This window comes from Coloeus monedula, assembly GCF_965178545.1.
Source record: "Coloeus monedula genome assembly, chromosome: 6".
Classification (NCBI taxonomy): domain Eukaryota; kingdom Metazoa; phylum Chordata; class Aves; order Passeriformes; family Corvidae; genus Coloeus; species Coloeus monedula.
Window position 1 is genome coordinate 28,566,475 of NC_138786.1, and position 120,306 is coordinate 28,686,780.

The 120,306-nt window shown below is 40.0% G+C and overlaps 4 protein-coding genes across 16 annotated transcripts; 1 reads left to right on the forward strand and 3 right to left on the reverse strand.

The window, feature by feature from the left end:
• Positions 1–738: 738 nt before the first annotated feature.
• Positions 739–26,429, reverse strand: PSEN1 (presenilin 1). Of its 6 annotated transcripts, none has more exons than XR_014226442.1 (12): positions 26,363–26,429; positions 23,592–23,735; positions 18,729–18,985; positions 17,261–17,402; positions 13,570–13,637; positions 11,746–11,966; positions 9,802–9,900; positions 8,401–8,484; positions 7,389–7,562; positions 5,252–5,370; positions 4,529–4,937; positions 739–4,426 (listed from the first exon to the last, which is right to left on the reverse strand). XR_014226442.1 is itself a non-coding variant. In XM_082282728.1 (12 exons), exons 2-12 carry the CDS (start codon positions 23,673–23,675, stop codon positions 4,782–4,784), a joined length of 1,443 nt encoding a protein of 480 aa, XP_082138854.1. In that variant the 5' UTR covers positions 23,676–23,735; positions 26,363–26,429; the 3' UTR covers positions 739–4,781. The 6 variants fall into 6 exon arrangements, 4 of the variants coding, with proteins under 4 accessions (XP_082138854.1, XP_082138852.1, XP_082138851.1 ...); XR_014226443.1 differs by having other exon boundaries at positions 739–3,160; positions 3,980–4,937; XM_082282728.1 differs by adding an exon at positions 21,827–21,865 and having other exon boundaries at positions 739–4,937.
• Positions 26,430–29,497: 3,068 nt separating this feature from the next.
• Positions 29,498–63,186, reverse strand: RBM25 (RNA binding motif protein 25). Of its 3 annotated transcripts, none has more exons than XM_082283601.1 (19): positions 63,070–63,186; positions 56,248–56,368; positions 52,488–52,537; positions 50,873–51,043; positions 50,510–50,567; positions 49,186–49,346; positions 46,385–46,567; positions 44,129–44,182; positions 43,794–43,877; positions 39,951–40,231; positions 38,873–39,089; positions 38,476–38,565; positions 36,829–36,902; positions 35,968–36,118; positions 35,298–35,622; positions 33,995–34,269; positions 33,460–33,558; positions 32,103–32,150; positions 29,498–31,056 (listed from the first exon to the last, which is right to left on the reverse strand). In XM_082283601.1, the coding sequence occupies exons 2-19, from the start codon at positions 56,351–56,353 to the stop codon at positions 30,964–30,966; spliced, it is 2,520 nt and encodes an 839-aa protein (XP_082139727.1). In that variant the 5' UTR covers positions 56,354–56,368; positions 63,070–63,186; the 3' UTR covers positions 29,498–30,963. The 3 variants fall into 3 exon arrangements, with proteins under 3 accessions (XP_082139727.1, XP_082139726.1, XP_082139728.1); XM_082283600.1 differs by lacking the exon at positions 63,070–63,186 and adding an exon at positions 57,246–57,396; XM_082283602.1 differs by lacking the exons at positions 44,129–44,182; positions 63,070–63,186 and adding an exon at positions 57,246–57,395.
• A 3,562-nt stretch (positions 63,187–66,748) lies between these two features.
• Positions 66,749–94,651, forward strand: ZFYVE1 (zinc finger FYVE-type containing 1). 2 transcript variants are annotated; one of them, XM_082284092.1, is made up of 13 exons: positions 66,749–67,119; positions 67,723–67,946; positions 68,083–68,619; positions 81,774–82,278; positions 85,243–85,457; positions 87,501–87,607; positions 88,413–88,521; positions 89,104–89,201; positions 89,300–89,417; positions 89,757–89,927; positions 90,687–90,867; positions 91,355–91,468; positions 92,527–94,651. In XM_082284092.1, exons 3-13 carry the CDS (start codon positions 68,122–68,124, stop codon positions 92,757–92,759), a joined length of 2,349 nt encoding a protein of 782 aa, XP_082140218.1. In that variant the 5' UTR covers positions 66,749–67,119; positions 67,723–67,946; positions 68,083–68,121; the 3' UTR covers positions 92,760–94,651. The 2 variants fall into 2 exon arrangements, with proteins under 2 accessions (XP_082140218.1, XP_082140217.1); XM_082284091.1 differs by lacking the exon at positions 67,723–67,946.
• A 7,336-nt stretch (positions 94,652–101,987) lies between these two features.
• Positions 101,988–115,860, reverse strand: DCAF4 (DDB1 and CUL4 associated factor 4). 5 transcript variants are annotated; one of them, XM_082284324.1, is made up of 14 exons: positions 115,811–115,860; positions 115,427–115,538; positions 113,708–113,805; positions 111,973–112,127; positions 110,550–110,632; positions 109,806–109,908; positions 108,878–109,021; positions 108,168–108,217; positions 106,794–106,873; positions 105,125–105,220; positions 104,912–105,009; positions 104,053–104,229; positions 103,303–103,417; positions 101,988–102,356 (listed from the first exon to the last, which is right to left on the reverse strand). In XM_082284324.1, exons 2-14 carry the CDS (start codon positions 115,534–115,536, stop codon positions 102,163–102,165), a joined length of 1,503 nt encoding a protein of 500 aa, XP_082140450.1. In that variant the 5' UTR covers positions 115,537–115,538; positions 115,811–115,860; the 3' UTR covers positions 101,988–102,162. The 5 variants fall into 5 exon arrangements, with proteins under 5 accessions (XP_082140450.1, XP_082140448.1, XP_082140449.1 ...); XM_082284322.1 differs by having other exon boundaries at positions 115,427–115,543; positions 115,811–115,852; XM_082284323.1 differs by having other exon boundaries at positions 115,427–115,543; positions 115,739–115,850.
• Between the last annotated feature and the right edge of the window lie 4,446 nt (positions 115,861–120,306).

Genomic DNA, 120,306 nt, shown 5'->3' on the forward strand with positions numbered 1-120,306 from the left:
ATCTAGCCAGATGCAATTCCAGAGGGGCCTTGGCTTTCTTAACACTATCCCTGCAAGATCAGAAAACAACTCCATGCTCCATTTAGGTCATCTGCCCCTGCTTCCACCTCTTCTCCACTTCCTGTTCGGGCTCAGTTAGGAGCTCCTTGCTCATCCACACAGGCCTCCCAGCACCTGTACTTTACTTTCTACTTCTCAGGATGAACCTCTACTTAGGTCTTTCATGCAGAGACAAAGGTAACCCCCAAAAAAACCCTCTTCAGTAGAAGTTAGTCAACTCAAACAAGTTTGAACTTTGCAGTGAATACTTTTCCAAACAATGAAAAAAAAAAGCTCAATTTCAATCATATTGGTAAGAAATCAACTCCAAAATAACAATACACAACACTGTTCAAGAAGTGTTTCCTTTCTGAACATCCTATGTATTTTTCCTGGTAATTTTCATTGTGCCAGTTGGTGTTTCAGTATAATCTCATTTTTCGTGCCTTAATTATACCTTATGGGTGCTTTTGAAACAGGCTTTGACTGACTCTTTAAAGGAACACAAAAAGTAGCTTTTAGGAGAAAGGTAATTATACAAAAATCAGTTGAAGCTCTTCTGCTAGGAAATAAGGCAGCTACTTAAATGCCTTAAGAAAGGAATCTTACTCATTAAATGTTGAATAAAAATAACTACAGTGCTTATGCTTCCAAGAGCTTTAAGTGATGGCTTTAAAATAAAGTAGTAAAGACAAGATGAACCAGGATCCATGCAACTTTTATTTTAATAATTAGACAAACACAGGAAAATTTGCAATAATCTATCAAAACTGTATCTTATCAAGAACCAGAAAGGTGTTTAAAAAACATTCACATTCAATTCAGGTTATGTACAAACCAGTGTCTGTAAAAAAGAAAACAGCAAATGCTTTGAGTGTAGAAGAATTCCATTCTAGTTCATGTTTCAACATTTCCAATGACCAACTTACCACTGAGATGCAATCACAGTGCAGACGTGTTCCACAATCTATTAAACTTGTTTCAACAGCATTGTCAAAAGTAATTATTTAAATAAAACATTTTGATAAGTTTTGTTGAACAGTACCATCCATCCAAAATTTACTTCTGCATATTTACTCCTTGACTGTACTAATGGCAGAAGAGTTGTCATGTACAGGTCCAGAGTACATGAATCTGTATCTCCATAGGTACAGATATATATCTATATATCCAAGAAGCACCAGTCTCCTATGCCTGAAATAGCCCATGTCTGCTTTGTACATTGAGATCAGCCATTTTTACTGGAGCACAGCCCTTGATTTTTTTGGCTCAAAGAAGTCATCATCTACCCATCCAGAACTATCCTGAATGTGTTGCAGTATCACATGCTTACACCTTCAGGATACAGCTCACACAGATGACATTTGAATTTGAGTGTGACCATAATAGCCATACACAGATACGACAGTATCCTAAGCCTTTGCTGTAAGACCACCTTCCAGGGATCTCTCTTTCTTTGCCCTGGATTAAATCCCCCAATAGACGGGGGGGGGGGGAAGAAAAAAAAAAAAAAAGAGACAAATGGAAGTGCCTAGATTTTAGGAAAGTATGTAATTTGTTATTATGTTTTCATATTTATATATTGAATTGAAGCTTAGTCAAAGAAGACCTATTGATATAAGTTGATTGGGCAGAGAAAGCTACTATGATAGCCAGTTTCAAAGTATGAACACTGAAACAGCCACACAACAGTTACCAGTCAATCTGCCTGAGCACAGAAGAGATGAATCTACTTTGTGTTACACAATAGTTCTTTCAGAGCTACAGTCTAATGTGCTGTCATTAACATACTAATTTAGTAATAATGGGAACTCTCTCAAAAAACGCAGACTACTTATGAGAAATCTTTCAGTTACAACAATCTAACCAAGGTGAATCACAACCTCAAATTAGATCGGTGTTTCAAGACAAAGGAGAGAAAGTGACACAACCTTCACACTTGTGTAGTAACAACCCAAATGCAAACAAAAACTATTGGCAACTGAACCTTATTTGGACCTACTTTCTGAGATAATCCTTAGATGCAAGATATCATTTGAAATACAAGCTACTATGACTTGGCCTGAGAGGGCAAATTAGAAAATTTCATCTGGTTTTTGAAGGTGTACTTAAGACCTGGTAATAAGCAGTGTACTTTTAACATATATAGTCGCCTATAAAAGCAAATTCCCTTCTGATTTTGAGATTCAAACACAAACTTGAACAGTTTCTGTGAAAAACAGTTTCTCCATCACTGTAACGCTACACCAGCTCAGAAATTAAAACTTCAGAGTAACAGAAGCAGCTCTGGGAAGTGGAAGACTGACAATTTAGTGTTTGAAGGTTCTGAGCTCTTCCTTAGGTTGTACATCTAATGCCCATTCAGGTATGTGAAAAGGCTTTTGTACATTTATACAGATTCTAAAGCAAGTCTTAATGGAGCTAATGCTCCCCTGATGCATACTGAAGCCAAAAAAGAAATAAGAGAGATGGCTTCTGCAATTAAGTAACAACCCTTAACTGAGAGCCAGCTCAGATACACAAATGCTAGCGATGCCAACTCTTAGCAAACCTGTTCTATACAATGGAACTATAGCTGGGATGCCCAATAAAACACATGGGGGAATTTTCTTAGATATAATGCTCAGGAAAGGGACAAGTTACAATGGTATATAAACAACTCAAAGTCTTGTTAAAAAAAAATCCAAACACAAAACCCAACCAAAAAATGACGACAAAAATCCCAAAAATCCCTCACCAATTAACCTGTTTTAAGTCAGACTTCATTGCAACAAAATATGGAACAGTAATTTAAGCTAGAAAACACAAACAAGTTTGACTTGAAAAGTCACTGTAAGCAATTTTGATATAGTTAGTTAATTAATGCTATCCACAATGAATCAGCCCACAAATGAGATGAATAAAAGTACTTTAGATGACACAAGACAATGTACGTTATGAAAATGTAAATGCTAACACTACAGTTAACAAGTCATACTCCAAAAGACATACATTACCAAGGACAATCAAAGAAAGCCTTTCTTGGTTTTAAAGCAGATTTATACATCACAGCCTTTTTTCTTTATTTGGGCAATGGTTGGTGAGCATCTCTGATGTTTCAGTCCTTTGAATCCATTAGGACCTGAAACAAAACCCCAGGAAAAAAAAAGGTAAAAGGAGCTAGTGTCAGGATTTTGACAGCTGCTCTACTTGGAAAGGACTCCAGTATCAAGATGCAAGTGTAATAGAATGCCCATCCACTCCCTATGGCTCCCAAGAAAAAACATTACTTGTACACAGTAAGAATTTATGGCAAAATCAACTTCATCTCATCCATCTCATTTCCAAGCAATTATTCATAAATGAGTTCTTTCAAATGAAGAAGAAATCAGAGGTTAGCAGTTTTAATGTTCAAATAGATTCTCCTTCTTGTAAGAAGTTCAAAATCTCCTATCTTCTTTTCAGTGATATTGAACTGTCCTTCATTTTGCCAATCACCAGTTCCTCATGAGAGGTAATTAAAGCAAAGAGGGTCACAAATTTTGCTCCTTGGTGACACTAAGCAATCTCTGACCTAACTTAAGTATCCTCACCAATAAAGACACTGCACAAAAAAAAATCCTTGCCAGCCTGAGGTGTTAGATGGCTGAGTGACCAATACTCAGGTCAACAGAACTCTAAACCATATTTTTCATGACCAAGAATTTCAGTGATGCATTAGAAGAGCTCCTAATAGCACTTTGATCTCTAGATCTGGCAAGCTAAACTCCATCTGGGATTGCTGCAAACTCCTACTTATCTCGTAAGAATGCCAACAGAAGGAACATCCACCAGTGATGCAGTCTGTGCTGTGTTGTTAGTGACTATTTTCAAACGCAGGGTTTGAAATGGTGCTCTAGCAAAACGATTTGCAAGAGCACAGAGTAAGTCCCGAAATTGCTTTTTCATGCAGTTTATTAACCTTTTAGAATGTAAGATCCAAATTAGGACCTTATGATCCTCTACTGCCAAATAATTCAGTCCAAGTCTAAGCAGCTACATAAACTGGAGCAGGTGTACAGAAGGTGCACTCCATGCTTGAGAATACGAAGTACTGAAACCGAGAAGAGGCTCTAGTTCCAGTGTGGAAAAAAAACCAAAGAAAAAGCCTTTAAATTTACTAAACCAAACACACTCAGGCACAGAGGCTATGAAGTCATGGAGCACTCTTTGAGTGACAGTACTTTCTCCCTTTGTCCAATTGCTATGAAGTCCTTTCCCGTTACACAGTTGGGACTCCACTGTCAAAAAATCACTGCTGAAGAAGTCCAGATTGGGCTTGCTCTCTTCAAGCGGTTACAGGGACAGGTTCCATGTGATTTGTCAGCTTCCTCTGTTAACATCAACGAAGTCCTGAGCACCCTTAGTGCTGTGAAAACAATCAGCCTGTGATAAGAGATCACATTGCTGGTGGAAGCATTAGAAATTTTCACACAGGCGGTCCTTACCAGAGATATGCATACCAGATTACCTCTGATATAACAGCACCTGGCTTAGACTGGCCATCAGGAAGAAGCCACTTTTACACAGGAAAATTCATATGGTGCCCAGTGCAGCAGTTGTCTCAGGAAAAAAAGCAAACCAAAAACCACCATCGGAGGAAGTTGAAATGATTCAGGCTTGGAATCTTGAGTATTTAACTTCAGTCTCGCTTGAGAACTGAGGGAAAACCATTTTTCCTCCTCCCATATTTGCTACAAATATCCATTCCAGCATCATGTCTGCTAGATATAAAATTGATGGAATGCTAGCTGGTCCATAAAGGGTTGCACCAAGTTATCTGTAGCAAAATAAAAAACTAGCCCAAAGGTTATGGAGATTGGAAGAGCTGGTAAGGCCTTCTTAAAGATGGCAAGAAGCAGAAGTGTAAGGCACAGACCCTGAGGGGAAGGAAAAAAAACAAAACACAAAAAACATAGGGAGAAATTAGGGAACTCTGACAAGCAAAAGATTATATTTTATATATATATATATAAAATAAAAAAATATTAATTCTACAGGTTATGTTTTATGTCTTCCTAAACTAAAGACTTAAGTGACAGATGTACAGCCAATGAAAATCACAGCTAAGGTCCTCACCAGCTTTCAGTCTGGCCCCCCAATAAACAAAATCAAAGACAAAATGCAGCAGCTACAACTTTGTCCCTGATGAACATTAGAAATTATCCCTATTATAATTTTACATTGTACTCACAATTAATATGGCTACAAAACATGCTAAAGTTGTATTCCAGTCCCCACTTGCTGTTGCAGAGGCTTTGCCAACAAGGACACTGTAGAAAATGAAGTCTCCTAAACCGAGCTTTACTCCTCCTGCAAGATGAACATATGGCAGCATTAAGTATCAGTCTACTAATATTACACATCAGTAATTATCAAAGAATAATTACATTTACATTAACTATTAACAAAACTTGCTAAAAATAACATTTAATTTTCAAAATTAGTACCACTCCTGAATCAAGCAATAACCTCCTGTGAAACAAGATGGCTTAGAAATACTATACTACTCAATTAATTCACCCCTTAATTAGAATTTGCTTATACTCCTATTTTCCTGGACATATATATGCAGTATATACAAACTGAGATATCTGTAATTTTATTTGTGGAGGGGTGTCCACTTTTGGGTGTCTTGTCATATTCAACAGAATACGGAAGAGCAATTCCTTTAAACTGGCTGAGGGAGGGGAAAAAATAAATTCCCTGCAGATGATATTTTCTTTGCCAGTTAGAAACCCATACGTTGCAAAATATTCCACTGCCTTCCCAATTTTCCTACTGAATTCTTATGAAGGTGGTTCTTAAAAGCACTTGTGTTTAAGTACAGAGCATATCACAGATGCAAAAACTCAACATACTTAGTCCAAAATGTGAGGATTAGGAAAATTCATTATCTCTTATTCTTTTAAATAGTAATTACCATCTTAGTGACAACTCTGGAAGCACAATACTCAGTTATTTCTGCAAGTACAGTAAGATTTTCTGAATGCCAGTTCACTTTCTGAGCTTTTAGTCCAAGATGTTAATTAAGAAAGGCCAACATCAGGTGACCAGCTGTTTTTATTTGGCCTATTGATTACTTCCCCACCTCACTACAGTCCAGCCCAATGTTCACTTTGGAGTTCCAAGAGGAATTAAGAACATCAAAACATAAGTGGATGCCTGGTTAATCATTGGGCAGGGAAAGGAAAAAGAAAATAAGGGAGAAAATGCATAAAAGAAAAAAGGCAACCCTACTCTCTTTCGACAGGCCTCCAATAAATGCCTAGAACAGTGTGTTCATTAAAAGCTCTTAAGCACTAAAACACCCTTTCACTGCTGAAACAGACCTTGGATGCTCCAAACTTCTAGTAAACTAATGCTGGCTGACAAGTCTGACTGGATCATTACTACTCACTGCAAGAATACAGGAGGGAGAAAATTATTAGCCTGGCTAGACAAGAGTTTTAGTTAAAAAGTTAACTAACTAAAATAGCCACCTTGCTAAAATTTTTGAATCATAATGTTATTTTTTTACGCTTTGGAAATTAAAAACGATTTGCAGCATGCTGAATTTGGACTTACTGAGACAAAGTAAATTTTAAAACTGTTCTTAAAGTAGAAGTCTCTGTATTTTTAAACAGAGGAGCACCTGATAATCAGAGGAAGTAGCTGTAACTGCTAAAATATGGCAGTTTCACATGGGGAGAGCAGTTTATTAGACAGGCACACCCTAATTTATTTAGAATTCTGCAAATTTAATAGCAGCTTAAACTCCAACTGGAAACCATGAGTCTGTTAAAACAGGTATCTGAATATTGATATCATACACTCTAAAAAGATACTTCACCTTAGCTAGATGCTGGAAAAAACTAAGCAAGCCCATTGCATTCTGCATTCATTCCAGTCTCCAATCAGGTTTTAAACATTGCTTCCTACCAAGTGCATTACAGTAGTTTAATCTTGAGGCAAAAACACCTGGTAGTGACTGCATTTACAGGGCCTAAAATCCAGAAGAGGTGATACACAGCAGAACACTGCATGAAAAAGACAAAGGCTAATGCAACTGACTGTGTAATGGTCTGAAAACAGATTGTGCAACAAAAGTTTTGAGTCTGTGTATCAAACTAAAGAACATTTTGGCCAGTATTACTCACTCCTGCAACAAAACGAAATGCTACCAAAAAGCAACACCATTATTCCTATGATGCATATCAGTATTGATCTTGAGCAAGAGCATCTCTTCAGCTTGCTATTAGCTCACAGAATCCTGTATCTGTGCACTCAGGATGCCTGACTGCCTAGCTTCAGATTAAGTAAGCTTTTCAGACACAATAGTCCATACTCACGTTCTTCAGGGTCTTCACTTGTTTGAGAGTTACTGGGTAGAGCCTGAACAGCAGCACGTGATTCAGGTGTTGATTCAATGGGTCCTATTCTGTTGTCCCTTTGTTGCTGCCATTCCTGACTAAAGCCACCATCATCTGCTTCAGCATCTTCATTCTGGGTCTGGCTTGCCAGAGCTCAAAGGAAGAAAGGCATGTGCCAAAAATGTGCCTTCTAAAACTTAAAAGTCTCTCCACATACAAGATCATAGAAGAGCAAGATAAAAAGAGATATTCCCTAATACTTAGCAACATCTAACACTAGCAGACATCCTCGCAATCACAAGACATCCTCACTTAGGATTTTAATATTGACTTAAACAATCAGGAGTCAATGTACACTCTGCAGTCACAGCATCTACATGTTGCACTCAAGTCCTAATATTCAGGAGTACATCCACATGAAAGTGGAAGTTCTGTGGTGACCTGACAAAGATCACAATTTAAGGAATAAACTCTCATCTAATATTTAATTAGCTTCTTTAGTCAACACTGACAGCTTAATTTTTCGGTAAAACAGAAAACTTACTGAAAGTTACATATACATGGACGCTTTCCAGCGTGTTAAATTCAGAAACTGCACTCTGCTTTAGTAACACATATCAATAAACAAATGCCATGTTTTAAACACTATCTGCATAGCCAAAAGGGCTAGGCATATTTCTGTCTGATACAAATATAAATGAGTTGGTATTATACTATATCATCTCAATCTGACAAGCAGTTGAGCTCACTTAATAGTTTTATACTGAGAGTCATTTCAACACCAATATCCCAGACCCCAGAAACATGAATGCATGAATATTAACTGCACAATGAGTAAACATTTTTTCAAGTCTTGACAGATTCATCATTCTTAATTAGGCCTCTATGCTTTCACTCTTCTACAGCACCCAGGACTCTTAAAAAACTGAAAGACACGTATCCATAAAGGTGTATTCCAATAAAGTGAAAGGTTTGTCAAAGCAAAACTTACCTTGTTTATTGTAGGTGGAGTTTTTGGATTTCCGTTGAGCTTCTGGATCTTCCTCAGCCATGTTCACAAGCCATATCATTGTTGCTATCAAAAAAATCCAAACCACAACAGCATAGCTAATTGTATCTTCAGATGTATGGAATTCTGAGATAGCGTTAGCATCAATCCATTATTTCTCATTTTTCATAGGGTTTTTTGATACAACTATCTTTTCCAACAGGCAATTTTACCCTCATTAAAGCACAGTAATATCTGGAACACAGCCAGTACCAACTACAACACATTTACAGAAACTGGTGAATAAAATTTTATTCCTACCAGATTTCAAAAAAAAAAAAAGGCAACAGCTGTTCGCAGACAAATTACTTCTACATATGAGGCTTGCTGTGAAAATCAACAATTTCTTTACTTATTTTCATTAATCAGTTCCTTTATCTGCAAGTAAAAAGGTCTCTTAACACTGTTACAGAGCTATGTCAATTCAGAGGCAGTATCTGCATCGAAGTTAATTGTTTTCTGCCTCCACCATCACAAAAAATTCTCCAATCTGGAGGTAACCAAATATTGTTACAAGTAAAAGGTGTGTTTTAATTCAAGGTCTCAGTGTTAACCTCTCCTCTCACAAAAGAGAGTAACAGGCAGTTATGCCATGTTTTACTGATAATCGTGCAAGAGTGATAGATAAAGAGCCAGTGACAGATAAAGAAAGCCCTCCCCTTTCTCCACTGTAAGCTTTCCCTGAAGTGGCTGGTTTGCAGCACACTTCCTGCTTCCAAATACAGGCCTGTCTGGAGCACCAGTAGCATAATGACTTACGATTAGCCTCTTTTACTGTTATCCACACGACTACAACTAGCAACATGGAACTACAGAAACAGGGGAATTATGTACTAATTGATACACAGGTCACAACTGCAAGTTTAATTCAATAGGTTATTTTTCATAACTGCTTATCAAAAATCAAAAAAGAAGCTTATCAAAAAGGACAAGCTCTTGAGAAAACAGTCACACAAACCTTTTTCTAGCAATTTCTCACATTCCTTATACTAAGACACAGGTTATTTAAGGACTGAAAGCTGGAAAATATTTTCTGAAAACAAGTGCTCCCTTTGAACAGGCTTAATTCATAGCCTACGGACATACTATTTTGTCCAAAACAAGGTCTGTTACCATTCTTCCTGTTTGTCTTTTGGAACACAACATGCTGGTTTTTATCTTGAAATGTCTCAGTCAGATGATGTTCCACATTTCTGAGTCAACAGTGAAACGAAAACTGAGGCCCAAGTGAACAGATTAAGCATTCCAGCTAAAAAGCATCTTATTAAAACCCAGAAAAATGAGAAAATTTCTTCAGATGAGTGGGTGACTGCAAGCTTGAAGAATTTAACAAAACGTACTTACAGGAGTAAATAAGTGCTGGAAAGAGAGTTTCATTTCTCTCTTGAGCTGTTTCAACTAGCATACGAAGAGGACCTTTAGGACACAGGACAGCAACCAAATCTGAAAGGAAGAGTGAACAGATCTTCCATCCCTGCAGACACAGTTAAGTTTTTTCTATAACACTTGGAGAGACTTGTAGCAAGAAAATGCATCCTGAACACAGACTTCAAAGACAGCCTTTGGCCACAATTCAGTATCCTACAGGAATGCTTTTTAAAATTCTCAGTTGTGCAACCTATTTTACATATCACTGTAATATGCATACAAATTTTAAAACATAATATTCCTCACTTAAGATATTATGTAACTACAAATGTATCTGTGCCTATATGTTGACCTGTGAATAATTCAAGAAAGCTACTCTCCAACTAACATCTTGGAAATACCCAAGCTTACTTTCTATTAGGAAAGCTTTCCTGCAACCTAAGTTTAACACTAAAAGATAACAGGTGAGGCTTACTTAATTCCTATGAAGCAGTATATCTGGGTAGAGAGCTCTAACACTGCTACTACTTTCACACTTGTCCACTCACCAGATGTCTTTAAATGAATTTGAATCTAACACTGAAAGGAACAGCTGACTTGTCAGGAGCTGTGTGTTGCTCAGAGGAGGCCTTCTGCACCTGAGCCAACTGCCCTGGCACCACTGCTGATTCCACTCAGAATTCTTGGTGTGGGGTCACAGGCTTTGAAAACTTATATCCCCTTCACTCAAAGCAACTACATCATGGTCTTGGAAGTTGATCTCAAGAGTAATTTTGTTCTGCTATCAGTGAATAAAGGCTGAACGCTCGGAGCACTCAAGATTTGTTCCAGTTGTATGAAGGGTGGAAATGGGGCATGGGGATGGGAAGATTTTCTTAATGTGCTTTGTGATCCATGAGCATACACACAAGGGACAATTTTCCTCCTCCTGAAGAAAGAGAACACTTAAGGGGTACACTGATGTATCAGAGCTAATAAAATCTTATTAACCCCTGCACTTATATCTGGACAGATTCTCAGTCGTTATCATGATCAGTGACTTGGAGAGTACACATTCAGCACACCTACATGCTTCCAAAAAATTCAACTTAAGAGCACACCTTCACTTAGCTGTAATGTTTTAATTGTGTCTAAGCAACTGAATTTTAGTCTTTTAGTCTGGAAATTAAATCAGTATTTAGGATACAGTGATCTTCTTACCAAGTGCTCAGTGCCCCCTAAAGCTTTTTGGAAAAACTACATCTAGGTTTCTGTCAGCCATCATTCTGGAAAAGAGCAGTATGCAACAACTACAATGAATTAAAAAAAAAAAAAAAAAAAGCCAAGGAAACAGATCTCACAACTATATACTTCTAAATATAAAATGACTTTGAGCAACACAAACTGCTCTTAATCCTTCCTTCCTTCTTTCTCACTATATTACAGGCATGGATCAGATTGTTGTTTCTATGTCCACAAATTTGAGCAACTCATAGGTTGGGCGGATCTATATTTGTATGGGACTGTACAGAAACAACAAGCTCCTAAATTCTGAATGTAAAAGAGTTTCCAAAGATTCTTGGGGAAAATGGGAAGCTGAAAGTTCTCCACCTTCACAAAAAAGATCAAAATGGGTCTCTCTCATCACCTCTCTTGAATTACTTCAGTTCTCCTCCCCAGAGAATCTAGAGAGTCCAGGAAACAAGAAGGAAGATGGGATCATACAGTAACACAAAGCCCTCAGCTGCAGGGAACTGATCTCAGTTTAGGATCATGATCTTATTTATGAAGTCTGTAATCACCTTATTTGCTGCTTTGGATGATACCCACACACACAAATACACAATTTTTTTTTAAGGTCTAGTCAGACAAGTGGAAAAGTCAGGGAATAAAAGAAATTCCACCACAGGACCTGTGACTGTGCCTTGCTCCCAGACTTACCATACACTGAAATGACAGCCAGGATAAGCCATGCAGTCCACTCAGGAAGATACTTAATGAACACCAAGGCCATGAGAGCACTTATCATAATGAGATATGCCTGCTGGAGCCGAAGAGGACCCTTCCAATGGATACAAATCATTCCCACAACACCAAAGTTCCAGATCATGAGTGCCACCGTAATGTAGTCCATGGCAACATTATATGTCTTAAAAACCTCGCTAAAAAAAAAGGAAAATAATATAGACTGCATTTGCTTGAAACAATGGAAACAAATAACAGATGAAAACATCAGAATATCTTTTAAAAAATTTCATATTCAGTGTACTGGCATAAATGTAAAATTCTTTCTCCAATTAGTACTTAACAATTCTTCACAATGGGATTAATTTTGCCAGTGTTTGCTTCACACCAACTCTTTTCCTCTTCTGAAAATTTTCCTTAATGTTCTATTTCCTTCTTAATCAAAGCAAGGGAAAGGACATTACTGCAAAATCAGTCATTTTGATTATACTCAGAACTTTTAAAAATCAGGATAATCAGAACTTGTGAGGTTATAATGAATCTTTAAAGGCACACAAAGATCTCTCTCTACTTACATGCTGCCTGTGGAATGATTTGCTAACTTCAAAGAGAACACATTTATTCCATTATTCCACACACACACTGAAGTAAAAAGCTTTATTTTTGGATGAACCATGTCTCTGTCACACCAAATACTATGAACTAATTAAGACCCTCAATAAGTAAAACCAAAATAGACAAATGTCATCACCAAGTCACAGGTGATTTCCTGCTGACTCAGGGAAGAAATGGTTGTGATGGCTTTTTGCAGAATCTGCTGCTACCAACTCATCAAGCCACTAAGAACCCTATCATTGGCATAATACTTTCCTCCAGGAAATTTGTCTTCTGCAGCTGTCAGTTGACCTTTGAGATGTACAGTGTTAACAGGATGTCCCTTACTGTCATCGTGTATAATTGGCCTACAAACTCCCTCACTCTCTGAGCCTCTGGCAAAAGGAAGCCAGCACTGCTGTGAGGCAGGAAGGACAGATAAAGGAATTGCCTTGTACTTCAAAAGCCATTGTTAGGGTTAGAGCAACTACTGACCACAAAAAGCATCACAGATCACTTTTAGCAAAAATCTGTGATTGAAGGGAAGACCACGTTCTCCTTCCAGACAACAAATTAAACAAGCTTCTTCAAAGAGAAGTGTTTGTCATCAACTGGCATAGAAACATACAGAGTATAATAATTTAATGGCATAACTCTAGTTACAAACCCTGAGGAGGCTGCTCATTTTAGACAACACCGAGTATTTTGGCTGAATTTTCTTGATGTCTGGACAAGGGCATGCTTCCAAATTTGAGAAGAAAAGCACTGATTATATTTTGGTGAGATAGTAGATTCTTTTCAGCTGACTCTTTTCCCATGCAAAGAGGCTTTGCATATACAGCTAACAATCAAAGCCATCATGTAAATAACTGCCCTTGAGTCATATGTCAATGAAAAATTAAGTTATCAGAAGACGTGCCAGCAGAACAAGCTCCTCTGTGCAAGATATGCTTATTCTGATAAGCAAGATGTGCTTATTCTGGTGATGCATGCGATGGACAGCTTCTGTACCTAATCAGATGCACTATAAACCCATAAATCACACTCTCTCTTATGTGTACTCTATCAGCCTACATAAAACTAAAAATTTTATTGCAATAGCTTAATCACTATCATTCCTCTTAAGATTCAAGGCCTTGTTCTAAAAGAAATACATACATAAAGTGATACATGTAAAATAGCACATTAATACTTTAGTTCACTTACCCCAGATAGATGAATGAGAAAAAGAAAAGCAGCAAAAGAGAAGAAATGATAAGCCAACCATGGATCACCTGGAGAAGAAGATAACAACGCAGATGTTTTTAGACTTATTTTAAATTTAGTGTCTATTAAAAATGCTTCTAAGGTTATTTTTCCTTTTGTTTAAAGCAAGAAAATTATTTTAAAAAACCTCTCTCTTTGGTTGTTGCTAGATTCATGTTTACTCCATGCACACTGGTGTATTTCACTTTACACTTAAGAATTTTAAGTGCTTTGTGGACTTTCAGTAGATGTTCTTTAGCTCTACTGAAAACAACTGCTTGAATATTTTTAGACCATTTTGATACCAGTGGCATTATAACATAGCAGAATCATCCAGCATGAACACAGATGGAAAACATGATTCACTTTTGTGCTGCTCTGATTTCGAATAATTTTCAGAATGCAGTTACAGAATTAAATGCTGGAACCCAGAAAAACCTTCAGTGCTTATCTGTTGAAATGCCATCAATGAATGACTATATAAGGATTTCTATATTCTCTATCAGCCATCTATAGACATAATCCCTAATTTTGATATGAGAGCAGACATACATGCCCAACAATTTAATAAAAAACCCTGTTGAGTGTTGTATTCAGCAGGGACACTTAAAGATTTACACCTGGAAATGACAAGCACTTAGACTTTATGCTGACAGAAGTGCACTCTTGTAGTACTTATCATGCAAAATGAAAAAACCCAAACTGAAGACCCCTTTAACTCCAGTAATCTCTTAACATCTCTTAACTGAGAATGAACATGTATTTGTCCAAGTCCCAGCAGAGAATCTCTTATACAAAACCTGACCCAGTATTGCAAGTACACAACCTGTCAGAAGCAATCATCAAGGAATCAAAGCTACATAAGGAATCCTGCTTTGTACAGACACTCAGTGGAAAATTAACTGGCTAAATTAGCTATATATGTATACCAGATCAAAGTACTCAGAAACTGTTAAAAAACTGTTATCTCTTTGTCCTCTTCTTAAAGATGTGTAGTAAAATGCATCTTATGCTATAGTTCTTAGAATATTTAGCAAAAGTTAACTTAAAATGAAAGTCCACATGCAGACAGAGTAAAGGAATCACACTTACGTGATGCAACCAGGACTTTCTGGCAAATTAAGAATCCAGCCATTACAATTAGTAATTTAGCACATTGAGTCTAATGCTAAATTTTTCATAGGCATTTTTAAAATTCTCAGCCATTTTTGAAACATTCATTCTCCTCCTTCACACTCTCTCAAAAGAGGTTCAAATTTAACTTTCAACCTAATAAAACCAGTAATTTAACTTCCTAATCTAAGAGATTGGCTTTTGCTAGTATGTTCTCAAAAAGACTTAAGAAATCCCCACATGTAATAAGCACGGTGCCTATAAAGATGCTGCAGGAAAACTGCCAAAGTATCTGTCTTGGTACATCAAACTGTCACCACTCTCAGAAAGTGGGAGAACAAACTGTTCCAAAGGTGAATATTGGTAGGTATCGACTGAAACAGAACCAAATTTTCCAACAACTTGTAAAGCTACTAAGTAGGGACCTAACAAGAGTAACTTTATTCCTCTGTAAAATTACTTGAAACTATTTAAAGAAAACAGCAAAGAAAGCTATCTCATGACTTCTACCTGTAGTTCTTCTATTTGTAATATAAGCTCTTAAACTCTTATCACTTAAAAAAATAAAGTGTATAGTAATGTTTCATCCTAAAAAATAGTAAATGCTAACAGTGTCAAACACCAAGGCCATAGACCAGCAAACTTCTACATAAACCTTGCATAACTACTGTCAGCAGAACTAGAGGAGGCACTTTCAAGAGTTCACCTAAGATGGCATTTTACACACAGATGTTTACTTTATTCTCAGTATGTACCTCATTTACTATAGCATTTTCCAGATCACCAGTCTCTTTTCTTACAAGTGACTTTTCCAACGTACTTCTTGTAAGTTTTGCTTAGCAGGTTACCACAACAGGTTTTTTGCCTTCTCATTAAAGAATTTTCATTCTTCATTTAACAACAGCTTCAACACTAACTGATTGCTGGTACAAGTTTGGCTTTACAACTTGAATAAAAATTAAGGATGGATTGCAGGATGCAGAGAATTAAAATGAGCTACAGCAGTCAGATTTTGGTTAGGCAGACTGAAACAATGAAGAACGCAGAGAATGATAAATTAAAAAGAAAAAGCTAATCAAATACAATCCCCTTCAAAGATGCTGCTTCTGGTTAAATTGAGGAGCTAGAATCAGGATCATGCTTAACATATTGTGCAGGACAACCACAGGAAACTAACAACAATGAAGCTGAAGTAGTATTTCCTTTCTTCAAAAGAGTTTTCAGATAAAAATCTTGTGAAGATAAGCAAATTATCGCTACTGGATGAAGACCTAATGCTCTTTCATAATAAATTTCATTCCCCGTAATCTAGACTACAATCTACATATAGAACTGCATGTAAAATAGAACTCAATGGACAGGTAGCTACAGTTCACAGCATTCTGATACATCAGCATAGAACTACTCTGTTAGGAGATCTAAAAATAAGTTAATTATTTAGTGTAATTAGCATAAAATATAACCACAGGACATTTCTGGTATCTAATAATTCTAATTTATAGTAGAAAAAATATTTTTGTAAGGAAAATGTGCTGTGCCTTAAAAGATCAAGAAGGAAACCAGAAATGTAAAATGCTTAGTAAAAACTAGGTGATGCCTTGAGCATCTGAGGAGAACCAACTGGCTACTAAGGAATCCAGCTACAGTAGCACCGTAGTTGTTTGGCTTCATCAGAATGAAAAGAACTGCCAGTTTAATAACACTTTGTCAGTTCAGATGTAACACCACACTATGATAAAAGTGAAGGTCCATTCTTTAAAAATCAGTATCCCACGATGTATGTAGATTCAGGCAAAAATAATTTTCCCAGTCACTCCACAGATAATTTATAAAGGGATTTCACCCACAGACATGAAGACCAAAACCATTGTTCCCTCTTGAAAACAAAATGAAATGAAGCAAACCTCTGAATCCCACTACTTGTTTTACAACTGTGAAACAGATTAAAGGTTCTGGCTGCATACTGAGAAATTTTATTAGGCTAAGCCTTGTCAAATGATTATTAAGACCAAAACAAACAAGGAATTTTCATGGACAACTCCTCCCATGCAGGTGACATTGCAATTAATTATGCTAAGCCTGGACTTGCTTAGATGACATCATTACATGACTGAAGCCTTCCACAAAGAGCCTTAGAGTCTCTGTGTTTGCCGTAAGAATACTGCCTGGTCTGTACAGCCATACATGCATCACACTGATAGGAGACATCTGTACTGGGGACAGGGTGGGAGAGGGGAGCCCTCAAAGTATGACCAAGTCTGTCCTTTATATTTCTTGACCACAGAAAGATTTCAGTGCATGAACATTTCAAAAGAATAGAAAGCAATGTCACGCTATTTCTAACTGACAGAACAGATGGCAGCGATAGCACTGGGCCTTTTGCCCTGCTTTGTGTCCAAGGAACAGAAGCCACAAAATTGAAACAGTGAATTAAATCACCAATTCTGCTACTTTTGCTCACTCATCCTTGATAAGCCTTCATTTTGTTCCATTCTCTAAATAATCTGTACTAACAAATAAAGCTAGCAAAGCTACTCACCTTGTAGCACCTGTACTTGTAAAGCACAACCAGGAGGATGGTCATGACAATGATAACGCTGATCATGATGGCTGCATTAAGAATAGAATTCAGGGCTCTCTGTCCTACTGTCTCTGTCTCTTCTGTGAAAGGAGTGTAGATGCTACAAAAACAAAAAGTCAACTGAAATGACACTGAATGCACAGATGTTTCTGGTATGTGAGGCCAACATCAAACAAAATTGCAGTAATCTTTCATTTCAGAGCTGTAGAAGCAATATCTATTTTCTACTAAGGCAAAACTTGAAAGGTGGCATAGTATCATACTAGGCAAATCTGAATTCCTTAGAAGACCTGCATTTCCTACATTCTTAGATTACTACTGTTACCTGCTTTGTAAAGCAGATAAAGCCTGCAACTGCCCACTGTTCAATACGGCTACTCCCATGCCATGTTTCACTGCCACTCTCCCATGCCACCACTCGTGCTTGCCAGTGCAGCTGGAGTTTCACTTATGGATTCACCATGAAAGGCTCCCTGGTGATTTCAATAAAACAACATACAGGCTCAACTCACTCTTTCCTAAAGAAATACAACCTCCTGGGCCAACTACTTCACTGTGCGGTGGGAAGGCGAGGCAGGGAGAAAAGACCGTAAATAAAATCTCAAAAAAATAAAATTCTTTGATCAACAACTTCTAAAGTAAAGAACTTCATGTTTTATTGAAACAATTTATGACATGCTTGTATTATACAAACATTTCAAAGCCAAACACACTTTGAATCATTTTGTCTAAATGTTTTCACAGTGGAACATTTAGACTGACTTTTAAGGTCCATTCCAACTCCTTAACATTCTGTGATTCTATGGCTTGCTGCAGTTTCTGACAGGCGCAGTGTTCTTCCTTTGCCCCCTTTCTCTCAAATCAGCTTTCACTTGAATTGGTTTTTTTTTTTTCAAAATTAATATTTTACCAAAATCTTAAAAAAATCTACAGAGACATCTGCCAGGAAAGTTTCTATAACTTCACCAGAAATGAACCTCTTGAAGTTATATTCCCCTTGCATTTGAATTTCTTTATCAAATAGCATGGGCAAACCAGAACATGGCATATATGTTATTTCATTTACACTAGCAGTTTTGCTACTTTTCCAAAATGCTTGTATTCTTGCATAGTACACATGAAATGGCTTTGGCTCACAACTGAGTTTATTTTATAAATACTACAGAGTATGATGAAGTATTAAAATGAGGACTAGGATTTGAATTAAACAGTAACAACCAAGATATTATCCCACAAATGTCAACAGTACCCCAAAGAGAAGAGTCTGGTTTCTGGAAGGAAGAGAACAGAACTATCTTTGGACTGGAGAAGGAGAAAATGGAGGCAAGAGGAAGTTCACTGCTTGAATCAGACGCCAGCAGAAATGGCAGTTTAAAGAAATTTATCTAAGTCCACTAGAAAGATAGGGAAAAATATTGATACATACAGCTGTCCATCCTTGCGTGTATAAAAGCTGACAGACTTGATAGTTGCAACAACGACCACCATGCAAAGTGTGACAGGCACAAACAGCATAATCACATGTTTTGCCCCATATTTCAGTGTTAGCTCTTCATCTTCTTCTTCATCTTGCTCCACCACTCGTTGAATGTTGTTTTGTGGCTGCCCATTAGTCTCAGACTCGGCATTGTCATTTCTTCTGCGCTCACTATTATCATGGCGACGTCTTTCACTGTTGTCATTCTGCAATACATAAAAACCAGCTTCCTCAGCAACTCTCCACAATCATGTGCTGATACATTAAGCTAAAGATGACCCTGAGGAGGAAACATGTAAGATAGTATTTACTACCAAGAACAGTTGCTACAGCAGGGATTTGAACAGTACTGATTAATTGCATCACAGTTATTAAAAGAATGGGAGCACAAGGTCACATTAGAAACATTTACATTAAAAACACCAACAGTCAAAAGTAGGCTAGTTGCATCTAAGAGCCTGTGTCACCTTTCCTTTAAACAGAATTTCAAAAGGTGAATAAAGGCATCTTTTTCCCTTGGTTCAAACCACAGTTGGTAAAAAGATGCATGACAGTAGAACGCCTGTAACTTGACAAGAATTAACTGTATTGACCCTTAAGAATAATGCCAAACAGACATTTATGATCCCCTCTCCATGAAAATGGCAAGAAAATGTCTTCTACTTCCTTTACTATGTTACTGCCACTACAGCACACTAAGTAGAATATATATTAAAATGGCCTTTCATGAGGTATTGTGTTCTCACATTTTTAGTAAGAATGACACAGAAATGGTGATGAAACCCAGGTAATTCTCAGTCTTTAGAGTGCTATTTGATCCCAAAGTTTTAGCGTGGTAAGTCAAGCATGCAGATTCTTTCTTCTTTCCCAAGGAACCTACTGCCACATCCTTTCACTGACATTGAAGGAATTCCACCACTCTTACCAATAAATATGGAAGAGCTTCCTGTTCTTCCTAACACTGAAACATGAAGGGCATAATACATGAAACATCAAGGGTATAATTCAAACACCAAGACAGTGGTAAACTTCCAATGGAAGCAAAAGCACAAACTGGGATCACCTACAAGTAAATGATCAGGCCTGCACTCCAAGCTCCTTGTGTCACAAATCTTTTGTACCCTCTTCAAGAAGCCCCAAGAGCAGGGAGCATTCACCTTTCATATGTTGTGTGCATGTGAGTGTTCTACGCTTTACCTGTTCTGGACTACAAAGAAACAAAACCATTATCAGGCACTCTAAACAAGCACTAAAATGTGACAGTTCATACAGATCACTAGCTTTTTTAGTGTGTTACCACATCCAAAATCAGTGCTGTACTGTTCAAATTCTAGAGGTTTAATATAGGAGATAAAGAAATAATTTTGTAAGGAATCAAAAATCTTTATCTCATCTCTTCTGAACTGCTTCATGCTAAGTGAAGTAAGTTGACTAAGTGCACTAAAGCAGCATTAGATTAAAATGTACAACAAACGGAAGGAAGATACCTTTTGCAATACCTTTAAAATATCACTCAGTTTCCATAAAATTGATCTGGACATAAGACAGGGCACTGAAAATAACATAATTTGTTTTTCCTTAAGTATTTTTACTCAGGTAGTTTGTTTCCTTAAATGTGCAATGTTGAAGTCCAATTACCTGATCTCACTAGCATTTCCAAACATAACTGCTGACTTGTACCTCATTATTCACTGCAGTTTTTCAACAAATCAATAGCAATTTTAGAGATTCTTTCTACAGAATTTTCCCAGCCCCACCCTCAGAAAAGCGAAGACGTTAAGTACACACTCAGAAACTCAGTGGGGTTTTTAAAAGCACTTAAGTGATTAAGGAGCACAAGTCCCTGGACTTTAAACTGTAAATACTGACACTGCTAAAACCCTGGTTGAAGCTTTACAACTTCCCCAACTCATGAAAAATTTGCTTTTACAAAGCAGTACAAAGTAACAATATGCACCAAATGCTCTGCCTATTTCTTCCCTTTTTTTGTGATATCCTCAGGAACAAGCTCAGCAGGGTTTCAAGATCTGTCCTCTAAGAAAATCTGTTTCATTTTTCATTAAGGAAATGGAACATAAGAGGAGAAAGAAAACCCAAACTAAAATAGTCTAAATTAAACAATTAAAACTAGGACACAACCAGATTTTTAGAGTTACAAGTTTTAACCTTAGTTTGAATTTAGTATCATTTACTTGAAATATGCCCCGAAAAAGATGGTGGGTTCAAAATTATTTCTTACTTAATGAAAGATTTATTATAAACCACTTGGCATCTTGCATAAAGTCCTCACATACAATTATTGAAAGTCAGATAGAAATGGGAGTATGGGAGAATGCAAATAAAGAGATCATGTTTAATTAACCTGAAATGCTGGCTACAACTAAACCCATTTCTGTACAGATTACAGCAGAAATGTAACATTTTTCACTTGGATAGTAAAATACTTCATTTCTCTCAGTCTACAAGAGGACACCAATACACTTAACCATCTAAATAAACTACCTAAGATAATCATAAGTAACACTATAGCGGAGATGAACAGAGCCTTGGAACGCTGCACAAGCGGAGCAGACTGAGTATTAAAGTTTCTGCACACTTGCTGAATGCGTTGCTTTTTCTCTGCTGTAATAACAGTCTTGCACGAGGGAGCACTTACCCCATCTCTGGAACAGAAATATACGAAATAAATTAAAAATCTACAGCTTCACAGAGAAGACACAAAAACAGCTAAAGGAAAAGCCTGATCAACTAAGAACACCACTACAAAAACCTGTATTATCAAACAAAAAGAGAAAACCTGCAAAAATTAGACCTACATGTGTTATTTTATTCCCTTCACTAGTAAGGGACAAAGACACCAATAAAGACCTTTACATACTAAAACACAGTGCATGAAAATCAGATCAGAATCAAGAGTTACACGAGTTATTCTCTAATTTGCAGTTAAAGCTAGAAAATAAGTTGTCCTTTCAGGCTACTAAAGTGTAGCTAAACGTGACATGCGCGTGCCCCACTGCTTAAAAGAACAAAGTGCACTTATATCCTACCTGATCAGTATTAAACAGAGCAGAGGCCATGGACTCTTGCTGAAGTGGAAGCAAAGGAACAGACTCTTCACTTTCCTCAGACATAGTTAAAAGTGAAAACTCTGAAGCTAAAAAGTCAGTAACACCTGTTGTAACACCGTAAGCAAATGTAAGTTATGAACTACGCGCTTTCAGGTGAATAAACAATATCAGAAGCAAATGATAGTGTTTTTTCCCCCCTATCGGGAAAATAGTTAATAGCAAACCCAGACCAATGCTGCCCCTGAACCAAGAGATAAAGACCTAGCATATTTGATAAGAAGTTTTTAGTTATTAAATCCAGATTTATCCATCAGGAGCAGACCACCATTCCTGACAGTGGGCATGGACTTAATCAGTTCTCACATACACCACTGATGTTAAAAGGTCATTATGCAGTGGCAGATACTGAAGACTGGGCTGAACTCTTTGTGTGTGACTACAAGAAGAGATGGCAAATTATAGCACTTAATGATTTCACATGCTGACCGTTAGCCTCAGAAGCTAGTATACTTAAGCAGGAAAGGGCTTTAGTAGGTATGTACAAAAACAAAGTAGATGTGTAAAGGGGAGAAACATCATTACAACTTAGTATCAAAACTACAGTTACTTAATCATGGAAAGGAAAAGCATAAGTGGCAATTATTCATCAGTACAGTCTGTTAGTGAGAAGAAAATAGAACCCCTTGCTGGTAAGGAGCATCACCAAGTTATCTGTAAGGATGGTGAGCCCACAGTTTATCGCTGAGCTCTGCCTTTTTAATCTGGCAGAAGTGTTCAATAAAAATTAATCTCTCACCTGTCCAAGAGGAAAATAAACCTTTTTCATTCCCTCTGAAGTAAAAGGAGAAAGGATGCAGTAGGCAAGTTCCCACTTTTCTGTTTTAATTTTTCAAATGTTCTATATTTTTACTGATATAGCATGATGCTTATCTGAGGACTTTTCAAAATTCTATTTAAACTGCTCGATTGCATAGAAGAGTTGAAGGCAGGAATCACAACATTCTCTTGAATTACTGCCACAGACATGGCTACAAGTGGCCCAGCCTCACAAGAGCATTTCTGTCACAAGGAAACCTGATATTCAAGAGCTGTAGCAGGAACAAAGAACAGTGTGCCAAGTCTAAGAGCCTGAGCACCACACCCAAGTAGATAATCTAAACCTGATTTTACCAAAATACATATGGTACAATGGTATAATTTTAGCAACAAGTATGCACTTAGGTCTTTCAAAGCACTCACATAAAATTTCATGTTTTGAGTTCCTCCTCCCCCAAAACTTCAAGAACCATGACAGCACCTTGAGAATTATTCACAAGACCAGACAGAGCTGTTCTTCCTGCAGAGGAACAGTCCTCCAGCAATAGCAATAACAAAACCCAGGCTTCAAGCTCTACCTAGACTAAAATTAACTCTGTGACTGAGAAACCTGTGAACCAAGCAAACCACAGCCAGGCTAGATCAAGAGAGCTCACTAAATCCTGTAAATGTCAGTGTTTGATACCAGTGTTCTACCCCATTCTTTTTTTTTTTTTTCCTCCTTGATGGCTTGGTCACTCCAACACCACTTTAAACTGGGGAAGTCTTATCTGTACATAAAAATTAGTTTCGAACATCAGATAGTTTTGCAGCATATTTCTTTTGGCACTGCTTATCACCACAACAGTTCAGAAAGATAAAATTAATCCCAATGAACTATTCATCCCCATTTAACTGCTACCAGGTAGTAAAATTGTTTGTTACATACAGTGTTGCTGAGGTGGGTATCAGGGAAGTTTTCTGTCAGCTGCCCATGCTGAAACTGGGGTAAATGCGCAGACAGCTCTGTCATTGGGACAGTCCTCTGGGAATCACTTATTTCCACTCCAAATGGACTTTTCCTCTTGGGATGCTGAAAGGAAAGAGATGCGTAAAAAGCCTTTGTTCTTAACATGACCAGGTTCTCCCTCCCCTCCCTACTCCAATCTCTGGAGTTCACATAGACCAAAGACAACCATTTTGTATCTAACCATGATACCAGACTTTATCACATCTACTAAGAGGAAATAATAGGGATTTTCCAGCACAAAAATAAGAGCCTCAAGTGTTATCAAATTAGTTCATCAGCTACAGAAGTCAGACAGCAACAAACTAATAATTTAAGCAGTTCTCCATTTCTTTTTGTGCGATAAATGAGAAGCATTCCACACTTGCTCAGAGCACAACTTCCATGATTTTATCTCATCAGAGCACAATGGTTCCAGGTTGTTCAGTTTTGGACTGCTCATAAATTTAACAATAATTTTCAAGGATGACTGAGTTACACTTGATTATTTAAAATCCAGACATATCCTTAACACTGTGATGCTGCAAGAGTATCACAGAGTACCTAAGTGCTACACAAGACAGTATTTCAGCTGAGCCTCAAGAACTAACATGCATTCAGCTCCCCGTGTGTACCAGCTACATCTACATAAACATGCCACATGTAACAGCTTTGTATGTTCTTCCATAAGAAATTCAGATAACAAAATTGGCCTACACTAACTGCATGAACATGCTCCATAACAAGAGGGGATAAAGCAAGATAGGGGTAAGAGGAAGTTTGACTGACCTAACTAAATATCAGGAAAGAACCCCATAATTTTAAAAGACAATGAGCAGGCCTAGATAAATAATAGGCTTGGTTACACAAAACATATATAATGAATACACCTCAAGGGTGGAGTGCCAGTCCATCCCAAATGGCTCTTACTCCTACCTTGTGCCAACTCCAGCACTCATCAGTCCCCCTTACAGTAAATTTTACTCACTAAAATGGAAGAAAACAAATCCATGAAAACAATAATATTTTTCTGCTGTTTTAGTATACTCAGCGAATGTACTGAGGGATCAGTACGGAGGACATCACCAAACAAACCCTCTCACTTTTGGCAGCAGCAAGACACAACTGTTGCAAGAGAGTACCTTACTTAAAGAGATAAGCCTATTTTCATAAACAGAACAGAAGCATGTTTCTCTATTTACAAATAAATATGTATTGAACAAGACTAGGGCACAGTGCTTACTAACTTCAGCAGCTAACTTAGTGAAGCTCACACTGAAGAGCCAGTAGGAAGCAACACCAATTTAACAAGTCTAGTGGGAGCATACAAACTGTTTGGAAAAAGAAAGTGAATGTAATATTCACTAGAATAGCTCCCTTCCACTTTTGCTATTAAAAATAAGGCACATCTAATTTAAAATATAATTTAAATGTAAGATTAGATGAAAATAAATATGAATTACACTGCTCTTACTTTTAAAATTTTACTCTAATTCTTTGGTTGGGCTACAGGATAAAACCAATGATGTTTCAAGGCTGCTATTGGTAGAAATTCTCAGTGGCAGGGCAACCACAATGGAAAAAGCTGAGAATTTTCATCCAGATGTGGACTATCAGAACGAGATTTTTCACATAGCAGCATGTCAAAATTCTAATTAAACTACTGGAGAGAAAACCAAAATGAAACACCAATCACAAAATCCTACTTTACAGACTGGTAAAGAAAACCACCAGAAACTCACCAAACAAACAACCTTCAGCTACTGAGGAGCAGAGAGAACCAGAAGACAGGAAAGAGTAACTGAGGGAAGAGTTACTCCAAAGTTTGAATGACAGACCTCAAAATTTACGATTTGTTAAAACAGTTTCTTTTGAAAACTCAAGAGCTCAGAAAATGGATTCAGGACATCTTCCCAAATAACTTTATTTAATATTTCTAAATAAATGAAATTTGTATTTGAATCATAACTATGAATGAATGAAATCTATAAATGAACTGCACATAAATGGACAAACTAAAACTTTGCTTGTTTTACCTGAAAAGGACTCACCAAGACATTTTTTTCTAATGAAGCTGTTAATGTTAAAATAGCCTGTCTAAAAAAGTTCCTCCTTGCTTCCTTTGGCTTTCCTAGGTCAGAACAACGGGAGTTACAACTGTCGCTGTCATGCGCTTACATTTAGCCTAATAAACAGAGGTGACACGCAAGTAAGCTCCTTGCAGAGAGAAAGGAAAGCAAGTATCGATCAGACAAACGCGGCGCGGTTAACCCCTGCTTTCTCCCTCAAGTGAACAGCAAGAAGCAGCTGCCACCGCTTTGGGGGCACCCCCGCCGCCCCGCGGAGCCCGCCCTCAGCCCTACCCCGGGCCGGAGCAGCCTCGTCGCAGCCGAGGCACGGGGGTCCCAGCCCCTGCGAGGCCTCCGCAGTGCTGGGGTTGCGGGTGAGGCCCCGGCCCGACCCCACTCGGTGTCACCAGCTGCCCAGGCCCAGCGCAGCCACACCGAAGCCAGCCCCGGTCTGAGCAGCGGGCGAGCGGCAGGGACCCTCCCGGCCCGTGGGCGTGTGCCGCAGGGCTCGCCCAAACACCGGGCCCGGCCCGCCCCCGGTGGCGCAGCGCGCCCAGCCCCCCCCCCCCACTGCCCGGCCCGCCGGGCACCGCGCCCTCGCCCACCCCGCCGGGGCTGCGCCGGCGTCGCCGCCGACAGACGGACCTGCCCGGCGCCCCTTGCCCGCGCTCCGCCGCCGGCTCCTCGCCGCCCGCAGCCCGGCCCCGCTCGCTTCCGGCCCGCGCCCCGCCCTCGGCCGCCACCTCACTTCCGACGGGCGATGCGGAGCGTCCCGGCCCGGGGCGGCCGCCGCACCGCACCCCTGCACCGGCTGGGGGCGGGACCTGCGGCCGGCCCCGGCAACCCCGGCGCGCAGGGGGCACGAGGAAGTGCCTCGGAAGGGACATGCCGAAAGCTCTGCCGTCAGCAAGTGCCTGAAACCAAAACGCGTGGGTGGGAAGTTTCAGCACTCGCTGAAACTCCAGCAACGAGGAATCGCGAAAAGGCAATCTAGCTTGACCTTTTTAACCTAGTACCAGATAAAGAGATTATGAGAAAATTATGAGAAATTATGTATTATGAGAAAATACACTTCTTGGCTGTTTTAAATGCAAGTCATATATGCCAGTAATCCTGTTTTAAAATGGTCCCACAAAAAAAGGCATTAAGAAAATAACTTGAAGCAGTATTTACGTTTCAAAATAAAGACAGTATTAGAAGTCAACATGGTATCTTTTCAAGAAGCCTCTTAAGTACAGCTGTGACTGGTTAGTGGAAAAAACAAGATAACAAAGTCAGTTCCAAATTTGAAACTTACCTTGCTATCCGTAGTTGAAGGGTAACCCACAATTCCTTTTCGAGTGCATAATCAATTGGGTTAGTAACTTATAGCAAATGCTACAAGACATATAACCACTCTGAATATAAAAAATGTAAAATCTGAGTGAGCATGTAATTCTGCATGTTCAAAACAATGTTGTATTTCAGTATCTGACTATGCTACAGGAAGATCTATGGTCAAACTAAGAGAGACAGAACTATTGCACCTAAAAGGTTTGATGTAAGCATTGCAACACAAATACTGACTTTCAGTAGCTCATAGGCATATGAAATGCATTTAAAATAAGCCATTTTTAGACTGAAAGTGATGTCTAACCGTTAATCAAATAAAACTACTTGTAATTTAAAAGGGGAAAACACCCAAACAAAAAACTCAACCAACCAAACATGGGCATACAGCTGTACCAAACTATCTTCTATTATTTGTATCAGTCTGATCCATGATGAAATGTCTATTAAACAATACCTTACACTCCTCACACTGCATGATTGTGTACTAGTTTTTAATTCTGTACCCAATGTTCCTACACATGATAATGTATATAATATGAAGAAGTGTGACTCAATGTAAAATGAAAACCAACAGCTTGCAGTTTTCAGCATGTCCATTTTCCAAAATACTATTCCTGCAAGCAGCTATCTAGCAACTCTATTTACTAAGCATGAAAGGTCTACTTCCCTCTCAGTAGTAGGAAAGCATTAGTAGTGAGACACAGGAATTCAGTAAGAAGCTAAACTCACTGTTTGAGGCCTTTCCCCTGCCCACATTTAGAGCCATGACCATCTAGCTAGATCATTATTTTCAGTACAGGTTCCTGCTTAAAGAGAATGAAGGAAACAGCCAAGATTAGGAAGACCAAATCAATAGGTGAGCAGGTTAAATACTCTTAAGAACAAAAAAAGTCTCGCACCAACTTAAATATAAAAATATATAATTCTTGCTGATGGATCTTACTTGCTCCTTGCTTCCCATTTCTTTTCAATGCATATTAATAAAGAAAAATGATACTTCAGATTTTGCACTTACATATTCCAAACACTGAATGGTAGTTGCACAAAATGATTATCAGGAGAATAAGAGCATGTGTCATGTCAAGTTTTAAAGCCTTACTCCACAGTACGGTCCAGATAAACAAGTACATCCAGTCCTGCTGTGTAAATAGTGGTATTTTTTCACTACACAGTATGTGGAACTTCTGGAGTACCTCCCTCACAGTATGGGTTGTACTATGGCATGATGCACTGAGTACCTGGTGGCAACATACATACTTTACTCATGTATCTCATTTTGAGCATACTCTCGATCTGTGCATTCATTAACATAACACAGTGTATTAAATCATACCTCCAGACAGTGAACTGTTGTAATACTGGCAAAAAAGGCTTTTTCTACCCCAGATTTTCCTAATTTATCTTGAAATAATTCTGTTACTGCATGTTGATAATACATAATCTGTGTTGTACTCCCCAGCACCACTGACACACACAAAATACAGTATCACTGAGACATAATAACAGTAATTTGACTAAGAGGTAAAAGTAGAAGTGACTTTATACTTGCATTCTGAAAAATGAAAAGCTGGTAAGCCAAACCAGAGTTCATCTAGTGAACATTCCTTTCTTATTCCTCTACTGAAGAAAATCTCAACTTCTACAAAATTGTTTTGATGATATCACAATGATTCTATATACTTATTTACCTAGATATTTAACACTCCAGCTTGAAGTCTACATGTCTTTCTCATCCAGGCACCTTTGGTCTCCTCAGGAAAGGAAGAGTACAAGCTTACATCTATTGCACACACAGCTTTAGTTTAGGGCAGAAATAAACGGAAGTTTCACAACTTGAGCTTTCTCTGAAGAATCTGTATAAGGATGTTGGGCAATCTGTCACACAGTGGCATTACAATGTGTTTGTCACATTTGTCTTGCTTAACTACTACTAATGAGAGAGAATGCCATTTACGAGGTCAAAAGGCACTCATGAAGTTCACTCTCGCTCTTCTCTGTATTTTCTACTAACAGGGCAAGTTTTGAATTTATTTAGAATTTGAAAACTTTTTGGTAAATGGTAAATGCAGAACTGTATACGGAGAACAGGGATGTAATTTCTTACGGTTGTAACCATCAAGTTGCAGAAAAAATAGGAAGATTGCAACATATAAGCATGCAAACAAAAACATTCTCATGCAAACTCAAGCACAACATACAAGTAACATCTGAGCATGACACTTAAAGTCAAAAAAGAACATTTTGTGGTGTGTAGTGTAGTACCACAGGGATGAGAAAGAACATACTAGGATGATGTCTAAATTTGCAGGCTTCTAGTCATCTGATACAAGCAGGAGGTAGTTTTAAAAAAACCCCCATCCCTAATTTGGGAACACTTGTTGATTCAGTAAGCAGTGTTAAATACAATTGCATGCTGCATAAGACTCCAAAAGAATGTCAACCCTTAAATCAAATATATACATTTTTAATATCTGAAATATTTACATGGTGGAACCTTTACACGATCCCATTTGTTAAGAACAGTGTTTTCAAGTGTCCTCTCCAGATACAAAGAACTAGTAACTCAAGGTCACAGTTATGTTTTCTGAACAGGTCAACCTGTATCCTTCAGTTAAATACAATATAGAGATACTGGAACACTTTTACTTAATTTGTTTGCTATTAAGAATTGTTTTAAAAATTAAAAATAATTTTGAGACAGTTTGCTCCCTGGAACACAGTCCTCCTGCAATCAAAACAGCTCACAGCACATTATAGATTTGACTTCTTACCCAGGTATGAGATAAAAAAAATGCAGTTTACAGTACATGTCATCATTTATACCATATCAGTCTATTTATAAAAAAACATACAAACAAGGCAGGAAAATATTACCCTCTTTTTGTGGACAACAGACGGCATACAGTAGAAAACAAAAGTCAGGGCTAGTTTAACAGTATGGATAAAAACAAGATTTCAGCTTTGTTTGAAAACTTATAGTTTAGTTTTCATGGTTGGTTTTTTTTAAGAGACAGTTACATCCAAACAGGGCTTTTTGTTTATTTTGTTTCTAAATACTAAAAAAAAGTTTTAAAAAATAATTTCTTTCAAAAAAAGACATCTGATTATTTTGGAGACAGCAGGGATAGTAGGTAAGGGCTAGAACGAAATTCACCAGAAGAAAAAACCAGAAACCATTAGATAGCACTTACTGAATTTAGGTCCTGCTCTTGTTTTAACTGACTAAATAAAAAACTTCCTGTGATTTGCACTTTCTGAGAAAGAAGCAGAGCATCTGCAAGAGATTAAGTTCCCAGCTTCATTAGTAATTCTTAATGGGCAACGAAGTACCAAGACCACTACTGGTTCACATTAGAAAGAGAAGTTTGAAGGAACTCCTTTTCCAGTCAGATGAAGAGATCAAATGAACACACAAAGCTGTTCTTTAAAAACAGCTCAAGATACTTATTTTTAAATCGTATTTTGATCATTCCTTAAATAAAAAAAGGGAAAGTATGCCCCCAAAAAACCACTGATAAACTTGCAGTAAAATCCTTTGTCTTCATCTGTAACTGATATAGTTCCACATTAAGTGCAAATGTTTTGCAAAACAGGGGATTTTTTTTTTCTTAGTATTTACAAGAATCAGAGTAACATAACAAAATTACCAAAGAGCATGTACAGTAGCTGCAGCTTATAAAACATACCGGTAATTGTACCTCTTGTATTATAAAGAGAACCAATGCAGGATTTGATAACTAACTGAGAAGGGTAAAAGGGGCCTCAGAGCAGAGGACAAAAAAATTCACATTTTCTACATAAAAAAATACAGGTCTCAAGTCTCTGAGAACAGAGAGAATTCAATGTCTCTGAACAATGGGGGGAAAAAAAAAAGCCCAAAATTGAAGTGGAACCCTAGAAGCAAGGAGAGCGCTTTATTTCACTAGGCCAATCTTCTTTGCTTCTGTCTCGTATATCAACAACCTCCACATTTTGACTATGAAAACTTCAGCTTCTTCATCTAGTACCTGTAGGAAATACACATTTTATAGATTATTTTTTAGGTTATGCATTCCAGCTATAAAGACTAATTGTAGATACATCAGAACTACAAAGTGCAGGTAGCATAATACAAGTCTTTGAGGGAGGGACTAAAAAAAACTGGCAAGCTCATCTGTCCAGCATCAGTGACCAGGCTCTAACTATATACTTGTATAGTGCAGCTGTTGAGCACTTAGAGATAAAGGCAGCAGTAAGCTAGTATCCAAAAGTGGTTTGGGAAGAGGCAGGGAAATGGCAGGCTCAGAAAGAATGTAAGAACAGGACATTCACAAGTGGTATTTTCCCTTAAATTAACTCCTAATCTCCGCTCATTTTCAGCTTGGAACTTCCTTAGATATTTATTAAACTCTTAATGGATTTCTCTTCCCTGAACTTACTATCTAGGCTTTCTTGAATCCGTACAAACTTCTAGCGTCCACAACATCTCTCAGAAGTTCCCCAAGTTCCTAATCACACCAAAACTAATCTACTATCTTGCACTATGCATGTGGCTCCTACCAACTTTGCCTCCAAGTTTCCTTACAGGAAGAGACTGGACAATTAGTGTTTATTCATCCTTCAGTGTATGAAAACATGGTGGAACAGTAGCATTATTTCATGAAGTCTCTCTCTTCCAACATCAGGCAAAAAAGAGTTTTTACTCTTCTACAGAAAATCACCTTTTGCTCATTAATTAGGAAAAGACCCACTAAACCACTAATACAAATCTATTTAGAAGAACACGAAGGAACAAAAGTTTTTCTTTCTGATACAGTTCTGTTATTGTTGATTTTGACATCTACTCGTAGGGACAAAAATCTTTGTTCCACATTTCTGAATACTGAGAAATCCTGAAGACGAGTCAGTAATTTGTACCTAGGTATCATAACTGCAAACTAATGCCTGTGCTAGCATGATGTGCTTAATCATATCTAATGCGTGTTTTCTGTTATGGACTCTCGCTATTTTGCATAATTGACTTCTAGCTTCAATAAAATGTAGAAGGTGTATCAGTTACAGAATTTCTGCTTACCATGGCAACATCATCCAGTATGCTCTGTGGTGAGCTGTGAGCCATAACCTGAAAGAAACAAATGTTTTTAGACTGAAAACTTAGAATAAGCCCTATACACATTTTTGGACAAAATCCAGTTATGTCCAAGGAATTCTGAATGCTTTGCACATGCAAGAAGTATTTGCAGTTCATTAGGTTCCAGTAATAGCCGTGGCAAAAATTAGTACTAAACTGCATCAGAACCCATCATAGTGAGTGGTAGCTTACGGCCAATGACTGAGGAACAAGTTCCAGGAAGCTCCAGAGATTCACAGGTCCTGTATTTGCTGGCTATTCTAACATCTCAAATTATGCTTTCTTAATTTAAGGCAAAAGCTTCCCTTCCTTCAACAATAAACTGTTAATGGAAAACAAAGGCAAAGCTCTTCCTGTAATACTCCTCATAACTGGACTTCTCACCTACCTGGTTAAGTATTTAATTTTTTTTTCAGAACCAATTAAGTTGTCTTTCAATACCATAGAATTCCATTAATTTTTTTATATATATGCACACACACACATATATAATGTAAGCATGGCAAATATTCAACTTCTGCTTTTGACTTTTTCCTAATCAACTGTGTAACAAAACCCTCAGGACTTGCTTTGCCTCTCATACAGTAGCCCCACAAGATAAACCAAGACAAGCCATTATAAACACAAGTACCATGAAAACTGAAGAATTTTCAAAATTCCCTATTGATAAAAAACCACGGACTTGTCCAAAGAGATTAAAAAAGGCAACTTGTAAGAATTTAGTTTGTAATTTGCTGGAAGAAGCTACACAGACTTTAGTTTAAACAAGTCATGCAATGGCTAAAAGGAATGAGTTCAAATGCTAATTCTAAAACCTCACTTATTTGCTTACTACTAAAGGAACAACATCTAAAAAGCTTTTAAAGAAATTCATCTAGTTAATCCAAAAAGGTATATAAAAACCATAGCTGTTTTTCTCCTACATTTACATAAATCCTATTTTTAAGCTAAAAAATTTTAGTAGCAAATGAGATACTAACTCTGAAATCTAATGATAAAACCATCAGTTAAAACAGCTGCTCTTGTCAACTGATTATTTCTTTCTCTGGTTCCATGTTTCTCTAACAGATATCAGAGCATCTAGCATGTACATATGGTACATAGGCATTAAGGGAGGTAAACTTGTAAAACATTAGGGTACACATTGATTCCAAGTACACCAACTGTCTCTGCTGACCAGTATCACAGATTACTGAGAAGTTAAGAACAGACTGCTTCCAAATACAGATCCAGCAGTCACTGCTGCAGTTTAAACAGGGAGCGAACTCCAAACTTCACAGAGAACACGGAAGATACGAACCTTAGAGCAAACAAAGTCAACTAGTGTGGCTTCTTCTTCACCAATATATTCTATTATTTTCTTGTTGATCCATGGTCTGATTCGACGTTCCATTAGTGTCTGGAAAAAAACACAAAACCAAAATGAATAATTACCTTAAACTTCACTCTGTTGCAACAATTGCCCAGCAGGCATCTCAAACAGCTATTTAGCAGAAGATACATTTTCCTATCAATGATATAACCCTTAGAGATTTGGCATCTGCAAGTATTTCTGAGAGCCACTCAAAAGGCCCTGTAAAAACATGTTTTTCTCCTTCCATAAAACTGCTTGACAATTAGTAGTGGCAATTCAAGAGAGACCAAACAAAAATAAGCAGGCCTACTTCAGAATAAGGATTATGTATGAACAATAAATAGAGGATTCAAGTTTGACGCCACTTGATGATGATACTCCAATCCACTGGAGTCCCAGTAACCTTGTTTTTCTAATAAATTGTAAGATTTACTTGGAAAAATTAAGCCTTTTTAAGAATGATTAAATGAAATCTACTTACTGAATCCACAATTGACCAGTCAAGAGGATAAGCAAAGAGCTCTGGTTTTGCTGTGGGAATCTTCTCAATGAGACTCTTAATATGTTTGCGCTTTTCTTCTGTATTGACACTGCCTTTGATACTGCTTTTATCTTCTTCTCCATAATCCAGGGGAACAAGTTTCCTTTTCCGGGGCACATCGTCGCTGTCTTCATCATCAAATTTATTGAAAACACTATCCACAGCAAGCTTCTTCCTTTTTACAGCATTGGGCTGATTAGGACTATTGCAGGCACCTGCAACCCAAAAGACAGAGTAACATATTCATCAACTGCAACTGAAGCTAGTTTGCTCTTCCCCCATTACTTGAGGAATATTGGTTTGTATGCTACATAAATGTCTGTGAATGCCTGGCATTGGCTTTTAATCTCTCAAACTCTGTTATAAAAGTGGGAAAAGAGGTAGAGATGTCTAATGGAGTTTGTTCAAGACCCTGAGCCTTTTGAAAAATAGGGTCTTCCTTCTCTGCCCTGAAAACCATTAGCACTCTCTCTGAGGGAAGACAATCACTGAGTTCCAACCTTAGAAAAGACAGAACACAGATGTGAAAGGTTGTAATGCATAAGAAAGTGTTAATCAGCCTGATACCATACAGTCTCTCATCATTCAAGATATAAGACAGTGTAAGCTCGAAGTGCAGCCTGGCATAATTTAATCAAAATAGTAAATAATAAATACACAAACCTTCTGGAATACAAATATTCTTATTTCAGCTGCTCAGAACTAATTTTTTTTAAAACAGCAGGAACTTGCTAAAGTACTAAGGAACTCTATGCTCAAATTTCACTCAACTGTTATCAGTTCACTGTGATATTCTAAAAGGAAGAAAAGAAATCTAATTTTGTTTTTCTTTAAAAGGTTCTTAGGTAAACATAAGAACTACCTAGCACTTAAATTTAACATATACGTATACCAATGAAAAGTAGCAATGAGTTTTAAAAAAGATATTTACAGATACATTAAGGTGAAAAAGCCTGTGAAAGTAACCAATCCCAGCTCAGAACATTCCTAAAAAACATTAGCTCTTGAACACGCCTCCTTAGCTCATAAACTTCCCTCCTTTTTTGCCCTCAAGGTTTTGGATGAAGAGAGCTCTATAAAACGTATCTTCTGGATAGGACAACTCAAGCACAGCATCTGGATAACAACTGCTTGATATAAGTACATCAAAACACATTACATATTTGGAAAACCATGTGGCTACTCAGCTTGACAATTCTCATTTTGATCCCATAGGAAAGATTGAAATAAAATGTAAACTTGCCCAATTTGAGGCTAAGTCCTATTTTGGGTCGATGCTCCTCCAGTTGCTGTTGTTCAGGTGAATTTTCATGAGGGATAATGATGCCACAGGGAGATTCATCACCAGGTGTGTTAGGAGTTGCATTTCCACTAGCAGAAGAAACAGATGGAGCAGAACTGATGGGTCGTAAAGTTGGTTTAAGGCAGGGCTTTTGTTCAGGCTCCTCCTCCTCTTCCTCTGGCTCTTCTCTTTTTTCTTCTTTTTCCACCTTGTCTTCCTCTTCCTCCTCAGATTCTGGCTCTTGTTTTATTTGTGGCTGCCTACGCCGCTCAGCCTCCTGCTCCATCTACAATGAGAGAGACAATTAGCAAAAATAGCAGCTCTCTCAAAACCAATACTGTTTGAAAAGAATATAAAGATCCACCTCTTTAGTTAAGAAAAATACTTGTAATTACTGGCATTATTGTAAGGAATACTGATTAATTCAAATTTGTTTTCAAACTCCATCAAATCTGGATGTTGATCTAGAAAGCTATTTTTCATTTCCATTGTTCTTACTGTTTATCTGAACTTCTTTTTAAGAAAAAGTGAATAGAGAAAATAGTAAATATCAGATCTCTTACGCGATTTTGCTCAATACAACCAGATTACAAAGGAGTCTCTTCTTCCTGTCAGACCAACAGCAACTCACCCTCTGGAGTTCTGCATCTGGATCTGGATGTCCTTCAGCCAGAAGACGCTGCCTAATTTCTTCTAATTCTTCTTTTTCCCTTTTCCTATCTCGTTCATCTGCTTCCATCTCTTTCTCCCTGTCTCGTAGCCTCTTCTGAAGAGCACTACCCCTACAAAAAATACACAGTTTGTACTTGAAAGAACATTTCAATGAGAGGCTTGTACCACAGTACAAGAAAAACTCCATACAGATATATCTCACACTAACTGAAAGTAAGATTCATAAGAGCATCTGGCATCCTCTGTTTTTGTAACAGAAGAATCTAAGATACCAGTTCTCAACCTTACTGTACAGAATCTACCCTACCACATTAATCATAAGTAGAGAATGTGGTTGTTGATCTCTCTAGAGAAAGAATCAAGTTTTATAGGTTTTGACAAAAACCACTTGTGCTAAATTAGTTTAATGCAAATGTTAGCTAGTCCCATGCTGAAGGATGCTCCCAATCATTTACATTAACAAGCTTCTTCTTCATACTATTTACAGCTTCTTTGCAGTGAATTATTTAGAGGCATGTTTGTTCCCTTCTCCCTGCTCTCAGCACCTTATTTTGACATTACACTGACCTCTGCCCTGCCTCACCCTAAAGTAAAGTGATACGAATGAGCAGCTGCTCCCAAGCATTAACAAGTAGAAGTAAGGAGCTTCCCTTCTCCCTCTGTCACTTATCAAGTGACACTTAAAAAATTTAGGTCATTATAACCCTTTTATTGCTACATTACGAGGTAAATATAAACTCCATCAGCATCTGCCAACAAACCCCACAACTGTGTTAAAATGAACAATGGAGATTTTGGTGTTAGGAATACAAAGACATACCTGTAGTATTTTGGATCATCTCTGTCATCATCATAATCTTCTAAGAATTCTTTCAACCGTTTGGCTTCTTTTGCCTGCAAGGAATTGAAACTTATATAACAATTTCTGGTTTCCTTTCCAAGAGTTTAAAATTAGTACTATTAGTAAATTAATTGTAGATCTACTCTGCTTCAAAATAAAAATACAGAGTTTTCCAAACAGATTATGGAAAAGTTTTGGTATTGCATCCAGAGGGTCCACTGGGATTGTGTCACTGATTTGCATATATATATATATATATACACATACACCCCCCCTCCCCCCCCGTATTTATTTGGGGTTTTTTGTTTTACATTACAGATGATCAAAAGTTCCTGTTCTCCAAATCCTTTAAGTCTAGCACTGGGTATTTCAACATGGCAGCCTAAGTGTATTTTATCAGTACTGCTTTGTTTCAAGAGGCTTTTTTAAGACAGTCATGCAGAGAAACAAAGCTGATGGCTGCTCCTAGGATAAGCACTCTCCTGTTGTGGTACTGATACAAACCATGTGGGACTAATGTACAGGCCTATGTGGTATTAATGTACAGGCCTAACACTGTAGGGGGTGAGGGAGAAAGAGGAGACACTCTCTCCCCCTCTGATAAAATAAAAAGGCAAAAACCCCAGTTCTTTAAGGAAAATTAAATTAGGACCTTATAACCTGTATCTAAGCAACATCCTTAAACCAATAGTAAGATACTTCTATGCTGATGACTTTGAGAAACAAATTATGATTATGGATGTAATTTCAGCACAAAATTTAACACTGCTTTCTATAACTGCCATCCAAAGCCAGCATGCAGGAGGATTAGGAATGGAAAATATCCTTGAGTCCATTTCAAACATTTTTTCCCCTCACGCATTTAGAGGGAAAACCTGGATTCCACATGAAACAATGTGTTTTATAATCCCACGTGTTTCTTTGCATATATGGCTTTGAAGCAATTCCTAATCCATTGTCTACTCTCTCAACATCTTCTCGCTTTCTCTGGGAAACTATGAAGTGAAATAACACCCCTAAAACTTAAAATAACTTCCTTATGCTTTAGCACAGAACTATGAGATTACAGAATTATCTATCTTGCAAAGGTGTCTTTTCGAACAAAACTTCCAAGTGTTACATTAATAACTGTGATAATTGCACAACTAGTGAACTAAAGACAGGAGTTTATAAAGTGCTTAGATACATTAAAGAATATTGTATCATATCTCATAGAAGGTTTGGGCACATGAGCAGGCTGGAAGTTAAAAAAATAGGTCTAGTTCCACCTGCATGACACAGAACACACAGTAGGCTTTGTCACAAGTCTGACAAAAGTTACAGATGTAACAGTGCATGCTGATCAGACGACAGTATTTTGCAGCTGCCTACTTCTCACTCTTCTGCCTTCACAAGACCAAGCCACTAGGCTTTTTTTTCCCCAGACTCTAAGTAGTACTCCCACTTACTAGACATCTTCTGTTTCAAGTCTATTAACTGAGTATTTTTTTGGTATTAAAAACCACAGCCTTTTATACAAAATGAGAGCTCTATTACTATCCATAAACATAACAGTAGAATATTCCATTCTAAATGGGACCAAGAGAACAAGGCAGGGAAAACTACATGTAAAACTATAAGCCTTACCATTTCCCTTCTTCTTTCTTCTTCCCTCTCAGCCTCTTTTTCATATTCTCGACTTTTTTTTCGTTCTCTGATTTCCCAGTTTTTAAGACGCTGCAACAGAAAAAAATACACTCCAATCCTCAAGAACATGAAGAACAGCAATACTACTTTAAAGTTAGTTTGGATTGTTGTTTAAAACAACTGTATTATAAATAATCTGCATGATTTTAATTTAAAACATCAGAATAAAAAGTCTATTTTGACAGTGACTTACATACTCTGCCCCAGATCATGTACTCAAATGATTTAAAAGATATTTAGGAAAAGGAGAAGGAATGATATATTTTATACTAGAGGCCTTGTTGTCAACTCTCAAAAACATTTTTTTATTTCAAGAACCTTAAAAATTCCAACCTACCTCTTGATATGCTGCTTCCTTTTCACGCAGTTTCCTCTCTAGTTTTCGTCGTTCGTAGGCATCTTCTTCATCTTCTTCTCGGTCTCTCTTCTTATCCTTTTCCCGCTCTCTTTCCCGTTCTCTTTCCCGTTCCCGTTCTCTTTCCCGTTCCCTCTCGCGTTCTCGTTCTCTTTCCCTCTCGCGTTCTCGTTCTCTTTCCCTGTCTCTGCTCTTTTCTCTGCGGGAAGAAAAAACCCCAGAGTTCAGTACAGACCCTTCCTCTCCATACAGTCAAATGATTAATAGCATCTTAGAGGTTATTTTAGTTCTGCAGTTGCAGAAGATGATTAGCTGGTATAGAAATGGGCATAAAATCAACACTTACTAATGGTATTCAAAAACCCATTTATGTAAAAGTTGTTTGAGCACTAACCATTAAATAGCAGTATCTACAGAAACAAAGCATAAGCACGTGGCAATTTCTTAATCAGACTGTGTTAGCAGTTCTCCACAGCCAAAACCACCACAAATAAAGGGTATCCTTAAGAAATCTTTCATGTTTATGTGGCTTAGAGACAATTTTAACACTTCTGACAAGATGATTTAACGTGAAAGCAGCACTTGGAATACGATATGATTAATTACCGCTTGAAAGAGTAATCCCCTTGCTTTTACTAAAAAAAACCCCACAAACCAAACAAAAAACCAAACCCAACCAACTGAAAAAAAACCCCCAAAATCCAACCAAGAAGCCCACCATGTAACAAAGGAAATAGTAAAACCTGATTAAGCTAAAAAATACCACAAATGTAAGATAAGCCTAAACAGGAATAAAGCTAATAATGAAAAATAGGAGAGATTTGAGATAAAAACAGTATGCTTAAATCATGAGTGGAGAGTTGCTTACTGCATATTGCAGTTTTTATATTCTTGTGCTGTGGGGGAAACCATGCATTCTCCCATTTGGATTTCCTGCTGCTAACTATGATCTTCCGCAAGGATAATTTTCTTTTGAATGGCAGCTGATCTACTGGACTATATGCATTTAGTAAACAGCACTAAGAAAAAGCAAAATGAAGAGTAATTGAAGTACATTTACCTTGATCTGCTCCGATCCTTGTTGCGATCTGAACTCCTTTCACGATCTCTGTCACGGTCTCTGTCTCGTTCGCGGTCTCTGTCTCGGTCCTTAGTTCGGTCACGATCCCTATCTCGCTCCCGTTCACGCTCCCGTTCCTTCTCCTTCTCTCGTTCACGCTCCCTCTCTCTTTCACGCTCCCTCCTTTCTCGTTCACGCTCCCGTTCCCTTTCTCTTTCTCTGCGTTCTTTTTCAATTTCCTGTCTTTCTTTCTCCTTTTTGCCTTTTTCCTCCTCCAGTTTCTAAAAACCAACAAGAGAACTTTCATAGTTAATTCTGTAGTTACACAAAGTGGATACTCCCGGCGCAACACACAAGGCTGGTAATGGAAATACCAAAACCGCCACTAATTCAAAAATGTTAAATAGGGTTTGGTGGGTGTTTTTGGAACTCATACTTATGAAATAAAAATGCAGCAATCACAAGACTAAGTTTCGTGCAAAAGCATAGATCTACACAGACCAGCAATCTCCAACCTTAGCAGAGTAGGGCTGGCCTTGTATTATGAGCTGACTAAACTGCACACTCAGAGTGCACTACAGTCAGGATTCAGGTGGGACCCAAATTCCATTGGCCCTATAAGCCAGTTGGGTACAAGTAAAGTGAACTTCCAGCTGACAAAATTAAGACTGTTCAATTAGGAAAGTATTATTTCAGTGGAATGCTTACTGGGACAGTGAGTTGTTTCCCAAAAAGTCTTGGCACACCAAAACCATCCTAGATGAAAACTCGGATAAAGAAACATATCCACTTACACACAGTGCCTGCGGTTAAATAGTGAAGAAAACTGACACTTTTCCCCTTTTCCCTCCCTAAAAATGGTCTAAGTGCTCACTGGTAAGAACTGGACTCTGCAGAATGGAATCTTTACTTCCATGACTGCAAGATGGAGACAGTTAAAAAAAGGTTGGAAATAGCTCTTTTGAAACACAGAAACTAAAGGTTACCTGCTACAGTTTTACTAAAAATTGTACAAAATTGCCACTTTTTTTCAATTAGAAACAGTTCTTATGACCAGAATTCCTATAAGACAATAGAAAATACATCAACAGAATGATAGATAAATCCATCCTTGGAAGCAATTGTTATGTGTTAACTTACAGATGCTGTGCTAGGACATGGACCGCCAACACTGGATTAACCTTGCCTATTAGCTATGTTTCTGGGAGGAAGAGCAAGTACACGGTTCACAAATATACCAAATAACAACCAAATATACCAAATTTCAACCTGATGGATGCCAGAATACCACTTTTTGAACAAATACTGAGCAGAATAAACAGGTTTATCCCCTTTGGCTCCACGTTTACCATCACTGAAATGAAATTAAAAACTGGAACAATGAAACAGCATTTTCTCTGGTTTGTGGTTTTTTTTGTTCTTTTCTTTTAAACAAAGCATTTAAGACAACTTTAAAAAGCAATCTTACCTGATTAGTGTTCTTCTGCCATAGGCACAGGGACCAGAGAACCGACAAAGGATTACAGAAATAAAGCTAATTCACTAGTGATTAATGTATCCAGTGAAACTATGCTGCATTGATAGCACAATACAGGCAACCCCATGTTGGATACATTGAAATCACAAAAGGAAAAAGGGACTAAAAATGGTAGGAATTGGTAGAAAACTGATGTGAAAAAAATAAAACTTAGATCCTATAATATACACTGGGCTGAAAAACTGATTTCTAAGCACTCTATTATCCAAGAGCTTTACAGTGTTAAAGCTCAGTAGGGTCAAATGTTAAATTAGGTTGTCAACTTTTAAAAACAACTTACCTCAAATTTCATATACTTTTAAAGAAAGTTTACATACTGAAGTGGTTGATACTTACAGGTTATCTTAGATGTTCCAATAGAAATTTCTTTAGTTGAACTCCTGATTTTTCGCCACTCTCAAAAACTTTGTGGTAAGATTTCTCAAGAGTGGGTTTCTTTCTTTTATTAAAAATATATTCACACAAGTGTAAATACACACACACAAGTTTTGGTATATTAAATCCATTTCCTAAGTCCACTTTCTTAAAATCCAATTGAAAAAATAAACTGGTCTGTTTTGTAATCAAAATCTGACCTCAATCAACTTCTGTAAACCTAAATAAAAGGATCTGAAAGGGTAATGGGATGGGAACAGTATCAGATAAACTGAAGCAATGAACAGAAATGAACAGGTAGAAGAATTATAAATCTTACCTTGAGCTCTCTTCAGACTCGTCCGTGCTGTAAATGGACGCCCCCTGCAATGCTGATACCCTGACAGTCTGTCGTTATTGTTTATAAACTCATACCAAAAACATGCAAAGGTTCACTGGGCTCACTAGCCAGCTGCTAAGGATTCAACAGCCCCTTTTAAACATATCCAATACACACAATGACTACTTCCAGTTGATTTTTGATGTTAAGAAACCCAAAATAGTCCCCCAATAATACAAATCAAAGGCAATGAAATGCCCAACAGCTTCTGAAACAATGAAGCTTGGTTTTTGTTTATTTTGTTTGCAATTTTAAAAGAAGTATTACTTTTTTGCATCTTAGTATCAGTGACAACTCGGGGCTCGGAATTGAACGTAATTCTACTGAAGTTTCACCACTAACCAGTTTCACATTCAATTGCTGAGCTTCTCCAGATAACTTTTTCTAGACTTCTTTCCCCCCAGGTTTGTATCTTGAACAACTTCAGTCAAGAGAAAAACTGAATACATGTACATACAATAACGTGTAGTCACCTGTGTTTATACTGATACGGTTGCATGAAAACATGGTACCATCCCCAGTGACTGCAAGTGGTAAAGCCAAACAACACAGGCACACTTCACCTTGCTGTATCCTCAACATTTTCTTTAATGTTGATTTGGGGGTATTTTGAAAGAAAAGTGTGTGCTCAAAAGAGCAGCTTGTTGATACTTTCCTAGACCAAGGACCAGTCCAATCTTGTTGGGGAAAAATAAATACCAACTTAAAGCTAAACATTGAAATAAGAACATCACATGCATAGTTGTGCTCTCCGATCCGCAAGTATCACTTTCCAAAGCAGAAACATTCACAGATGCACTAGCATTAGTGGAAACTTCTGTAAGTGGGGACCCTGGGGTGGGACTTGATGTGCACAAATATTTCCAAGCCAGTTACCCCTTTGCATATTTTTCTGAGGGGGCATCCATAAGTATAATAAAAAACAGAAACTCATACTTACATCCTATTCCATGTTACTTTCCAAGCTGTGAGTTTCATCTTGCATTAGTCACCATATGATCTCTATCATAATGGTGGGGGTCAATGAATAGATTAGCTTTATGGGAATTTACAGTTCTTCCATGCATCTAAAGTTTGGTAAGTCTGGTAACCACTGACCTAGTTTTAATCTTCCCCCACTCTTAACTTAGAACTATTAAAAAAAAGACTTTAATTTAATTCACGTTTCATCTCTTCATAAATCTTGGATAATGTTACAAATCTACCTAGAGAAACACACTCAAGTGTATGTCTTATACTGCAGCCCCATTTAGCCTTCACTTATAAATATCTTGACTTAATGTATGTGTAGCAACTTAAGCTGCCTTTTTTCATGCTGAAGTGAGAAGACTGAAAAATACTCAGTAGCAATCAATGTCTTAGCATAAAGATGTCACGGGCCACTTTAACGTGGCAACTGTCTTTTTCTGACTTGTAAAGAACTACATGTATATTAAACCTAATATAAACATCATTTTAAGTGATATTGCAATGTACTGCTAAATTTTATAATAGTGGTTTTTTGGATTTTGAAAAAGCCTAATTGTATCAAGTGCAAAAACAAGAATACTACCTTGTGTGTGTCTCTGAATTTACTGATCTCTCTTGATATCAGGTCTCTTTTGTCTTCCTCCATTTCTATAGCATTTATATCCTCCTAAAAAACAAGGGGGACAGGAGTAAAAGCATTAACAGCCATCTGTACAGACACAGGAGAACAAGAGAAAAGCTGAAGGTTAGAAGTTTTCAACCAGTCTTGCAAGAGATAAATAAAGTCCTTCTGCAGTACCAAACCTGACAGTCTGATGTTAATGAGTGGAAAAAAAAAAAAATCAGATGGACAAAAGTCACAAATCTGGCAACTAGCAGTAAACATAGTCATTGTCAAAGCCTACAATGTAAACGAACCTTGGTGATGAGTGGATAAGGTATCAGTGGGGCCACTGGAAATCTGCGGAAAATCTGCGGAAAAATCCACGGAGATTTTTTTTTTTAAAAATAGATTGCACACTACTCTGAAAAACAATGTTTTGTATGTTTGTACTACAAAGCAATATTGTATTGCTGTGATCTCATTTCTTTGATTCAACAAAGTTACAGAAGAACCTCGCTAATTCTCCCTTTGCTGAACACTACTTAAAACACATAGTGATGTCTCATGTTAGTAAGACTTCACTGAATTACAAGTGTACTACAGGATATTAGTACGCTATGGTAGCATCAGAAACAAGGCTAAGCTACACTTGCCAAAATAAATAAGTGTATTTGCAGTGGGTATGTCTTGATTTTACTTACTCGCTAATTCGCAGAATTTGGTAGACTGCACCTGCTCTTATATTTAGTGCGAATTAGCGAGGTTCCCCCGTGCTTGAAAATGAAAACCAGATTCCACTCACTCTCAGCTCCCCGCACACATTTTCAACTCCCCCACAGCAGTCATGCCTTCACCCAGAAGAACTAACAGCCTCTGCTGCTAACACCAGCGGGAGTCATCTTCACTCTTCAGGGGACAACAGCCCCAAAGCTGGTGAGTTTCCACACCCCCCTCACCACCCCCACAATATCTGCATCCACCTTCCCTTTCCCCCCCACCCTCAACAGTCTTTCTCTCCCCTCTCTTTTATGGACAAGAGAACATCTCTTCACTCCCACCTCTATCCACACAGGCCAAAGATGGCAACTTCCAAGTTTCTTGTCTTCCTTCCCATACTGGGAAGGATGATGGGGTGCAATTTCACAATTGCTGTGTATTTTAAAAGAGCTTATTTGGCTACTTGACTAGCTCAGATTTGTAAAGTTCTACACAACACAGAGCCAAGAAAATAATGCTCTGTCACAGGGACATAGCACCCAGCTCTTCCACGACTGCAAAGGTCTCTTACCATGTTTAACTACCTGGCATTATTCATGGCCATATATATATAGATATATATATATTTTTACCCACAGGACAATACACATTGTAACAGTGCTTGTAACAAAAAAAATACAGCTGACAGCATTAGACAGTGACTCGTTTTCAAATTGTCATTGAAGAAAACATCTTCTCCCAAAGGGAGGGAGAGGAAAGAAAAACAAATTCTCAGCTCAGCACTTTTATACCTCAGGTCGGCCATGACTAACAATGTTGTGGTAAGACAGACTTGCTCCCTGAGGGAGATGTTTCTTGCACCACACAAACTCCATAAGCATTTGAAACTGCATCATTGCCTTGGAACAGGTACTTTGCAGAAGACTTAAGTAGGTAAAAATCTTGGTCAAACAATTTTCCAATCTCTTTCATATAAGGTGCAGAATGGTAGGTGGGAAAGCCTTTTTTCCCATGGTTAGAAACTTCGCTGGAAAAGCTAAGCCTGAGTTTGCTTATCCTTGTTCCCCCTTCTCCATTTTGTTTTAGTCCATAAAAAGGTCATTCACAGAAGCAGGTCTAAACCAGAACATTCATTCCTACTTAATGTGGGTTTTTTTGCATTGCACAAGATAGGAAAGCTGGCTGACCAAATCCAGCCAAATTGAGACGTGTATAAAAGTGATTTTGTACGGCAGGAAGATTACAATATGCCTTTCATCCCTGAAGGATCCCTTCAAGGACATTCACAACTAATGAAGTGCTTCCACATATGGGTAGACAGCTGCAACCAGTTGGATCAAGGCACACTACAAGAATTCATACTACAAGCAGAGAGAATTTTGTCAAAAACTACCGAATTCGTGGCATTACAATAGTGCCCTGGCATCTTTCACTGGAAGTGGATGTTATGCAGGAACTCTTTACAGTTATTTTTTAAGTTCTTATCTGAAAAACCCTACATGCACATACAGATTAAACTGCACTAAATTCAGTATTTCCACCTTCAGAGGGATGAAAGGTCGATTCACAGTCCTGCCCAGATTCAAACCTGTTGTTCCAAGAAGTTTAGGTGCTTAAATGCCTAAACCATCCTGAAGGGATGGTGTCTATAACTGACTAGCTTTCAGCTCAAAAAAAAAAAAAAAAAAAAAAAAAAAAAAAAAAAAAAGGAAACTGCTGCTGACATCAACGCTTGTTGATTTGTTTTCTCATCAGAAGTTTAGGTTTAAAGTATTTGCACAAGGTTTGGCCATTATATAAAGGTGAGTTGAAGAAAAAAAAAAATCTGTTTTGTCCAAAATCAAAACACATACGTCCTCCTTCTTTTCCTTTTTCTTCTTCCTGGGGTGAGAGTCAGATTCCTGGGAGGGGGCATTGAGCTCGCTGGAATATTCTCGTATTAAGACTTCAATGGCCCCTTTAATTATCTGATCTCTTCTCTTTGTTTCCTCATCCAGTGCTTCATCATCGTCATTTGTTGTCTCCGGTCTGGAGTTCTACGGAAAAATGGCAAAGTAACAGGACTCAACAAATTGAGAATAATAATGGCTTTATCAGAAGTTCACCTTTCATTATCACATTCATGCCCCTACAGTATATACTATAAAAAAGCAAAACCCCAAACAAAAAAAAAGATTAACAAACCCATACAAAAGAAAACAACTCACCACATGAAAACCAAACCACCTACAAGTAATTATCAATTGCATTGTATTAGTCAGATCTTTTCGCACTGGCAATACCACAGTTTACTGCACAGTTTTATGGAATGGCTGCAGAGAGCAAGTATAGGATTGCATAATAACATAATAAAACAGAACAGAAAAATAGTGATTAAGGCACTAGACAGGAAAAGAGAGCGCACCCACACACTCCCAGAAAGGCAATCACTATAGTGCAGCTCTTGGTCAAAAGTTTTGTGTTCTATGTTCCAGAACTTCAAGTCACTTCAACAGCAGTTCCTCAAAGCTTTCTACTTAAGTGCCATGCAATATAAATGCCTACCTAAAATTTCCAAGCTGCAACTTCAAATGGGAGAACTATATTAAAGAAACATCATTAGGGAAAACATTCCTTGCACGACAAACTTTTTTATACTTTTAATTATTGTTGATCAAGTACTTCGCAGTTCCTCATCTTTTTGCCCCTTTCAACCTTGTAGGGAGGAAAAGGAACACAAAGAAGTACCTTTCACTAAATATAACATGAAAGGGTAGAATGATGATCTGCACACTGAGCAAGGTAGCCCACCTCTTGGTCCCCTGAATCTTTTAGAAAAATGGAGTCTCACCTGAGAATCCAGCTGGGTATCCCGTCAAGCGGTAAGTTGGTGGGTGGAGTGAGGGGGAGGGAAGGGTCTGATGGAGCAGCAGCTAAGAATGAGGGGGAAGGGAGGATTCAGTTGGAGCTGAAGAAGCTGCCAGGCCAAGGAGGAGCAGGCTGAAAAGGGCTAGAAGGTAGTGACAGGGGGTGGAATTGAAGAGATCCAGGGAGAAGTGATCAGGGAGAGGAGCTAATTAGATGAAGGTCTGCTTGGTGTGTCTCTATATGAAATTGTGTTATAGTATACATGTTTGATTTCTTAATTGAAAATATTCACAAAAATTTGCAACTTTTGGATCCAAGTGGCACCAGCACACCAATGATGGCATGAAAGGAGTCACAAGCAGTTTGATTACAATGCACTTCGTCAATACTCCTCAGCAATTCACATCCTTTCTCTGCACCACAACAAAAAAAAAAAAAAAAAAAAAGAGCAAAAACCCTACCAAATCCAGCAAAACCCAACAAAAAACATGGAGTTAATCTCATTCTACAGTTCAAGAGAATGGGCTCATACAGCTGCCTTCACCTAAGCCACAAACAGTACCTGCTGCTCTATTACAATCAATCCCCTCAGACTGACTGTAACTCACAGGGGCTCACAGAAAACAAAATTCCTGAGAGATGTATAAGAACTCCAGAAATACTTTAAGCTTGTTTATAACATCAGCTGTGAAGTACAGTATCACAGGTGACGCCAACATGAAACAAGGAAGTACAGAATGAAAAGGCAGTCAAATCAAGCCCTTACCTAGGCAAGGAGCTGGTACAGTACTCCACTCAAACATCGCAAAGGAAAGCAGTAAAGCACTCTTTTACTAAGCCATTGCATTTAATCCCATGCACGGGGTATGCAAAGACACGTCAAGTACTTCATGTCATCATTATGCCTCTACTTCTGGTTAGGTAAAATTAAATAGAAGTATCTGTGTTTCCACTATAGTCTACATAAAGAAAATGCCAAACTGGAATTTTAAAAATTTACCTGCTACAGTGTGATTAGCATTTTTAGTTTTCTGAACAAGAGCTCTTCTCACTTTGACTTTACAGAAAAAAATTTTAAGTGATATATTAAGGCACATGAAAAACTTTAGGAGTTAGAGACAAAGCACAACTTGATTGGGGTTGAAATACACTATTTCAGCAAAGAAATGGACACAATCAATTTCAATGCAAACTTGTCAATTAAGTATCTTGGAATCTCAACAAGAATCCAACATACCAAATTATCTGCAATTATACCAGAACAGATCCTTAGCTTTAGAAAGGAATAATACAAAACTAATTTTCCAATCTATTAAATGTCTGGAAGCTGCCCACTGCCTGATAACTGTCTCTTCTACTGAATCATCTACTTCTTTCCTTTTCATTGATTTGTTCCAGAAGATCATCAGTGGAGGGGAAAGAAACCTCAATTCCTTTCAGACAGCCAATTTACAGACTGACAGAGTAACTTCTTCTAGGGTTTAAGTACTTTCAAGAGTTTCTAAACAAAAATGATGCAAAAGAATCAAAATACACAGCACCTATTACTATATTTTATAATGAATTACAGAATTGATTCTAGAGATGTAGTTGTAGCTTGCAGATAAATTCAAACACTACGGAATTAAGAGCTTACACTTCTCTGCCTTTCAACATATCTTCAGACTCATTAATGTGATTCTGACAAAATCCTAAAAGGAATTAAAGACAGAAAGGAGTAGAAACTGAGACATGCTCAGTCTGATCTAGCAAGTACATTACACTGACATCCTACCAAAAGGATGCAAATCACACATTATATACATACCCCATTAGATGCCTTTTTCTTTGCTTTCCACTCATCTAGCTGAGCCTTTGTCTTTGCATCAACTTTGACCAGCAGCTTCTTCTCTCCAATCTGGAGGTCATGGAGTAGTCTCAGTGCTCGTAGTGTGGAATCTGGTTCTTTGTACTCACAAAATCCAAAGGCTGAAACGGATGATTGAAATGAGAAGTAAAATCATTAAAGCTCTTCAGGTAATTACTTTTTGAATCAATTACTTACTTTGAATCAATAACCTTGGAACATAGGCACTTATTTTTTTAAAAGCCAGGAGTACATATCATAGAAACTCAAAGTTCACTCACTGAACTCATCTTTGATATAATTAACAGTCCAGTAAATCAGATGGAACCAGTACACACATTGTAGATGTCCCATCCCTGGAAACTTTCACAGTCAGGTTAGATGAGGCTCTGAGCAACCTGATGTAGTTGAAGATGTTCCTGCTCTTTAAAGGGGGTTGGACTAGATGAACTTAAAAAGGTCCCTTCCAACTGAAACAATTCTATGACTATGTTTATAAAGCTTTTGACATATCTGTCTTAACTAAGAAATGTAGTCTATATGATGACATCTCAGGTGGATTTGCAATTGTCTGACAGCCAAGGGGGCATCAGTCAACAGCTCACTGTTAACCTAGAGGGAAGGGTATTTCAAACCAGGGTCTTCGAAACAGTTACATGAAGTTTTAAATGAGAAAAACATTTTATGACAGCAAAATAAAAATGTGTGATACATAAAAAAGCTGAAGGAACTAAATTACATCCTTAAAAAGAAAAAAAAACCCCACAAGCCTAGCAAGATATGAAAACACAACAAAAAAACCAGTAACCAAAACTGTTTCCTGCAATCACTGGAGAAGGGTCACAAAAAATGAATCATTTCAACTTGACAATAAGGAAGGTAAATTTTACATCAGGAAAACCTCCTTCATAGAGAAGGACAACACATATTATTGGAAGTGACTTGTAACAGTGTTAGAACAGTATCTTCCTTTGGGGACTAAGTCCAAACCAGCGAACCTTTCTCAGGAATAGTCTATAAAATCATTCCATTTCAGAAAAGAAAGGTAAGCAAACCTAGGGCTCCCAAGACATTTTTCATTTAAACTTTCTCAATTTTATTATTTTATTCTGTCTCAATTCCAGAAAATGCTAGCCCTTTACTAGAAAGTATTTAGCAGCTATCATATCACAGTATCTTAAAATACAAAATGATTAAGAATAGCAATGTGTCAAGATATTAAAACAGATGCCAGGTAATAAAAACAAGAGTATGTCTAGAGATTTTGAAAAGCATGAACAGTTACCTTGAAGTTTTCCAGATGCCCCTTGCACTCTCTTCCAACTCAAAACCAAGCCACATTTCTGCAATTCAGAGAAATATCATTAATTTTCATTTTATATTCAAAACATTACAAAAACTTAACCACTTTTTGCAGATTATCAAATTAAGAAAGGGTAAACACTACTAAGAATAAAATAGGTCTATATATTCACAGGCATCTATAGTGTAAAAAAGCTGTACTCTTCACGTACTGAATTCAGGCATAGTGGGCTGCTATTCCAGTGAGTGGGAATAGTTCTGCTTTTAGTTTCAATACACTGCTTGTGGGTCATTACTTTATTCATCAGCCAGGGATGAAATTTAACAAGCAGTCTGCTGTACTTACTGCTAGAAGCTGCCGTATGAGCATGTCTGAGGCCTTCTCCGAAATGTTGCCTACAAAAACAGTTGTAGTGGGACCACAATTTTCATCATTTTCTTTGTTCTTTAAGCCAGGATGGTCTTTTCTGACTCCCAAATGTTTTCCAACCATAGACACTGTGGTAGGAACTAATACCTATAAAGAGGAGGAGAAGTTTAAAAACCAAACCAATCCAATGCTTTATTTTCATTTAAATACGTAAGACAAAAGATTTAGGGATGCACATTTATTTCAAATTTGTATTTTCATACAAAACTTAGTTAGGCTTATGGAGTAAGACACCAATAAGCAGTTCAGGCTTTAATACTTGCTACAACACAAAAAAAATGGCCATTTTCTGGCAAAGGAAGATAACAAGAGGTGTAACTGAACACAACCACTGGAAGACTCAAGGTGAGCATCCAGTAACATTAGGTATTATTTCTCCTACAAATAACTAGTTTGCAACATTTGAGTCGTTGGAAGTTGAATTACCTTACCTAACAGTGTAAAAACCAAGCTGTGAATAGAAAAGTAACTCTGTCTCAAAGGCTTCAATGGACACATGACACATGATCTTAAAGCTTCCACGCAGTGAATAAACAGTAATCAACACACAACCCAAAGCCTCTTTAGGTTAAGGAGCAAATATCTGTAAATTAACTGTACAAAGATAGGCATGATTCTCTGCTCCACTTTGCTGCACTTCTTTCACCTAAGATTTAACAGTCCTTATGCACAGTCTCTCTTCTCAGAACACCTTTCTAGAAGTGTCACTTACTAAAAACTATTTTAAAATACTTAATTTGAATGAATAAATACATGAATAATAAATTTGTTTCAGTATATTTGTCTTAAACACACTGGTTACCATGAACCTCCTTTAGGAGATAATACAAGCTATCCAAAAATTCTGTATTTTGGGGAGATTTCACTTCTGCATAATCACACAATTGGTAATTCACCTTTAAGTCAAGAAGTAACCTTTATATTTTAAGGCACACTTTTATCGACCCCAAAATCATAAACTTCCCTTCCAACTAGAAATTAGTAAGATAGACAAGGAAACTTTTCATTTGCGCTTCCATAGATGGATATTACATGCAACTATTCCTTTTCCTGCATCATGTAGACAGCAAGCTTATCTGTAAGCCTGTCAAAGCATGTGTTTTTGGACAACCCAGCAGTGCTGCATGATAGCCTTATAAGCCTGGATGAGGTAATGCCTCCACGGTACTATGTCAGGGCTACAAACTCCAGAGAAAAAGACCTGGAATCTCCCTGATCTAACTGTACTGCACAGGAAAAGCACAAATGATCCAAAGGCAAAGCTCAAACCACTGTATTTGAGAGAAGTACGTCTTCTTGCAAGAACAATAATTGCTTCACCTCTGCAGCTGGTAGCTCCAGACATTACTTCAAATTTTGTCTAGGTCAGAAATTAGCATAACATTTGCATTATAGTTGCACTTAAAATTAAGCATTTTCTTTCATAGTAGAATTCTGAGGGAATAGAGCAAAACAATAACACTGTTGACATCTATTACATTTTACTCTCCATTTTATTTGGCTATAATCTCATCCCTACTGTAATACTTACAGTTGGAGCAGGAGCCATAATGCCCATTGGTACAGGAATCATAGGGGTCCCTGAGAAAGACAACACATTAATATTAGTCTGCCCTGTTGAGAACTGATGAATACAAATGAAATGATTGCAGACATGATTTTCAAACTAGACAGCAATTTTGGTCAAATAAGAATTTCACAGTAATGATAACCAGTAATTCCTTAAGCATCCAAACAAAGCCTAAGTACACTAACATACTATAGGCATCCTGCTCACTTTCTCCTATTTCCATCTCAACTTTGTCACAAACAAATCTATTTTCAGACCATATTCAAGCCACAATATTGTTCTAGAAGACAGTGGTGTGATGAATGAGGCAGGGAATTCCTGAGAGCAAAGGCAGCTGATGTCCTACAGATGATCTCGTTCCCAGCTTACACAATTCCCACAGCACAATCGTTTCTGCATGTGGCTTAGGGATGAGGTCCTGTAGAGAATGGTACCAGGCTTCATGCCCCTATTTATGGAACAGCTTAATAAAGGCAGCATAAAAAGCCTCTATCGAGAAGCTACTGAATACTTCACTTGGGAGTCTCCAACACCTAATTTAGAACAATATTTAATTTAAATCATAATCATTAATTAATAAGAAATAATAATAATTTACATTAATATTTAATCAGATTAAACCATGTGATACCTCTTTTACACTACCAAATTCACTGGCAGCTTTAAGTACTATCATGAGCCAATATTTGATCATAAGAAGGGCTCTTTGTCTTCCCTTGCCAGCTGCTAGAGGTTAAATATATTACGTGAAGGGATTTCATCAAAACTACTGGTTGGTCAGCAGACACACTGAGACTTGAGAATAACGAAGTCAGTCTCATGTTCTTCACAGGGATCCTACATCTCCTTTTCTTTTCATTCTACAAAAAACTTCCATCATTTTTCCCTCTCAATCGTCTCCTTCTCCATCTTTCTTACTGCTGTATTCCTAAAATACTAAACAAACTTCTGCAATCTACTGTTCCTGGACTTGTTCCCCCACACTCTCTAGTGTTTAGTCCTAAAACACTTCTCCTCAGACACCCTCTCCAGTTTTTCATTCATCCACTCTGGTTTTGCTTTATTTATGTTATTTTTTATTTTCTCCAGCACTCAATCTTCTTCCTCAGTCCCTTCATATTAAGGTCATACTATCTCTTGTCCCTCCAGGCCATTCGGACAATCAAGTGTATTGCTCTCCCATGTTTTCAGTTTTAATACACCATGGCATCCCAAAGACTGTAGCAACTACTCCCTGACAAGACTCCAGTTGTACAGCCCTATAATTATTATAATTATCACAGTGGCTTTTAAAGTTACAACTCAGTAAACACACTTGTGTTATCATGGATAATTCTATGAAACTATCTGCCCAACGTTCAGCAGAAGCCACAAAAATCCACTCAAATATTGGGCATCATCAGGAAACAATGACCACAGGCATCATTTAGCTGCTACACAAAAGCTTAGTGCACCTTCACTTTCGACTACAGCCTACAGACCTGGTCTCTGCAACGCAAGACCGCCCAGCCTCAGAGAACAGCCTCAGAGAATAATGACTTCACTGGTGAAGCACCTGCTTTATGAGGAAAGGCTGTACATTCTGAGACTCTTCAAGTGTGGAGGTTTGCAAGGCATGGAACATAGCTGAGGTGTCCAAAACCACAAAACACAACTTGCCCAACTCCCACATCAGAACTGGGGCAGGAGGGGGACACTGAGTAGGCAATGAGTTTAAAGACAGATTTAAGAGTAAGAAAGCAGCACTTTCCACAGCAGTTAATGAACTGCTCAAATTTGGTCTAAGAGGTGACAGTGGAGATGGACAATATCAATCAAGAGCCAAAAAATACCAAAATGTTCATGACAGGTCCAGAAAAAGATAAAGAACAAACGAAAGATCATACTCCAAAATCCCTAACACTACAGGTGTATGAGGCAACAGACTCAGAAAGCAGACAGGGATACATGCCCATCCTACATACCGCCTTCTAGTCCCACTGCCCACACAATGCATCAGCCTATATGGACTGCAGGTCTGACCTACTACAGCATTTCTGGCATGCAAAATGAAGATTTTTACATCTCAGTGGTATCCAATAATCTTTTAGAGATTTATCAGAATCACCTCCTTATCAAATCTTCCACACTAATATAGGGAAATACTAGAACTTCCTGTTTTTAACAACTGTATTTTTAAGCAAAACAAAACACCTTTCCTAACTTCATTATTATGCAAACAAACTACTCCAGCTGAAACATTTCAAAAAATTACAGGCTGAGGTAACTAAGACGTGAAATTTTGACCAAACAGTTAGCTAAAGATAAAACTGTAAGCCACTAAAATTGTGATCTTACATATGGACTAAGTTCAGAGCAGACTTTCATAAAATCTCTGTAGCATTTTCAGCTCTACTGATGTGCTTATACTAAGAAGCAAGATCCATATACTCTACACGTCAAAATGTTCTCTGTACAGGTAAGCAAATCATGTTTCTCTTGGGCAGAGAAAAATTTTGTTCTCACCTAAGACCAGGCTTCTCCACTCTACATACCCTTCAGATTCCTAATACTAAAATGAGACTATTTAAACACAGCAAGAGAACAAAAAGATCTTTGTCACACATACTAAGAAGCAACATGTTCAGAGCAGAAAATTGTATCAGGCATTTAAAAATCTATTTCAGAAAGTTATTTTTTTAAGTATTTGGTGTTTTATACACTAGGATTCATAAACTGGAGCTAGGAAAGATATAAGGTATGATTTTACAATTCAACCTGACATTTTTGATGGCAGGATACTACCTAAACAAGAACTCTGCCTTTAGCAGGAAATAGCTAACATCTCATGGTTCTCAGGAAAAAACGTGTAGAAAAATTAATGCAAGTAAAGATTAGCCTGATAAATGATATGCAGAAATCTTTTTGTAGTTCAGCCATCTGTTTTTTGAATGCCTCTATTGTCTACAAAACACTCCTGCACAACACAGTTTAAGACAATACAGACAGGAGTTATTTTCTGCAGCCCTTGTGATGAATTCTAAAGGGGTAATTCTCTGATGTATTCCCCTCTCTCACTTGCTCTATGGTCTCCTGCCTCCAGTCATCATTACGTATACTCGCAATGTACAGAAAGAAAGTTGTTCCACACCAACAAGTTAAAATCTCAACTCAAAAGCAGAGGCTGATCTTACAGATGAACAAAGAAAAAAGGTAGGAATAGTTCTGGGAAGATTAGAAGGAATGATAAAGGTAACTCTAAGTTTGCAAGATGTGTGGAGGAAAGAACATAAGAAGCAAAATAAAAAAAAGTGGGACATAAAAAATGCAGAAAAACAATGCAAGAAGTTGGACCTTCTCTGAAAGTTACTCCTCTATTTTCACATTACACATACTCAGCATACCCAAGGGTTTCCAAAGGCTATTACAATGGATTACTGTCAAAACAGTGGCTTTGGAACACCTAATATTAACAGAAATCACCACTTAGCTTCAGTCTTGAATAAAAGCTCAAGAAAAGTCCAGTATTTCATTTCTGGTCAAAAGTAAACAGCTTTTGGTAGACCAAAAGGAGCTTGCTCACATGACATGATCTGTGGGAAAACTAGAAACTCAACTGCAATGTACACAAATCAGAGTTACTGAGATACATTATTTACAGAAGTTCCTGGCTTCTAAAGGAATTCAGAATAATATAAAGAAAATAATTTCTACAACACTTCCATATATTACTATAACTTACCAGGAGGTACAGGTGGAGGAAAACCAGGAAACTGTGGAGGTGGGATCCCAGGGGGAAGTGTTGGGATTCCCATAGGAGGGCGATTCAAATGAGGTGGAAAAGACATTCTTGCAGTTGCAGTCTGTCAAAAAGACAGAAAAGGAAACTTGTACTAGTCAGTTCTCAAATGTGAATTACAAAAGCAGTAAAGTGGTAAGTGTCCATAATGATTTTAAATATTTATATGGACATTCAACTACAAACTACAACTATTTTTCAACTTCTCTTTCCCCCAGCTATTCATTAAGTTACAGATGTAGTAGAAGTCTTCTTTCTCAATTAAAAACAGCACTTCTAAGGAAGTGTTTCAGAATGAAGTGAAAAACAAAGCCATATCTGACTCCTCATACCAATAAATAGCATTTAACAGTTTGTACAGTTTCTTTAAAATAAAGCTATGTTTGCAGTATACAAAAGCAAAAGTAATCTTGTAATACAATTTCAATAAAGCAAGTAGTTCTGTTGTACAAGAAATGATCACACACAACTGTAGAACAAGATGCCAGGAAGAACTGGGCCATTGCACTGCTCAGCACTAACAGGAGTTGTATTTAAGATGACATTGGGGACATCCTCAAATTCCAGCAGAGAGAGAGTTAAAAGCTTGAAAAAGGGTTCTGTGATCTATTTTTAACATACCAGTCCACCAATCTCCTAGAGCACAACTTGGACATTAGCCCACGAGCTGAGTGTCAACATGCCCCCATGCGGAGTAAAGATCATTTCAAACACCATTTTCTATTCAGATTGTTATTATTTTATATGCATATTACTGACCCTGAAACAGACACCACCCAGTCATAAAGCACTCAATATCACCCATAATACAGCTAAGGCATGCATTCTTGCTTCCAATATTATTTCAGTAACCTTACACAGTCAAGTCTTCACAGAAGGTTGGCCCTCAGTTCTAAAAAACCCCAAACTGCTCACAATATTACTGCCGAGCATGTACGTACATTCACACTGCAGTGAGGAAGCATTGGAGAAGTTCAAACACAGTGGATCATGTGGATATGAATCACAGAGACACAGTATCACAAGTGAGAGGAACCCAGTTAGCTGCTGGCAGAAACGTCTGCGTTTCTCATTGGACTGTACAGGCTGCCTTACAACCTCCAGCATCAGATCCGCACTGCAACTGCTTTCCTAACAGGCAGCTAGGAGTCAAAATTGAAGCAAGGCTGTCTCGAGAAACAGAGTTATGGTAAGCAAAATTCTGATACATACAACAGAACTGTAGATTATAACGTGCTTTCTTCAAGCCAGGAACACAATGGCACTGAACCCACAAAGAACAGAAAACAAGTTTTGCTGAAGAGAGATGTGCCTCCCAGATTTCTTCAAGAGCAAGCCACTAATGATAGTCTTAAACACTAGAACTAAAAGATAGCATCAGTACTCTACCGTAATAGTAGGTACATCTGAAAGATCTAAAAAATTATAATAACAGAATCACATAGAAAAACTTTTATTCCCTCACACTCTGGAAACAACTATAAGAGATCAATGTATATAATGGACTGGAAAGGATTAAAGAGAAACCCAAATGTACCTGGTAATACCTTCTAACATCAGAACTTATTTATTCTGGTCTAAGAACACATATATAACCCTATCACATAATTCATTCAAGGAAACATTTACAACTACATCAATTACACAAGGTGTGTGATGAGGGCATTCATTAATTGGCCCCAAAGGGCATTTATCAGTATCTCGCCAGGCAAAACAATGAACACTCCTGTGACACAAGGTCTAAGATGGCAGAAGAAACAAGAGAACAAATGCAAACATTTTTTCCACAGTTCAAAAAGTTTTAATGCAATATAATAAACATAAAACTTCCCCTCCCTTTTAGAATTCATATGCCTAAGAACACATTTCCTTTCTGTAATTCCTGAATTTTTAAAACTGTATAGGCAAAGAAAAGCAGCAAAGATGTACACCATTTTCTTTTTTAAAAAGCTGCTTATTGTCTCTTCAGACTACGTGCACATCAGCTGATATTCATCTAGAATCCGGAACTTGTATGGTATGGAAGGGAACAGAACTCCCTTATCTGCCTTGGTATCACTACTTGACACTTTCACATGAAAAAAAAACCAAACCAAACCAAACAAAAAAAACCAACAACAACAAAAAAAAAAAAACACACAAAAAAAAACAAACAAAAAAACCCAACAAACCAACAGAAAAAGCCCAAGATTAAGATCTTTAAGGCTCTCAGTTCTTATCTATATTACAAGATCATAAAACAAATGGATAAAATTCAAAGCTCTTTTGGGGCAGATGGTACAAACAATAAGCTACTGCATCTGAAATGGCTCTAAACAGGCTATGACAGTTACACCATCACAGGTCCACAAAATGTTACGGCATGGTCAGTAAAACATAAAAGAACAATTGGGGAAGTAATTTTTCAGGCTGCCTGTAGGTGCAATCCCGTCTCTCACTCTGATAAGCACTTTATCTGAGCCACCATTTTGGAGATGCCAACAAAAAACGCCTCAGAACTAAGAGGTGCAACAGTTCTTTAAATTAAAAGATGCTAAAACATACCATACCCAGTGGATGTTACATATGCACAGAGAAGCAATTGTTTGGTTGGGTTTTTTTTTATAATTTAAATTTAAAAAGCAAAAATTTAGCAGTCAACAAAGTAACTGTTACTGCATAAAAGGAAAAAGGCAGTAAGAAGAGAACAAACTTAGTCTTTCAGTGTTCCGGGCAGATGATGTGAAACACTGTTATACATAGGGCTTCTACAGTTCATTTCAAAGCACTCCATTCTTTCTCCCCTCACGCCCCCAATATTTGTACAATTACTTGCACAGCAGCTAGAAAGCTGCCCTCTTACTGACTTAATTCTTACATGGATCCATCCTAGCAACTCTGCTGCCTGTGGCATTTAAGATCAAAACTAGAACTAAGGAAGGCCTTGGTCTCTTTCTCACTACTCTGTAACTACGGATGTGAAACCAGCAGAGAGAACAGTTTAATTCTGTTCTATTATGAAAGCTGTGAGGATCAACAGATACCAGGAACGAAACTGCTCACTGGAGAAGTGAGAGATCTGGACAAGGGAGGAAGATGCATCCAAGATGCTACAATGAAGGGAACTGCCTAACACATTCTTTTCTGTCAGGAGCTAGAGAACACACCGGAAATCTAGATACTCTTCCAACAGTAAAAGGGGCTCTGCATCAAATTTCTGAGCAACTACAAATGTAAGTTTAGGTATGAAAAGTTAGGAGATGCTAAGCTGGATCTATGTAGAACACACTTGTAGACATCTCAGGAACAGCACCTTGAACTTCTCTGCACACTGTCCTCCTATCCTGCCAGTACAGTTCAGTGATCAGTTTCTGATACATTTACTGTGGTGTCAGTAGTATGTATGGTGATGTTCCAACTCCCCCAATTTATTCAAATGTCTAAGTAAGAAAGTAAACAGTTCTGACATATTTTTAAAGCCTCAGCTGACTTGTGGAAGTATTACCTCTAGTGAAAGTGAATGTAAGCAGCATTCTTGACAGCTGCAGTTTAACTAGCAGCAGCTCTTTAAGCAGAAGTTTAATCTCTGTGAATGTTACAGTGGTCACAAAAATACAGGAGAAAGAAAAGCAGTGATCAGCTGGCCTGATGCCACTCAAAATACTGAAATAGTGACATCTTTAACCCCCAAAATGATGCATTTATGTCAGGTCTCAGACTCAAAGTGCAGTCATTTTAGACTCTGTGTCAGCAAGCAATACAATAGGAACAAGTCTGTTAAACAAAACTAATGAGACCCTCATGTCCGCCCCACTAAACCGAATACCAGTTTGTAGGTAAGAGCGCATTTTTCAATATATTTTCATCGAAAAGGAATCCAGCTTAACCACTGGAATAGCGCAAACCAACAGGAAATAAATTTCCCAAGTGATGACGACAGTCAGACTTCCTTCAAGAGCGCACCCTTGATCCAAGTTAACACAGTAACATAGGTGCACACTTTATTAGCCTTGGGCCATTTCTCCAAGCTGCAGATTAATTGTATGATGGATGGCAAAACATCTAAGTTTATGCAGACCCAGCTCAAAACCAGCCTGAGCTACTAACTAAGGCAAGCGCTACATAAACACGGCTATAATATTCCAGGTTCAACTTTGGCCCAGAAGGAGCTCAGCTGCTTTCTACACTGCACTTCTGACTTAAGTCCTGGTGGAACCAAGCAACATGCAGGGCCATCTGCACCAATCTTCTGAAACTTGGAGACAGTACAGGGATATCTGTATGGTTCTAAGGCTTGGTAAAATCCATTGAGACTCATTAATCCTGTCATGGTGCGATCCCTGCTGGGATGGAGCTTTGTCTACCAGGAGCACGCTGGCTCTGATTTAGAACTAAGCAAATGTAGAGAGATGGCCTTAGACACTTGATTCCAGCCCTGAGATGACACAGAACTCACAACTACTACGAAACAAGGGTCACCATCACCCAGACATTGCTGCCCTGCTCTTTATCATCTCTGACTCCTAAAAGTCCCAATAAGGACTGAGATTGTACTGTCCTGGCTGCAGTGTACTGTCTGTTAATGCTGTAATTTCTTTTTAAACCATAGTACTCTTTTAACCTTCTGTTTTACTAACCCCATTTTTTTAAATAAAGGGGTGAAGGGATATATCGTAAGTAGAATGTAAGTGTAATAAAAATTGCTAGTAACTGACGAGTTTTAAACTGACAATTCCATCATCTACTCAGGGCAGCATCATAATTCTACCAGTGTCACAGGATTAATATCCTTAGTATCTCTGCTTACATACCAGACATTTTATTTAAAAACCTGCAAAACATCATAACCATTTCTAAAACAGTGACATTCCCCATGAAGCAAACAGTTACAATACTTACTACTGTTACACTAAACAAAGTTAAAACTTACTGCAAAACCCCTCAAGTCTTAATGCACGAACAAACTTCATGTGTTTTAAGAATACATATGTGAAGTGTCATAGGAACAGTGACAGTACAGCTGATCTACTTTGATTTGATTTTATCTGATTTTAACTTCCCTTCAGTATTTTCCCAAAACAGTTGTTTTGCACCACAAAAAGTCTGTACCCTTAGTCTAGAGTAAGCTGCACAAAACAGCTGTGCAGGCTGAAGAAAATATATGCAACAAACCTGTGTGTTAAAGTCAGTACTATCACACAGGCTTGTGCATTGGTCTCTACATGATTTGTGGATATTTAAGCCAAAAACAACCTCCTAGTCTGTCACCCAACAAAGGTGCTGTTTATATTACTTCTTGTCATCCAAAAAAGCTCCCTAAAAGAAAAATCTTCTATTCCAAGCCAACTGGTCTCCCAGTGAAAATGACCACTTTCTCAGACCTCTACAGTTTTCTCCAAAATGGCCTGCAAGCTAAGCAAGGTTTAAATGTTAAACACAACCAACATGGGGAGAGATAAAAAATATTACAGATTTTCTAAGTATATATATTTCTGAACAAAATGACTAGTATTTGCTCTAGCTTGTTTTTCAGAGGTGATCTAGAAAGCATTTAGTAACTGCTGTGGAATAGTTGCATCCCACACTGTTATTATGAAGCAACACAAAAAGCAACGTGTTTATCTAAACCAAAGCCTCAGTCCAAAACCCCTTTAAGTAGGGCTCTGTTAAGCGTGTCATCAGAACTTTAAGATATTTGATTTAATTCCTAATTCTGTACCTCTGCACTCATATAAACCCCAGTCAGTGAAATAAGTGACTCTCCATTCTAACTTTATTGACTCTTCCCAAACAGAAACATGGCTGTGGCATTACAACACTTATGTGAATGGGCACTTGGAGGCAGAGATGCAGAGAAACGCAAAGCACCCTGTACAATGCCACTCCTTTAGAGGGGAAGTAAGAAACTGTCCTGTTCTTCCATCTAATTTGCTCTGGGCCCTCTCCATAAATGCTGATACATTACCTGAAGCAATGCTTTCCTGCCACACACAGGAAAACAGACTAAAATGCCGGGTGTGTGTATTTTAGTCTGAATGGACCAAGGAAATATAAAACGTTTGAGATTTCACTTTCTGTAAGGCCGTTTAAGAGCCACTAAAAAAAACCAAAAAACGTTAGTTGTGTTCAAGATATTCCCTGTGTTTAAACAAAAAACTCTCCTTCAGCCAGACAAAGGTCTTTTTCTACAACGGAAAAAGACATCATGAGAAAAACATGCAGTGTGCACTCACAACGGCTACTGACAGGGATGAATCACTCCTGATTCTTCTACGCACGACCTGCTAACACGTGTTTTAAGATGACCACCCCAATCCACACTAAGAACAATAACTTCCCTGTCGCAATACATCGCGTTTCCTAGCGTAAACGCTTTCCCCGACATGGAAAAGTAAAAATCCCACCCACAGTCCGAGGCGGCTCGGCCCGGGGAGCAGCGTGGGGCGCCAGCAAAGCTTCGCGCAGGTTCTCGTCCCGGGCGTGCGACCGGCTCTCCTCGCCTCCCGCGGGGCCGCTCCCGTCCCTCACGCCGGGGTCGGCGGAATGTACTTCCAGGCGCCCCAGCGGGAGAGGAAGCGAACAGATCTCACGAGCACCGCCCCGAGGCCGCTCGCCCGCTCCACGCCCCGTCCAGGCCCGAACCACCTCCCCAGCGAGCGCCCGCCGCGGCCCAGTGGCCTCGGCCCGGCCCTGGCCGTGCCTCCGCCCAGCGGGCGGCCGAGGCACCACCGCCGCGTGCCCTCCCTCCCTGCCTCCCTCTTCCCCCCGCAGCCCCTCGATTCTCACCCCTTGGCCGCGCAGCGGGGCGGGGGATGGCGCGGAGGAAGCGCTGGGCCGGCTGAGGCCCCGCTAGGCCGCGAACACACCGCGCCGAGCCGCTGCCGCCGCGCCGCGCGGGGTCATGTGACCCGCCCCTTCCGCCAGCGGCCCGGCATGCACCGCGCCGCGCCACCACAGAGGCGGCCGTGCCAGAGCGCCCCCAGGCAGTAACGCGGGCGACCATAGAGCGGCGGCGGGTAGAAGGGCGGGGTGAGCGAAAGGGCATGCGCGCTGCTGCCATCGTTGGTGCGGGCCGGCGGCGCGGAGCCGGCACCCGGCCCGGAGCTGCGCCATGTTGAGGTCAAGCGCCGCCGCTCGGTGCTGGGGCGGCTGGAGGCCCTGGAAAGCATCTGGAAAGCCTCTGGAAAGCCTTCGGCTGTGGGTGCCACGGAGCCTGGCCCGTCTGTCAGCCGTCATGGCCAGCTCAGCCAGACAGGCCAGGCTGAGCTGCGACCCGCCCGTGACAGTGGTCGGGCTGTACAGAATCCCCTCCCTCGACCTGCTGCTCACGTTCCTTGGGATGTAGCCCAGGATACAACTGGCTTTCATGGAAGGTTTTATCTACTGTAAAGGACCTAAGGATTCACACACCAAAAGGAGCGAACATTAGTGTCTTAAGCAGCTGTATGCTCATCAGAAAGATGTCACTGTGCTGTTGGGCCTAGCCGTGGTCTGCAAGTGGTAGTTTCCCTGACCTACTTCCGGCACTTAGACTACATTAAGAGACAACTTTCAACATGGTATGCAAGACAGTAATTGCTGTAGTTACACCACTAGTGGCAAGGAGTTGCAGGTTGAAAGAGGAAGTGACTATGAATGAAAGGAACGAGATCTTACAGATTATTATGAGGTAGACCACAAAATGAACATACGTGCATAAAGCTGTTTAAAACTTTATTTATGTTCAGCTAAGGAAAAAAAATTGTATTTTCCATTATTTAAAGAAAAGCGCTCAAAAGACAATAGTCAAATGACAAAATTTCCTCCACCTGTAATGGCAAGAAAAACATTTGAAGTAGACTGACTTCTTCAGTACAAAGCAGGTTAAAACTATCTGGCTGATGTCATACTTGCTACTGAACAGCCAACAACTGCATTGGAACTACAGTCCTGTTCATCACCTTGCTTTACAAGATGATGTGTAAGGGTAAATATTTCAGCAGTAGCAGATTTAAGAAATACTTTTTAAGTTTGAATGAAATTCCTTCCCCCCACCAGAAACAGCATTTTTACTTTCTATTAATTACAGCTTATTCCAAGCAGCCTGCATATCTCCCTCTAACTAATACAAATTTAGTAACTGCAATACTGACTACGGTTAATATTTAAAATAATTTAAAAGCATACCTAGGAAAACCAAGGAAAAGAGAAAGGGCATAACAAAAATCTCCAGAATCTTTTTCTGTGTTGTCGTCTCAGAAAACAACAGCTCAGCTTGAAAAAGAAACGTGAATCCCAAACTCTTTGTTTGTACTTGTACTGCTGTAATAATTTTTTATTTACAGGAAACATTGCAAAGGCTTTGCTCACGTACAGGTTCATCTGTTTTTTCAGCCAAAGAAACAGGCTATTTTGCATTTATTATTCTTATACTAATCAACTGTAGCCTCCTGTATCCTTCTTAATCAAGGAAGAATAGCAGAAGTAGCATCCAGTAAATGTAGTTGCTTCCCCATCTTTACTCTTTCTGCTATGGGATTTTAGAATTACCCACCCCTAGTGCCTATATTATCTTCCTGCATTTCAGTTATGGAACTGAGATCCCTTTCCAGATACTGTCCACAGTTCACTTTCTTCAGTTCTCACTGCAAACTCCAGAGTTTCATGCTCAAGCCAGTCCTGAAGAGTGCATATTAAGGTTAAGATTAAAAGAGGTGCTTTTTTTGTCTGCCAATTTGTCTTGTATTTCAAGGATGAGAAATCATCCCAAATATGTTAGGCAGCACCTCAGGGTATAGGGATCACATTGTTTCTAGACTATGCATCTTAAACATTTTATACGTGTTTTGTCTTCCCTTCCTCATATCCTTTAATTGCTCCCTCCATCACATTACCAGTCTAAATACAGCCACTTAGAGGAAGTTCCATTAGATGCCAGACTCACTGATCTAATTCCTTGGCTCCTCTGAATAGCACTGTGAGATTTAAAAGTTTCTGCCTCATATGTATTAGTTATATTCATTATTCGGGATTTTTTCAGTCTGAAGACATTTGGTTTTCCAAAACTTTGTTCCTATAGATGTCAAGTCTGTTTTGTCAATCTCTTAAATTAATCTTTTATGCAAAATACCAAACGAAAATACACTATTGTGACAGGATGAAAGAGAACAGGGAAGAGAGTTACTGTGCCAGTCTTCAGTCATTCATCATCACTAAGCTGCATAAAAGAGTAATAATTAAATCATGTATATGCCTACACAAATATATAGATAGTACAATCTAGTATAACAAAAGTACTTCAGCAATACGCTTGAACTCTGAGAGGGCCTTGGTCACTCCTGGTGTTAGAAAATTCACCAATGCCTCATTTTCACAGTAATTGGACCTGCTGACTCAGTTTTGAGAAATGATGGCACTTCAAAGGTAAACTTGCACATGGATAACCAGTTGTGTAATTTGGCTCCCTCTTGAAATTATTTGTCTAAAACTTTAGCAGGGGACCAAAGGATGGGGCACCTTATAGCTGTCTGTTAGTGGTTATCAACATGTAATATCCACTGAAGGAAAACAGTGCATATCCTTCCTCTGGTGAAGTAACCATTAGCATTTGATCCAAACAGCCAGCCGAAAACTCTTGTTACTTCAGAAGAGAAATTGCCTGTGCACTGGCTATGCCACAACAAAAATATTTTTGCATATTATCTAAATCAGCCAATGAAAAATAACTCACTATTTTCTTGTAGCACCCCATGAGCCAACAGCTCATTGGAGCCGCTACTGGCCAAAGTTACTTCCTCACCGTGTGGTTTCTTTGACCATCTCTGTCTGCCGTTCACCTCCCCTTCCCACAGCTCCAGTTTGTGACAGTGCATCTGCCATTTTTTGGCAGATGTGTGGCTCTATTTCGGACCTGCAGTCTCTTTCAGCTATATAAATGATGGCTGTTCACCCATAGGTTGAAGCTACAGTCATGATAAAAAACCCCAAAAGCTGCAGTGACAGTGACCAGTGGCTCTCCTTGTCGAGGCTTCGTTTAAACACGCGAGTAGCACATGGGATCTGGGTGCCAAGTGCTCTCTCCTCAGCCGGACACCGTGAACCATTCACTTGCCAGACCTGGAAGCCTGGGAGCAGCCGCTTGGTCGTTGTCCAGGCGGTGGGAGGAAAGAGTTTCGCTACGAATTTCACCCCTTTAAACCCTGCTGGGGGCTATTTACGCTCCTCCGGCGCAGCTCCTCGGGGAACCCAGGCACGTGTGAGACAGTGGGACGAAAACAAAACGAGAGGGGAAGGAAACCTCGGGGTCACCGCGCCGACCCACCACGGGCACAGACGATCCGTCCGCCGCGGCGAGCCCGGGGCGGTGCAGCTCCCGGACTACAGCTCCCAGCGTGCCAGCGCCACCCCGCCTTCAGCTCGCCGCCTTCCCGTCTCCGCGGTGAGAAAATAACCCCGAAGTTCCCCGCGATCAGCTGATCCCGGCTGACAACGAGGGGAGCGGGCGGAGGGGGCGCGGGTCCTGGCCGGCCCTGCCCTACTCAGTTCCCCCGGGCGCCCCGACTGCATGGTCGGCCCCTGGGGGAGGAGAGCCGGGACACCCCCCCCCAGGCGCGGAGGGGACCGGGGGGAGGAGGAAGCCGCGGCCGGGTCCCGAGTCCTTAGTCACCGGCTGCCGGCGGGAGGAAGGGGAAGAAAGGTGGCCGCCGGTTTGTAAACAATAGCCTGGCTAGCGGCGCCCCGTGCCGCGCCGCCTTTGTTCCCGGCCCCGCCGCGGCTCCCGCCCGCTGCCGCCGCTCGGCGGGAGGAACCCGGGGGCTTCCCCCTTCCCGGCCGGCGCAGCGGCGGGCACAGCCCCAGGTAGGTGCGGGCGCGGGGGGAGGCGCCGGCCGGCACCGCCGTTACGTAACCGCGGGCGGGTCGCGGGGTCCGCCTGCAGCCGCCGCGGGCGGCCGAGCCACAAGTGCGGCTGCTGCGGGGCAGCGCCCGCCCGGGGCCGCGGGACTGGCGGGGAGAGGGGGCGCCGAGGGTCATCCTGGAGCGAGAGGGTCTCCGCGCTGGCTGGGAGCAGGGGAGGCGGCCCGGAGGCAGCGGTCGAAACAAAGGCGGCGGCGGGGTGCGCAGGCTGCCCTCAGCGGGCGCTGGTCTTGGGGCTCTGCTCTGGCAACTTGGGGTGCAGAGGGAGAGGGGAAAAAGTCCGTCGTCTGTCAGCCTGACTGCGGTAGCGATCGTCTTCCAGTGTTATTAGAAGGAGCGTACAAAGAGAGCGGATTTTTGTTTATCTGGCGAAGCACATCAGGAAATTCCCAGCAAATAAATACTGTGAACTCTCTGAAGGAGGAGCTTAGCTGTGGAGTGAAAGCAGAGAATTTTCTAGTCTTGACACGGTCCTTTTGTGTGTGTGTGTGTACATGTATATGCAGTTGTGCGTTTCTGATGCCTTTTTTGTCTCTCTGTCACCAGCTGTCTCCGTTCTCATCTTCAGGGAAATACTTGCTGTATCTGCTGAAGTACAGCAGGCTGGGTTTTTTTTCCTCATCACTGAAAGTACATTAAACAGCTAAAGAGAGAAAGAATGTATACCAGCATTTGGGTATAATAGTACATGAAACCAGCCACGTTGTCTAAGTTTATTTTGGAGAAAGAAAACTTAATTAGCACTTAACAGCACTCTTCCTGTGAGGCAGGTCAGTGTATGAATCTTACAGAAACATATATTAATTATTTTAAATCAAGTACAGACAGCATTCCTCTTGTGTTTCTTTCTGTTGTGAAAATACTAAATTTGCAACTGACTTCTATACATTTCATTGTTTGAAACAGAAACAGGAAGGAAAAACATTGCTTTAAAGAAATCTGAAGATGAGTGCCCATACGCAAACTGTGGAGAAAGGACAGAACACAACACTCCTGTGCCAGGAAAGCTATGTTTGCAGTGGGACAGATGAAGCAATCTTTGAGTGTGATGAGTGCAGAAGCCTACAGTGCCAGCGTTGTGAAGAAGAGCTGCATCAGCCAGAAAGGTTGCGGAATCATGAACGGACCCGTATAAGACCCGGCCACGTCCCGTACTGTGACTCCTGCAAAGGTGCCAATGGGAACATAATGCATGCCAGTATGACGGGCTCAAGGCAGATAGCAGCAGTGAGGTGCCAGGTGTGCAAAATCAACCTCTGTGTGGAGTGTCAGAAGAGAACACATGCTGGGGGGAACAGAAGGAAGCACCCTGTCACTGTGTACCATGCCGGCAAAGCCCAAGAGCAGGAAGAGGAGGAGGGGATGGATGAGGAGACCAAGAGAAGGAAGATGACAGAGAAGGTTGTGAGTTTCCTCTTGGTCGATGAAACTGAGGAGATTCAGGTAAGAACTGTTGTGGTTTGTTGTGAGCCAGCAAGGTTCCTGAACAAAATTGAATACATTGTATTGCAGTAGGTATCCTGCAAATGGGATACAGCTGGCAGACAATTTCCTGCTGTATGACTAGGAGAGGGTGTTTGACTGTACCAAATAGTGCTAATGCAAGACTACAGCCCATTGCTACCATTTAGCATCAGTAAATCCATCTGGTTTTTAGGAGTAGGACAAAATAGAAATAAGTGTCCAAAATGTTCCATCCAAGTCCTGCAGACACCATGGTTAAGCTATATTGCTTGTCACAAATATTTTTAGATGTTAGCCTTTTGGTGAAAGAGGGGGAATTGCCACTGGGGTAGGCCTGCTGATAAAAATGATAGGAACTAGTTGACAAGAATAGCCTCTCAGGAGGCCCTATTTTAGAAAGTCTAGCATTCAAGATATGCAGTTATAGAACTCTTCTGTTGGCCCTTACATTTGGTAAGCACTGTACAAGGCAAAATGTGTGAAAGCCACATAGCATATTAATTACACAACTAAAAATTGAACTTTGTTTTTTGACTTGCAGTTTGCATCCTTGCTGTTAAACCTCGTTCAGGAGACTGAAAGAAAATTTGTAGTCACCTTGAGACTCAGTATCTGGTTGCTCTAATTTATCATACTCAAGCTACCATCATTAAAAATAATTGTGATGATATTTTTATTTTTGATAGTTATTTGTATCCATGATAGTAACAGTCAACGTGCCTGTCATGCATCACAAGAAAATGTGACTTAAGTATCTCATATCTATTCTATACTATAGAAGTGTGCGTACATACATATATGTGTATGTACACAGTAATTAAACTGTAATATAGGATAGTCTCAAAATGCTTGGGTCATATTTTTGTCAGTTCAGGTGTACTGATTGCTAAAGTCTCATGGCTTTTGAAGGAGAAAGGGAGGAAAGGATAACAGTCCTCATGGTGCACTGACATAGAGAACACACTATGCAGGACAGCAGTGACTGTAAACTGGGTGCTTGAGTTTCAGGTGTTGTAGCAGTCCTAAGGTTGTATGCCTTCAAGCTCTAAGCACACACTCATTTCCTTGTAGTGTGTGACAGATGCAACTATTACTTTAAGATACAGACTTTTCAATAATCCTTTAGCTACTAGAGCAGGCTCTGAAATGCCTTGGAATAGGGCTGTCCTGGAAAGCTGCTCAGGAACTGTGTCTGTGTGTGGTTGTACTGGTTTAAGTTATATTTATACTCATGAATCTGTAAGCCTTATTGAGGTAGACCTTTGGCTGCCTCCTGCAAGCCAAGTGCATTTGCTATTTAAATGTCATGGGCCATAAAGCCAACTTCCTTATTGAGGCAGCAGTGGTCCTTTATCAGATCATAGCAAATTGGTCAGAACAGGGTTGGGTTGAAAAAGCTCTCCAAAAATGATCTTATTTCACTATCAAGATGTTGAATCAGAGTTCTTCCATCTGGAGTGGTATTCTCTCTCTCACAGCCGAATATATATGTGACATCTCACAGCCAGTGTCAAAGCAGTCTGAGAGATTTCAATTAAATTATTTTCTGGCAGCTGGAATTTAAAGAGTGCTTGCTATTATAGTGATAATTCTGCTAGTGGACATGAGGACCTTTATTTCAAAAGGCCTGTTAGATGCCACAGAAGATGTCTTCAGAGCTAAGTAGTCATCTTTTGCTCTTGTTAATACTGAGGAGCCTATTTTGCTATAGGAGAGTGATCATCAGCTTTTTATTTTGTGCTTTTCATTGCTTGAGGAGTAATCATTAGAATATTCTTTATTTAAACCAACTTTTTGTCCAAAAATGCCAAAAACTTGAAATATGGAGGTGCAGAATTTGAGGGTGTGTGGCTTTTTAAGCTTGAGCAGACAGGATAAGAATTTAACGGAATTATCTGGTTCAGCTATCTTTAAGTGTTTAATAACCTTTGGAACTTGAAAATTGTTGCATTAGTTGGGAAATAAGAGGAAACTGCTGATTTCCTATCAATGGTAGATTCTGCCATAGCAATGTTAAAAGCTACAAAATTACAGATGTTAAAAGCTACACCTTTCCCCCCCCCCCCCCCATTCCCCCTGCAGTTAGATGGAACTACTTATGCTGCTGAACAGGAGATGATGGATCGAGGCAATCACTGATGTATATTTATTTACAAACATCTAACTTGAAAGTGGATCAATGAGATGGGGACACAGGGCCAAAAGATTTGGTTTTTAGTTTCTTTTGGAACCTGGAGTTGTTAAGCTCAAGTGGTTATGTTTCATCTCACTGTTCCTGTTGGCTTCTTGGAAGTGGTAGCTCTAAAACTGAAGAACATTTATAGTGTATAAGCAAATGACTGTTCTCGTTCTAGATCCAGAAGCAATGTGGATTAATCCATAAGGAGCTGTGCCTGAGCAAATTGGTTCAGGGGAGAGGTGGAAATTCTCAGTTTGGGCTCAGCACTACACAGATACAGCTATGATAATTCTGAGATCTGCATAATTGTCTTTGTGCTGTGTTGCACAGATGTGCTGGCCTGCTCAAAGCTTTTTGTGCTTTGCAGGCATAACCATAAGCTCAGAAAGCTGAGGACTTCTTGTGCTTGTTCAAATCCACATGGACAGAAAAGGTCCCATTTTAAACCACTGCTTGTTTGTAGAAAACTGATGGTAGCTAAAGTTTGTATCTGTGAAATACAAGCTTCTCTGTGATGCTCATCGTAACAGCACTATATCTGAGCGCCTCAAAAAGAGATGGCTATCTCACGTTAAAAAATGTCCTTAAAGGGTAAATCCAAGTTTGCACTTCAAGTCTGTGGAAGAACAGAGAGGGAGGTTGTTCCTCATGGAGTCCAGCCCCAGCTGTCTCACACCACACAGTGCAATGCTGTGCAACTCTTGTGAGTTAGTCCCCAGGCATCTTGACCTACATGATGAATTTTTTTTTTGTTTTTCCGGGACTTGTTGCATCTCATAAGACCTTACTGACTTCTATCAGTAAACAAACCTTGACTGTTTTACAAACTAGCATCACCTGCAGTTTAAACCCCATTCTAGGCTCTCTTTCTCAAGCTCTGTTTTGCAGTTTCTCTTTACACAGTATTAAACTTTTGGCCTTATCTGTTGGATATCTAAAGCTGAGGCTTCAATCAAATTGTTCTTGATAACTGCAGCATCTGTTTGTTAATTGGCTCCTACATAGTCTATCTTCCTTGCTCATCTGAGAATGATATTGTGGAGATTACTTCCTCAGTAAATCACTGTGGTCTTGTCACTGCACTCTTTACATCTTCCACATCTCCTCTTTGCCTTGTTAGACTCAAACTGTGTGCCTTCTCTTTTTATATGTGTAAGTCCCTCAACTGAATCTCCTGATCTGCTCTGCTGAAATGTCAGCTTTCCTTTCTTACTTCTAACTTCCTGGATTCTCAAAGAGGCATCATTGTGTTGTCACTAGTGCTGCCCCTTGCACACAGGAGGCACTTCCCATAAGAAGTCACAGAATCAATTAATTGGGTTTTTTTAACTGGTATTTGTGTATCTATTAAGAAAAACACAGTGAAATACAACAATAAAAACATGACTCAGGTTGTGATACTTGTTTCAAATCCTGAGGCTGTCTTACTGTCCTATGAACTTTTCAACTCACCTGGATCTGTCTTTGTATCTTGTACTTATATTTATGCAGTTTCTGGAACAGTTTCCATTTTTGCTTTGTCTTTATGATGCATGCTTGCAAAAGAGCTCTTTAGCATAAAGCAGAGTTACGCATCTGTTGTACAATGAGCTTTATTACTACTTCTGAGGCGGGGCTGAATGCTTCACAATGCATAACAACAGCTTGGTATTTTTATCTTGGGGAACAGATGTTGGGAGTTCTTACAAGATCAGAACTTGGTTGTAGTGTCACTAATGGCTCCTATGATAGCACTTTGTCCAAAGCCCTAATTAAGGACTTGGCACATATGCTTAATAGAAGTAGAAACAGTCTTTCATTGACTCCAGAAGATAGAGGACATACTTGGTTATTAATAATCTGCCTTAGAGTTTGCTCATCTTTGACCAGAAACTAGCTCTGTCACAAGGCATTATCCAATCTGTGGGTTGCAAAGAAAAATAAAAGGTACTGATGTTGTATCCTGACTTACTAAGGAGACTAGAAGGAAAGAAAAATTTCCCTCTAGCTAGTCACAAAAATAATTTCCCCAGCTGTGTAATTTTATGAAGGAGAAGGAGCATACATTCATTGCTATGTCTCCCCTGAGATACCCATAAGAGCTCCCTTTCTTCAGTTTGCAGTGTCTTTTTGTTGTGCCATTAGATATCTCAACTTTCTAAGTACAGCCCCATTCCTTGAGGCTTTTTCTATTCCTTCTAGCAGGTCTAGACGCCTAAAGGAGTAAGGTCTTCCCCTCAGCAAGTATGAACAGGATCTGTGTACTGCTTTGCAATCAGTTAAGGTAATGCAAAAGGACCCATAGCCCTTATTTAAATGCAGACCATTTTGTACAATCATTAAATAAGCTGTTGCTAAGAGCATAATATCCATGTGTCCTCCTCTATCGCCTCCTGTTAAAAAGTTACACATACATATAGTGATAACTCTGCAGGGTTGCTAGCTGCTTTGCTTTTCTCACTCCTGCTGTAAACCCGATGGAAGTACTGTGATTTTTCCTTATTATCTACTGATTTGAGCCTGGATGAAGTCTAGGGATGACAGAATGGAGTCTCTAGGAATGATTGTTCTTGTCAAGTATTCTTTGTCAGTTAATGGGAGCTAACATGTTCTCTTATGAAAGAAAGTCATGATCTCTTAAGTCTGATTGCTTGCGTTTGTCTAGCAAATAGTGCTAGTTCTTGTGACACTCTTGCTTGATTTGCTGTTGGGGGAATGTACTTTTGGTAGTTTGTGGTTTTTTTGGGGTTTTTTTTGTGCTTTAGGGTAGCACAATCAGCTGTAAATTTCTGGGAAATGTAGTCCATATCCTGTAACGTAAGGAGTCACAGCTAGTATATTTGCCATGGATATAAAGGAGGAAGAAAAATGTTGAAGGATCTGAGTTTTCTAGGCTAATGTGATCTGTTGGATCAGGATATGTAATTTCTGTCCCTTGGTACTGTTGATGTGCTATAGATGAGGTTTTCCTCCCCTTTGTGCTTTAGAGAGGTTTTCTTGCCAAAGTATTTTTGGGAGTTTACTGTCCTACACTCTAGGAATTTTTCTCTTATTACTTTGTTATTTTTCAGTATTCCTCCCATCCCAGTCTGTTATCAGTTCACCTACATTTAAGTGCACTGTTTTTCTGTCCTTGGAATAACATAGTAGAGAAACTATTTAGCAATTGCTGGTTAGGAGTGTTCCTTCTTCTGCTGGACATATATCAGTATTTTGAAGAGTATTTTTAGAAGGTAGGAGAGAGAGCCATCCATTTAACAAACACACAGATCCTTTGACAGTCTCAGGCTGACTCTTAGTTAATTTTTAACATAGCCACTTATAAATAGTGCTTTTCCCTGGAATCAGTCTTGCACCTTCTTCATGATGCAGTACTCTTGGTCATTAATTAAAGTGAAATATTTTGCTTCCTTCCTGTCTCTTTTGTCCATATGCTGACATGAGTGCAGGTGTGGAAAGAAGAGAGCATGTCACAGGTGAGAGAGCCTGGTAGCAAGCCACTCTGGAATTACCCACACTTCATTCAAGAAATGAATGAAACTGAACTTAGTTTCCTGAACTTAGTTCCTTTTCTGAACTAAATAGTCTTGGGTGGGGGTAGATGGGGTGTTTTAGTGGTTCCCCTGCTGTACCCCTCTTTGCACTTTTCCAGTGAATCCTTTTGGTCTCTTGGATGCTGCCAGTAGGAATGGGATGTGAGTGCTTTGGGGTACATTCAAGAAAGAAAAATCAGCTGGCTGTCTTCTAGTCCTTCTGTCCTTTCCATTGCCTCCACTTTCTCTTTTCTGCAGCAGTCACTGGGAGGCAGATGTCACTGCAGCACATGCTTTTGGCTTTTTTATCTGGGCTGTTAAACCTTTGCTGTAGGATCACATAAAGGCAGACGATTGAGTCCTTTGGCCTGCCTGTCAAAACACCCTGGAATTGGGAAAATAACCAGAGTAATTGTTTTCTAGGAAGAATGCAACTGTTGTACAAGTAAATTTGTAAATGCCCCTCTTAGCAAGGACAGTGGTATAGGTAGTGTCCACACAGGTAATCTAGTTACTCTTAGTATTTAGGAAGACAGCGTGAACTTGCTCCTTGACTTGCTGTCTTCTGGGCAAGTCTCTTCACGTGGATGTGGTCTCTGCTGCTATAGCTGTGACTTTGGGGTGTTAATTGGTAGTGCTGTGGCCAAATTAACATCTACAGGAACTTGAAAGGTATTTAGGATGCAAAATCATGATTTCTGCATCACTGTTTACTGTTCTCTTTTAGAGTTAGATGATACTATTACGTTAGTGTTTTTTTTCAGCAGTTGCATTTACTTCAAAATCTTTACTAGTTTTCAGTTTTCAGTTCTTGCAAAAATAGTTTTTCAGCAAGCTAACAGTTTAGTGGACTTCGTAGTCTTATTTCTGCTTTCAGAAGTTTGATATAACTTAACTCACTTGTCTACAAGGTTAACTTGCTATTGATAATAGCAATATTTCAGTCAGTGTTCCCTCTTGGGTTAGGGAGAGTCCAGTCAAGTTGGATTACTTCCAATCACCTTAATTTTTTTCTACTGCTGTCTTAAAACGTTTGAAATAGGATCTCTTTGGGTCGGGCTGTTAAGCAGGATTTAACTCTTCTGTCTTTGCCTCTGAAAGAGTTCTGTAATAGATAGACATGGTGTAAGTCCTATTGAGACTTGTGCTGTTAAGCTCCATACAAACCCATGAAATATTGAACCTGAATTCCTATGCCAGAGCTGTAGAAAGGAACAGGATAATTTTGGTCTGAAAAACATACTCAGTTCAGGGACAGTATTGTCCATGGGTATGTACTGTGGCTAATAACAAATCTCAACAGAACCCATAGGTGGTACTGCACTGAAGACAAATAAATAGGAAAAAACCCTTCAGGTTAGGAAACACCCCTAATACAAATGCTTTTATTTGCTTGAGCCAGGAGGAATAAGATCAAAACCAGCTGAAGCTGAGGAGCAATGTCAGAATCTAACCTTAGACATGCCTGTCCCCTCCTTTATTTTCCCCTCCCTGCATCTGGTGTCAGGTCCTTCAATTTTGGCTTGAGGCTTTGTAGAACTCCAGTCCTGAAAATACTGATGTCCACTGTCAGCTTGGCTGAAGGCTAGGAGATCACTGAGGACAATAATGATTAATGTATTTAAGTATTCTCTGGATCAATAACTTACTTCTGAGTGCCAGATTGTAACTACTGGTGTGACATACACAATTTTATTAAACTAATCTGTTGACACAGCCCTTTGCAGAAACTTTCTCAGGCTACTGTAAAACATTTACATAGTAACAAGTAACGCTTTAACCAATAGAATTAATGAAGTCTAATTTCTGAGGTGTCTTCTTCTCATTATCCAATGCTTGTCCACATTTTCTGTCTTCTGAGTAAGAAGCAGTATGTGTGTTGTCATGCACCAGGCAGCATGCTTGCTGGCTAGCACGTATGGGTATGACTGCTCAGCTTACTACTGTGTTGGAGGCTCCAGGGAGTAGACATAAGACATGCTCTTTCCTCAGTAAGGTTATTAGAGTCTTTCTTTTCTACTCTGTTGTCTATTTTCGTCAAACTTTTAGGAAATTTATCTTTTAGAGGCACTTATTTCTGTATCAAATTGGTGTAATTAGATTATTAATTTTAAGTTATATGTGGAAGACTTGAGTAACGGCATAAATTATATTTTCCATGGAAAGTCATGAAGAAGAAAAGGTATAGGAGACAACCTAAGGTAGAAAACTAGAGACGCTTGTACTTAAAAGTCAGCCTTGATTCTTCTTGAACACCTGCTTATGATCAAAATCTTCTCTCTTGTTTGGAAGACTCTAAAAGTCAGAGGAAATAATGACCTCCTGAGGTCACTTTCAACCTGTATTAGCCTAAGATCTTAGAGGAAACAAGGTTTGAATTACTGTGGTTTAGAGCCTGTCTCACAGCTCTGTTGATGTCATGTGTTTCATAGCAGAGTTTCTCTTCCTCAGAGGGAGCTATCTTTTTTGTCACTTGATAACAAGAAACACTTGTTATCAAGTGTTGATATCAACAAAAATTTCTTTTGGGGCAAAAGCAGGTAATTTCCAGTTGCATTTTTAGTAGCCTGTTGCACTTGAGTTACGGGGGTAAGCCAGTTATGCTTCTTTGCATTCATGCACTGCCTTTTCAGGAGTGATTGTGAGGAGCCCTGCAGAGATGCGAATTTTGGTGGTGACACTGTGCTGTGGTAGAGCTTATTCTTCTCATGTTAGTCTAACTGGCTGTGGTTAAAGGAAGAAATCTGCTTTATAGATTTCTCTCTTATTTTCAATGTACACTGAAATTGTGATTTAATGACCTAAAGGTAGGAGCTGGGGCTTTAGACATGCACCCAATCACTTTTTTCTGAATCTATCTCTGGATAGGAGCTCAGTTTTTTAGAGTTAAAACACAGATTTAGAAGCAGTGTTTTAAAGAACTGGTCTGCATTGGGCAGATCTGACAGATCCGTTCTGTTTCCAGGTTTAGCGATTGATGTGATACTCTGTCCTTGAGATCAATTACCTAATATTGTCTGTTTTGTTTTAGAAGTTCAGGACTGCTTAAAAGATTGCAGATGTTCTTTTAGCTTGCTTTGCTATTTCTCCTTCTGATTTAAGGTGTTTGAATTCTTGTAAGCATTATCTTTTAAAAATATTTTCTGAACTGTGAGCAGCATTACTTGTATTGCCAGTGTTAAGTAATGCTTTAAGGTAAATATATTTTTTTTCCACTTGATTGCTTTGACTGCTTGTACTGATTTGTCTCAGATGTTTGTAATTTTATGCTGGTATACATTTGGATGTGCTGTTAGGAATCTTGTACCTTACATTTCCATTCATTGAGAAGGGTGTTAAATTTCTATCATTCTTATTGACTTAGTTGTTGTGTGTCAGAGGATACTGTCTTGTGCTGGTTGTCTAATCATAGACTCATTTAAATTGGAAAAGAACTTTGAGATCATCAAGTCCAGCTGTTAACTCAGCACTGCCAAGTCAACCACTAAACTGTGTCCCTAAGCACCACACCTACGTGTCTTTTAAATACCTTCAGGGATGGTAACTCCACCACTTCACTGGGCTGCCTGTTCCTATGCCTGATAACCCTTGACTCAGAAATTTAATTATTTATATGATGGTCTCTTTCTTAATTGCAGAAAATATATTTTTGTTATTAAATATACTCTTTAAAACCAGGTCAAGCAACGGGTAAGACTTCAAAACACAACAACAAAAGTACCAACATAAGTCAAAATGACAGTGTAAGACTAGCAAATGAAGACGCTCTGACGAATACTATGCCAAGCATTCTTGATTCTTGTTTTGAGCTACTGTGCGTTGTGGCACAGCTCTGGCTTTGTGCACCACTTCCATGAGTATTAGCAACCCCTAAAGGATTCGTAAAGAGTCTTAAAAGGAGAAAACTGTGGTAAAAATGTCTGATTCTCTTAATGTGTTTGTTTTGCTGGAGGCAGATTTAAAGTTATATGAGTAACAGGTCATTTGAAACTCTGTTCTATTTTACAGATTTTTTTAACTTTTGTAGCTTTCTAACACTTTTTAAATAACATTGTTACCAAGAGGTTCATAGGTAGAAACGTAATTTTAGCCATTCCTAAGAAGAGTTCTCTTGTTCAGCAGTTCTTGTTTCATTTTAGGAGTTCTGTTTCTAAACAATTCTACTTAAGGGTCAGATTTAGAAAACTTATGTTAGGTACAATGGATTTCCAAGTATAGGTGATAAAGAGATCTCAGTTCCAAATGTGCTCCACCGCAGTATGTATGCGTTTTTGTGCCTGCCTTATAGAAGACTTTAGCTGTCAAGTTCTCTGTTTTTTCCCACTGAAGACCTTCACCTCCAGTTCAGCTGAACTTGGGTGAAGGGACTGCATGGGGAGCTGGATGACAGCTGCTAAGAGCAACCTAGTTAAAACTTTAAAAGAAAGCTAACCAGCATTCTAACATATGATGGAGTAAAAACTGTTCTTTTTAGAAGAGAGTCTCCTAAGAGCTATAACAAAAGTGTAAATGAGTCTCTGATACTAGAAATGGCAAAGTTAAGAAGGCGCTCAAGAGATACAACTCTTGTCTTGGGTTAGACATACAGTTTTCATTCTTAATTTGCATTGTTGTGCAACAAAAGGTTGGTTTTGTATTTACCCTCTGCTGTGAATGTCAGAGATCTGGAACTCTTGGGCAATGCAGAAGTGGACATGGTATGGAAACATGAGTCCTTTGCACATGCAACAGAAGGTGGAACCATATCAATTTCTTTAGAGATGAGAAGCAAAACAAAGAAGTGGGGTTAGTACTTTGACATTTAATGCACCCACTCTGACTTCAAATGTCTTGAGGGAACTTGCTCAAGAGAAGTAAATTTGACTACTGATATGGGGATTGTTACGGATGGTTCTTAGAGAGTATCATTCCTGTACTCAGCATTGGTTAATGTCTACTAGCGCACAAGAACAAGGAGCACCCTATGACTTACAAGCATATTCAGTTTCAAAGGGAAGGGCTTCTTTTGGTCATCTTGGCTTGTTTTTGGTTTTGTCGCTTCTCCCCCTACATGGAATTTGTTGTAAGGCTGTTTCAGGGTCCAAAATTATGACTAGGTTCTAAAAAGGAGGATAGGTCTGCTGGTTCTCTACCAGCTATGAGCATCTAGGTGCAACCAGTGCTCAGGAAGTTCTCAGTCATCTGACTTCTGAGCACTGGTAAAGTGTGCTAGGAAACATTTACTCATTTCATGTCTTAAGTTCTTCCTCATTCATTACCAAGTCCTGTGAGACAACATTGGACTAGCTAGACTTTGGTGTGTTCTTGTGCTCCTGGGTAACTTGCTTGTCTGAATCACTCCTGAGTTCTGTCCTGAAAGGATTGAAGGTTCTGTCTGCAATAGCCTAGAAGGGGATAATTTAGAAGGGAGTGTCGTTTTTGTCTTCTGACATTACTGACTCAGCCCCTTCCACAAGCTCTCCCAAACTGCTACCAAAGTAACAACTACTGGTGGCTAAAAGACCTTAGTCATTAGCTGTCCTGCCAATACTTTAGCAGCTGTTTGAAAACTGATATTTTTTTGTGTTGCCCAGGGAGTACATAACCATTGACTCTGGCAAAAAGGATCTGTCACTTTTTTAGTGAGAAGTTTGGGAGGTGGGAGTTAAAAACAAAATATTTTGAAGACATTATCATATTCCCTTTTGCTTATGTACACATAACATTTTCATATTGTCAAATCTGTGAATGTTTTTAGGAGCTATTCTGTGAACCAGTAAGTTCCTTTCATCCACAGAGACATCTTGAGAGACACTAACTGCAACTGCAAAACTGCATCTATCATCTAAGCTACCTTCCTGATGATAAGCTAGTAATCACAGCTACCAAAAAAGCAGACCCTTTCTTGTGTATCTGTAACTTGAGTGTATCTTGATGTTCTCCCACAGACACCAGGAAAGATTCTGTTGAGATCATTTTGATGTCTCTTGTTTCCTGTTTTCTTCTACGCTATGAGGCTGACTTGAATAGTTTGAGTCTGTGAGAAGCTACTGCAAGCTCACAGCCCACAGGTTTTCTTTGTGAATGCTGTTCCCAACCACAATCTGGCACACTGGCTGATTTTTATTTTCCTTCAAAATCTACATGCTGCTGATTGATTTGACCAAAGCAAATGGGGCTGGCTGAGCCTTAAACTAATTTGCTGATCTAAAAATAAACTTGTCCAAAAAAACCATTTATTACCTCATTGCCTCTCTGGATCATAGCTTGTGAGATCTTCCAACTGTAGTTGCAGGAGGAGAATAGCTAAGAGCTTCCAGAAGTTGAGAGGCAGGTGAGAGGGGCTGGAAGCCCCGCTCCTTTCAGTTGATGGGGATTCCTTGAAAAGGGAATTGGGATGAAGGAAGTGAATTTAATCTTTCTCAAAAAGTCCTTCTGTCATATTCTTCCCCATCATATAATATGTGAATAAAATCTGTTGGAAGATGAAAAAGCAAGGCCGAAACAAATGCATGAAGCATGAAACCTGTGAAAGCCGTGAACATATTCTGCAACAAATCCAGGGCAGGCTCTTGTACAGAGCTCTAGCCCATTTCATTGCTACTTTATCTGCTCTTATTGCTCCAGTGTCTGAACAGAAAATGTGCTGTTCTTTAGCCTAGATAGCATGATGCTTGACACTTAAGCTGTAAAGCCAAAGAGAAGCTACCTGCACTACTTCTTGGTTTTGTATGTGTGTTCTTTTGTTTTATTTTTAAAATGAAAGTTTAATACAGTAAATTACAAAATGGATCATTGAGGTAGTTGTAGCACTTCTGTGAGAGCCAGTTTGACCTGCTTCAAGCACCTGACTTCAGTGCACAACTTTGCTGCTTCTTCTCTGCTCCCCCTTTCCAGCTGAAGGATTGATCAGCTGGAGAGCAGTGGGAATAGGACAGTCTGTGTCTGTGAGCCCCTGGCTGTGGATAGATGCAGCCCAAGTGCATGGCGGACATTCTTCTACCCAAACAGGTGTTCAGCCTCTGTGGATGAGTCAAGTTAAAGTGGCAAAAGCAATCCCCTCTTTCATGCCTGAATTTGGTTGCTTGCCAGGAGACTGTTGCTACTGAGAAAGTCTGCCGTGCTCCAGGTAGCTGTTCTGTCAGACTTGGAAGTAGTGTTGTACCCCCTTCTCTGAAAGGACTGCCTCAGACAATGGGGTGAGGTATTAGAGTTGACTAGACAAGTAATCACAGTGAGGCATCACTTCCAAAACAGCTACATGATGGAACAATATAAATCCATCAATATGCACATTTTACGAAACTGCATTCTAGTATTTTGTTTTGTACTTCTTGGTGCTTCAGAAACTTAATGATGAAATCTGAAGATTTCTAATCTTATGAATCCTGAAACAGCTGTGTTTTTGGTGTTGTCTACTCCAATTACATAGTTACAATATTTTTCTCTTTTTGTTTTGGAAGGTAAGGAATGAAGAAGACTTTATTAAGAAACTGGACTGCAGTCCTGACCAACATCTAAAGGTAGTGTCCATCTTTGGGAACACAGGGGATGGCAAGTCTCACACCCTTAACCACACTTTCTTCTATGGCCGGGAAGTCTTCAAGACGTCTCCTGCCCAGGAGTCATGCACAGTTGGAGTCTGGGCAGCCTATGACCCTGTCCGCAGAGTGGTGGTAATTGATACAGAGGGTCTCCTGGGGGCCACTGTGAACCTGAGCCAGAGAACACGGCTGCTGCTGAAGGTCCTGGCCATCTCTGACCTTGTCATCTACCGTACTCGTGCTGACAGGCTCCACAATGACCTCTTCAAATTCCTCGGTGATGCCTCGGAGGCTTATTTAAAACACTTCACCAAGGAGCTGAAAGCTACCACAGCCCGCTGTGGCCTAGATGTTCCTCTGTCAACTTTGGGTCCAGGTGTCATCATCTTTCATGAGACTGTGTACACCAAGCTACTGGGCTCTGGTGAGTAGGCAATAAGAAACTGAATAACAATGTGCTAAACACTGTCTGTAAATTATCAGGTTGCATTGAATATTCAGCATTCTTTACTACCATGTAAAAACGTGATTTGGGTTTTGCTCTCACTGGTTTCAGTCTGCGAACCAGGCTGTGGAACTAGAAGAGCATTCCCTTATGGTGATCTAACTATTCCAAATCAGCTAGAATAATCCTCTTAGCCAGCTGAACATCAGCACTGAATAGTCATGAGTTCTGCCAGCACAGAGGGCAGAACAGGGGAGGGTTTATCATACAAGTTCACGAGTATGGGTGATATGGCAGATGAAGGTGAAAACTGATGTGGTGAGTTGACCCTGGCTGGATGCCAGGCACCCACCAAAGCTGCTCTATCACTCCCCTCCACAAGTGGACAGGAGAGAGAAAATATAATGAAAGTTTCATCAGTTGAGATGAGGTCTGGGAGAGATCACTCATCAAATACCATCATGAGCAAAACTGGCTTGACTTGGGGATATTAATTGAATTTTTTTACTGATAAAATCAGAGCAGGGTAATGAGAAGTAAAATAAATCTTAGAAACACCTTTCTCTCATCCCTCTTTCCTTCACAGCTTTACCTCCTCCCCCACCATCCGCACAGGGAGACAGGGAATGGGGGTTGTGGTAGTTCATCACACGTTGTTCCTGCTGCTGCTCAGGAAGAGGAGTCCTTCCCCTGCTCTGGTATGGGGTCCCTCCCATGGGAGACACTTCTCCATGGACTTCTCCAACATGAATCTATCTCACGGGCAGCAGTTCTCCATAAACTGCTGCAACATGGGTCACTCTTCCATGGGGTGCAGCCCTTCAGGCACAGCCTGCTCCAGCATGGGTCCCCTATGGGGTCACAAGTCCTACTAGGAAGCCTTCTCTTTGTGGGTCCGCAGGTCCCTACCAGGAAGCTGCTCTAGCACAGGCTTCCTACGGGTTCTCAGCCCTGTTTCAGACATCCATCTGTTCTGGTGTGGGCTTCTCCATGGGCTGCAGGGGGACAGCCTGCTTCACTTCACCATGGTCTGCCAGGGAACCTCAGCTCCAGCACCTGGAACAACTCCTCTTTCTCCTCCTTCTCCACAGACCTTGGTGTTCCTCTCACGTATTCTCACACCCACTTTTCTCTGGCAACAATTACATCTGAACATCATTTTTTTTTTTACCTTCTTAAATATATTATCACAGAGGCATTACTATCATTCCTGATGGGCTCAGCCTTGACCAATGGCACATCCATCCTGGAGCTGGCTGTCATTGGCTCTGCCAGACATGGGGGAAGCTTCCAGCAGCATCGCACAGAAATCACCCCTGTAGCTCCCCCACTACCAAAACCTGACCATGCAAACCCAACCCAACTGACGTACCCTGGGATTTTGGCAGGGATATGTAGAATGCTGTTACAAAAAAAACCAAGATAAATTTCTGTGTAGAAACTAGGAGGAGCAAGAATTATGACACTGATGAACGTCACTCTACTTTTTTAAATTCTGTGAACCAAAATCATTCTGAGGCTTATGTGAGGTTGGGACTGAGGTTGTGGTGGCACGGAGCTGATGACTTGATTTGATGCTACGTTTCTCTGTGCAAGTATCTGATAAGACCAAAGGAGCAGACTTGCAGACTATTATTCCCACCACTTTCAGTGTTCTTCACAGTAGTTTTAACTTGGCTTATGTGATATTGGATTATTCATATTTAAATGGTGTATTTAATTTGTATATCTGAGTGAAATACACTGTCTTATGGAAGAGACGTGTTTTTATTTTGGCTGTACAGTTTCTTCTCATTTTTTGTGTATTTCAAAAGGCGTGGTGAAACCTTTCTTAATTTGATCTGGTGTTTTGATAAGGAAGAGCCGTAATGAATTGGCCTGCAGTGACTGAGGCTCAGTCCTGCTGTTTGTGAACATCTAGGAGTCATCTCTTGTGTAATAAATACCTCAGCAGTCGTGCTGGCCCACATTCTCATTTTGGCTTCTCTAACCAGTGAGGTTTTAAAGCAGTAGAAGAACTTGACGTTCTTTCTGGTTATTATCAGAGTAACTTCTTTATACCCTTTACCTTACCTGTAAGGCAGTTCCTTTTCTTATATACCAATTTGCTGATTAGCAATTCAGCCTTTCATAAAGTTGTTGACATGTACTGTTTCATCAGTTCAGCCTTTAGTGACTCATGAGGACACTTTGCACCTGTATGCAAAGTCAGGGTCATTAAAAAAATATATTTTTATGGTCACTTCTCATCACAATAGGAATAGGAAAGAAACCTCTTAGCATATGGATATGCAGAAAGCTGTAACCATCTGTCTCAATGGATAATTGAGATAAGTGTGTTTATGTAGTTTTAGGACAGGGAAGATGGGGCCTGCCTTATTCTGAAATGTACAGCGGGTATTTGGAAGCAGGCAGGAGAATGTGGTTGGCGCTGTGGAGTCTGACCTGATGTGGCCAGTTCTGAAGTGCTTTGCCATGTAGAAGTTGTTGATAAAGGCTTGGTCTTCCTTGTTACAGGGCTGGCATGGAGAACAGGCAGCCCATGTAAGGTTCATGCCCTCCAGTTTATCAGGTGCTAGGAATAGCTATACCAAGTTATGGTCTGGTGAGAAGAACTAACAGATGTGCTGATATTGTGTTTCCTTGTATTATATCCTAATTTGCTCCTTAATCTGGATATCTGTGTTTCGAAATCTAGATGTGTCTGGTTTTACCTGAGAAACTTGGTCTTAGAATTTAAAGGTGTTTATCACAAAAGAGAGGCTGCTTTTGGAAAGTTTGTTTCTTTTCCTTGTCTTAAAATATAATGATAACTGCATTCCAGATGTATTAGAAGATTTAATTAAGAAAACTAGAACTATATTGCATATGAAAGTACTATGCAATAAAGTCCTGTTTTAAACAATCAGTTGTTTATGAACTTGCTGATACTCTTATATATAGATCATCCTTCAGAGGTTCCTGAGAAGCTCATTCAGGATCGGTTTCGGAAGCTAAGCTGTTTTCCTGAGGCTTTCAGCTCAATTCACTACAAGGGAACAAGGACATACAATCCTCCAACAGATTTCTCTGGGCTAAGGCGAGCTGTGGAGCAGCAGCTGGAGAACAATACTACTCGGTCACCTAGACAGCCTGGGGTTATCTACAAAGCACTGAAAGTAAGTGCAGAAGAGTTTGTCACAGTCTTTATTTGTACCACTGTTGCTAGTAACTCAGCTGCAGCTCATAAAGGCAGAGCACCTGAACCAGTGATGCAGACTTGCATGCAGGTCTTCCATGAGAGTGATAATTTTGTCTTAACAGCTGGGGAGGCTGGGTAGTTTTTTTTACTTTAAAACAAACACTTTGGTAAAGACCATGGAAGGTCAAGAAAAGTTAAAGAGCCAAACTGAACAAAATCACAAAACTGAGCTGGGAAGAAAAAAGTAACTGATGCTGTGAGTGACAAGCACTTAATGACAGTGATTTACAAAGAGAGACCTTAGAAGGTGTTTTTTATAAAATTCCTAAAGATGGCCTCAGCACAAGAGGAGAAAATGCAAGAGACTTGAAGGGAGTCAATAGTTGGCAAGACCTAGCACTGCACAGTGTAACCCAAGGGCTAGGAGGCAAAAAGGAGGAAGGAGTTGTGCTGTAGCTAGGGATGGGATCAAGCCAAATGATGTATTACTTCAGAGCGAGTGATTTTCTTAGATGGTTCACTTTGCTAGGATGTCAGAGGGATTTTTGGGTCTTTAAATTTGCAGTCCTTCCTACAAGCTTCCACATACCACTACCTGATTAACAACATATTTTCTTTGGCCCAAAGAGCACAGCTGTCACTGGGGAGGGGCAGGCAGAGCTGGGGCATATCTGCAGAAGAAGGTAGTGTTAGCAGTCTTTTCTGGTGTTAGTCACAGCTGTTGGAACAGATAATTCTGGCTGCTATGCATTAGTGGTAGCTGAAGCACAGAGGGAAGTGTCAGGTTGACATGTACTGTACACAATTCTTTGCATTAGGGAGCAGACAGGCAGCAAGAGGAAAACCAGTTGGAATCATTAATTTTAGTTTAATTTCTAGGACTTTATTGCAATAATCAAGTAACCTGGTTTCAGATATAGCTGCTGGTGTACTTAAATTCATGTCCAGTAGAGTGTTTGCTGTGTTCAGATCACTACTAACTACAAATTTCACTACTAACTTCTTTTGCTTCACTTGCTGAGGACACAAGACTTGCTAGAGATCTCCACTTCCTCTAACTTTTGAATTCATTGGCCAGTATCAGTCAAGCTTTCAGGAGAATGTAAAGCAAATTTCTTTGAAATTATGTGAAATAAAATGTTTAAATAGAGGACTTATCTGAGGGAAGCTGTGGTGAAAGAGGTATACACGCGTCTGTGTGTATGTGCAGTCAACCCTTGTTAAACAGCACAGATGCACCCACTCCACCCACCCCAACCCTTTGAGGGGAGAGGGAGGAAGAGAAAGGCAGGCAGCCACTATATTAACCTCAGCTGTAGGAAGAGTTTCAGCTAGATCTCATGCCTTCAGAGATCTCCATCAAGAAAAGCTGTAATCATTTGCTTTGTTCCAGTGCTTTTTGTTTTCCTCCCTTAGCATAACCCCTGAAAGAACTTAAAAAGTTAAATGTGCCAAGGCTAAGGACTGATTTAATCTGAGAATGGATGTTCCTAGGAAAGGGTACAAATCCCTTTGTCTCAGTTTTGCCATTTCACCAGAGAAGAGCAGTTGTTCTAGTGGCTGGAGGAAAGCTCAGGGCAGCCACTTTGAGCCAAGGGGCAAAAAAATGTGTTCTCATGAACTATGAGAAATGATCCTCTGAGTTTCTTTTCAGAGGTTTTCAGAATGCAAAGCCCTTTTAGCAAGAACCCTGCTATTTTGAGCAGGGATTGGATCCACAGTGATCCAGGTGCAATCTTCTACCACCCATTTCTACTACAAACTTCAAAGTAGGGACAGGAGGACAGGAAAGCAGAAAAATAGAGTATCTTACAAGTGTTCAGGTCACTTCCATACAAGTGCAAGATTGCCTTCTTGGTTGGTTTCCAATCCTTGTTTTGGTTTCCAGGCTAGTAAGACACTATTTGTTAGCTGTGTACTCTCTCTGCCTCTCCCTCCAGTAGAGGAACTCATGCTTTTTCTTGCAAAATATCTTCATTGCCCTTAATTCCTTTCCAGTTCATTCTTTTTTGTTTGATAGGCTCTAAGTGACCGGTTCAGTGGGGAGATCCCCGATGACCAGATGGCTCACAGCTCTTTCTTTCCAGATGAATATTTCACATGCTCCTCTGTGTGCCTCAGCTGTGGGTAAGTAGATGAGAAATGCTTCTCCATCCTTTTAGGGGATAGTGCTGCCTCAACCTGCAGCCGCAGAACGTAAAGTTTCTGTGACATCTTGACACCTGATATCAGCTGTCCTCAGCTAGTACTTCCAGGAAGAATTAGCTTGAAATCCAACTCTTATGTGAATTGGACAACCACTATTGCCACATCCCAGCTGGATGCATGGTTTTTGCCCATGGTTTGTGCATGGCTACAAACCTGTGCTGCCCATATCTTTTCCCAAATGCAAGCAGGGCAGAAAGAAAGGAGTGTCTAAATAAATCCCCTGACATTTCCTACCGTGTTTTTCTCTTGACGTATTTACTGCCTAAACAGTATAAACGATCCTAAAGCATACATCATGGAGTGGGGCTGTATTCAGTGAGTAGGTCTAAGTGGAGTTCCATATTTGATTAGATCTTGGCTGGTAGCTCTCTGGAAAGAGCCCAAAGATTGAGCCTGGAAGGGCAGTAGATGGCAGTCAGTGCTCTGAATCTGGGAGCTGTATAGCAGCATGATGTTGTAGCTGGTTATGCTTCTTTTCTGATGCCGAGCATTTTCTGCAGTGAACTGTTGTGTGGTGCTGCTTTGTATGTGAAACAGTTGCTACAGTTCCTTCTGAAGAGCCTGCCTTTCAATAATAAATTATGTCATTGCCATATGTACAGTTGTGAAGATGGTTTGAGGGCCAACATCTATAAAAATACAAGATAGCAGTAAAAATGAAATCTTGCTGACATCTGTCCTGTGTCTAACAGCAGCAACTCATGGTTTGCTCTTGAATACTCAGGTGTGGCTGTAAGAAGAGCATGAACCATGCAAAGGAAGGAGTCCCTCATGAATCCAAAAGTCGATGCAGATATTCTCACCAGTATGATAACAGAGTCTACACTTGCAAGGTGAGTAGCGATACAAGGACAATGTCTGAAGAATGATAAAGGAAAGGATGACCCAGTAAATGACAGGCATGTGCCTATTTTAATCCTTTCTTTTTTTTTTTTTTTAATGTCAGAGGTGCTCATAGCCTTGACAAGAAAAATTGATCCTTATTTGACTTGTATGTTTGCTTGGAGAGTTCATCACCTCTGTGTGCTATGTGTCATTTTCTAGCTAAATTGTGAAGCTTGGTGCTCTTAACCTGGGTAATGCTGACCTTTTATGTATTTGACATGGTTACTGTTCTTATTTGCTTATGCCCAGTGCTTGGTATTAGCCAATGTTTCTGAAGGATGTCTGCAGGAGACAGGAAAATTTTTGGCTACCATCATGGTCTTTATTGATGTAGAAATACTTCCCTGATGTCCATCATTGATAGTGGGTTTGATTTTGCTTTGTTTTTAAATGAGTTCTGATGAGTGCTCCTTTGCTGTGGACCTCTGTATGCTAATTATATGCTTTACGTGGACAAACAGCAGCCAGATGTAGATTTGGATTCCCAAGAATGTGGGTTCAACCCACTACATTGAGTCTTTATGTTGTAGGCCTGTTATGAACGAGGGATGGAGGTCAGCGTGGTGCCAAAAACCTCTGCTTCCACAGATTCCCCTTGGCTGGGCCTTGCCAAGTATGCCTGGTCAGGGTGAGTACTGCAGCTGAGATCTCTCTGCTCTCTGTGGTCTCTGCACTGCCTGGTGCTTGGGACTTGCCAGAGAGGTAACCTGTCCTCCTCTTGTGCAGGTACGTGATCGAGTGCCCCAACTGCGGGGTGGTGTATCGCAGCCGGCAGTACTGGTTTGGCAACCAAGATCCTGTGAACACTGTAGTGAGGACAGAAATTGAGCATGTCTGGCCAGGGGTAAGTCTGCTTGCTGGATAGTTCTTGTGTATGTGTGCAGCCATGCACATGCTAATTTGGTTGTTCGGACATTGATGGAGAAAATAGATTGCCTTTCATTAAGCTGGTCCCTGCTGTTCGAAAGAGCCTTTGCAAGGGCCTTCAGACATCTTTGGCTATCTTGAAATGGCTAAGTTGCCAACCTACTTCTGTCTTTCAAAGCAGGGCTGGTGAATCTTTTTTTCCTGCTTGCCCTTCAGTTTAACAGGAGCAATGGGTTGCAGAGCCATCTGCATCTTTAAAAAAAAAAAAGGTGGTTTCCCTCTTTTTATTCTCAAATTAATATCTGTTTCATTCCAGACTGATGGATTCCTGAAAGACAACAACAATGCAGCCCAGCGTTTGTTGGATGGCATGAATTTCATGGCTCAATCAGTATCTGAACTTAGCCTAGGACCCACAAAAGCTGTGACCTCCTGGTTGACAGACCAGATTGCCCCATCTTACTGGAGACCCAACTCTCAGATTCTGGTAAATAGCAGCTACAGAGAAAGGCTTTGCAAAATGAAAACCCCTTTTCCTTACTCTTTAAGTAATACAGTACTTTGCAGATTCCAAATGCTTCTTCTTTTACTGCAGCAATCCCTACTCCTACAACTTTGAGAAAACTGAAGTGCTTTCTCCTCTTCCCATTCTTGACTTAGCCAGAGAAAGTATGAACAGAGACTTGGCCCAGCCCTGATAAAGAGACTGTTTCTCCCTGCTCTTTGTGAGCTACTCTCCCTGCAATATCAGAGAAAATCTTGGCTTGCATGAACTTGTTTTTTAAAGCAAAGAACCAACATCTTAAAGATAGTTGATAGTACTATTTTTATGGGTGCAGAGATTAAACTCTGGTTTCATACCAGGTACAAAAAGCTGGCCCAAACAGTTCGACTAGGAAAGGATTCCTTGTGTCTTGCTGGAAACAGATTCTTCAATGAAAACTGCCTTCTGAATTCTCACCCCACACAAAGGTCAAATGTCCATCATTCAGCCCTGTGTGATGTGCCTGTGTTTGTGATTGTGAACGAAGGGATCATAGCAATATATTGGCTTAACCACTGTACGCCTACCATTCTGAATCACTTCCCTGGGGTAAAGTTGTGGGGCTGATAGCACCCAAGTCTTGTGTGTAACTGTATTTTTCACAATTTCAGTCTGAGACTTGCCATCCTGGGCTTCTGCTCTCTATTTTTCACTTAAGGAAGATCAAACTAACCGTTCTTCTTTCTGTGTTGTTCTGATTAGAGCTGTAAGAAGTGCAACACGCCTTTCAAAGATAACGACACAAAGCATCACTGCCGGGCCTGTGGAGAGGGCTTCTGTGATGGCTGTTCTTCCAAGACCCGTCCAGTGCCTGAGCGAGGCTGGGGACCAGCACCAGTGCGCGTGTGTGATAACTGCTATGACAACAGGGGCATCCAGTTAGGTAATCTTGAGTTGATTGTGACAGAACTATCCCTGGGCAATAGCCTGAAGTCTTTGTTCCTGATTTCTGGATCACAACCATTCCCAATGGGTGTAGACATGCTGGGCTTCCATAAAGTTTTGGTAAGGAAGCTGAAGAGCTCAATACCTTTTGGAAAGATGACCCTACTAGATACCTGACCTGCTGACGAAATTATTTTCTAATTGTATCTTTATTTTGTTTTCCTAGCAACTGCTGATGGTCTGGTGCTAACATCAGAGAAGGGATGCTTATGTTACAGCAGACTATATATTTTGTCCATTATTGATAAAATGAACACTCTGCAATCCGAGATTGTGGATGGGGGACATAAAGGCTGAGGAGAGATTCCAACCTGCCTTTTGGGTTTGCTGCTGGTTTTGTTAATGTAAATTAACTGAAACTTTCAGTTACAGGCTGAAATGGTGGTGGACTTAGGTGTTGACCCCTTCACTCTTGTGTCATGCAGATGTGGCTGAGCTGCCTTCAGATGAGGAAGGGGGGACACTTATTGCCAGGAAGGTGGGGGAAGCTGTGCAAAACACACTTGGAGCGGTGGTGACAGCCATGGACATTCCCTTAGGTGAGTTCTGTTCTCTTCTGATGGATTTTTTTTGTCTAAACGCATTTTTGTTTTCAAAGAGCAAAACTTGTTACTAAACTTCAAGAGTTTGTGTCACAGGCTGGCACCTCTGCTATGATACTACTGTTGGTTGAGAGTTCTACAGCCCTCTGGACCTCTTCTGCTTGATGTTTCTTCTTGGTTTTCAGCATGTTGTTTTTGCAGATCACACTTTCTCTTTTCACCCTATTATGCAAAACTGCACCGAGCTGTGAGTAATTCACGCTCTCCTGATGCATTCACTCCAGTGACCTGCCATTTGGAGTTCCATAAAGATTGGCCAAATTAAGAAAGCATTTTATCAGGTTTGATTTTCTTCCAGAGATGCTGAGTGCCTTTTAAGTGTATTCATGGATACTGCTGGCACTTGGTACTTCTGAGGGGAGGGCTGAGAATTTGAAGCTGTCCAGGTTGGTAATGATGGGGAGGTACTCAGTAGTGTGATCTTTAAGGGTGAGCTTAGTACAGGAAACCTCTGCTGCTCTTTCATGTGCTGGGTGGAAGTTCAGGTATGTCAGCAAACATTTCACATTTGAATTTTCTGTTGTTGGACGTGACTTCCTACTCATTGCGCACATTGCCTACAGCATGTCTGGCCATCACCTGTGCGGGTGTTTCTCTCCAACTCAGTGAAAGGCAGAATAAATCCCTTTCTCAGTTCAGACAGTACATGGATTTCTGATTATTTGGTTTGGTGACTTGGTAGTTTTTTAGGCCACAGCTGAAACTGAAAGTAGGGAAAAGCAAGTGTCTTAACCTCTAGAAGAGTCTGAGTAAGGCAAGATGCCACTATTAAAGAGTTTACCTTTGAAAAGAGGCAGAATGTGGGAGAATGGTAGAATGCCCTAAATGGCTACTCGTTGCTCTGGATTCTGTCAGTAGGTCAGCTCTCCCTTAATGGCAGTGGTATGACTTGCAATGTGTGAGTGCCTCCACTGGAGTACATTCTTGACATGCTCACGTTCATGGATTATTTTGTTCTCCCTCTTTCTCATCCCCCCACTTCACTTCCTCCTTAGGTCTGGTCAAAGATGCTGCCCGACCTGCGTACTGGGTACCAGATCATGAAATCCTGCACTGCCACAATTGCCGGAAGGAATTCAGTATCAAACTTTCCAAACACCACTGTCGGGCCTGTGGCCAGGGATTCTGTGATGAGTGCTCACACGACCGCAGAGCGGTTCCCTCTCGTGGATGGGATCACCCAGTCCGAGTTTGCTTTAACTGCAATAAAAAGCCTGGTGACCTTTAACCCCAGGCTGCTCTCCAGATCTTAGCAATTCCTTATGTTCTCAGGGTTACAAATGAAAATATCTGGTCTCCCTTTCACCTTCTAACCTGTTGCAGCCAGAGTGCATGTTTCCAGTTTCTGGCCTCCTCTCGTGTTATATCCATCTTGGAACACTGGGAATGAGCTTACATTCAGCCTCTAGGTTTTAATTTCAAATTAACTGGGAAAGGGAGGGAGCTCCCTTGTAAATGAGCAAACCAAAATCCCATGTATTTTATTCCAGAAAAAAAAAAAAAAAAAAAAAAATCTCAACTATGTATAATTTAGTATATTAAGAATATGGTTGAATAATGAAGCTTTGAGTATTCCTAGTTCAAATGATGGATGGTGTTGTTCCTTACTGTATTGGATCAGAATTATGGCCTTCTAATTCTTCTTTTGGAATGTCTTGCTGATCGTGATGTCCTGTGAGGAAGGTTTGGACTCTGTGCTGCCAGGAATCTCCAATGTTGATATGTGAATTACACCTGGTAATTCAACCAACTCTACATCTGGAGGTGCTGCCCTTCTGGCCATGGAAGATTAAACCTAGTTTAATTAGCAAGTTTGTTTGAACTGTGATATGAGCAATGGTCTTGCAGTGCAAGAGGTATCAAGTTAACACAGACTCCCTGGCAGAGACTGGTAGAGCTCTGAAAGGTAAAGCAAATCCTATGGCACGAGGCAAAGCATTCTGATTTTGCCATTTCAACTTCAATACCAGATCAAAAGGTAGCAGGGTCTTGCTCTCCCTGACAATATTTTCATGTACTCAGGTTTTCTTCAAGTTTCTCTGCAAGATCATTACAGTTAAAAGTTTTGTCCAGAGCAGAACAAAAGAACAAGTTTTGTAGGCAATTCTGAAATATGAAGTTTGAGTTGTTTGGGTTGTGATGACTTTCCTTTTCCCCCACTTTTTAAGTGATCCTGTAGTCTCTGAAGCCTCTGTGTTCTCAGATATGGTTGCATAGAAACTGCACACATTTGACTTACTTTCTTCTAATAATATGAACTTACAAATCAACCTGGAAAATGGGAACCTTTCTTCTTTGCTCCTAGCAACTGGCACTCAGTGGACTTCATCCTTTTATGAAAGCACTGCAATGAATTCACTGATTTTATTATGAAAAGCACCACTTAACCTAACTTATATTGTCATGTACTGTGGATTTGTGGTTCCACTTAAAAGAAGTAAGAGACCGTTGTGGATTAAACTGCCTAAAATTCTCCCTTCTTGGCTTACATAGACAAGAATTCTTTTACCACATGAGAGTTGCCTCCTCTTGGGGTGGCTGGAGTTTAATGCAGTGTCCTGGAACTGTGGTATTTTTTCCCAGCTTATTAAATGTGCTCTTGTGTAGATGAGTGCCCGACACCCTGTTTTAAGACTGTATTATTAAATTAACTGCTATAAAGAACTTTATCTTCTGAACAAGCGTACTGACTTTCCTTGTAACAAGCGGTTCTCACTTTGTCTCTGAAAGAACATGCTCACAAAGTGATTGTCCCTTCACAGCTACATCCAGTCTACACAAGGAAGTAGACTTAGAAGATGTTCCAGGACACCTTCGGTACTGGCCAAGTTTACTGCGGATGGTCTTATGTTTTTGTAAGCAAAAGCCTGCCATAAACTGACAGTTGTCCAAGTAAGGGCATGAGTAGGTAGAAATCCTCTCTTAAAAGACATTCTGTACATCTGGCATAATTCTGTGCTTCAAAGTATTCTTTATTTTTTTAATGGGTGAGCAGTGTGTTCTTGGTTTGTAGGCTGTGCCTTGTGTGCTGTTTATGCATGTAGCTTTACTACCATGTTAATGCACAAAGAGAAAGCAGCCATGACATTCCTTGTATAAAATCTTTGGCATCTGTTTCAACTTGTCTGATTTTTTTTTTCTTGTCAAAGCAAGAACTACTACTCAATCAAAAAGAAAATGTTGTCTAAACATTTTTAATATATATGTGGTCTTAGTAACTTAGCAACCTGTCAGTATCAGAGTCCATTCTTGACTGATTATCCTGGAGCTGAATCTTCTATGATGTTTCTCTACAGAGCAAAGTCTTATGTGGTGCTTAAACTGCAGCAGACTTGGTGTTACCCCTTCTGGAGAATGCTGAGAGGTGTATTTGGGTTCTTTGTTTTTCAAAATGAAAAAAAAAAAGATCTAAGGCTTAAGTTCCCTGCTGTTTCCTGTACAGAAAAGCTTTTATTTTTTCTGATACTATTTGGTGCTGTGAGTACAACAGAATAGAATAGGGTTATTAAATGGCTTAGCTTCTTAAAGGGAATAGATGTTGGCAGAGTCCAGTGCTATTCAGTGTTAATGCATTAGGATTCAGTAAACAAAAGAGCCCTAAAGGATGTCTGTGGACAAAAAGTTCTACGGAAAATTTAAATGAAAGAAATGGAAATCTTGGGGAAAACTTCCCTAAAACAACATGGGAGCATGTTGTGCTTGGGGTGGGACTGTCAGTAGAAACCTGTGAAAGTTCTATTCATGAACTATTAGGAGAGATGCTTTGTGTTATGGGTAGCACCTACCAAGAGTGAGTTTTTGGAAAACCTGTCAAAAGTTAACAGCAGCATTGCTGGAGCTATGCAAAAGCACAAACTGTGAGTTTCATAATGGCAGTATGAGACAGGTCCAACACTAATACAGCTCCTGTGTGAAAAAGTCTTCTGTATTGACAAGGGCAAAGAGAGAAGGAGACTGTTTTTCAGGAAATTTCTAGGAAATCATCACTATGTGTGTTCCACTGAAGAGAAATTACCATGAAGTTGCAGTTGGTCAAGATGCTAATGTGTCCCTTGGTCAACTGAAGTTTACTGTAATGTTAATATCTTAGCAGTTAAAATTGCCACACTTGATAGGATAATGAATGCAGTTGGTCTGAGATGTGACACGATAAAAGCATGTTCTGAGTTAGACTGAAGTTGACTGATGCAAATCTCTTGCCAGAAAAATTATGTCTGATTATTGACAGATCGAGCAGCATCTGCACCTCTTCTCATTAGGAAACGCTATGGAAAACATTGAGTAAAATAAGAACCATATGAACTGACCAATGTGCAAAGATGTGTGCCCCCATGAAAAACTTAATTCCTTACCCAAAGCACCACAAAACAAGCCTAGACTTGTTGATTGCTCTGTTCTGATGGATTTATTTCCATTGTGGGTACATATGCCAATTCAACATGAAGATTCATCTTCACACAGGTGATGTGGGTTTCCCTGTCATTCTGTGAAGCAGATATATGTGAGCTTTTTATAGATGGGGACACTTTTACTTGGACTCCCTATCCAAACCCTGTAGGCCATTCTTGGCTGAAATGTATACCTGGGACTTGCAGCCAGGGGACAGATGGCGGAACAGCATGGCTGCAACATGTAGCTATTGTCAGGGTAGGAGCAGCCTCTAAGGTGGAGTTACTTGCACAAGAAAAACTGCTTTGTCCTTCATTCCCTGCCCTCCTGCACTTCCACCCCCTGCAATGGTTTTCCTGTTCATTCATTCTCCTGCCCAGTGCCTTGCAGGGGAAGTTGCACAGGCTGAAGTTGGCCAAGTTATCCTGTATGTTCCTATCTGTGTCCCTTTAGGAATTGGACCTTTGGTTGTGTTCTGGAAAACAAGACAATCTTTGCTAGCTGTTGATATCAACAAGAGTTCATTTGTGGAAATAAACACCATCATTAAGTTAGATCAGCCTTGCATTTATGCCAGGTGTCTGCTGTGACTGTGCTGAGACATTCACAAATGTTCCTGTTGCTTTGGGAGCCTGGGCTTTAACATTGCAGGACTCTGGCTTTTCCCACCTGGTTATACAGACTTTGTTCTCCATATTTTTGCTTTCAGCATAACCAGCCCAAATAGGTTTAAATACTAATATAATTCAATTTTGGCAGCCTCTCATCATTTTCATTTGTCAACTGACATTGTCAGTCACTGTAATGCCACATATTGTGGCATTGTCCTTGCATTTAATTACCACTGATGGCTGGAATATAATTTGGCACCAACAAATCTGTCTTTGCTTGCCAGTAATTTGAGAACAGAGAGTGATTTGGACAAGTGATAGAACTGTCTGCTTTTTGTCATCCAGGTCTCATCCCCATCCCCTACTTTAGCTGGGCACTCTTTCATGGCAAAGCAATGCTGACATATATATTCTGTCAGTCACAGCACATACACTGTGTCATAAAATGTATTTGTTTGTAGTGCAGGTACATCAACAATGAAATCATGCCAATGCCAAAATGAATAAAAGTTTGCTATGAGGGCTTTCAAAATCAACAGTATAACGTGACAAAGCTAAAGTAGAATGGCAGCTAGTTATCTCAAGCCAAAATTAAAATGCATTCAGCTTTTTAACTTTCTTTTTGTTGGATATAACTCAAGCAGAAAAAAATTATACCAGTGATTTATATATATATATGTGAAAGTCCTTATGTAGGAGATGTTGTAATTGTGGGATTACAGAAATTCTAATTTCAAGAATGCCTGGAGATTCTGAAGCACAGTGATTTCTAACATTTTGAAAAGCTGGTTAAATCTTTCTGTTTCTGCTTAAAAGGCAGTTTTTCAGCAGCACTGGAGAGAAGCAATAGCGTATGTATGATGGTGATGTGCAGATGATGACTTGTCAGGAAGGCATCAGAGTGCTTCACAACCACCGTGGTATCAACAGAACTGCAGATAGGAAAGAAGTTGTTTCGACAAGAAAAGGCAGGTGATCTTGATTATATTTTCAGACATTACCCAAAAAGGTTTATCAATTTTGTGCCTTGGCTTCCATTTTTGAAACATTAAACTGATTTGGAAAGTGTTTTAAACAGTTGGGTCAAGCATCTCTCAACCCCCAGGCCCTTACCGCAGAATCCCTGTCTAGAAAGTACTTTGGGTTGGTGTTGACTGCTGGATTCAGCTCACAGTATATGTAGTATATATAGTGTGTGCAAGCAGCCACCAGTGACTGAAGCTTTGGGGACCAAAGCTGAATTTTCCACTGCTAGATTATAACTTTTCTGAAAGCAGCTTCTGTAAGGGGATACCTTGAGACTATGTACATAATTTGGTTTGAATTCTCCCTTTCTCACACCAAATACTTAATTTTCTAGTCCTGTTAGAATAGGTCCCTCTTAAACTCAAAAATGCAAAAATGCCAGTGTGAATTTGTGACTAGTAAATTGATTTTTTTTAACCTCTTAGTTTCACTATTCATCAGGATGATAGAGAATAGACCATGAATCCATGTACTGCAGTAAATTGGGACCAACAGACAGACATGACCAACACCACCACAAAAGACCCAGAAACAATTCTCCTCCCTGCTTTAGAAATGTCAAGTTAAAATTGAAGTTTTTCTACCTGTTATGTCTAAGAACCTTTTGTGACCTAAAGGGGTTTATGTGTAAAGAGCTTTATTAATCAGGGTTGAGAGATGATTGATAGCAGCAGGGGACACGGGACAGAGTAAGGCTGAGACTGAGATTCTCAGACTCTTATGAGAGAGTGGTGTTGATGGGAGGCACTGGCAGATTGGCCAGTGAGGAAAGCTGGGTGGGCTGTGCTGTGCCATGCTCCAGGGAACCAAAGGGAGCAAGGAAATGGTGTCTGCTGGACGAGGGATGCTGCAACCTATCTTGGAACACAGGGCTGGCCTTTCTCAAGTTTCCCACTAGTTTAGTGCTTGCTGAGAAGCTGAGACAAATACTGTGTTTTGATACTGTAGCAGACTGGAAGAGTGTTGCAGTTCCTCTTTAACTGCCTTAGGGTCCTGCTGTTGCTGCATAATGAAAGAGATAATTTAATATACTTTAGCTGCTGCCTGTAAACTGCTTGCTATTTGTCACTGAAGCCAAATTGCCTCTCTTCTTGCCCTGCTTCCCCCTCTCCTTTTTTAGAGCTTTTGCAGGCTTAATTATAAGTGTTGGCAGCAAAAGCACTAGTTGGGTGAATGGGTTTGCAGGGGCATGTGTATGCATTTGGTTCTTGGAAACAACAGAAAGGAAATTATTTTCTTTTGTTTTATGAGTTTTGCCTAAAAGGAACAAAGAGAAGAAACTATCTTCAGTTATGTAAGATGCCTTTCTGCCACAATTCTTAGTTTGTGTTTCCCACGGTAACTGGGACATAATTGCTGCACAGTCTGTTCTTGCAGAATGGGAATTACTGGAGTTAAAAGCACTGAAAAGAGTCTAAACTGATTTAAATTTTGGAATTAATTCTGCTTTAAGGGAATTCATGATCTTTGTAGGTTGCTACCTGAAAATGTTTGAACCACACATGTTTACTATCAAGAAGATCAATATAAAGTATGTTGCAACTGAGTTGATTATCAGATGTAATGTTAGGACTTTGCAGTGAGATGGGGTAAACTACACTTCTGTTTTCTGAACAGATGCATTATTGACTAAGGCAATGCAAATGCTTTTGAAAGTTGTGCTGTGTGCATTTATCATTGTGGATGCAACAGAAAATGTCAAAAATCAACATAACCAATCAAGACAAATTGCGGAGTATTTTCTCAAATTGAAAAGCAAAGCAACCGGGAATTAGGTCCCTTTGTTATCAAAGGGTAGTAGAGGCAATGGGAACGGCCTGCAAGACTTACCATTTAGGAGAGCAGGAGATCCCCATGTCTCATAAACACTGTCCTGTGGAAAGAAGGGGCAGCACAGAGTATGCTGTGAGCAGCATCCACTCTGTTTTGTGTGAGAACGAAGGCTCTGCAGAGGAACACTAAAGCCAGAGGTATGAGTGGAACCATAGTTGTAAGGAATTAACAGCTCAGTCTGCCCATGGGGAAACAGAAGTTGGCTGTTAATGGGATAGAAGAAAGATTTGGGGGTTTTGAATGTATACTCAGAGAAGGAAGAAACTGTTTTGAGTATTTGCTGAGGTTCATCTTGATTACCCTTGCAGCAGCTGTTTCTTACAGAATATATTGACACTGTAAAGTTGTGACATTGTCCCCATGAGGAGCATTTTCCTTCTCTATTGTCTTCTCTATAGATTAATGGATAAATGAAATACAAAGAAAGGTTAGGAGGTCACCACACATAACACTGGAGTGTTGGTGAGCAAGAAGAGCTCCTGAGAACACAGTCTCTTGGAACAGCACAGTGCTTAGGCCTGAACCTTGTGAGACAACAGGAGAAATGAGTGTGGAGCCCTGCAGATCAGAGAGGGTTTTTACCAGGGCCTACCCTTCCAGGTGCCTGTATTTGAATAATTCCCTCTTATCCAAAGTCACTTGAAAAATGGAAAGGGAATGCAATGGAAAGAAACAAAAGCCTACAGACCGTGTTCAGGTTTTCATGGGGCTTGTGGAGGGGATCTCCCTGCACAGTGCCTTGCACTGCAGGGCACTTCTGAGGCTTCCTTTTGGAAACCAGAGACCCTCATGAAGTCTGTTCAGTGAGCTCAGGCCAGTAGCAGGGACGCAAAGGGATGAACTGGCTGAACCACCAAGTCTTCAATGAACTCTTGGGGAGCTCATGCCACAACCCTGAGTGCTTCATCCCTGTTAACAGCGCTGTGCTCATGCTGCAGCTCACTCTCTCCTCCTCTGGGAAAAACATTTTGTGACTGGTTGAACAGTTTGACTAATCCACTTTTTAAACTACAAATACTCCTGATAAAGAGGAGTAAAAAGTAAGAGCTTTCCCTGCACATGCAGTGTGCAGTGAGGTTAAACAAAGCTGATGGCCCATCAGGATGAAGGTGGCAGGGTACAATCCCCCCATAAATAGGTTGCTCTGGCCAAAAGCTTTAGGTGCAAAAGAGTAATGATGTCTGTTAAGAAATGAGATAGCTAGAAACCTTTGTGACAATGCCTAAGAGGGTGCTGGTGGTAGTTTACTCTGAAGGCAGAAAGAGGATTGCTTAGTGTGGGACTTGGAAGGAAGGGACTTTCTAGGGCGGCAGCCCATTCCAGAGAAGACACAGGCCCAGGTTAGAGTGCTGCCCTAGGAACTGAGGAAGGCCACACCTGCAGACAGCAGCAGCACTCATCTCTGTGTGCATGTGCAGCCCATGCCACTGGCACAAGGCACTCAGAATGTGGAATCCCAGCCTTGTTCTCTGACAGGGCCATCTCACTGAGCCCTCCTAACGTGCTGTGCAGCATGGCTGTCATTAGAACCCATTTGGACACTCAGCCACTGAGCTAGCAGGACCCCAGGGGAAGTGGCATCTCTGATCTCACAACTACATGTGAATGCTCCAAGCAGATCCCGGGATGAAAAGATGGTTCTGGCACTCCTTTAGTAAGAATTTTGGAAGACTTGAGTGCAGTGTGTCTTTCCTGTAAAGCCCATCCTAGTTCATAGGCCTTTACCCTCTCATAGGTTCCTGATCTAGTCAGTGCTTCCTACAGACAACTGAGAGCAGGATGGTCTTGCCCAACCCAGACTGGTTACCAGGCAGGAGGTGAAGAGGCTCCATGGGATAGTAACTGTTCTCAAATACAGATACGGTATCATCCAGTTACTGTGAGCTGGTACTACAACTGTGAAGCTGAGGGCCCAGTTGTACCTCTGTATGCAGAAGGTGTGACTTTGCACAGGTGATCCCAAATCCCAAAGATGTGGTCTGTACAACTGGGCTTGTGTCCTGCTACAGCTGCACGAGCAAGCCTGCCCTTGCAGACTGCTAACCAAACTCCATGTTAGGGGTGTGGACTTGGTTTGGAAACACTATGATAAACTAACAGGGGCATTCAGCTTCCCTACTGGACCAGAAAAAGGGCTTTGCTCCATGCCTGTTGCTTTTTACAGGGGATGGTGGAAGGGCAGTTGCACACTACCATCATCTGAAAGGGACAAAGTTTAGTATGAGCCAGCAAAAAGGACTGACAGTGTGGGTGAGGAAAGCAGCTGTTCCTTGAACTGCTTCCACCATGGAGCATGAAGCAGTGGCAGTTGAAGCAGGAACCCCAACCAAAGCTACTCCAAACAAAGCCCCAGAACACTTACAGTGTTCAGCGTCTCAACAGCAGCTGCTTCACTCTGCTGGGCCAGCCTACTTCTTGAGGCAGATGTGACCACAGCTAAGAGGTTATGTGACCAAACTAGGATTAAGTTAGAGCAGCCTTCTGACAGCAAATTGAGCTAGCACAACAGTTACCAGCTTGACGGGCTTACAGCTAGGTTTCAGAGAGGCTGAATCTTGCCTACAGTTCATCAGTGTTCAGCTTTTATTTACAAGCACTCTGAGATGTATACAGCAAGATCTGCTGAACTGCTGAAGGAGGTTCACAATTAGATGGGCAGAGCAGATGCAACAGCAGCACATAATGACTCAACAGCTGGGTGACTAGTGTAAAGATTCTGAAGTCACATTTTGCTTGGCAGCTTTGTAGACCACGTCTGAGGAGAATAAAATGTCAGTTATAGGAGAAGTGGTAGAGATCCTGTTTGACAGCCATGAGTAAACCAGGAACTCCTCGGCTGCCCCCAAGTCTTGAAGAAAACACCACACTAGGAATGGCATCTTTGGATGATGGGTGGGGAGAAGGGATGGTTCTAAGCAGATGAGCATCTTGGAGACTCCAAATTCTGGTGTAGCAATCCTGACCAACTGGAAGGAAAGGACAGCAAAATTCAACATGACACAAAAAGGATTTTACATGGTTCTGCAAGATTATCACCACAGAAGGTCTATGGGGAAAACAACTCGACTATTTCTACACCCACAAGAAGCAAAGTGTTTATCCATACTTTACGAAACCAAAATTTTACACTGAATAATACAAAAGTGGGAAAAATGTGCCTTTCCTATTAGGTAATTAAAAGTATGATAAATCAGTACTTAAGAGTGCTTTTCTCTTTATCAAGCTCCTAAGCTAAAGAAAAGGGGAGAAAAATTCAGTCAAATTAAAAGTTCTTCTTAGTATTCCATCACTTACTGACAAATCCAAGGAAAGGAGGTCACTGTCTTTACAGTAACTTTATGAAGCTTGGCTACACTACAAGGATTTTGCTTCATCTATTGCTACTTTTCCTCTCCCCACCCCAAATACAACAATACAAAAAGCTGAGTGTACCTGGGAGTATTCAAAATGAACCTGAGTGGTATAGACAGTTTATAAGGAGTCAGGCCCACATGCCAATGCTTCAGTCCATCACCACATTATCCACTTAAGCACCAACTAAACATATACACAGTCTCTATATAAAGTTATTACCAAATCTCCTGTTTACGTGTTGTTTCATTCAATTTCAAAATCAAGTGTTTTCTGCTCTACTCTTGAGACATATTGTGGAAAGGATAATGCGACTTTTGCAGGACACAGCAGATAAAGCTGTTAAGTGCTAATGGAAGTGATTACAGTAGCCGTGCATCCATAACATAATTTCTTCATTTTCATAGTATATTACAGTATGTCTAAGGCTAAATTTCTTCTGAATTTTAAAGAATTAACAGCTTTACAGCTTCTAACAGCTGTATCTAAGAAACACACCTCAGGCATAAGAAAATCACTACCATACACTCTACAAGTAGAGGGGGGGAAAAGTCAACCCACCTGCTATAAGAAGTCCTTCCTCCTCATTTACATGCAAAGGGAGAAGAGCATATTCATTGTGGTGACCTTTGTACTGTTTCACACACTTTGCTGTTCTCAGGTCCCACAGTTTTATCTGCAAGTTGAAGGAATTGTTTGAGAGAGGCTGTATTAAAGCAGAGAGCACTTACAGGTTGGATGTGTTGGAGCACATCCAGAGGAGGGCCAAGAAGATGATCAGAGAGTAAGAGGATCTCTCCTATGGAGACAGGCTGAGAGAATTCAGCCTCCAGAAGCAGCCTTCCAGTACCTTAAAGAGGCTACAAGAGAGCTGGAGAGGGTCAATTTTTAAGGGTATGTAGTGATAGGACAAGGGGGAATGGCTTTAAACTGAGAAGCTTAGGTTCAAATTAAATATTAGAAAGCTCTTTAATGTGAAGGTGGTGACTAGAACAGGTTGCCCAGAGAAGTTGTGGATGCTCCATCCTTGAAAGTGTTCAAGGCCAGGGTGGCTGAAGCTTTGAGCAAGCTGTTCTAGTGGAAGGTGTCCCTGCCCATGGCAGGGGAGCTGGAACCAGCTTTAAGTTTCCTTCCAACCCAAACCATTCTGTGATAAATAACTGGCTCTGGAAGAAGACCCATAAATGGAACTACCACCCAGTTCCATACTACATACTAAGAGCAGGCATCTGCCCTTGGGAGTGGGATAAGTACCTGTAAATGCCCAGATACTAAAAGGAACAGAATATCCTAAACACAACAAAACCATACCTTTCCAGCCATATCTGCTGCCATAAGATAATGTTCAGCCTCCATAAGGTGAATAGATGTAACTGCTGAGCCGTGGAAGAGACGAGTTGCTTTCCAGCTCTGCCCCTTTCGGTTACGTTGGCGCACATCAATGCTGAAAATCTCACCCGAACGGCAGCCATTGTACAGCACTGGGGTCTGGGAGAATCCCAGAGAAAGAAGCGCATTGTGTAACATCTGCAAGGATCTTACAAGTTACACAGACAGAGTCTGTATTGTGCTTTTGAGCTCTATGGTGTAGTTGTCAAATTATTTTAACACATGCATTAAGAAATAGAATTTTAATTACACACTGCAACATTTTTCAGCCAACTCATGAGTTCCATTCAAACCTCAACTATTTAGCTGGGAAAGTTTGGCTAGGTAAGCAGGAACTCAGTCTAACATAATGGCGAAACAGAAACTGGAATTCCTATTTCACCATTCTAGTTCTTTGTGAACAAGTCCATTAGTATTTTATAGGGATTTTCTCCATCTTGGTGGAGGCAATACACTGAGTGTTATGAAAATGACGTTATTTGCCAAAACCAAAACAATTTTACATGCTATTACTGTGCTCTTTGTACTTCCTTGTCTTTTAACCTCTGTAATATTAACAAAACTCGCCCCTGTTGGCACAGATTGAAATCAGTTAATCTTTTTGTTGCTGTTCAATTGTGTGCAAGCATCGGACCACATCAGCTCTGCTGTAGAACACCCATCCAACAGCAGCTGTCATCACAACCTCATGTACAGCATGCGGAGTCCTGCCCCAAACAGAACAAAGAGCCCACCAATGAGGCAGTGCTCTGAAAATACGGTGGCGTATGGTTCTCTGTACCTGCGTGGCAAACTGCTGTGCCAGTACATCACTACTGGTTCCAAATGTCTGCCGGTGCCCTGTCACTACATTGGTCACAAGAACTCGTCGTGTCAGGCCTAAGGAAGACAGATGATGTTGGTTTAGCTGTAATTTGAGTAGCAGCTGGGAGATGAATGCAAGAAGTCTTTCCCACTGAGACAGACAGGGTTGCTAGCCTTGCAGATAGATCACCTGTGCTAAAGCAGTTGTCTGCTTGGGGATTGAGGCACCAAGCACAGGACCAGGCAGTGGATATCTTGAAACTGCACAGCATCCCAGGTCTATCTCCTAGAAGACAGGAGAAACACATGAAATATTCATAAAATGTTAGAACAGGATGATAACTCAGAAAGGTTCTTAGACTGCCATACTTCTTTTAACGTTTCAATCTGAAGCAGAGAAAGTGTTACCCAATTAGTGTCCTTTTTGGTACTCAAGCGACAGGAAACAAATGGAAGTTCATGACTGTAAATGGGACACCATAAATAGATGATATCGAGAGACTGTGAAATTTATTCAGTAGTCAGAGGGCTGACCATGGCAGGAAAGAACAAAGTAATACTTGCCTTATAGCACTAAGTAAGCCATTTTTTAAAGATGAGTGGGCTGGAAATAAAAACCATTTACTTTATAAACTACAGATCAGCCAAAGCCTAACCTGTAAGTTCTTGGCCTGCTATTTAAAGAAAAAAAAAATTAAGTCACAATACCCTAGATTTGACTCTTACTCATGTAGCTCCTGCACAAAATTAATGCCAATTAGCAGACTACATCATCAGTTTTCACTTCCTTCGTGGGACATCATACATACATACGTCAGGTAGCAGAGGTGACACAGACAAGAATGGATGGATAACATAGTTTTAGACAGGGTAAGTTCTACTTTTCTCCCAGCATCTACTCAGCAAGGCTCCCACAAACCACGTATTTAGGAGAGTGAAGTAAGTCAAATTTGGAAATACCTAAACAGTCAGTAGGATATGCTACACAGGAGGACTTTGGTGGAACTCACAGCATCTCATTATGGTGGAGGGCTTAAAATCTTCTACAGAGCAACTGGGTATGCTGGCCTAGTAGCCATCCACCCTCAGTGACTCTTCAAGTTCATGCTGACTCTATGCATATTGCTTTAATGGCTGCTTAAATAGTAAGACACCAAAAATTTAAAATGAGTCCATTACTCTTATCACAGATTTCCTCTGTATAAACTTAACTGTTCATATCTGAATGGATACCAGATTAGAGGACTGCACTCTGTGACTTGAAGAAGCATGGTTCTAACATCTATCAAGAAAGTCCAATCAATTAAGTCCTGCCCCCAAAAACATTGAACAAAAAAGATCAGTTATAACTAGACTTAAGACATAGTATTCTCCCAGTCAGTCAGGTTTACATACAACTGAACATGAGCTTGTACAAGGAGCTATGGGCTGAGATATTTACCAGCTTTGCACCTCTGATTAATCCACTGAGCATACCTGAGTAGCTGCTATGAGATTCTGCAGTGACTCTGGACAGTCTATAAGGAAATCTGAGTACTTCTTGTGTGCAGCTTACGAGTATTAATTACAGGCCAAGCTACTCATGAAAAATCTCAAGTGTTTGCTTTACAAGTGAGGTGTTCTCCTGCCAAAGTCAAGCACCGCAGCAGCTAAAAATAAACTAGGGCTTTGAATACTGTTTGTTAATTAAGTCTCAAGTTCTTTCATCATCATTTCACTTAAGCTGTTTTAGTCTTACAGGAATACAACAGTCTCATCAACTACTGAAAAAAAAGTTAAAATCATCTTTCTTTTGTGCTCTTTTCATACCATAATTGTTACCAAAAATTGGAGACAAAAAACCAACAAAAACACCCTACCTGGGTTAGTGCTGCTGAACAATGATGCTGGAAGCAGACTGGCACAGCCTGGTGTTTCTGCAATTCCCATGAGACACAGCTTGCTGAAGTGAGTTAAGGAAAACTGATTTCTCCCTAGAATGGAACAGGCTGCCTTATATATATATAAAGTGGGAAAAGCAAGCTGCCCTGACACAGCCACAGCTCACAACACTTTTCCCTGAGACGTCTGATGTGCTTTACAGTTTACAACTAAGTCCTGACTCTTAATTTCTTTCATAGGAATGACGTAGAAAGAACTCAAATTTTTGCTTGTGTATTTTCACTACTAGAAGGATAAGAGAATACTATTGTATCTTACTAGTGATAGGAAAAAGAAAAAAAGAAGCACGGCCTACATAGATCATTCTTCTCACTTTTTCATGTTGATGACACTGCATTAATGTAGATCTGTTTTTCATGGCGATAAATTGGAAAAAGGGGAGCACACATTGGTGAGGCAAGGAAGACTCACTTTAGATTACATTTAAATATTTTATGAAGACTATAGCAGGTGTATATAGAATTTGGAAGCTGCATTTCAAGTTCAGTGGGGTAGATCTGTAACACAACTAGGGGAAAGCACGAACCCACCAAACCAAGCGATCCCAAACTCCTCCCCTGCTGTGCACGTGCCTGGTGAGCTCCTGCCCCCTGATGGGTCGGTCTAGAATTGCCTGGCTTTTCACACAGGCCATTCCATATTTTTCCATGTAATTTCTTTTGGCACTTTAATAGCACGCCTGTTGTCTGCCTTCTCCTATGTCAAAATTCAATTTTTCCCCCCTCATTCTTCTGGGCTCTGCACTGTTCATTATTGCTTCCTCTGCTACACCGCCAATGTTCCTCTTCTTCTGAGTCAGACCTGCAGAACATGCTCTGAAAGTTGCAGGTGATGCTATTGAATTGCTTCCATTCTCCTCTCACCGCAACCAATATGGGGATGGTTTTAAACACAAACGAACCATTCCACTTTCAAAGAGGTTCACTTCAGAAAAAGGTTGTTGCCTTAACCCTCTGCTCCTCTTTTGCCTCAGCCAATTTCTAAACATCAGATCATTTTGGATATGGCATTTACATACACTATTAGTGAAGCTGGAATTCTCCAGGGCAGAAAACATGGTCTTTCATTTACCATTAATATGGGAACAATTCTACATATATCCATAACAGAACCATACATCTGTCTCACTAATTCCAACATATTTCATTTCTTATTACTTCCTCAGTTTTCCAGAAAACTTATTTTCTGGGAGAACTGGAGGAGAGGTATTCCTTGAAGTTAAGTTTTTCTGTGAAGCATGACACAGACTTGTGAAACCTGAACAACAATTCTGCTTTTTTTTAAAAGGATATAAAACATGAGAATCTGGATGAGTCAGTGATGCCCAGCACACAGAATTCACCTTCAGAGAGAAGACGACATACTATTCTTGTGATCTGTTTTTCAATTAAGCAAAGATTATTTCCATGCAAAGATGACATAGAATTCGGCACTGGGCACAACTCTTCAGCCCACTAAATAACTCAGTAACAGGGCATGAGCATTTTAGCTTCATACTCATCTTGTAATGACAGAGCAGCACTGAGAAGTCTGACCAAACACAGACTGAGGCACCAAGCACATCCTATTATTCAAGAGACCATCCTTAAAAGAATCTGATGAAAACCTGTTTTAAATATGCCTCATGTTTAGGGGTAAACAGAGTTTCCCAAAATTATTTTTAAGAAAGAGCATGCAAATCTTGGTAGTTTTGGTAGCAAAACATTAGTTTTGCCAGCTACAGTTCAAGTCTGAAGTAAGCACTATCCTTGGAAGGTGGTATTTCTATGTAGTCTTCCATGCCAATTGTAGTATAACATTCCTGACAACGAGCCCTGGTACTGAGCACTTTCAGAGACAGTTTTATTGTGGCTCTGTGTTTATCCAAGCTTCACATTTCTAGATTCTTCCATTCTCTTCTCCTAGCCCCTTCCCCAACCCTCATGGCATTTCCACACGAGCCTCCCAAGAACAGTGTTCTGAGAATGCAACCACCAAAGGAAGGAGGAACAGAAAATAGTACTTTGCGGTTTGTGAAGTAGAGGTTGTCATACATCTCCACAGTGAGAGACTCCTTCCCCAAACCGCTGAGATTGATGATACCATATTTACATCCTCCATGCTCTACATCGTTCACAGTGAATATTCGTTCACAAGCAACATCTGCCTGTAAAATAAAAGCTTACCAGTCACACTTACTGGAAACTTACAGGAGAAACAGCTTGAGGGAGTTGCATTAGGTCTAAAATGAAACAACACATTAATTCTGATCCCTCTAACACCACCTGCTTTCCATTCACCTCTAAAATCAGTGGCCAACTCATTTTAAATGCATGCACAGAAAAAACAGGGATAGTAAAGGATTCAGTCCTTGGCTAACAATAAATGATCTTTCCAATGTTAACAATTCTGTACACTTACACTGTTTCTGAGTCCCTTCTGGCTTCAGCTACCTATGCAGTGCTCTGTTTACAAGGCCAGGAGCTGGTCCTGGAGAGCTTCCTATATAGTCTATGAAAGATCATTAAATGTAAAGTGATTACTGACGTTTACTTAGCTTCTCTGAACCACGGGCTTTGCTACTCCCAAAACTCTTCTCTTTCATTTTTTTCTTTTTCTTGATCTTCTCCACTCCTCCTCCCAGCCCCACAATAATGATCCACTCAACTCCTATTTACTTTCAAAAGAACATGGTGATCAGATTAAAAAAAAAAAACCAAACCAAAAAAACCCGCTTTCATATCCAACCTTTTTTATAATTTTCCTTTGTAGGAAACAGCCTCTCCCTACCTGTTTAAAGTTACTGAGCACAGATTTTAAGAACTGACAGAGCAGGAATAACATATCTTTAAAAGCTAAAATTTGACCTACGTGAGTTGACTACAAGAGCCTGAATTTTCTCTGAAGATGGGCTCTCTTTATCTTAAAGACTTACATTTCTCATAACATACCACAATGATTTTAAAATTGTTGGTTCCAGCGACTGAGGAGTCCGGACTGTGTATTTCTATCTTCCTCCTCTGCATGCAGTTCACTTTTAGTTCATGGACTAGCCTATAAAAGCAGGTAGGTGGGTGAGGGGGTTGAAGAGAGGAGAATTCAGGCAAGCCTAAATTTAATGCATAAGAAAATAATTCTGGCCAGGATATAGAACTGCTTCTCAATCACCGAAGAGAAAATGCCTGAATAACTAGCATGCTGAAATTTAACTTACATAACCCATGAACACGTGCATCTTCCACAGTCATGGAATTTCATCCCGCTGTTTTGAACCCCAGCACATCTTTAGTAGCCGAAACAACAACACAGTAAGTCACTGACTTAACTTGCCTTCTGCACTGTTACTGAAACTGAGCTACCTTAGCTGTTCTAATGGGGGGGCAAGGGAATGGTCACATCCACTGAAAGGCATTTATCCTAAAATAGCTGTGCTGTACTCATAAAGCACAATGTGGCACAACAGCATATCCGTATACATACGTGAAGTGAACTTTTTTGACGTAAAATTGGGAAACAACTTTATTTGAATTCTCATCATTTTAGTAATCTATTACAGAATATAACCTTTCTAACTTTAAGTAATATGTTCCTCCTCATCCCAATGAAACAGTAAGAAATGCAAGAAAACCTGACAGAAACAGTTGCACTAACAGCAGAACTGAACTGCAAACAGAAGATAAATCAAATCATTGTACCTGCAATAACTTGTGGAGCTGAGCAAACCCAGCTGCCTTTTCTGTAACAGCACAGATGAGTTGAGTCCAGCCCTTGTTGTTTTCTGTAAGAGAGTAACGTGGAACTGTACTCAGTTATTTACTTAAGATTCAAACATGGCTGTGGGTCTTTGATGTTTGGGATGTTTAGGTAACTTTTTCCTCTAGCCTACATACATTAAAATTTTCAGAATGTACAGAACACATTGCAACACCATCCTGATCTACTACAATAAGTAGACAAGAATATATTCTTGTGAGATGTGGAGCACTTCTGCAAATACAGAAGCTGGAGAAAAAATATGAAACCCTATCAGCCATTGTTTTCAATCTACATAAGCAGCAGTACTACCTGGAGGTGTAAAGTCACCTTCTGGTTTTACTACCACGCCTGAAATTCTTCTTATACAGCAAAATTTTCTTTCACAATGAGACTGCAAGTAAACATGCAGTCTTACTGTTGTACTAAACAGTTTTTCCATCCCAGTTCCACTCCCCATTCCCCCCACAGTCCTGGGGTTGGAACTAGATGATCTTTAAGGTCCTTTCCAATGCAAGTCATTCTACGATTCCATTTCATGATTCACAATTTTTTTAGAATTTAATGGAAACACTTTCTGAGTAGACCAAGGAATAAAGTATTTTGCAGAATTATGGAGTAAGAAATCTTTTTGATAATACTCAGACAAAGCAAGTGTTTGAGAATCAAAATGTTCTTTACAGCAAAGACTGAAGAGCTGAATAGCTGGTTGGAGAACTTCATTGCTTAAGAAAAAGAACACTGTTCACTTCTTCCATGTGACAGCATATTTAAGCTAAGCTGTTACTTGTAAAGTTTTAAGACATGTTTTTCAGGTAATGAAAAAGCATCCTTGATAGATATTTTACCCAGATTACAAATACAAAACATCAGCATTAATTTCACTGTAACTCTTTATGAAGAGAAGCACACAGGTGTTCCAGACATAAACATAAGACCTGCCTTGATTTTAACTGTCCAAAAAAGTTCTTCAGAAAAAGCTGTTTCCACCAACTGTGATTAGTATTGTTTCTTCAAGGTCCAGGAATACGATCAATCAATTTATTAAAAATGTGAGAAACTTAAAATCAGGACCCCACTTTGCCAATTCAAGGCAGGAATTTGAAACCTGGCATTCAATATTCTGACTCAAGTGTAACTGGTGGACAACTGCAATTCTCAGCACAGTTCTTGCATCTTTATAGGTTTTCTGTTTGTAATGACTTGATTTCATTCCTGTCTAGAACAGCCAAACAAAAGGCTTCAAGGACTATATATTCTTAGCAGAAAAAGAAACTGAATTGTCAGAATTTGAAAATTTTAGTTTATAATCTGTCCTGGGCCAGAGTACAATAAAGCCTAATTGCAGTCTTTTTCAAAACATACCTTTTGTTTTTCTTCCTCTTCTAGGAGTCTCAGTCTTTTGCACTCCATTGCCTTGTGCTGAATGCTGTCCTTGGTGAGTGGGTTGTGGTTATTATGTCCAGGCAGTAGACGAAAATAGCGGTTCTTTTCTGGGTCATAATAAAATCCTGGCAGTTCTTCAGGGTGGCAGGAGTCAGGGAGAAAAAGAGGCAAAATCAGATGGATAACTTTGTTTACTGCTCTTTGATATTCCATGTCTTCACATGAATGTCAGAGTTACGAGACTCAAAGCTCTTGCTCCCAACAGGTCCCAAGCATGATACACAGACTAGGAGAAGATGAGCCACTTACAGGAAAGAAAAAAAGATTATTTATAGTGTTCAAAGGCTGTTACACTGATACAGAAGGGACGTCACCGCTGACCAAGAGGAAATTCAGACCAATCAGAAAGGCACAAAAGAACAGTTTTGTTGCAGAACAAAAATGGTCTTTCCTCATAAATACATTATGAGGGGACATTCTTAGTTAAAAGACTTGGTAGGACAGCAAAAAAAAGAATGAGGTATCAAATAAACCCAAATAAAGTATTTCACTTCCCAGAACAAGACACTTTTTCTTCAGCACATAGGAGGGATTTAGATTAAATCAAGAGTACATTTGGCTCCCTCCAAAGGTAAGTTGGGATGAGAAACACTCAATTTTAGTGCTTCCCTGTCTGGGTGAATGCAGAGGCAGACAAGTAAAATACTTTGAAAGACTGCCTCAAGAGAAAGAAATTCATTCAGAGGCAATTGTTAACATTTCACTTCAAGAGTTTTTATTTAAAACTCTTATCTACTAGAGAAATTTCATTTTAAGTAATCTCTTTCTGCAGCTGCTTACCATTCAGCTCCTTTTCTGCATCTTTTAGGTTTCAGCTTAGCCACAAGTGACCAAGATTTATTCAGGTCAGCAAAATTAAAAAGTTAGTCAATGAATCAGTAAAGTTTATAAAAGCACACTACATTTAGCATACAGAATCTAATTACACAGGAATAAATGTCTTGCAGGATACATCTCCAAACACATGCTCACAACACAAAACAGTGATACACAAAAACCATCTCCCTGAACTCAGGGTTGTTTCAGGACTCTCCTGTTGTACAGAAATATATGTTCCCACTGGCTTAGTTAATGCTAGCATTGTTTAACCAGTTAGGAAGCCAGAACAGGACATCTTTCTCAACAGCACTGCTACTTCATCATTTGTTGTTAATGAACAAATACTTAGCCAGAGTGTATTTATTACAGACTACAATGTACACTGAAGGCATAAAGAGAGATACATCACACAAGAGAGGCACACCACAAAGTGGTGGATTGTTGTGCCTTTCAGAAGACTGAGTAACTGAACACAAGCTGTAATTTTTTATATGCTCTCTCATTTTATTTGCTTCCTTCGTAGTTCATTTTCTTCCTAAAGCGGCATTTCTGGAGGGAGAAACAGAATTGTATTTTTTCAGTTTATATCAGCTCTAAGCACACAAGTTTTCAAACATGAGAAGCACCTGTGGGCCTGAAAGTGATTTGGCTCTGTTCTCTAGATCCTTACTTACTACATCTTTTTGTATCACCTGACATTGCTTTTCTCCAGAAACTTTACTGTTTGTATTGTTCCCATAACACCAGATTATTAATGCAGCTACTACTACTACTACTTTTTTCATACAAGCAGCATATAGGAACTGACTTTTGACCCATAAACACCATCTCTTACCTGGTGCTACAGAGTTCTGCATTGAACTGGACGAAGAAGGATCTTCACTGCTGCTGGGGCCTGCATTCACTGTGGTCTGTGGTTCCTCCTGTTCCAGACTGAAAAAACAGCACTGCCTTCAAGATAGGCTCACAACTGTCCTACACATCTTTCCCACAAAGAATCTAGAAAGCAGATTGTTACTGACATCAATGGAGTACCATTTTGCAGTGCTAAGCACACTCTGCATATCACCCACCATACATTAAACTGTGAAAATCAAACAGTGAAAATATTCAGCTTAAAAATTTCTCCAGAAAGTTAGTGAAACCAGCATCCTAAAAGCCTTAAATTGCTTGCTAATACATTAGACGTGGCTGTTGATTCTGCAAGTGCCTTTAACTCTTTTTAGCAGAAGATTTACTGGGCAATTGTACATTAAACGAACAACCCACTCCTAAAAGCACGCAAGTCTTTGCAGCACAAAGCAAGAGACAGTGTGGGTAAAACACTGATGTCAGGTCAAAAATATTTTGCCATTATCTTCATAATAAGAATTTCATTGATGAGTTCAGAAACATGCAAAATAAACACAAGTTTAATGAAAATTCCAAGAAAAGCCTCTGCTTTTCTAACAAACATTGCAGAGGGTAACTGCAGCTTTCCTCTTTTTGAACTAATATACATGAGCACATTCAGTACTGATGAGCAAAATTCCACTGGGATGTTTTCTGAATCACCTGTACAATTCTCACTTTTTAAGACAGGTCCAATTACATGTCATCTTAAAAGCAGTAGGTGAAGATGTTTTGCAAGAGTCATAATTTATTGAAAACACAAAGAAACTCTATTTCTAATACCAGCTCCGCAGCGGTTTCATTACACAACTTTGAAAATAGTTAAAGAACACAACAGGTATACAAGGGGAAAAACACCCCAGATCGAACCCAGGCACTTAACCTTGAAGCTTTGTAAGAAAACTCTTTTAATTCTGCTCACTGAAGTAGTGCCCATTTGCATTTCTAAGTTTTCTTACACAAGTGCAACTAGTGTGGCAACTCTTATGTGTGTCTCTTTTCCTAAAAATAAGGGGTTTTTTTAAAAAAAAAGTTTAGTGTATTAAAGCAAAGTCTTCTTTTAGTCCTGCAAGAGGCACTAAGGAAAGAACAGGGGAATGAAAAAGCAACCATAAAAACAGCTCAAACATAGGCAAGTGTAAGTTCTAAAGTATAAAATGTGCTTTTCTCAAAGGATCAGTTTTCAAGGCAGGGGATTATTCCTGAGGCCTTGTTTCATTTTCCTGATCTGCTACATGTGGTATTATTACCACATTACTTACCATGCTTTCAAACATTCAGGAAGATCCTCTAATGACAGAGTTTACACCAGTAAACACAGAGGCTTAAAATACGCAGGCAGGTGGAATGAAGTAATTTTATTTTTCTTCCCTGAACTATCTTTGCATATTGATGAAGGGTTTGTGGACGATAATGCACAGCTGAAAGGACTGGCTCACGGAACCGCATCTCAGTTTAAAATCAGTGTACAGTTGTGAACACACAATAAACCAGAAATCAATGCAATTCCACTCCCAGTAGGGACGACAGATACACCAGAAGTACTATCTCCTAGATCTTCAGGCGGCAACCCTCTCGGTTCTAGAAGTCACCATTCCGCACATTTAATGAGGCGTAAGATCCAACGCCTTAGCCCCTGCCAAGCCGAGCTGCCTGTACTTGCCTTTCGGCGCGGTTGCTGTGACTGGGTCTTCTGTGCCCGTGGCGGTGCTGGCTGCGCTTGTGACTGTTCCATCCACGCCTCTCCTTGCCTCGACGGTAGCTTCTCCTCATTTCTACTCTTAAAGCAAACATACACACATACTTCACCCCTACTTGCCTGGAACAGCTCAGCATACAAGACAAGTCTCTTAATGCGGCCTCTTTTCAAACAGTTTCAACCTGTAACGACCAGGCCCGCCAACCACCCGGAGCACAGGCGCCCCCGTACGCCTATCGACTTCCCCGCTAATCCGGGACCAGCTCCGCGGCTCACCCCGCAGCGCTGAAGCCAAAACCCCACAGGTAAAAGCGCAGTGACGACCACACGCCCCCGCCCGTCCCTCACCGCGCCGGGCCCGCGCCAGGCCCGCCGCGTCCGCGCCGCCGCCAGCGCCCCGCCCCCGCGCCCAGGGGCGCCTCTCACTGGCGCTCAGCCGCGCCCGCCGCTTGACGGACAGCTCGCTCGCCCAACCGCAGGAGGCGGGGCCGGCGCGTGCGCCGCGCGGGGGGCGGGGCTGGGGCGGGGTTGAGGGCGGGCGGATGGCGCGGGGTGCGGCGCTGAGGGCGCGGGCGAAGGGGCGTGTTTAGCACAGCGGGGAAGCAACGCGGGGTGGAAGAGGTCGCTTAGCGCGGTAGGGAAGCAATGCACGGCCGAGAAAAGGCAGCCTGGGAGTTGCTGGGAGGTGGCGTGCTTTGAGGGGACACTGAAAGGGTACACGCAGCTTCCTTCTCTTATGTCGCCGGCTCCCTCGAAGCCATCCTTTGGCTATGGGCAGCTAAAAGTTGTTACAACCTGTCTGAACTTACCAAGAATTCAGAAAAGATAATGTCTCTAAAGTGACTCCCCCGGCTGAGGCCTCTTGATGGTTATTTTTTTCTTATTTTGAGCCTTCTACTGGTGGGCAGTGAATAGCTGGGTGGACGGTGTTGAAGCACTAGGTGGGAGGGAAAGCTCGGGCTGCAGCAGTCAGTAACAACTCCCCGGTTGGTCAGAGCGCCGCAAGGGTGGTAGCTACCAGCTCCTTGCACTCAGAGCAATAAACCCCTTCTCTATCGTTTATTAAAGGTGTCCTTAAGCAGTTCTTATACAGTCGCCTTCCCCGTCCTGCTTGTACAGCATCTAGGAGTTAAAAAACACGTTATAACCGGTATTGTAAAAAAGTTTGTTTCTTTAATGAATGATTAAGGTTAAAACAAGCAAGCAAACAAAAAAAGAGCTATAGTTAAAAGAATTGTGGGAGAATAGGGGTTTAGCCTTTTTGCTTCCAGAAAGTTGAGGGGTTTTTTGGTTGCTTTAACAACTTAAATAAGAAGTGCCAGTACTGGGAAAATAGGCAATGGATTTTTGCTACTTTGGATGTTTAGACTTTGCACAAGTTTGCTGTCTTACTTGGCAGGAGAGTAGTTTTTGGGAGATAGCATTTTTTGTTTCTCACTCGCATCATCTGTGTTTTACATTCAAAATGCATAGTTAAAGTAGCCTTGGAAAGTATTCACTTACGGATACAAACAGCTGGAGAAATCACCTGTGGCTTGCATATATAGTTTGTGAGCTCTATTTCTTTGTGTTTACGAGGTAGACCACCAGCATGGTCTAGTTCTAAAGCATATTTTGTTGATTAGGTTTGTTTCTCATAGTGTTTTCGTGATAGTGATCTTTAGCTTTTGCAAAATAATTTTGCATTTTAATACAGTAACAGAAGAAAAGTGCCTACAGAAAGGGCTGCATCAGCTGCATCAGTTTCTGTGAACTGTTTCTAAAATGCACTGGTGTTGACTGGATTCAAAGTGATGGTTTATGTGGCATTGGTACTTGATCTGTATGTAAATTTGATGCTCGTACACCTATGCACAGGGTTCTAGGGAGTGTGTTTTTCCTGGTATTTGCTGGCTTGTGGGTAATAGTCCAGAATGTCTAATGTTTCTCAAATACTCTCATACTCTGCTTCGTGCATTGACTTTGTTTCATCTGTTTAATTTCTGGTGCCAGTGAGCAATATTCAAGGTCATGTGACCAATATATGCTGCTTGTAAGCTGTGGAATTCATGTCACTGAAATAGTTACCATTGGGGAAGAAGTATATTAAATGATTTGTTTTCTCATTTGTATTGCAGATACTTACTATGAAAGTTAATAAAGAATAGACTGGAAGATATTTCGGAGATCACTGGTTTTCCACGTATGCATTTAAATAAAATATACAAATATATACTTAGACCCCACACATTCACCCATACACTGTTCCTTAGCAATTGTTTGTCTAACCTCTTCTTAAAGCCTTTTGGTTTGGTTTATTCAGATTGTTTTATTTTGTTATTTATAATTACCTCTCACTGAAAGGTCTCTTGATGTGTTACCTTATTGCTGCAATTTAGAAACATTACTGCTATTCCTTCTTCTGTCGGTGGATATAGAAAACAGTTTGTTACCTTGCTCTCTGCAGCTGTATTCTGTATTTGAAATGTGGAAATGCTATCCCTTTTGAATATTTTCCTGTAGATTGAAGAGTGCCTCAAGAATACCACTCCACTAGGATATTATAGATGACAACTTTTAGCTTTGATGATTCTTGCTTCCTTTTTTGGACCCTTTTCATGGAGAACAGGTCTTTCCTTGAAGTGTGTTCCTAAAAACTGGCCATACCACTACTCAGCTGAGGCCTTCCTAGTGCAGAGTTTGTTTTGCAGACTGTACCAGGTTGGAGTTGTAGGACGTCTACAGCTGTGCAGCAGTGCTAACTTCCATGAAGCTTATGGTCAGAAGTTTGAGCAGTTTGAGAACTGCTTTGTGACCAGTTGTTTCCAGTCCAGGTTAGTGGAATTGGCTGTGCTTGGGCTGGTAACAGCTGAGTGCTGCTCATCTCAGGCTGGTTCCTGAACTAGTCCAGGCCATCCTGCCCTGTGGAATGCACTCTGCCACTGTGTCCACCTTGGCTATTTTTCTGCTTCCTTGACCTGAGGGACTGGGTTTATACCTGTGTAGTTGATTAAATACATTTGTTCAGACTATGCTTATTTAGTTGATTAAAATGTAATTGTAAATTGCATTAAAACATTCTGAAAATACTAAATTTTATCAATAACATTAGACTTTAAGGTTTGAATGAGTTGCCTTTCAGATGAACTGCAGTGTCTGAGCCTGTGTTCATTCTTAGCAGTTGCATCTCAAAATTAAAAGTAGTTTGTCTATGCTCTTCTTCTACTGAGGCTTAAGCTGTGTGTTTTGTCTTATGCCTTCTTGGGGCTAAACCTGCATTCTGCCTGTTAAAGCTCAGCTTATGTAAGGCCAGTCATTAAGCTTTGGTAAGTGGGAAGGATACCTGGGCCCATGTTTTACCCTGGGTTTATGCAGGGTAATCAAAAGCAGGATTTTGTGTAATAGTAAAATTTGTGTTTGTTCTAATACTGCTGAAATCAAAGCAATTTAAGAGTCTCTGTAACTTTGTGCTTACTCTGCATTATGAGCTGCAGCAGTCATGCAGTAATAGTCTCAAAGCTCTTGTGAAAGTTGCTGATTGCCTTTTTATTTTAGTTTTCAGCATGCCCTGCTGTCCCACAGGCTCTGCTGTTAATGCAGAAAATCACTTTTGGATTCTCTGACATTAGGTCATAAAATCATTTAGGTTGGAAAAGACCTTTAAGACGGTCGAGTCCAACCATTAACCAAACACTGCCAAGTCTACCACTAAACCATGTCCCCAAGTGCCATATCTACACATATTTTAAATACCTCCAGGAATGATGACTCCACTGCTTTTCTGGGCAGCCTGTCCCAATGCTTGACAACCCTTCTGGTGGATATTAGGAAAGATGTCTTCAATCTAAACAAAGGAACAAACTGCTGTAGAATTTAAGAAATTAAGGTAATGAATTGTTGCAGTTTGTATAATGATCAGTAACTTCCTGCGTTTATTCTGCATGTGCATGTGTTTCACTTTTTTACTTTATCTGGTTTAAATCTCGAGCTCCCAAAGCCGTCCTGACGCTCTTGGAGGTGCAGCTCCCCTTGAGGGTTTGCTGGGTGGTGTAAGTACGGGAGCGAATCGGAGCTGACCCAGGAGAGGGCAGCAGTGCACTTGCACAAAACCACTATGTCTTGGCTTTGCAGGGTCGTCTTCTGTACCAAGTGTTGAATCCCCATAGAAATCAATTTTAAAAGCAGAAATACACCAACGAATCCGTTTGCAATACTACTTGGAAGTGTATTTGTTTGTATTTATAGCTCTAAAATCCAGGGACACTGATGTTACATATTTTAGCCAGGCTTTCCCTCCAAGTAAGAAGGTGAAGCTTCTTTCTCCTGGTATCAGCTTTGTCTACCTTGCAGGTTATACGTAATAAACAACACCCCTATGAGATATATATTAGCTCTTAGTATTTTTAAATATGTGTGCCTTTTTAATATAAAATATATTTTATCTATACAATATATAAAATATATGAGTGATATAAATTAAAATTTTGCTCTGACACTACATCTGAAGTCTTTTCCAGTCAAGTGTCTTTAGGAGTGAGACATAATGCTGGTCAATTTTCATAACAGAAATGCTTAGATTGCATTAGTTGCATTTAAAGATTATTTGGGTACTTAGGAAGGTGTCACTAAGAGACAGTAATAAAAATATTTAGGTTATACTTTTGCTGGCACTGGTGAAGGGACTTTATGACTTCTGATTATAATCAGAAAATGGACTGCAGAGCATGCAGGCATGAGTGGGTGCCAGCAGTGTTCATGGTTCTGTGTATTGATAGAAATGGAGCTGTGGTGTTATGGGTCTCATCAGATAGGCTGGCACATTCCAAGAGATGGTCTCTGGTAAAAGCCCATCTGAGACCTTCTGT

Excerpts from the sequence above, each read along its gene's own strand:
- ZFYVE1 (XM_082284092.1), top strand. The coding sequence starts at position 68,122 with ATGAGTGCCCATACGCAAACTGTGGAGAAAGGACAGAACACAACACTC. Across the intron at positions 87,608-88,412 it reads TCTGTGTGCCTCAGCTGTGG|GTGTGGCTGTAAGAAGAGCA; the intron begins GTAAGTAGATGA and ends TTGAATACTCAG. Across the intron at positions 88,522-89,103 it reads ACAGAGTCTACACTTGCAAG|GCCTGTTATGAACGAGGGAT; the intron begins GTGAGTAGCGAT and ends TTTATGTTGTAG.
- PSEN1 (XM_082282728.1), bottom strand. The coding sequence starts at position 23,675 with ATGACAGAGCTGTCTGCGCATTTACCCCAGTTTCAGCATGGGCAGCTG. Across the intron at positions 5,371-7,388 it reads AAGTGAAGACCCTGAAGAAC|GAGGAGTAAAGCTCGGTTTA; the intron begins GTGAGTATGGAC and ends TTCATCTTGCAG. Across the intron at positions 4,938-5,251 it reads GTTTTGTAGCCATATTAATT|GGTCTGTGCCTTACACTTCT; the intron begins GTGAGTACAATG and ends CCTTCCCCTCAG.
- DCAF4 (XM_082284321.1), bottom strand. The coding sequence starts at position 115,599 with ATGCTGAGCTGTTCCAGGCAAGTAGGGGTGAAGTATGTGTGTATGTTT. Across the intron at positions 105,221-106,793 it reads GTTCAGCAGCACTAACCCAG|GAGATAGACCTGGGATGCTG; the intron begins GTAGGGTGTTTT and ends CCTGTCTTCTAG. Across the intron at positions 102,357-103,302 it reads GGAAGGACTTCTTATAGCAG|TTGGTCAGGATTGCTACACC; the intron begins GTGGGTTGACTT and ends CTTTCCTTCCAG.
- RBM25 (XM_082283600.1), bottom strand. The coding sequence starts at position 57,269 with ATGCTTCCTCACTGCAGTGTGAAT. Across the intron at positions 56,369-57,245 it reads TTCCTCACTGCAGTGTGAAT|ACTGCAACTGCAAGAATGTC; the intron begins GTACGTACATGC and ends TCTTTTTGACAG. Across the intron at positions 36,119-36,828 it reads GATGATCCAAAATACTACAG|GGGTAGTGCTCTTCAGAAGA; the intron begins GTATGTCTTTGT and ends TATTTTTTGTAG.